Source organism: Rattus norvegicus, chromosome 4 (assembly GCF_021556685.1).
Source record: "Rattus norvegicus strain SHRSP/BbbUtx chromosome 4, alternate assembly SHRSP_T2T, whole genome shotgun sequence".
NCBI lineage: Eukaryota > Metazoa > Chordata > Mammalia > Rodentia > Muridae > Rattus > Rattus norvegicus.
Window position 1 is genome coordinate 159077299 of NC_141537.1, and position 126509 is coordinate 159203807.

At 41.5% G+C, this 126509-nt stretch overlaps 1 protein-coding gene, 1 long non-coding RNA gene, 1 other non-coding gene and 1 pseudogene across 6 annotated transcripts; 2 read left to right on the plus strand and 2 right to left on the minus strand.

Annotated features, from left to right (window-relative positions):
* Positions 1-28633: 28633 nt before the first annotated feature.
* On the plus strand, positions 28634-41826 carry LOC134486636 (uncharacterized). Its single transcript, XR_015686984.1, has 3 exons — positions 28634-28769; positions 40261-40365; positions 41379-41826. It is a non-coding gene; the product is annotated as an uncharacterized LOC134486636 (long non-coding RNA).
* Positions 29367-31628, minus strand: C1s-ps1 (complement C1s, pseudogene 1; annotated as a pseudogene). Its single transcript, XR_015686983.1, has one exon. The product of XR_015686983.1 is annotated as a complement C1s, pseudogene 1 (transcript).
* Positions 41827-55190: 13364 nt separating the features above from the next.
* Positions 55191-55318, minus strand: LOC120102684 (small nucleolar RNA SNORA17). The gene has a single exon (XR_015687377.1). It is a non-coding gene; the product is annotated as a small nucleolar RNA SNORA17 (small nucleolar RNA).
* A 209-nt stretch (positions 55319-55527) lies between these two features.
* Cd163 (CD163 molecule) lies at positions 55528-88878 on the plus strand. Of its 3 annotated transcripts, none has more exons than XM_087657691.1 (17): positions 55542-55670; positions 56682-56765; positions 57901-58221; positions 59848-60171; positions 62258-62578; positions 63329-63655; positions 67181-67495; positions 67593-67907; positions 68550-68645; positions 68728-69042; positions 70450-70770; positions 81873-82184; positions 82752-82781; positions 83149-83256; positions 84337-84426; positions 85427-85535; positions 88078-88286. In XM_087657691.1, the coding sequence occupies exons 1-17, from the start codon at positions 55625-55627 to the stop codon at positions 88097-88099; spliced, it is 3456 nt and encodes a 1151-aa protein (XP_087513817.1). In that variant the 5' UTR covers positions 55542-55624; the 3' UTR covers positions 88100-88286.
* The last annotated feature ends 37631 nt before the right edge of the window (positions 88879-126509 follow it).

Consider the following 126509-nt stretch of genomic DNA (forward strand, 5'->3'; position numbering starts at 1 on the left):
AAGACAACTGATGTTTGCATTCATGTGTGCTCCCAGAATGGTTAGATGAGATAGTTTATAAACTTTTTTTCTGTTTGGAGCAAGTCCCTAACTGGTTAGTCAAGCCTAAAACAGCATGTGTCTAGTTTAGCTGGGTTTGGTCTTTGGTTTTTTGTTAATTTGTTTGCTTGGTTGGTTTTTTTCCTTCTGACTGACCACAGCCTGACTTAACAAGAGGAAGTTCTTGGTTTTTGAAAGTTTCTGGCCTTCCCTGGTACTTTGTGACCTCCTGACCCCTCTCAGTAAGGGCCTCCAGGCAGCAACCTGAAACTAAGGGCATCATCCAGACAGGACCGCAGCTGGGGAAGAGGCTGAATTCTCTCAAAGGCTTTCTGCTTGCTAAAAGCAGTGCCTTCCCCAGAGCTTAGGAATATTACAAACATATTTGTCACTCAAAGTTTTTATTCTTAATTGGAAGCAGGTGGAGAGCCACAGGGCACAAACTTTTGAAGGACTATAATTTTCATTTGCTGTTGAAAAGGAGAGAAGGTTGAGAGTGAGATAATAAAGCAATTAAAAGTTCTCTCAGTAACATTGAAGAGGCGAGCCCTGAAAGCAGCTTGCACCAGTTTGTAGCAACAGGGAAACTCCTCCGGGAGGCCCAGCCCAAGGCGCAGGGCTGAAGTCTGAGTTTCGCCTCAGCAGCTGACATCATGATGTCAAGTTTCACTTCTGCTTGTCAGAAACTCTTCTCCTTGCCCAGGGGACTTTGTAGGTGACTCTCGGCCTTTCCGTGCCTCATGGATGCAGGCCCTGCTTGAGGGAGGCTTCATGGATATGAAGGCCCTACTTTCAGAGGCCTCATTTATGGGCAGGCCCTGCTTGTGGGGCACACTCCATACGCTCGCTCCCCACAGCACTGCAGGAGACTTTAAGTCAGAGCATAATGGTTGCATGCTGCAGCCCTTCCAAATCTGTGCATACTGCATCATCTGAGGCAGCCTTCTCTGTTACATATGCCCAAAGTTACATACACCCCACTTGGCATAAGTCCCCTAAAGTCAAATCCTAGGAGTTCCAGTTATCTCTTATCAATTACTTGGTAGAAAATACATTTTTTTTAAATTAAATCTGTCTTATTCCCAACATTCCTTTAAAATCTGGTCCTTCTGTACCAATTATTTCATGTCTCCCCATGTACCATGAACTGGACAAAATCTGCCTTAAAGAAACTGACTTTGTGATCCCATCCCACAGCTTCCTGCTCACAAATCACATGGGGAAGAGAGATGAACACCCAGAAGTGCAGACCATCCTGAAACCGCAGGACAGACTACCACTCCTGCCCATCTTTACCCACATCCCTGGTCCAAGAGAAAACCGAATAGTGCCTCTGAACACAGGAATATAGGAGCAAAAAGCAGCAGGAACCTGCAGTTCTGGTCTGTGCCCAGAACTGAACTGAACCGGTCCAACAGCTTCCTGCACCGAAATCCCATGGGAAGAGAGGGGGACCCTCAGAAGTGCGAACACTCCTGAGAAATCAGAGGAGACTACCCTCGGCCCACATTCTCAACCCAAAAGGGAATCACCTAGTGCCATCTGTGCCCCCTAGGCGAAGGGACCTAGGAGTAGTCAAGAGCAGGACCCTTCTGATTCCTGCTTAAGCCAAGAGCTGAAAGACAGTCACCAGGAGTGCCTACACACCTGAGAGCAGAACATCTTTCCCCTGAAACGGCTGAAAGAAAACAGGAAAACAGTTCTACAGGAGTGCTGACACAGAGGCCTACAGGAGGGTCAAGCCACTGTCAGAAACAGCAAGACAGGCTAACACCAGAGACAACCTGATAACGAGAGGCAAGCGCAGGACCTAAGCAACAGAAACCAAGAATACTTGGCATCATCAGAGTCCAGTTCGCCCACGAAAGCAAATACTGGATATCCAAACACACTTGAAAAGCAAGATTTGGATTTGAAAATCACATTTTATGATGATGATGGAGGACTTTTAGAAGGATATAAATAACACCCTTAAAGAAATACAGGACAACACAGAGAAACAGGTAGAAGCCCTTAAAGAGGAAACACAAAAAATCCCTTAAAGAATTACAGGAAAACACAACCAAACAGGTGAAGGAATTGAACAAAATCATCCAGGATCTAAAAATAGAAATAGAAACAAGAAAGTACAAAGGGAGACAACCCTGGAGATATAAAACCTAGAGAAGAGATCAGGAGCCATAGGTGCAAGCATCACTGACAGAATACAAGGGATGGAAGAGAGAATCTCAGGGGCAGAAGATACCATAGAAAACATCAACACAACCATCAAAGATAATATAAAATGCAAAAAGCTCCTAGCCCAAAACATCCAGGAAATCCAGGACACAATGAGAAGATCAAACCTAAGGATAACAGGTATAGAAGAGAGTGAAGACTCTCAACTTAAAGGGTCAGTAAATATCTTCAACAAAATTATAGAAAAAAACTTCCCTAACCTAAAGAAAGAGATGTCCATAAACATACAAGAAGCCTACAGAACTCCAAATAGAATGGACCAGAAAAGAAATTCCTCCTGTCATATAATAGTCAAAACACCAAATGCACAAAACAAAGACAGAATATTAAAAGCAGTAAGGGGAAATGGTCAAGTAACATATAAAGGCAGACTTATAAGAATTGCACCAGACTTCTCACAATATACTATGAAAGCCAGAAGATCCTGGGCAGATATCATACAGACCGTAAGATAAGACAAATGCCAACCCAGGCTACTATACCCAAAATTCAGACCCATCTCATGGTTAAGAACCAATCCCTGACACTAATAATGATAGTCCATTATGATTGCAGACAGGGACTTAGAATAACTGTGAGAGGCTCCACCCAGCAGCCAATAGAAAGAGATGCCAAAAGCCACAGCCAGACATTAGATGGACCTCAGGGAGTCATGCAGAAAATGATTTAGGTGCCCGAAGAGGATAAGGACACCATAGGAAGACCAACAGAGTCCACTAACCTAGACCATTTGTGCTCCCAGAGACTTACCAACCAAACAGAGCACAGGCTGGACCTAGGATCCTTGCACATTTGTAGCTAAGGAGCAGCTTGGTCTTCATGCCTGTCCTCCAACAACTGCAGCAGGGGCTGTCCCTGAGTCTGCCGCCTGCCTGTAGATCCTGTGCCCTTAAATGGACAGCCTTATCTGGCCTCAGTGAGAAAGGATGTGCCTAGTCCCACAGCAGCTTGATGTTGGGGTTGGGGGAACTAAAACCCAGAGGAATGCTTTCCCTTCCCAAAAGAGAAAGAGAAGGTGGAATAGGGGAGAAACTCTCATGAGGGGGTACCAGGAGGAGAGGAAGGGCTGACATTGGGTTGTAAAGTGAATAAATAAATTTTTAAAATATTTTAACTACTTTATACTATATGCTTATATATACTATATACTTATATATACTATATGTATATATACATATATACTTATATATTATATACTTATATATCTTTATATTTATATATCTACATGCTTATTATACTATATACGTATATATCTATATACTTAGATACTACTTAGCACTAATATCAGAATTAATATCTGCCATTTATATAAAGTGCTTATAATTAGTTAACCATCTCAAAGGGGTGGTATGTTCTGAGATCGTGAGGGATAAGATGAAACAATAAGGACATCCAATCAGGAAGTGATAAGGGTTGGTTGGGGATAGTTCCACTGTAGTGTGCATGCCTAGCATGTACAAAGCCCTGGGCTAGACCGTAGGTCAGAAAGGAATTCGAAGCTCTAGGAGGGTTTGGCCCTCCTATGTGTGGTGGGTGGCCCATGCCCTCCAGAGGCTGAGGCGAGAAAATTCAGCCCACTCCCTCCCGCCCCACACCCGTACACACACATACACACTTTCATTTAAAAAAAAAACTTAATCTTTTATTTATTTACATTCCAAAAGTTGCCCCACTTTCCGGTCCCCCACACACAGAGAGGCACCCTCTTGGAAGCAAAGGGGAGGAGGGATGGGGGTCAAGCCTGCCCTTTAGAGTTGCTTCTGGTTTAGGTTCCCACAGCCTGCCTTCCAGACAGCAGCGGGAGCACATCCCCATCTAGTGGACGAATGCCTAGCAGACAGGAGATTCGGCTTCGTTTTTCTCTTTTCTTCTCCCTGACCTCCCTACTCTTTTCCAAACTCAGATCAACCCAGGGCGCTGCACATACCAGGCAAAGGAGATTGAGAAAGGCCATCGCCAGCTCCAGGCCAGCCTAGACTACATAGATTCTGTTTCAAAAATAAATAAATAGCGTTAAAATCAGTGGGGCTAATGGTCACAATCTCTGTATCTAAGTGAACCTTGCAGAGACCCTCATTGGCCTAATGATTAAATCGGGGAAAAGGGATTAGAAAGATACGTTAACCCTGACAAATACACTCAAGCTTTCATTTGTTACGTTAGTCTTGTTGTGTCAACTGCAAACGAGGTCCTGCAGGTAAGTGACACAAGTCAGAAGGGGAGACGCAGTTGGTTATGAGGGAAGTCCTGGGATAGGAGAGAACACCATGATAAACTGGTGGCTAGTGAAAAATCAATCATGCATAAGTAATGAATGCACACACACACACACACACACACACACACACACACACACGAGTGCACGAATGTACAAACGCACGAACGCACACACCCTCAACACCCTGTACAAAGTGCTGCCAACCGTCTGAGGACTTCCAGATGTCTGAACCTGTGAGCCTTCATGAAAGTGCTGTGCCCAGAAGGCACAGAAACACCACCCCCTCTGCCATCCTGTGCCTGACGTGGCCCTTCCACACCAGACTTGATCTTGCCTGTAATACAGTGTCACAAAATAACCCAGTGTCATGTCTTCGCGCTTCACAAATGGGGATAAATTATTCACTGAAAAATTATAAAATAAAATGGAGCTGTTTTATCCCAGTTGGGTACAGTGGTGTTCTCCTACTCCCACTGTTTTCCAGGATGATTAAGGGACCTGAGTTCAGGGACAGCCAGGTTCATAAAAAGCCAAAACAAAGACCAAGAGCTAACAATAGTACTGATAAAAAAAATTAACAGAAGTTTTAAAGTAAAATAACAAATAAAACCATTTTCCCAGCTACTCTACATACATTTGTTTGCTACTGGAAATAAAAACATCTAGATTTCTTTTTCTGAACAGCTACTATAAAAATTTGGGGAGGAGAGTTAAATGTTTTATTGTTTGAGAATTTTATACACAAATAAAAGGTAGTTTGATCAAGCCCACCCACCATAGTTCACCCCCCTAATCTCATGTGCACGTTAGAAAAGCCAGGGTCAGTATTGCATGAATATAGGTCCATTCACTGGCCTATCAGAGGCAAGAAGAACAGGAGAAGGAGGAGGAAGGAGAAGAAGAGGAGGAGAAGGAGGAGGAAGGAGAAGAAGAGGAGGAGAAGGAAGAGGAAGAAGAACTCTAGTGTCCCTTCCAGGAGCCATCAACAACCGCTGATAGTACCACCTGAGCTGGCGTGTGCCGCTGCGATCCCTCCAAATCCCTGCAGGAATTTCACTTGGCTGGACGGTGTGCACGCAGTCACAGCTACTGTGAGTTTATGTGTGCAATAGCCCAGTCATGTCCAGAAAACACTATGAAGCAGTCCTCTGTGATTTTTACCTCTTACAACCTTTCTCACCCCCTCTCCTCCAATGTTGCTGAGCTGGGGCGGGGGGGGGGGGGGGAGGTGTAATGCAGATGTCCCATTTGGGGTTGAGCTGTCCACACTGTCTTGTTCTCTTCACTTTGATCAGTGTGGGTCTCTGGACTGATTGACATCTGCTGCAAACTGAAGCTTTTCTGGTAAGGGTTGAGGGATGTACTTGGGGATGAGAATGAAGAGTATTTAGGAGGCGGTTTAATGGTGCGCCGATCCAGCAATCAGGAAGTAGTTTACTTGCTTTATCAACCATCTTGGTTTTGACAAGTGCCCCCTGTGGGGTTGGTAGACGCATGTGCCAGCAGGTGCGACAAGACAGCTCACTTCACACAACTTTCTCAGAGCATCTGTTGCTTAGGAGATGTTTCAATCTTGTCGGACTTTCTCTTCCTGACAATAACAACAACCGGACCCCTCTCTGGAGGGAAAGCCACCTGTAGCCCCTTCCGTTCTGGGCCTGGGGTAGATCTTTTGTTATAGTGAAAGGGAGGGTGGTACTTATTGAGTCCAATTGTGAAGGTTCTTTGTTAACTTCCTGTGTGTGGACCCACCGAAAGACACGATGAAGATCCACCACTGGGTGGCGCACTGCCTTTAAGTCATTACCCAACACCCAAACTAGGTCTGATCCTGCTCATGTGGACAGTGGACCTGCATTAAACAGGACCTCAAGGGGTTGGGGATTTGGCTCAGTGGTAGAGCGCTTGCCTAGCAAGCATAAGGTCCTGGGTTCGGTCCCCAGCTCCGAAAAAAAAAAAGAAAGAAAAAAACAGGACCTCAAATAAGACCGAAGCTTATCTTTCACACCAGTTTATCCCTGGAAAACTTCCCATCCCTCCATAGCAATGCTACCTATGTTAATAATTGTTAGTGAAATTAAAAAAAATCAGTATTTATCAGATCTAAGGATGGATATATGTATATTATATATAATGTATATAATATATATATATATACTTATACATTTCAAGTAGACATCATGAAAAGTAGGCTAAGTAATGTTGTGATGGGGTAGAACCAAGGTCATTGAATCTAAGATAATTATTTGTTTTTGTTTGATATTTTATATCATATTTCTTATTACAGAAAACAGGATAAAATTTAAATATATACAATAAAAGTAGAGATGGTTCTAGTGAGTCCAAATTTTATCTCATATGATAATAAAATCTATGGCATGATTAAATTAGGAGCACTTTACCTGTCAAAGAACACAACTTTAGGGGTTGGGGATTTAGCTCAGTGGTAGAGCACTTGCCTAGCAAGCTCAAGGCCCTGGGTTTGGTCCCCAGCTCCGAAAAAAAAAAAAAGTGCAAAAAGAACACAACTTTATAAAGACATAATTTGCATATTATTTGTCATCAGTTGTCTTGACTAAAAGAGCACCTAACACAGAGAAAAATCCCCTCAGAATGATTTCCTCCCTTCCGTCTTTCCTTTTTCATCATTACACAGTCTCTCTAGGCAAGGACAGACACTGATCCTATCAACAGACATCCTGTTCCCAAGGCAGAGCTCAGATGTGACTGGCACTGACCTTAAGCATGAGAAGAGGACCCACTGCTCTCCATGGAACTAAGAGGCTCAGTGCTAAGACAGCAGAAAGACTTGAGAAGGGGTTTATTCCAGTCCTCGTATTTATATTGGAATCCCCAGAAATTTCCTAATACCTCTCATTACCCTCCATCCAGCACAACTGGTGTCCTTAGAGTAGAAGAAGAGGGAAGGGAAGATGGCTCAGTGGGTAACCACTTGCTGAGCAAGTATGAGACCTGTGTCAGAATCCCTGGAACCCCTGGGAAGCTTACTGTGATCGCTTGCTTCTGTAATCTCGTACTCTTACTATGAGATAGAAGGCTGTGAGAAGAACCTGTAGAAGCTGGAGGGCCAGCTAGATTGGTGTGTCTAGTGGCAAACACCGAAGAAGAAAGACCTTATCTCAAAGGAGGAGAAAGGGGAGGGCCAATACCCAAAGTTGTCTTCTGGCCTTTATCCATGTGCTAGCATGAGAGGCTTCATCCAGCAACTGATGAAAACAGATGAGAAGGCCCGTAGCTGAACATTATTGGAGAAGGAAGGATTGTAGGAATCAGAGGGGTCAAGACACCATTAAGAAATCCCACAGAATCAACAAACTTGGACTCACAGAGACTGAACTGACAATTAGGGAGCCTGCATGGGTGTAACCCAAGTCCTCTGTACATGTGTTCTAGTTATGCAGTTTGGTATTTTCTGGGGGAACATCTAAGGGAGGGAGTAGGGCCTGTTTGGGGACCCTTGTCTTCTTACTGGGTGCCTTGTCCAGCTTTAATATGAGGGAAGTGCCTAATCTTATTGCAACTTGATATACCATGTCTGGTTGAATCTCTGGGAGGCTTGCCCTGTTCTGAAGGTAAACTGAGGAGGAATGGATGGGGAGAGAAGAGGTGTGGGTGATGAAGAAGGGAGGGCTGAGGGAGGGAGGGGAAACTGTGGTGGGGATATAAATGAGAAAAAAGTTAATTGAAAAGCATTATTCTTAGGGAGACCTATCAGAATCACACCAGACTTCTCGCCAGAAACTATGAAGGCCAGAAGATCCTGGACTGATGTCATACAGACCCTAAGAGAACACAAATGCCAGCCCAGGTTACTGTATCCAGCAAAACTCTCAATTAACATTGATGGAGAAACCAAGATATTCCATGACAAAACCAAATTTACACAATATCTTTCTACAAATCCAGCACTACAAAGGATAATAAATGGTAAAGCCCAACATAAGGAGGCAAGCTATACCCTAGAAGAAGCAAGAAACTAATCGTCTTGGCAACAAAACAAAGAGAATGAAAGCACACAAACATAACCTCACATCCAAATATGAATATAAAGGGAAGCAATAATCACTATTCCTTAATATCTCTCAATATCAATGGCCTCAACTCCCCAATAAAAAGACATAGATTAACAAACTGGATACGCAACGAGGACCCTGCATTCTGCTGCCTACAGGAAACACACCTCAGAGACAAAGACAGACACTACCTCAGAGTGAAAGGCTGGAAAACAACTTCCCAAGCAAATGGTCAGAAGAAGCAAGCTGGAGTAGCCATTCTACTATCAAATAAAATCAATTTCCAACTAAAAGTCATCAAAAAAGATAAGGAAGGACACTTCATATTCATCAAAGGAAAAAATCCACCAAGATGAACTCTCAATCCTAAATATCTATGCCCCAAATACAAGGGCACCTACATACGTAAAAGAAACCTTACTAAAGCTCAAAACACACATTGCACCTCACACAATAATAGTGGGAGATTTCAACACCCCACTCTCATCAATGGACAGATCATGGAAACAGAAATTAAACAGTGATGTCGACAGACTAAGAGAAGTCATGAGCCAAATGGACTTAACAGATATTTATAGAACATTCTATCCTAAAGCAAAAGGATATACCTTCTTCTCAGCTCCTCATGGTACTTTCTCCAAAATTGACCATATAATTGGTCAAAAAACGGGCCTCAACAGGTACAGAAAGATAGAAATAATCCCATGCGTGCTATCAGACCACCACGGCCTAAAACTGGTCTTCAATAAAAGTAAGGGAAGAATGCCCACATATACGTGGAAATTGAACAATGCTCTACTCAATGATAACCTGGTCAAGGAAGAAATAAAGAAAGAAATTAAAAACTTTTTAGAATTTAATGAAAATGAAGATACAACATACCCAAACTTATGGGACACAATGAAAGCTGTGCTAAGAAGAAAACTCATAGCGCTGAGTGCCTGCAGAAAGAAACAGGAAAGAGCATATGTCAGCAGCTTGACAGCACACCTAAAAGCTCTAGAACAAAAAGAAGCAAATACACCCAGGAGGAGTAGAAGGCAGGAAATAATCAAACTCAGAGCTGAAATCAACCAAGTAGAAACAAAAAGGACCATAGAAAGAATCAACAGAACCAAAAGTTGGTTCTTTGAGAAAATCAACAAGATAGATAAACCCTTAGCCAGACTAAGGAGAGGACACAGAGAGTGTGTCCAAATTAACAAAATCAGAAATGAAAAGGGAGACATAACTACAGATTCAGAGGAAATTCAAAAAATCATCAGATCTTACTATAAAAACCTATATTCAACAAAATTTGAAAATCTTCAGGAAATGGACAATTTCCTAGACAGATACTAGGTATCGAAGTTAAATCAGGAACAGATAAACCAGTTAAACAACCCCATAACTCCTAAGGAAATAGAAGCAGTCATTAAAGGTCTCCCAACCAAAAAGAGCCCAGGTCCAGACGGGTTTAGTGCAGAATTCTATCAAACCTTCATAGAAGACCTCATACCAATATTATCCAAACTATTCCACAAAATTGAAACAGATGGAGCCCTACCAAATTCCTTCTACAAAGCCACAATTACTCTTATACCTAAACCACACAAAGACACAACAAAGAAAGAGAACTTCAGACCAATTTCCCTTATGAATATCGACGCAAAAATACTCAATAAAATTCTGGCAAACCGAATTCAAGAGCACATCAAAACAATCATCCACCATGATCAAGTAGGCTTCATCCCAGGCATGCAGGGATGGTTTAATATACGGAAAACCATCAACGTGATCCATTATATAAACAAACTGAAAGAACAGAACCACATGATCATTTCATTAGATGCTAAGAAAGCACTTGACAAAATTCAACACCCCTTCATGATAAAAGTCCTGGAAAGAATAGGAATTCAAGGCCCATACCTAAACATAGTAAAAGCCATATACAGCAAACCAGTTGCTAACATTAAACTAAATGGAGAGAAACTTGAAGCAATCCCACTAAAATCAGGGACTAGACAAGGCTGCCCACTCTCTCCCTACTTATTCAATATAGTTCTTGAAGTTCTAGCCAGAGCAATCAGACAACAAAAGGAGATCAAGGGGATACAGATCGGAAAAGAAGAGGTCAAAATATCACTATTTGCAGATGACATGATAGTATATTTAAGTGATCCCAAAAGTTCCACCAGACAACTACTAAAGCTGATAAACAACTTCAGCAAAGTGGCTGGTTATAAAATTAACTCAAATAAATCAGTTGCCTTCCTCTATATAAAAGAGAAACAAGCCGAGAAAGAAATTAGGGAAACGACACCCTTCATAATAGACCCAAATAATATAAAGTACCTCGGTGTGACTTTAACCAAGCAAGTAAAAGATCTGTACAATAAGAACTTCAAGACACTGAGGAAAGAAATTGAAGAAGACCTCAGAAGATGGAAAGATCTCCCATGCTCATGGATTGGCAGGATTAATATAGTAAAAATGGCCATTTTACCAAAAGCAATCTACAGATTCAATGCAATCCCCATCAAAATACCAATCCAATTCTTCAAAGAGTTAGACAGAACAATTTGCAAATTCATCTGGAATAACAAAAAACCCAGGATAGCTAAAGCTATCCTCAACAATAAAAGGACTTCAGGGGGAATCACTATCCCTGAACTCAAGCAGTATTACAGAGCAATAGTGATAAAAACTGCATGGTATTGGTACAGAGACAGACAGATAGACCAATGGAATAGAATTGAAGACCCAGAAATGAACCCACACACCTATGGTCACTTGATTTTTGACAAAGGAGCCAAAACCATCCAATGGAAAAAAGATAGCATTTTCAGCAAATGGTGCTGGTTCAACTGGAGATCAACATGTAGAAGAATGCAGATCGATCCATGCTTATCACCCTGTACAAAGCTTAAGTCCAAGTGGATCAAGGACCTCCACATCAAACCAGACACACTCAAACTAATAGAAGAAAAACTAGGGAAGCATCTGGAACACATAGGCACTGGAAAAAATTTCCTGAACAAAACACCAATGGCTTATGCTCTAAGATCAAGAATCGACAAATGGGATCTCATAAAACTGCAAAGCTTCTGTAAGGCAAAGGACACTGTGGTTAGGACAAAACGGCAACCAACAGATTGGGAAAAGATCTTTACCAATCCTACAACAGATAGAGGCCTTATATCCAAAATATACAAAGAACTCAAGAAGTTAGACCGCAGGGAAACAAATAACCCTATTAAAAAATGGGGTTCAGAGCTAAACAAAGAATTCACAGCTGAGGAATGCCGAATGGCTGAGAAACACCTAAAGAAATGTTCAACATCTTTAGTCATAAGGGAAATGCAAATCAAAACAACCCTGAGATTTCACCTCACACCAGTGAGAATGGCTAAGATCAAAAACTCAGGTGACAGCAGATGCTGGCGAGGATGTGGAGAAAGAGGAACACTCCTCCACTGTTGGTGGGATTGCAGACTGGTAAAACCATTCTGGAAATCAGTCTGGAGGTTCCTCAGAAAATTGGACATTGAACTGCCTGAGGATCCAGCTATACCTCTCTTGGGCATATACCCAAAAGATGCCTCAACATATAAAAGAGACACGTGCTCCACTATGTTCATCGCAGCCTTATTTATAATAGCCAGAAGCTGGAAAGAACCCAGATGCCCTTCAACAGAGGAATTGATACAGAAAATGTGGTACATCTACACAATGGAATATTACTCAGCTATCAAAAACAACGAGTTTATGAAATTCGTAGGCAAATGGTTGGAACTGGAAAATATCATCCTGAGTGAGCTAACCCAATCACAGAAAGACATACATGGTATGCACTCATTGATAAGTGGCTATTAGCCCAAATGCTTGAATTACCCTAGATCCCTAGAACAAACGAAACTCAAGACGGATGATCAAAATGTGAATGCTTCACTCCTTCTTTAAATGAGGAAAAAGAATACCCTTGGCAGGGAAGGGAGAGGCAAAGATTAAAACAGAGACTGAAGGAACACCCATTCAGAGCCTGCCCCACATGTGGCCCATACATATACAGCCACCCAATTAGACAAGATGGATGAAGCAAAGAAGTGCAGACCGACAGGAGCCGGATGTAGATCGCTCCTGAGAGACACAGCCAGAATACAGCAAATACAGAGGCGAATGCCAGCAGCAAACCACTGAACTGAGAATAGGTCCCCTGTTGAAGGAATCAGAGAAAGAACTGGAAGAGCTTGAAGGGGCTCGAGACCCCAAAAGTACAACAATGCCAAGCAACCAGAGCTTCCAGGGACTAAGCCACTACCTAAAGACTATACATGGACTGACCCTGGACTCTGACCCCATATGTAGCAATGAATATCCTAGTAAGAGCACCAGTGGAAGGGGAAGCCCTGGGTCCTGCTAAGACTGAACCCCCAGTGAACTAGTCTATGGGGGGAGGGCGGCAATGGGGGGAGGGTTGGGAGGGGAACACCCATAAGGAAGGGGAGGGGGCAGGGGGTTGTTGGCCCGGAAACCGGGAAAGGGAATAACATTCGAAATGTATATAAGAAATACTCAAGTTAATAAAAAAAAAAAGAAAAGCATTATTCTTATATGCTAAATTCTTATATGTATGCATGCATGTATATACATGAATATATAATGTCATTGAGTCTATATTTACATTGTGTCTCACTCATTCCAGTTGCAGCCTGTTGTTATATAAACTCACAATCCTTTTCTCATTCCTTGGCTGTCTCACATGCCTTATTCCCTAATAGTGTCTTTCCTCCTCATAATCTCCTGAGAATCTTCACACACTGACTCTTCCTTGCTGAGAACAACACTCATGGAAAATAAAACAGGAGTAGCAATAATTTGGATATTGCCCTCCGTTTCATTAAATGTATGTTTGTTTAAAAGAAACTGAAAAAAGCTTGCATTATATTTAAAACATGTTTTTAATTTTTTTCAAATGATCTAGTAGTCATATTTGCATGTGTCTGCACATAAAGTATTTCTATTTCCTAACGTTGGTAGATAACTCATACTTTCTACCAAGCATCATGTCCTCTGCTATCCAATCCCTCAGGATCAGCCCTGTATCTCTTAGGACTTTGCTCTCCCTGGCCCATGACAGGGGTCAACAGGAGTCCTGGCCCTCCAGGTCTTCCTTCATCAGGATCAAGGCAGCCGGCCTACATCCAAACTCTCTACTGTGTAGAAAGGCATTTCTGTACTTCTTTCCTTATTGCTGCTGTTCTGTCTAATCTGTACTTTGTTGGTTAGCCTAATACTGTGTTTATGATATGCACCTGGTGTTCTGGTTCACATGTACATTAAGTAGTGATCAACTCTGGGTAGCCTGCACACTCACGGCCTTAAATTTTACCATTTGTGTTTGGTGAATTTGCTCAAATTCACTTCTTCCGTTTCTGAAATACCTACTTCATTAGTATTGAGTACATTCACTCATAGAAAAGCTAAATGTATTCTTCCCAGCCAATGATAACCTTTGACCCTTCCACTATTCAGTGGCTCTCTTCTGCTCTTGTTTCCCTAGTGAGAGCAATAGCCGGTGGAAATCGGCAGAAATTTGGGAGAAACAGCAAGGAGAATGTTCTAGAAGCATCAGATCCTCACTTCTGATATTTTCCCTTTAAAAGCTCTTTGGTTCTGTGGTCTCTGCAAACTTGTAGGTACCAAACCTACTTGAACTGAGTTTTGATCATGGGCAAGAAGGAAGCTCACCATGTATTGTACTTAACGATTTGTGTCTCAGCATATGCTTCAGGAAGCAGACTTTATACTAGGTCTTAGTTGCAGTTTCTACTGCTGTGATTAAGCCATGAAGCAACTTGAGCATGAAACATTTATTTAACTTACACATTCCGGTCACAATCCATTGAGGAAGATCAGGGCAGAAACTTGAGGCAGCAAGCTGGAGGCCAGAGCTGAAGTTAACGCCATGGAGAAACACTGCTCACCCCTCATTACCTCTCAGTTTTTTGAGGTCAAGAAGTTCCTCATCAATCATTAACAATGAAAATGATCCACAGGTCATGTGGATCTTCTCAACCAAGGCTCCCTACTCTCAGATGACCCTTGGCTTGTATCAAAAAAGCTGACTCTTAGCATAGAAAACAAAAGTAGACAGCATATATTATGTTCTCAAAACTCAAGCAACCTCTAACATAAATGCTACTTGTGACTCAAAAGAAGTCACATGTTAATTGTTTCAAGAGATTGTGGAAAGGCCATTCTGACCTCTTAAGTCATGTGAAAACCATGGTAGTTTCCATCCCCCTGATTCAAGAAGGGCTTCTCTGACCAAATAATTGATAATTGTGTAACTACCTGGTCAAGCCTAAATAACCCAACCATCCAACTCAAATGTCTAATATTCCAAGACTGTAGATTGTACAGAGTGCTAACTGAAATCCGGTACCCCTTTTCTATTCATGAATATGGTCTTAATCAAAGACAAACACATGCAAGAACACACATTGAATTAGTGGAATAATTTTCTCCCAGCCTTTTGGTAATGTCCAAGAGAAGAAAGTTTACATTTTTCCAGTTTCCTATGCACGGATGAAATATTATGAAGCATACATATTTTTGTAGCTAAACATAAGTGATGCTTTAAAAACATTATAATGTGAGGAAATAGCCACATAACTGAAGCCTTCTGTAGACATCAGTGAAGATCACTTCACAGAATCATGTGTCCTTGACTGGTGGAATACTGTAAAGCTGGATCTCAGTCACACTTTGACTATGTCCATCCCTCTTGCTTCCTGGTTTTGAAAGTGGAAATATTGATGACGTGATACTTGGTGTGGCCACATCACCTTGAAATCATGAGTGCCAGTTCTGAGGGCACAGGGGAGGTTAGAGTGGACAGTGTCCCTACCCTAAAAATATAGAATTGGAACCACCATGTGACCTCACAATGCTACTCCTACATATACCTTAGAAGAGACCAATATGGAGCTGGAGAGATGGCTCAGTGGTTAAGAGCACTGACTGCTCTTCCAGAGGTCCTGAGTTCAAATCCCAGCAACCACATGGTGGCTCCCAACCATCTGTAATGGAATCTGATGCTCTCTTCTGGTGGGTCTAAAGACAACTACAGTATACTTATATATGATAAATAAATATCTTTTTTAAAAAACAAAAGAAGAGACCAATGTTAGCATATGAGAGAAATACACATATATCCATTTTTACAACACTGTTTATGACAGCCATGCACGATATGAAGTCAGTCTATGTGCTTGACAAGTGAATAGAATATATATAGAGACAGATAGATATATATGTATAATATGTATACATATATAGAATACATATATATTAGACTATTGTTTATCCATAAAGAGGGATGTAATCTTGTCATTTTTCAGGGGAATAGGTGGAATTGTAGAATATTGCATCAAGGATAAAAAGCAAGGCTCAGAAAGGAAAGCGTGGAATGTTATGTGTTTTCTCATGTGTAGAATCCAGGCAGGGGAAAGATAAAGCAGAAGGGGATGATTCAGGAAATGAAAGGGGATCTGAGAAGTGGGAGGAGGAATTAGAGATGACGAGGGTGGGTGCACGTGGTCAACATGGATTCAATACGTGTGAGACTCACTGTGGTATGCATTACCATGCACAATTAGTACCAGTTAATAAAAGGGAAACGCTGAGTGCATAGCACTGTGTCTGCTCTTATAAGCCAGGCATAAGTGAACACAGCTGCCATACTATTACTAGAGAAAGAAATTAAAAACTTAGAAAGTGATCTTGACAGGAAAAATAATGAACTCATGCCCAAATGTTTGTTTCAGAAACCAAATCTGCACTGCAGTGGAAAAACAACAGAACAGGTAAAATGGATCAGGGTTTCCACTTCCTTATTTTTCACTGTTAATGCCTCAAAAGCTGCTTCTGATCCCTCCCCCTGGAAACGTGGCTGTATTATGTTTTAACGTTTGACCAGATTTCTGTTTTCAACACAGTGTGCTGGGTGTGTCTAGAATAGGCCTGGAGCACTGTTAATGGCAACTAACATTTGCTCACCTCACTGCCTCTCTCAGATCTTTCCATGACAATGGCTGTAACTGTGCTTTACTTACTAAGCACTGCGTCTCCTGAGGCACCAGCTTCCAGAAGAGATCGCTTTTGCTTGGAGCAGCTACGTTTGTGTCTCAGAAAGTCCACTAAGGATTTCACGGTGATCTCCATGCATAACTTTGCCAAAGTGTCTGCAAGGCAGGAGTGATGTGGAAAAATGCCAGTGTCAGATGAGGCCAACCAGGTTCTGCCTCAGAGTGAAACACAAGGCGGGAGGGGGCGGATTCTTGGTTTTCCCTGGTAAGCGCATTGTGATGCTTCTCTGTGGGTCTGGGGGGAGAGAAATGTTAGAGTACATGAAAATGTATCATAAAAGAATGAGAGCATGACTTATTTGGGAGAAGCTGATGGTGGTAACGAAGATGAGAGAGAGTCTCACAAGAGAAGAGAGTCGTCACACAGAGGATGTGTGGCAAAGGAACTGAATCCTGAAGAAAAAACTGTTATAAATCTGTGCTTGTTAAAGGAAGCTGTATCTGCACTGTTGTACATGTTTTTACATGTCCCTTCCCCCTCTCTGTAATACACACTCACATGCACACACTCATACACATACACTTACACTCATACACATACATGCATACAGATTCAAAACACACTCACATACACACATATACCTCATATAGTCACACACATTCACATATACACACACAGTCACATGTTCACATATACACACTCACACATACACTCAAATGCACACACACACACACACACACACACACACACACACACAATCTCATGCAGATGGAGATACTGAAACTAGACAAGACCCCAGGAACTATACCGAAGGCCTGCTTTACAGGAAGAACTACCAACTCTGGTGTGCAGACAGAAACATAAATGTTTCATGTTTTAAGTAAAAACAAATGCTGAAGAGTTACCTATCTAGAAATAATGTGTTTTTGGTTTCCACCCATACATTTGGAGGCTTAACATATATTTTTACATTTTGTATAAGAAAGAATTTATAACATTAAACGGTTACAAATCCCTATATCCTTATGTCCCTATATCCCACTGAACTCTATCTATCCTTGCTTTTCTGTGTCCCACATTCACATAAAAACCAGCAACAATCAAGTAAGGTCACATATACTTCATTCCACAAAATATGAGAATATGAGACCCTGACCCCGGAATCATAGCTATTGGGTCACACAAGCCTTCCCCAAATCCTGGAAACCTCGATTGCCTAAATCACAGTTCCATATTCATTTCCTGGCCCTGTTTAGGAAGAGGTCACAGCCTTCATTTCCTCATTCCTCCAAAGCACACTTCCTCTTCATGCCTACTTTCTCCTTGCCTCTAAGGGAGAGACAGCAGCCAGGGAACACAGCCTGGGGAAGGAAGGGGAGCAAGAATCAACCACAGATTCTCCTAAACAGCGTCTCAGCATTCTTCTCAGGCTTGGCCCTGCTGACTCCAACAGGACTTGGCCTGCATCTTGCTGACCCACGCTCCCCTTCTCTTACCTCCCAGGGCTGTCTTCCCTGTTCCCCGACTTCATTATGAAACAACGCTGAGCACCATATGGGTGTGCGCTCCCCGAAAGTTTACATAGCAAGCTGCTGCACCATCCCTGTACATGACAGGCAAACAGGTCAAGCAGAGGCTCAGGTCAGAAGCATTCTCACTGAGCAACCCATGGCTCTGTATCAGTTTGTTGCCTAGTATAGACAGTAAGGCTGAGGCCAGCTTAGTTTTGATATTTTAAGTTGCAGGTTGCCTATTCTTTAAATAAACAAGTGTTTTTTCTTCCAGAATTGTCCCCTTATACTCAAAAGATATCCAGATTTTATGTGTATGTATTGTTATTTCCCAAAGTAAAAGAGTTTCTCCTCAATTCACATATTTAATGTATTTTTCCACACAGAGAAAAGTTCTACTCTTTTAGTTCATATTCAAATTCTTGTTCTATCCCATTCATTGCAGCTTATACATACACACATCAGTTTATCAGATGCACTTGGATTTGCAAGATTCTGATCATTTTGTTTCATTGATCTACCATCTATCATATATATACACATATATGTGTGTATATACATGTGTGTGTCTGTGCATTTGTCTGTGTGTTTGTCTGTGTGTGTGTCTGTGTGTGGTATGTGTGTCTATGTGTGTGTGTGTGTCTGTGTGTGGTGTGTGTGTGTGTCTGTGTGTGGTGTGTGTGTGTCTGTATGTGTGTATGTGTTTATATGTGTGTGAGTCTGTGTGTGTCTGTGTTTGTGTATGTGTGTATGTGTTTGTGTCTGTGTTTGTGTATGTGTGTGTATGTGTGTGTCTGTGTGTGTGTCTGTGTGTATATGTGTGTGTCTGTGTGTATATGTGTGTGTCTGTGTGTTTGTGTATGTGTGTTTGTGTATGTGTGTTTGTGTATGTGTGTGTCTGTGTGTGTGTCTGTGTGTATGTGTGTGTCTGTGTGTGTGTCTGTGTGCCTATATGTGTGTGTGTCTGTGTGTTTGTGTATGTGTGTGTGTCTGTGTTTGTGTATGTGTGTATGTGTGTGTCTGTGTGTATATGTGTGTGTTTGTGTGTGTCTGTGTGTTTGTGTATGTGTGTGTCTGTGTGTGTGTGTCCGTGTGCCTGTATGTGTGTGTGTCTGTGTTTTTGTGTATGTGTGTATGTGTGTGTTTCTGTGTGTTTGTGTATGTGTGTGTATGTGTGTGTGTATGTGTGTGTGTCTGTGTGTATATGTGTGTGTGTATGTGTGTGTGTCTGTGTGTATATGTGTGTGTGTTTGTGTGTGTGTCTGTTTGTGTATGTGTGTGTATGTGTTTGTATGTGTGTGTCTGTGTGTGTGTCTGTTTGTGTGTATGTATTCCATGACAATAATATATACAGTTTGAATACTATTACAGTGCAGTTAGAGATTGCAAAGCCTCAGTACTTTTTATGGCTTCTATACAAAATGCTCCTCCACCAGTGTGGTAATGTACAAGCTTTGTTCCTACCAGAGTGCTTCTGGGAACTTTAGGAAATGTATTATAATTGGAGGAAGGAGGTCACTAGAGATATAAAGATACATTTTACACCAACCCTCATTCTGTCTCCCTACCCACTAGCAATGAAGCAACTTGCACTGTCATGTGATCTCCACCCTGATGTTCCGCATCACAGTGGTTCAGGCGGGCTCCACCCCACAAATGCTGCTATCCCTGGTGATCATCCCATAGTACTGACTTCTCCAAAATGCCTGGGTTTAAACGGCAACTGGGCTGCACCTTCAACCAGAGCTTTTCCTGGGCTCTTTTTCAGGATTCTAACCCTATCACATCCATGACTAACTTAGTTTGCTTTCTATTGCTGTAATAAACACCATTACCAAAACCATCCTGGGGAGGCAAAAGTTTATTTCAGATTACAGTATATAGTCCATCACGAAGGGAAGTCAGGACAGGAGCTCATGACAGGAACTCAGAGACAGGAACTGAAGCAGAAGCCATGGAGGAATGTTACTGACTTGCTCTGTACAGCTTGCTCAGCCTGCTTTCTTATACTTGCCCCGGAATGGAACAAGTCACAGTGAAGTAGACCTTTCTATGCCAATAATTAATCAAGAAAATGCCCCCACATATATTACCTACAAGGCAATCTGATGAAGGCAATTCCTCAGATGAAATTTCTTCCCAAATAGGCCTAGATTTGTGTCAAGTTAATAAAAATCCAACTAATACAATGACTGAAATATTTCCTCCATGTTCTAAATAACCATCATTTACCTAATTTTAGATTTAGCTCAATATAATTTATATATATAATTGAATTATCTACACAGTGCCATCAAAAAGAAGAGAGAGAGAGAGAGAGAGAGAGAGAGAGAGAGAGAGAGAGAGATCAGAAACTCATGCCATAGGAGAATCCTCCATTGAGTTATTGGTTAGGGATGTCCAAGAGATTTACTAACCATTACATGTTATTGCCATGACCCTTGGTTCCACCCACCCCCAGAGGTATAAGTTAAGTCCCTATTGCTGAAGACACCATGCACTTCAGACACAGGTCCCAGAGGCCAACTGTGCTGAATCTGACCTGAAAGCCTCCTCCCTGAGGACTAACTCATGGTACCAGAAGGACCATGCAAGTCTCCAAAGGAGAGAAGCAACCAATAATCTTATCAGTTATGAAACCTGTGAACCACATCAATGACCAGCATGGTAGGGTAACCATAAGGATGCAGGAGTGGCACGCACACCTTGGTGATAACTAACAGCTCTCCAATTTGATTTAGAACTTACTCTACAAGAAGGAAATCATGCCTGGTACCAACTACACAAGGCTAATGAAGTTAGTGATCTACAAGACAACCTACAACTGCCATTTGACTAAACCAGCATACTCCCTAAGTACATCCTAGAGTTCTGTCCTTATACCTACATATAAGCATAGTTCTCACCCCTTATTTTAAAAAAATTCTTTGAAACAGACAGAAACCATTACAGAAAATCACAGCCAACCAAAATCAGAGTTGTAGAGCCCATTCCCAAGGGATATGTCTGCAATGCAACACCAGCATCTCAGCCTCAGGGATCAATGCAGAAAAGAAGGTAAAAAGATTATGAGTCTCAGGGAAACAAAATTTTCTGGAAGATTATGTCTACTAGACATCTCGGAAGATACATTTATGAAGACTCACATGGCTACCTAAACAAGACCGAAACAAGAATGACACCAATAAACATGATAACACGGGTAGGTTAAAAAAAACTCACACAACCTCAACCATAAACAAAGAACTACAGGGAACTAACAAAGTCTGAGAGTGGGAAAAATAGTGTTCCCTAGGGAAGAGCACAACCAATTCGTTATCCAATTTCAAATGGTCAGCCCTAAAAACATACATGCAAACATACAGAGGCAGGTGGATCTAGTGAGTTTGAGACCAGCCTTACATACAAAGTGCTTTTCTTTTCTTTTTTTTAAATTGGATCTTTTTTATTTACATTTCAAATGTTACTCTCTTTCCCAGTTTCCTGTCCATACACCCCCTATCCCATCCCCGCTCCCCTTCTTTTATAAGTGTGTTTCCTCTCCCAACCACCCTCTTCACAACTTCCCGCCCTGATATTCTCCTACACTAGGGGGTTCAGCCTTGGCAGAATCCAGGGCTTTGCCTCCCATTAGTGTCCAACAAGGTCATCCTCTACTACATATGCAGCTGGAACCATGGCCTGTCCATCTGTACTCTTTGGGTAGTGGATTAGTCCCTGGGAGCTCTGGTTGGTTGGTATTGTTGTTCTTATGGGACTGCAAGCCCCTTCAGCTCCTTCAGTCCTTTCTCTAACTCCTCCAATGGAGACCTGATTCTCAGTTTAATGGGTTGCCGCTAACATTCACGCTCTGGCTGAGCTTCTCAAGAGACAGCTATATCAGGCTCCTATAAGCATGCACTGCTTAGCTTCATCAATATTGTCTACTTCTGGTGGCTGTATATATACGAGATGGATCGTCAGGTGGGACAGGCTTTGAATAGCCATTTCTTTGTCTCTGCTATAAACTTTGTCTCTATATTTCATACTGTGAGTATTTCTGTTCCCCCTTTTAAGAAGAACTGAAGCATCACACTTTCTTTGTTCTTCTAATTGAGCGTCATGTGGTCTGTGGTTTGTATCTTAGGTAATTCAAGCTTTTGGGCTAATATCCACTTATCAGTAAGTGCATACCATGTATGGTTTTTGTGATTGGGTTACCGCACTGAGGATGATATTTTTAGTTCAATCTATTTGCGTATGAATTTCATGAAGTCATTGTTTTTGATACCTGAGAAGTACCACATTTTCTTTATCCATTCCCATGTTGAAGGGCATCTGGGTTCTTTCCAGCTTCTGGCTATTATGAATAAGGCCGCACTACCCAAAGACTATACATGGACTGACCCTGGGCTCCAACCTCATAGGTAGCAATAAGTAGCCTAGTAAGAGCACCAGTGGAAGGGGAAGCCCTTGGTCCTGCCAAGACTGAACCCCCAGTGAACGTAATTGTTGGGGGGAGGGTGGTAATGGGGGGAGGATGGGGAGGGGAAGGGGTTAGGGGGATGTTGGCCCGGAAACCGGGAAGGGGAATAATAATCAAAATGTAAATAAGAAATACTCAAGTTAATAAAGATATAAATAAATAAATAAATAAATAAATAAATAAATAAATAAATAAGGCTGCTCTGAACAAAATGGAGCATTTGTCTTTGTTGTATGTTGGAGAATCTTTTGGGTATATGCCCAGGAGTGGTATAGCTGGATCCTCAGGTAGTACAACGTCCAATTTTCTGAGGGGGCCTCCAGACTGCTTTCCAGCTTGCAGTCCCACCAACAATGGAGGAGTGTTCCTCTTTCCCTACATCCTCACCAGCATTTGTTGTCACCTGAGTTTTTGATCTTAGCCATTCTCACTGGTGTGAGGTGGAAGCTCAGGGTTCTTTTGATTTGCATTTCCCTGATGACTAAGGGTGTCGAACATTTCTTTAGATACTTCTCAGCCATTTGGTATTCCTCAGCTGAGAATTCTTTGTTTAGCTCTGTAACCCATTTTTAATAGTGTTAATTGACTCTTTGGAGTCTAACTTCTTGAGTTCTTTGTATATATTGCATATTAGCCCTGTATCAGATGTTGGTTGCCATTTTGTCCTAAAGACACTGTCCTTTGTTTTACAGAAGCTTTGCTGTTTAAGGAGGTCCCTTTGTCGATTCTTGATCTTAGAGCATAAGCCATTGAAGTTTTGATCAGGAAATTTTCCCCAGTGCCCATGTGTTCAAGACTCTTCCCCACTTTTTCTTCTTTTTTTTAATCTTTATTAACTTGAGTATTTCTTATTTATATTTTGATTTTTTATTCCCCTTCCTGGTTTCCAGGCCAACATCCCCCTAACCCCTTCCCCTCCCCATCCTCCCCCCATTATCACCCTCCCCCCAACAATCACACTAACTGGGGGTTCAGTCTTGGCAGGACCAAGGGCTTCCCCTTCCACTGGTGCTCTTACTAGGCTATTCATTGCTACCTATGAGGTTGGAGCCCAGGGTCATTCCATGTATGGTCTTTGGGTAGTGGCTTAGTTCCTGGAAGCTCTGGTTGCTTGGCATTGTTGTTCATATGAGGTCTCGAGCTCCTTCAAGCTCTTCCAGACCTTTCTCTGATTCCTTCAACGGGGGTCCTGATCTTCAGTGGGTTGATGCTGGCATTCGCCTATGTATTTGCTGTATTCTGGGTGTGTCTCTCAGCAGAGATCTATATCCGGTTCCTGTCAGCCTGCACTTCTTTGCTTCATCCATCTTATCTAATTGGGTGGCTGTATATGTACGAGCCACATGGGGGGGCAGGCTCTGAATGCGTGTTCCTTCTGCCTCTGTTCTAAACTTTGCCTCCCTATTTCCTGCCAAGGGTATTCTTGTTCCCCTTTTAAAGAAGGAGTGAAGCATTCGCATTTTGGTCATCCTTCTTGAATTTCCTGTGTTCTGTGCATCTCGGGTAATTTGAGCATTTGGTATCCACTTATCAATGAGTGCATACCATGTGTGTTTTTCTGTGATTGGGTTACCTCACTCAAGATGGTATTTTCCAGTTCCAACCATTTGTCTATGAATTTCATAAAGGCATTGTTTTGATAGTAGAGTAGTATTCCATTGTGTAGATGTACCACATTTTCTGTATCCATTCCTCTGTTAAATGGCATCTGGGTTCTTTCCAGTTTCTGGCTATTATGAATAAGGCTGCTATGAACATAGTGGAGCACGTGTCTTTTTTATATGTTGGGGCATCTTTTGGGTATATGCCCCAGAAAGGTCTAGCTGGGTCCTCAGGTAGTTCAATGTCCAATTTTCTGAGGAACCTCCAGACTGCTTTCCAGAATGGTTGTACCAGTCTGCAATCCCACCAACAATGGAGGAGTGTTCCTCTTTCTCCACATCCTCACCAGCATTTGCTGTCACCTGAGTTTTTGATCTTAGCCATTCTCACTGGTGTGAGGTGAAACCTCAGGGTTGTTTTGATTTGCATTTCCCTTATGACTAAAGATGTTGAACATTTCTTTAGGTGTTTCTCAGACATTTGGCATTCCTCAGCTATGAATTCTTTGTTTAGCTCTGAACCCCATTTTTAATAGGGTTATTTGTCTCCCTGCAATCTAACTTCTTGAGTTCTTTGTATATTTTGGATATAAGGCCTCTATCTGTTGTAGGATTGGTAAAGATCTTTTCCCAATCTGTTGGTTGCCGTTTTGTCCTAACCACAGTGTCCTTTGCCTTACAGAAGCTTTGGAGTTTTATGAGATCCCATTTGTCGATTCTTGATCTTAGAACATAAGCCATTGGTGTTCTGTTCAGGAAATTTTCTCCAGTGCCCATGTGTTCGAGATGCTTCACCACTTTTTCTTCTATTACTTTGAGTGTATCTGGTTTGATGTGGAGGTCCTTGATCCACTTGGACTTAAGCTTTGTACAGGACAATAGGATTGGATCGATTTGCATTCTTCTACATGCTGACCTCCAGTTGAAGCAGTACCATTTGTTGAAAATGCTATCTTTTTTTCCACTGGGTGGTTTTAGCTCCGTTGTCAAAGATCAAGTGAGCATAGGTGTGTGGGTTCATTTCTGGATCTTCAATTCTATTCCATTGCTCTACCTGCCTATCTCTGTACCAATACCATACAGTTTTATCACTCTGTAATACTGCTTGAGGTCAGGGATGGTGATTCACCCAGAAGTTCTTTTATTGTTGAGAATGGTTTTTGCTATCCTGGGTTTTTTGTTATTCCAAATGAATTTGCAAATTGTTCTGTCTAACTCTATGAAGAATTGAGTTGGAATTTTGATGGGGATTGCAATGAATCTGTAGATTGCTTTTGGCAAAATGGCCATTTTTTACTATATTAATCCTGCCAATCCATGAGCATGGGAGGTCTTTCCATCTTCTGAGACCTTCTTCAATTTCTTTCTTCAGAGACTTGAAGTTCTTTTCATACAGATCTTTCACTTGCTTCGTTAGACTCATGCTGAGGTATTTTATGTTATTTGTGACTATTGTGATTTTCAGCATAGCCAGGGCTACACAGAGAAATCCTGCTCCATGTAAATAAATAAATAAATAAATAAATAAATAAATAAATAATAAATTTAAATAAGTTGCATAGTAAATGCCACTTTTAAAAAATCCAGTTCCTATTTTATCATTTTAAACTTTTTGAAACCTGAAATTTTTCTTCATTTGTACTTTATATTTTATATACTTACACACACACACACACACACACACATATATATATATATATATATAATATATGTGCAATATTGTACTTATTTGTAAGACATGTTTGTAGTTTTTGTAACCTGCTTTCCTTCTAAAATACCCTGGATTTTGTATCTCCATTTTGAACATAATGAAGAGCAATGCCACACCCTGGTGTTAAATATCTGCTGTGTAAATCCTCATTCCAACAATCACAGTAATTGCCAGGACTGTGGTTCTCCTGCTGATAATCAGGTTCAAGCAATGGACTGTGAGGGATCGAGCCCATGGCTTACATGCCTTACTCAGTCTTGTCCTTTAATCATGTTTGTATTATTTTTAGGAATTATTTCTTTATATTTATGAGCACACTGTCGCTGTCCTCAGACACACCAGAAGAGAGCACCAGATCTCATTACAGATGGCTGTGAGACACCATGTGGTTGCTGGGATTTGAACTCAGGACCTCTGGAAGAGCAGTCAGTGCTCTTGACCACTGAGCCATCTCTCCAGCCCTAATTTTTGTATTTTAAAATATGACATCATTTCCCTCCTTTCCTTTTTCCTCCAACCCTCTTGCATCCTCTCCCTTCAACCCGTTATATCCCCTTACTTCCTCTCAGATTCATAGCCTCTTTTTCTTATTCCATGCATATGCATACATATATAAGTACAAACGCTTGTGTTTGCTTGCACGCACATGATTTCAGGGCTGACCACTTGGTTTTGAATAACGAGGTAATGAACTTGTCCCTGGGAAGACTAATTCTCCCTCTCTTGGGACTCACTATTTGCCTGTGCTTCTTTGTCTGGAAGTGGGGACCCCGTGAGATTTCCCCCTCCACATTGGACTGTCTATTGATTCAGTCGTGGTTGTGTCATTTATTTGGATCTTGTTTAGGTGGCTTGTTCAAGTATCGTGAGTGTTGTTTCTAGAGGATATGTTCTCACTTCCTGGTTGCCTGGCTGTTACTATCTTTCTGCCTCCTTTTCTACAATGTTCCCTGAGCCTTAGGAATGGGAGCTGAGAGCAGGGCACCCCATGATCAATTGGCCTCTGCCTCTTGAACAGGTGTGGCTTTTCCATTAATGGTCTACGTCTGCTGCAAAGGGAAGCTTCTCCATGAGGGATGAGAGCTACAATTACCAGGCAGAAGGCTCATCAACCTGCTCCACTCTCCTCTAAGTGTTCCAGTCTGCGTCTTCTCTCCTCTCTGTACCTATGATCATCAAATACCCTGAACCTCCAGGTGGCTATCGTTTGTCCAGTGAACTGAATACTCTAGATGTCAGTTTTACTGAAGTCTCTTCTGAGGGTCTCTGAATGTAAATGTTAGCCAATTTTTAGATCTGGAAGTCATGGGTATTCTCGAGATTTTTTTTTAAATATCTACATTTAAAAACGTTTTCTTGGAGTTGGGGATTTAGCTCAGTGGTAGAGCGCTTGCCTAGCAAGCGCAAGGCCCTGGGTTCGGTCCCCAGCTCCGAAAAAAAAATATTTTCTTTATTTTTAATTAAAATATGAATACATCTTTCTCTTTCTATCTTTAATTCCTTCCATAGACTTTTAATAGTATTCCATTGAATGACCATCCTAAATATTATGGAAAAAATCTTTCCCTGAATATATAGCTTTTTCAAATTTTTCACTGCAGTAAAAAAAAAACTGTACATATTTATATTTTAGCATATGACCACATGTTTCTGTGCTGAGAACATTTTGTACTCATTTTTCTTATGAGTAAAAAAAAAGCTGAGCTTTTTAAGCAAGTAGTTGGATGTGTTAGTCCTGGGTTTTGCAAACCTCTGCTGCTTTTTAAAAGAGGAAGAACATTATCCTTAAAATACCCTTTTAAAAAAATCTCTTTGTGAAGACACTCATCTCTAAGCTGACAAAACATAAGGAAAAAATTAAAGATGAGGCTCATGTGCCACTTTGGGAATTCAGTATAAGATTAAATATGTTCATAACCTAATATGTTGTCCTTTTTTGCTATAGAAAATGTTGTTTCCACACCCAGGGCTTCTTTCTCTCAGTCAAACTGCTAAAGCCTGGAGACAAGGAAGCTAAGGAAGCTTTCGCCCTGTGTGCTTCGGGAGCGACATCCTTACTCCTATAGCACTGGCAGCCATGAAAGGTGTAGTGACCTCTGAACCCTACCAAGTTATTTTTGCCCGTTTGTAATGACGCTTCAAAGATCTCAATACTGCTCAGAGCATGGGCTTTACATCCTTTCTGACTTCAGACTATTCAAGAGTTTCTTCTTGCGTTCTTCATGCCAGAAATTCATTGTGCAATTAGCCCCATCGTGGATGAAGTTCCAAGTATCTTTATACACAGTTTTTCTGATGCTGACGTGGCACGTTTAAATGGAGACGAAAATGACGGTGGCATCGAAATGGCAAGCTTTCGATGCCCCTTCTTCTACATAGCAAAGGCTCTGGAAGACATTCAACCTACTTGAGCCTCAAGGTTCCGGTCTGTAGGAAGCACATTAGGAGCAATCTAACAGGGTGTTCTGCAAGATTAAAGGAGGGTTGAAGAACATGCTGCTCATCCCTGAGTGAAGGACTAGCCGACAGGTTGACCTGAGTGTCTGTTTCCCTACACTCCTGATTGTTCCTGGAACTATCTATGTTTTCTTTACACATTCAAACTCTGATGCTTTGTTACTGTTGATCTGTTGTTTTGTGGTAGGTGAGGACATTGAGGTGTCCTAAAACAGTTCCACAGGCTGTTGGAACACACACACGCACGCACGCATGCACGCACGCACGCACGCACAGAGCGCCATCTTAGGGCCCACCCCCCTGTCTCTCTGTCCTCCCTCTCCTTCCTGGGCTTCTTCCTGCCTTCTCACTGTCAAGCTGCTGAAGTCTTCAAACAAGGAAACTCAGGAAGGTGTACACTTGCATTTCAGAAGCTGCAGGAGGTAATGGGTACAGTTGTGCAGCTCCAGGGTTAGTCAGGAGTCTCATCTCCTGCCATGTGACCTCCACCAGCCTGAGGCTGGGCATCCTCAGGAAGCCGGGCTCCCCTTGTCTGTGGTTGCTTTCCCATGGCCTCCTTGGACAACTGGGGTCACCTTGCTTCTACCAGAAAGTGCTGCCCCTTGCAGAAGCTGATTTTTGTTTGTTTGTTTGTGTGTGTGTTTGTTTGTTTGTTTTTGTTTTTAAAGAAAGGTTCTAATAGTTCACAATTTTGATAACTGTTTTTAACTGATAAATGTTTAACTGATAACTTTGAAGGAGTAAGAAGATCTCGGAAAGGTCTCTTTTCCTCCCGAATTCTCTGTTAGCTCTGGTAATCCACCTTCTTGCACAGTTAGTGTGCCGTCTTGCTTTCTAAACCAAGATGTACACACCATCTACTCTAATACTTTGCGTTATTCCTGCAGCTGGCTCTTCTATCCACATCTCATTTCTGATTGTAAAACTCAAGGCTACCCTTTATTTTAGGTTCTGAATGGGGTCCCTTATCTGTAGCTCACTCTGTCCAGCTGCGTCTGCTATTCTTTTTTTTTTCAATGTTCAATTTCTCTTTTACTAAGTCATTACATTGTATGATACAAAGGAGGATTACAAGAAAACTAATTTCTAGGAAACATATTGAAACAACTCACAAAGGAAAACTAAGGTAGTCAATTCTGACTTCCAGCTATTGGGTAAATCTCACTTAGAAAGAGAAAAGGCTGTGTTCCCTGACTGCATAGTGTTTCAGACAACCTGTTGATGCCTGAATTCCATGACAAGATGCCCTCAAATTTCCCTCTCCTTCTGTGGCTCTCGAGCCAGCCAGAACCAGATTGGAAACATGCTTTACTGTAAGCAATAAGGATTTCAAGCAGGTTAAATGAGGGGGAAATCATTTAAGATATCCCTGTGGGATGAAGCAAGACAGAAAGGCTTCCGCCATGTTGTTAGCAATAGCAACTGAATAACCAACACGGCTCAGTGATCAACTCTGCCTCCAAGCAGGCTTCTTGACAATCATGTTCAATGTTAACCATGCTCCCACACCCTCTCTCCATCATTTCGAAATAATGGGACCGCCCCAGGATCTGAGAAAAATGACCTTGCTATGCCCTGGAGGGGTGTTGTTACCTACGGATCAGTCCTTCTTCGGCCCACTATTCTCCTGCATAGTTTTCAGGATCCAGTCCACATAGTTCTTTACCTTTGTGTAGATCCCATAGGTCCCACACTTTTTCCCCCAGGACACCAGGCCAGCCACATAGAATTTGGGGTCCTTGACATTGGGGACCGGCAGAGCAAAAGCCCCTCCGCTGTCACCCTCACAGCTGTCCACACCCTTTTCCCCAGCACAGATCATGTTGTCAGTGAAAACATAGTCGTTTGACCTCGCTTTGGGGTTTTCCTCTTTTACCTGCTGGCACTTTTCTAAAGATGTTACAGGTAACTTCGCCCCTCTGAGTTGAATAACATTGGTTCTATTCTCTGTTCAGCCCCACACAGAGATCAGCCCCAGGTCATCCTCTGAGGGGTTGTAGTCTGAGGAGGTTTCTGGCAGGCAGATGGGGGAAACAGTGGGTCCCATTTTCACAGGGTCTTTGAGCTGCACCAGGGCAATGTCATTGTCAAAATTTGTCCGTGTATTCAGGTCATCCTCTTGTTTCCAGCCGGGATGAATAATCACACGTTCAGTGATGAGCCTCTGGGCATTTCTCAACTGCTCTATTTTCAGAAACGTGGACCCGACATACATCACTGGGTCAGAGTTTCCCTCCACAACGTGAGTGGCCGTCAGCACCCAGTACTCATCGATAAGAGCCCCGCCACCTCGGGGGGACTCAAAGTAGACCTGCCAAGGAAAACTTTGAATCTTTGTAGCGTATCCTCCAAATATCCTCTGCTGTACTTTAAAGGGCTCGGTGGGTACTCCACAGACTGGAATACATTTTGGAAGCTCGACACCCAGCTGGTCATTCACCCAGCTCCCATTAGCAGCTCAGTGATACTCTCTGCCTTCTTCCTGTTCCATCTAGTAATATGGCTCTTCGCACGTGTAGTGGATGACGGAGCCGAATACAGTGTCTTCTGGGTCTTCAGCTTTACCATTCTCAATGGGTTCTGGAACACCACAGTCACCACAGTCCACAGGTTGACACTCTAGCCTGGAATTGCTCCACTGTCCGTTGCTTTGACAAGTGGAATAGAATGATGTTGAGCCAACATTTCCCTCCATAACTTCAAATCCATCCACACAGGTTATCTTCACGACATCCTTGAACACATATTTTGCCTTTTCGGGCTCCCAGATAGAATTAGCACTGATTTCTTTGGGACAGGGGATGGGATCTCCATGGTAACGAAGCTTCTAGCCTTTATTTTGCCCCGTTAGGTCAGTTTGAAAGACAATATCAAGAGTATTGCTCTGGGTTTTAATAGTTAGCGGTCCAGGGAATCCATTGCCACAGTAAGGACCAAACTGTTGGATTTTTGCAGCAAAAGTTAAACTGTCATGGCAGTTCCCCTCTGAGTCAGCTGGTTCCACATCAAAATCTTCTCTCCGGATAGTCAACACCAGTCCGAAGCCCTCCTGCAGCCGAATCTGGTATTCACACCTTGAGTTCTCCAGGTATGGGTTGGGATAATTGGGACTTGCGATCTCCCCAATCAGGGCAGTGAATACATCCCCACTACAGTTGACCCCACAATTCCTCATGTCATCGTGGAGGAAGTATTCTGGGGGGCAGGAGCAGAAATATCCACCAGTGAAGTTATTGCAGAAGTGGCTGCAAGGGACATCTGTAAAGTCTGTGCATTCATTTACATCTGCAAAAAGCAGAGAAAAGTCAAGGTCAAGAACAAAGACCTACAAGGAAGAATGATGTAAGCCAAATCTATAAGGAAAAAACAAACCAAACACCAGAAAAGGCTTGTTACTTAAATACTCTCAAAGCCAGGCGTGATGGCTCATGCCAGTAATCTCAGTAGTCAGGTGCATGAAGCAGAACTGACATGAGTTCAAGGCCAGCCTGGGCTTCAGTGCAAACCCTTTCTCAAAGAAAGAAAGGGGCAGCAGCTCTCTGCTCCCAGACCCCGTGAGAGAGAGAGACCTCACCGCCTGGTCAGGTGGGCACTCCTGAGGCTGCAGAGCGGAAGAGACCACCAACACTGCTCACCCCTGCCCACATCCCTGGCCCAAGAGGAAACTATATAAGGCCTCTGGGCTCCCGTGGGGGAGGGCCCAGGAGCGGCAGGACCCCTGCCGGAGACACCGCCTGAACCTGAAGGAAACAGACCAGATAAACAGTTCTCTGCACCCAAATCCCGTGGGAGGGAGAGCTAAACCTTCAGAGAGGCAGACAAGCCTGGGAAACCAGAAGAGACTGCTCTCTGCACACACATCTCGGACGCCAGAGGAAAAAGCCAAAGACCATCTGGAACCCTGGTGCACTGAAGCTCCCGGAAGGGGCGGCACAGGTCTTCCTGGTTGCTGCCGCTGCAGAGAGCCCGTGGGCAGCACCCCACGAGCGAACTTGAGCCTCGGGACCACAGGTAAGACCAAATTTTCTGCTGCAAGAAAGCTGCCTGGTGAACTCAAGACACAGGCCCACAGGAACAGCTGAAGACCTGTAGAGGGGAAAAACTACACGCCCGAAAGCAGAATACTCTGTCCCCATAACTGACTGAAAGAGAGGAAAACAGGTCTACAGCACTCCTGACACACAGGCTTATAGGACAGTCTAGCCACTGTCAGAAATAGCAGAACAAAGTAACACTAGAGATAATCTGATGGCGAGAGGCAAGCGCAGGAACCCAAGCAACAGAAACCAAGACTACAGGGCACCATCGGAGCCCAATTCTCCCATCAAAACAAACATGGAATATCCAAACACACCAGAAAAGCAAGATCTAGTTTCAAAATCATTTTTGATCATGATGCTGGAGGACTTCAAGAAAGACGTGAAGAACTCCCTTAGAGAACAAGTAGAAGCCTACAGAGAGGAATTGCAAAAATGCCTGAAAGAATTCCAGGAAAACATAAATAAACAAGTAGAAGCCCATAGAGAGGAGACACAAAAATCCCTGAAAGAATTCCAGGAAAACATAAATAAACAAGTAGAAGCCCATAGAGAGGAGATACAAAAATCCCTGAAAGAATTCCAGGAAAACATAAATAAACAAGTAGAAGCCCATAGAGAGGAGACACAAAAATCCCTGAAAGAATTCCAGGAAAACACTATCAAACAGTTGAAGGAATTAAAAATGGAAATAGAAGCAGTCAAGAAAGAACACATGGAAACAACCCTGGATATAGAAAACCAAAAGAAGAGACGAGGAGCTGTAGATACAAGCTTCACCAACAGAATACAAGAGATGGAAGAGAGAATCTCAGGAGCAGAAGATTCCATAGAAATCATTGACTCAACTGTCAAAGATAATGTAAAGCGGAAAAAGCTACTGGTCCAAAACATACAGGAAATCCAGGACTCAATGAGAAGATCAAACCTAAGGATAATAGGTATAGAAGAGAGTGAAGACTCCCAGCTCAAAGGACCAGTAAATATCTTCAACAAAATCATAGAAGAAAACTTCCCTAACCTAAAAACAGAGATACCCATAGGCATACAAGAAGCCTACAGAACTCCAAATAGATTGGACCAGAAAAGAAACACCTCCCGTCACATAATAGTCAAAACGCACTAAATAAAGAAAGAATATTAAAAGCAGTAAGGGAAAAAGGTCAAGTAACATATAAAGGCAGACCTATCAGAATCACACCAGACTTCTCGCCAGAAACTATGAAGGCCAGAAGATCCTGGACTGATGTCATACACACCCTAAGAGAACACAAATGCCAGCCCAGGTTACTGTATCCAGCAAAACTCTCAATTAACATTGATGGAGAAACCAAGATATTCCATGACAAAACCAAATTTACACAATATCTTTCTACAAATCCAGCACTACAAAGGATAATAAATGGTAAAGCCCAACATAAGGAGGCAAGCTATACCCTAGAAGAAGCAAGAAACTAATCGTCTTGGCAACAAAACAAAGAGAATGAAAGCACACAAACATAACCTCACATCCAAATATGAATATAACAGGAAGCAATAATCACTATTCCTTAATATCTCTCAATATCAATGGCCTCAACTCCCCAATAAAAAGACATAGATTAACAAACTGGATACGCAACGAGGACCCTGCATTCTGCTGCCTACAGGAAACACACCTCAGAGACAAAGACGGACACTACCTCAGAGTGAAAGGCTGGAAAACAACTTTCCAAGCAAATGGTCAGAAGAAGCAAGCTGGAGTAGCCATTCTAATATCAAATAAAATCAATTTCCAACTAAAAGTCATCAAAAAAGATAAGGAAGGGCACTTCATATTCATCAAAGGAAAAATCCACCAAGATGAAGTCTCAATCCTAAATATCTATGCCCCAAATACAAGGGCACCTACATACGTAAAAGAAACCTTACTAAAGCTCAAAACACACATTGCACCTCACACAATAATAGTGGGAGATTTCAACACCCCACTCTCATCAATGGACAGATCATGGAAACAGAAATTAAACAGTGATGTCGACAGACTAAGAGAAGTCATGAGCCAAATGGACTTAATGGATATTTATAGAACATTCTATCCTAAAGCAAAAGGATATACCTTCTTCTCAGCTCCTCATGGTACTTTCTCCAAAATTGACCATATAATTGGTCAAAAAACGGGCCTCAACAGGTACAGAAAGATAGAAATAATCCCATGCGTGCTATCGGACCACCACGGCCTAAAACTGGTCTTCAATAACAATAAGGGAAGAATGGCCACATATACTTGGATATTGAACAATGCTCTACTCAATGAAACCTGGTCAAGGAAGAAATAAAGAAAGAAATTAAAAACTTTTTAGAATTTAATGAAAATGAAGGTACAACATACCCAAACTTATGGGACACAATGAAAGCTGTGCTAAGAGGAAAACTCATAGCGCTGAGTGCCTGCAGAAAGAAACAGGAAAGAGCATATGTCAGCAGCTTGACAGCACACCTAAAAGCTCTAGAACAAAAAGGAGCAAATACACCCAGGAGGAGTAGAAGGCAGGAAATAATCAAACTCAGAGCTGAAATCAACCAAGTAGAAACAAAAAGGACCATAGAAAGAATCAACAGAACCAAAAGTTGTTTCTTTGAGAAAATCAACAAGATAGATAAACCCTTAGCCAGACTAACGAGAGGACACAGAGAGTGCGTCCAAATTAACAAAATCAGAAATGAAAAGGGAGACATAACTACAGATTCAGAGGAAATTCAAAAAATCATCAGATCTTACTATAAAAACCTACATTCAACAAAACTTGAAAATCTTCAGGAAATGGACAATTTCCTAGACAGATACTAGGTACCGAAGTTAAATCAGGAACAGATAAACCAGTTAAACAACCCCATAACTCCTAAGGAAATAGAAGCAGTCATTAAAGGTCTCCCAACCAAAAAGAGCCCAGGTCCAGACGGGTTTAGTGCAGAATTCTATCAAACCTTCATAGAAGACCTCATACCAATATTATCCAAACTATTCCACAAAATTGAAACAGATGGAGCCCTACCGAATTCCTTCTATGAAGCCACAATTACTCTTATACCTAAACCACACAAAGACACAACAAAGAAAGAGAACTTCAGACCAATTTCCCTTATGAATATCGACGCAAAAATACTCAATGAAATTCTGGCAAACCGAATTCAAGAGCACATCAAAACAATCATCCAACATGATCAAGTAGGCTTCATCCCAGGCATGCAGGGATGGTTTAATATACGTAAAACCATCAACGTGATCCATTATATAAACAAACTGAAAGAACAGAACCACATGATCATTTCATTAGATGCTGAGAAAGCATTTGACAAAATTCATCACCCCTTCATGATAAAAGTCCTGGAAAGAATAGGAATTCAAGGCCCATACCTAAACATAGTAAAAGCCATATACAGCAAACCAGTTGCTAACATTAAACTAAATGGAGAGAAACTTGAAGCAATCCCACTAAAATCAGGGACTAGACAAGGCTGCCCACTCTCTCCCTACTTATTCAATATAGTTCTTGAAGTTCTAGCCAGAGCAATCAGACAACAAAAGGAGATCAAGGGGATACAGATCAGAAAAGAAGAGGTCAAAATATCACTATTTGCAGATGACATGATAGTACATTTAAGTGATCCCAAAAGTTCCACCAGAGAACTACTAAAGCTGATAAACAACTTCAGCAAAGTGGCTGGGTATAAAATTAACTCAAATAAATCAGTTGCCTTCCTCTATACAAAAGAGAAACAAGCCGAGAAAGAAATTAGGGAAACGACACCCTTCATAATAGACCCAAATAATATAAAGTACCTCGGTGTGACTTTAACCAAGCAAGTAAAAGATCTGTACAATAAGAACTTCAAGACACTGAGGAAAGAAATTGAAGAAGACCTCAGAAGATGGAAAGATCTCCCATGCTCATGGATTGGCAGGATTAATATAGTAAAAATGGCCATTTTACCAAAAGCAATCTACAGATTCAATGCAATCCCCATCAAAATACCAATCCAATTCTTCAAAGAGTTAGACAGAACAATTTGCAAATTCATCTGGAATAACAAAAAACCCAGGATAGCTAAAGCTATCCTCAACAATAAAAGGACTTCAGGGGGAATCACTATCCCTGAACTCAAGCAGTATTACAGAGCAATAGTGATAAAAACTGCATGGTATTGGTACAGAGACAGACAGATAGACCAATGGAATAGAATTGAAGACCCAGAAATGAACCCACACACCTATGGTCACTTGATTTTTGACAAAGGAGCCAAAACCATCCAATGGAAAAAAGATAGCATTTTCAGCAAATGGTGCTGGTTCAACTGGAGGGCAACATGTAGAAGAATGCAGATCGATCCATCCTTATCACCCTGGACAAAGCTTAAGTCCAAGTGGATCAAGGACCTCCACATCAAACCAGACACACTCAAACTAATAGAAGGAAAACTAGGGAAGCATCTGGAACACATGGGCACTGGAAAAAATTTCCTGAACAAAACACCAATGGCTTATGCTCTAAGATCAAGAATCGACAAATGGGATCTCATAAAACTGCAAAGCTTCTGTAAGGCAAAGGACACTGTGGTTAGGACAAAACGGCAACCAACCGATTGGGAAAAGATCTTTACCAATCCTACAACAGATAGAGGCCTTTTATCCAAAAATATACAAAGAACTCAAGAAGTTAGACCGCAGGGAAACAAATAACCCTATTAAAAAATGGGGTTCAGAGCTAAACAAAGAATTCTCAGCTGAGGAATGCCGAATGGCTGAGAAACACCTAAAGAAATGTTCAACATCTTTAGTCATAAGGGAAATGCAAATCAAAACAACCCTGAGATTTCACCTCACACCAGTGAGAATGGCTAAGATCAAAAACTCAGGTGACAGCAGATGCTGGCGAGGATGTGGAGAAAGAGGAACACTCCTCCATTGTTGGTGGGATTGCAAACTGGTACAACCATTCTGGAAATCAGTCTGGAGGTTCCTCAGAAAATTGGACATTGAACTGCCTGAGGATCCAGCTATACCTCTCTTGGGCATATACCCAAAAGATGCCTCAACATATAAAAGAGACACGTGCTCCACTATGTTCATTGCAGCCTTATTTATAATAGCCAGAAACTGGAAAGAACCCAGATGCCCTTCAACAGAGGAATGGATACAGAAAATGTGGTACATCTACACAATGGAATATTACTCAGCTATCAAAAACAACGAGTTTATGAAATTCATAGGCAAATGGTTGGAACTGGAAAATATCATCCTGAGTGAGCTAACCCAATCACAGAAAGACATACATGGTATGCACTCATTGATAAGTGGCTATTAGCCCAAATGCTTGAATTACCCTAGATCCCTAGAACAAACGAAACTCAAGACGGATGATCAAAGGATGAATGCTTCACTCCTTCTTTAAATGACGAAAAAGAATACCCTTGGCAGGGAAGGGAGAGGCAAAGATTAAAACAGAGACTGAAGGAACACCCATTCAGAGCCTGCCCCACATGTGGCCCATACATATACAGCCACCCAATTAGACAAAATGGATGAAGCAAAGAAATGCAGACCGACAGGAGCCGGATGTAGATGGCTCCTGAGAGACACAGCCAGAATACAGCAAATACGGAGGCGAATGCCAGCAGCAAACCACTGAACTGAGAATAGGACCCCCATTGAAGGAATCAGAGAAAGAACTGGAAGAGCTTGAAGGGGCTCGAGACCCCATATGTACAACAATGCCAAGCAACCAGAGCTTCCAGGGACTAAGCCACTACCTAAAGACTATACATGGACTGACCCTGGACTCTGACCCCATAGCAATGAATATCCTCGTAAGAGCACCAGTGGAAGGGGAAGCCCTGGGTCCTGCTAAGACTGAACCCCCAGTGAACTAGACTATGGGGGGAGGGGGGCAATGGGGGGAGGGTTGGGAGAGGAACACCCATAAGGAAGGGGAGGGGGGAGGGGGATGTTTGCCCAGAAACCGGGAAAGGGAATAACACTTGAAATGTATATAAGAAATACTCAAGTTAATAAAAAAAAAAGAAAGAAAGAAAGGAAGAGAGACAGAGTCAGAGACAGAGACAGACAGACAAGACAGAGAGACAGAGACAGACTGATAAAGAGACAGACAGAGAGACAGAAAGAAACAGACAGGGAGAAACAGAGAGAACAGAGAGACACAGAGCACGTCTGCTATTCTTTTTGTTTTGTTTTGTTTTTGTTTTTGCTTTTTTGTTTTGTTTTTTTAGATAAGTTATTTATTTACATTTCAAATATTATACCCTTTCCCAGGTTTTCCCTCTGAAAACCCCCTATATCGTCCTCCCTCTCCTTGCTTCTATGAGGGTGCTCCCCAACTCACCCACCCACTCCTGCCTCCCCACCCTGGCATTTCTCTACACTGGGGCATGGAACCTTTCCAGGACCAAGGGCCTCTCCTCCCATTGATGTCCAACAAGGTCATCCTCTGCTACATATGCAGCATATGTGTACTCTATGCTTGGTGGTTTAGTCCCTGGGAGCTCTGGGAGGTCTGGTTGGTTGGTATTGTTATTTTTCCTATGGGTTGCAAACTCCTTCAGCTCCTTCAGTCCTTTCTTTGATTCCTCCACTGGGGACCCCGTGCAAGTATCCACCTCTTTATTTGTCAGACTCTGGTAGAGCCTCTAAGGAGACAGATATATCAGGCTCCTGTCAGCGTGCACTTCTTGGCATCCACAATATTGTCTGGTTTTGGTGTCTGCCTATGGGATGTATCCCCAGGTGGGGCAGTCTCTGGATGGCCTTTCCTTCAGTCTCTGCTCCACATTTTGTCTCCATATCTCCTCCTATGAATATTTTAGTTCTCCCTTCTAAGAAGGACTGAAGCATCCACACTTTGAGCTTCATCCTTCTTCTTGAGCTTCATGTGGTCTGTGGCTTGTATCTTGTGGATAATTCGAGCTTTTGGGCTAATATCCACTTATCAGTGACTGTATAACATGTGTGTTCTTTTGTGACTGGGTTTCCTCACTCAGGATATTTTCTAGTTCCATCCAATTGCCTAAGAATTTCATGAAGTCATTGTTTTTGATAGCTGAATAGTACTCTGTTGTGTAAATGTACCACATTTTCTGTATCCATTCCTCTGTTGGAGGACATCTGGGTTCTTTCCAGTTTCTGGCTATAATAAATAAGACTGCTATGAACATAGTGGAGCATGTGTCCTTGTTATATGTTGGAGCATCTTTTGGGAATATACCCAGGAGTTGTATAGCTGGATCAAATTATCTGAGGAACCTCCAGACTGATTTCTAGAGTGGTTGTATTAGCTTGCAGTCCCACCAACAATGGAGGAACATTCCTATTTCTCTACATCCTTGCCAGCATCTGCTGTCACCTGAATTTTTTATATTAGTCATTCTGACTGGTGTGAGGTGGAATCTCAGGGTTATTTTGATTTGCATTTCCCTAATGACTAAGGATGTTGAACATTTCTTTAGGTTCTTCTCACCATATGGTATTCCTCAGCTGAGAATTCTTTGTTTAGCTCTGTACCCCACTTTTAATAAGGTTATTTGGCTCTCTGGAGTCTATAACTTCCTGAGCTCTTCGTATAGGTTGGATATTAGCCCTCTATCAGATATGGTATTAGTAAAGATCTTTTCCCAATCTGTTGGTTGTTGTTTTGTCCTATTGTCAGCTCTCTTCTTCTTTCAACTTAAATCTTCAGTTCCTAAATTTAAAATAGACTGAATAGAAATGGACCATTGGCATATATTGCAATCCCAGCATCCAGGGAGCTGGTGGAAGAGGGTGGTGAGTTGAGACCAGCCTGGATTGCCACAAATAAACAGATTGAAAATTGAGTGTTTCCAGTGTGCAGGTTGGACCAAGGGACGACATGCTAAAGCCAACATGTAGATCAGAAAACTCTTTAGAAAAGTGTTCCGAGTCCACCACTTCAGAGGACTGACTATCAGGGTAATTCAAAATATCTTTAGTTTAAACATTTCTAAGATTTTAAAAATTATATAACTTATTTGTTTCCGGAATTGTTTAAATGGGATTCTATAGCATTATTGATCTAGAATTGGTTTTGAATTCTGAGGAGAATATCAATATCATATATTATTTTGATCATCCAAGTTCCAGGTGAGACATTCAACCTTTGGGGTGCTGGGGTCCTACATTTTATGTTTCTCATAGATGTTAACATGAATTAGCTAACCCATCTGAACTAATCTGAGGGATGAATAGATGAAGATGTCTATAAAGGAATGTGGTCCTTTTGTACACATTTGGACACTATCTTAGAGCAAGATTCGAAGGAGAGAATAGACATAAAATACCTTTAAAATAAAGGTTTGGAAATTCACATGCAGTCTTTTCTTGAAAATTTATTCAGAACCTAGTGTTAATTATCAGCCTTAAAATGATTGCTACATTGAATGAGCAGTATTTTGTATGAATTTAATTTTCACAATTCTATAAAACTTCTGGGGTTTATATCTATATTTACCTGCTTATTTGTGTTGACATCGAGTGTGGTTCTCCTTAGGAATTTTCATGGCAGAGTCTTAGCTATATACTTTATCCCTTTTTCCTTTTTTAAAATATTCTGTGCCTTTTTGCTTAACTTCTGAATATTTCATGGACTTTACTTATTTAATAAATATCTGTCAATTATTAATATATTGATGATATTGCATGTTAGTGTCTATAAAATATTTATATCTTAACTTCAGAATTGGAATATTAGTTTTTTCTATAATATTTCATAATTCAAACAGTTCTAAATTTATAGAAAATTGTCATCTCAAGATATTTTATTCTTATATACAAAGGGTAATATTTGAAATATATTTAAAACGTCAACTACAGTGTAAGTATATTCAGATGTTAATATATTTTAATATTTTAAACTCAGCTTTAGGTGAAAGTTTGGGTACTTAAAAGTAATTCCACTCAAAATTATTAAAATTGTGTGTTCACAGAAATAAAGTAAGGTTCATGCCTAGAACCTCAGCATTTCAGTTTTGGAGGCAAGAGGATCTCAAGAATTCAAGGTCATCCTTGGCTCTACAGATAGTTCAAGGCCAGCCTGGACTATATGCCTGCCCTCAAAAAAAAAACCACAAAAGCAAGGCTTTGCTGATGGCTCAGCAGATAAGAGTGCACAAGCATGAGGATGGGAGTTCAAGTCCCCAGCACCCATAAACTTGCTGCTGCTATGATAACCTGCACAAGGTCAGGGTAGCATGCTTGATCAACATTCTAATAGAGGGTACTAGTTAGACTCAGTGGCATGGGGGGGGAGAGAGAGAGAGAGAGAGAGAGAGAGAGAGAAGAAGGAGGAGGAGGAGGAGGAGAAGCAGCGGCAGCAGCAAGTGATAGGGGGGGTCTTGGCAACAATGGGAGGAGCTCAGGAGGAGATATGATTACATTTGTTGGTTACACTTATCAAAGAATAAATAAAAAGATGTTTTAAGAAACAATTATTTTTCTTTGCTTAAATGTCTAATTTGGAACAAGCTAATAGTTAACATTCTTTAAGACACATCCTTCTTCCTTCCTGGAAACATGGGCTTTCCCTTTATGTGGGCACTTCACTCTTTACTCAGGCTCTATTCCCAGAAATTGCAGTGGTGAGTACAACTTGCCATCTACAACATTCCTGTTATAGTATTTATGAAAGAATAAGACGCCTGCATATAGGAGCCACAGCTAAAAAGCGTATTGGTGGGGTAGAAAATAGGAACTAGCCATTTCTCGTCAAGATTGCGGTATAATTGGAATTAGTAAGAATGGTGAAGTGCTGTTCACTGAGGGGGAAGTTGTGTGTGTCTGAGAATCTTACAGGACTACTCTACCCTCCCCCTTGCTCCTCTTTCTTGGATAATGATCACTACTGGGGCAAAGGATGCAACTAAGCAGATAGAAATTTGTGAAAAGGCAAAAGCCACTTACCATAGTTAATGAAAACTCAGTTTTTCATTCTAAATTTTTGAATTCTCTCAGCTCTTCATCAATAATGATGAATGATGATAGATGCATTTATACTATCAAGATATATTTGAATTATCTACACATTCCATTCCTATACTTCAAGTACATATAATTGAGTCAGGTATAAGTTTGAGGTGTGACATATTGGTCATTACTGACATGTGCATATATTTTATTTATTTAATAATTTCTTTCCTATAATAATTAACATTGGTGAAACCATCAAGTATATACCCTCATCTCTAGCACATTTCATTCCTCACTAAACTCTATATGAGTTTATTGACATTGTTTTTCTTTATTGAGAAGTTTGTTATTTAAACAGTGGTATTATGTCTACTTTTGAACATTTGCACTTTACCATACTATAGCCACAGTCCCCTATTGAAAGAATTTTGAGCAGATCATGTTGTATTTATTTTCAGTATCCCCCTTGTCATTTTATGTTCTTTAGGTACAAGAAATTGTTGGAAGGAAGGGTCTGCAATCTGGAAGCAGGCATTAATACACAAAATCAATCAAGTCAGCAAGTGAAATGTAAGCAGATCATATGGTAGAACAATTCCTGGAACTGGTACTTGACAAAGACTTTGTCATAAGGCACATGAATAAAGCAGAACCACGTTACTAGAATAAGGCAAAATCTATCATCAAGTTCCGAAATCAAAGCCAGCTTTCTGTCAGGAAGCAAGCAATAACCAAAATTTTGTATGTAATAAGCATATATTTATATATGTCAGTGTTCACAGTTTATAGATTCTAGGTAAACAGCTAAATTTGCAAATACATAACCTAAACTTAAATTCAACATGCTAGAATAGTAAAGAGAAATAGCTTGAGATACAAGGTCAACATTAAATTAACCGGGGCTGAAGGCATTGTTCTGGGGTATTTTCTATGGAGAAATTAGATACAGGGATGAAGAAATTTTAAAATGATGAAGAAATAAGAATTGATAAAGTTGAAACAAAGGGCTCTCAGACCGCAAACTTAATGGCAGAGAGCTGGTCTGCCAATAGGGCTCTCCCTCCTAAGCCCACAGCTCACAGGAAGGACCCCATGTTCTCTCCACTGACTATAAAAAGAGAGACCTGCCAGAAGTACAGAAAGCTCAGGGACCATTGGGTGGCTGTGGACAGGATCCTTTTGGTCTGCATTTGTACCCAGAGCTACAGCTGTCCCACAGCCCCTGGAAACAAAAACTGCCTGCAGAGAGCTGGTCTGCCAGGAGCCTCTCACTCCTAAGATACCGAGCTCACAGGCACACTGGAGGGACAAGCTCCAGTTAGAGACATCAAGAACAACTAACATCAGAGATAACCAAATAATGAGAGGCAAGCTGCAAACCACTGAACTGAGAATAGGACCCCCGTTGAAGGAATCAGAGAAAGAACTGGAAGAGCTTGAAGGGGCTCGAGACCCCATATGTACAACAATGCCAAGCAACCAGAGCTTCCAGGGACTAAGCCACTACCTAAAGACTATACATGGACTGACCCTGGACTCTGACCCCATAGGTAGCAATGAATATCCTAGTAAGAGCACCAGTGGAAGGGGAAGCCCTGGGTCCTGCTAAGACTGAACCCCCAGTGAACTAGACTGTTGGGGGGAGGGCGGCAATGGGGGGAGGGTTGGGAGGGGAACGCCCATAAGGAAGGGGAGGGGGGAGGGGGATGTTTGCCCGGAAACCGGGAAAGGGAATAACACTCGAAATGTATATAAGAAATACTCAAGTTAATAAAAAAAAGAAAAGAAAAGAAATACAGGACAACACAGATAAACAAGTAGAAGACATTAAAAAGAAAATGCAAAAATCTCCTAAAGAATTATGGGAAAACACAACCAAACAGGTGAAGGAATTAATCAAAACCATCAATGAAATAAAAATGGAAATAGAAACAATAGAGGATTCACAAAGAGAGACAACCCTGGGGATAGAAATCCTAAAAAAGAAATCAGGAGTCATAGAGGCAAGTATCACCAACAGAATACAAGAGATTGAAGAGAGAATCCCAGGGGCAGAAGATACCATATAAAACATTGACATAATAATCAAAGAAAATTCAAAAAGCAGAAAGCCCCTAACCCAAAACATCCAAAAACTCCATGATGCAATGAGAAGATCAAACCTAAGAATAATAGGTATAGAAGAGAACAAAGATTTCCAACTTAAAAGGCCAGTAAACATCTTCAACAAAATTATAGAAGAAAACTTCCCTAACCTAAAGATAGAGTTGCCCACGAACAAAGAAAAAGCCTACAATACTGCAATTAAATTGCACCAGAAAAGAAATGCATCCAGTCACATGGTAGTCAAAACACCAAATGCACAAAAATAGAAAGAATATTAAAATTAATAAGGGTTAAAGGTCAAGTAACATGTAAAGGCAGACCTATCAGAATTACACCAGACTTCTCAACAGAGACTATGAAAGCTAGAAGATCCTAGACAGATGTCATACAGACCCTAAGAGAACACAAATGCCAGCCCAGGCTACTATATCCAGCAAAACTCTCAATTAACATAGATGGAGAAACCAAGATATTCCATGACAAAACCAAATTTATACAATATCGTTCCACTAATCCAGCCCCACAGAGGATGTAAATAGAACACTCCAACACAAGGAGGAAAGCTACACCCAAGGAAAAGCAAGAAAGTAATCTTCCTGCAACAAACCCATAAGAAGAGACACACAAACATAATTTCATCTCTAACAACAAAAGTAACTGGAAACAACCACTATTACTTAATATCTCTTGACATCAATGGACTCAATTTCCCAATAAAAAGACATAAACTAAGAGACTGAATAGGTAAACAGGACCCAGCATTTTGCTGCATACAGGAAACACACCCCAGTGACAAAGACACTAGCTAAGAGTAAAAGGATGGGGAAATTTTTCCAAGCAAATGGTCCCAAGAAGCAAGCTGGAGTAGTCATTCTAATATCAAATAAAATTGGCATTCAACCAAAAGTTTTCAAAAATGATAAGGAAGGATATTCCATGCTCATTGAAGGAAAAATCCACCAAGATGAACTCTCAAATTCTGAACATCTATGCTCCAAATGCAAGGGCACCCACATTCACAAAAGAAACTACTAAAGCTAAAAGCACACATTGCAACACACACAATAATAGTGGGAGACCTCAGCACCTGCTCTCAGCAATGGACAGGTCATGGAAACAGAAATTAAACAGAGGCACAGTGACACTAACAGAAGTTATGAACAAAATGGATTTAACAGACATCTATAGAAGATTTCATCCTAAAACAAAAGAATATAACATCTTCTCAGCACCTCAAGGTACCTTCTCCAAAACTGACCATAGAATCAGTCACAAAATAGGCCTCAACAGATATAGGAAGATTGAAATTATTCCATGCATTCTATTAGATGACCACAGACTGGTCTTCAATAACAACAAAAACAGCAGAAAGCCCACATACATGTGAAAGTTGAACAATGCTCTACTCAATTATGACTTGGTCAAGGAAGAAATAAAGAAAAAAATTAAAAAGACTTTTTAGAATTTAATGAAAATGAAGGCACAACATACCCAAAATTATAAGAAATTGGATTATTTCAGCCCTGAGTTAAGTATTTCCTACCATGTGCTCCTCTTGTGTGTATTTGCTTCTTTTTGTTCTAGAACTTTTAGGTGTGCTATCAAGATGCTAATGTATGCTCTCACCGATTTCTTTTTGCAGGCACTCAGAGCTATGAGTATTACTCTTAGCACTGCCTTCATTGTGTCCCATAAGTTTGGGTATATTGTGCCTTCATTTTCTTTAAATTCCATTTCGTTCATAACTTCTGTTAGTTTCTCTGTGTCTCTGTTTAGTTTCTGTTTCCATGATCTGTCCATTGATGAGAGTGGATATTGGAATCTCCCACTATTATTGTGTGTGTTGCAATGTGTGCTCTGAGCTTTAGTAAGGTTTCTTTTATGAGTGTAGGTGCCCTTGCATTTGGAGCATAGATATTCAGGATTGAGAATTCTTCTTAGTAGACTTTTCCTCTGATGAATATGAAGTGTCTTATCTTTTTTGATAACCTGTGGTTGAAAGTCGATTTTATTTAATATTAGAATTGCTACTCCAGATTTTTTCTTGGGACCATTTGCTTGGAAAATTGTTTTCTAGCCTTTTACTCTGAGCTGGTGTCTGTCTTTGTCACTGAAGTGTGTTTCCTGTATGCAGCAAAATGCTAGGTCCTGTTTACGTATCCTATCTGTTACTCTATGTCTTTTTATTGGGCAATTGAGTCCACTGATGTTGACAGATATTAGGGACTAATGATTGTTGTTTCCTGTTACTTTTGCTGTTAGAGGTGGAATTATGTTTGTGTGGCTCTCTTCTTTTGGGTTTGTTGCATCAATATTACTGTCTTACTTTTCCCAGGGTGTAGTTTCCTTCCTTGTGTTGGAGTTTTCCATCTATTAGCCTTTGTAGGGCTGGATTAGTGGAAAGATATTGTATAAATTTGGTTTTGTCATGGAATTTCTTGTTTTCTCCATCTATGTTGAGATTTTTGCTGGGTATAGTAGCCTGGGCTGGCATTTTTGTTCTCTTAGGTTCTATATGATATCTGTCCAGGATCTTCTGGCTTCATAATCTCTGTTTGGAAGCCTGGTGTAATTCTGATATGTCTTTCTTTATATGTTGCTTGACCTTCTTCTCTTACTGCTTTTATTTATTTTGTGCATTTGGTGTTTTGATTTTTATGTGACAGGAAGAATTTTTTCTGCCCCAATCTATTTGGAATTCTGTAGGCTTCTTGTACGGTAATGGGCATCTCTTTCTTTAAGTTAGGGAAGTTATCTCCTACTATTTTGTTGAAGATATTTACTGGCCTGTTCTTCTCATTGTGTCCTGGATTTCCAGGATGTTTTGAGTTTGGAGCTTTTTGCATTTTGCATTTTCTTTGATGGTTATATCAATGTTTTCTATCATATCTTCTGCCCTGAGAATCTCTCTTCTATCTCTTCTATTCTGATGATAATGCTTGAGTCTATGACTCCTGATCTGTTTCCTATGTTTTCTAACTCCAAGGTTGTCTAGCTTTGTGATTTCTTTATTGTTTCTATTGCCATTTTTAGATTCTGGATGGTTTTGTTCAAATCTTTCACCTGTTTGGTTGTGTTTTCCTGTAATTCTTTGAGGGATTTTTGTGTTTCCCCTTTAAGGGCTTCTACCTGTTTACCTGTATTGTCCTGTATTTCTTGAAAGGAGTTATTTATGTCCTTCTTAAAGTCCTCTAACATTATCATGAGTTGTGATTTTAATCAAAATCTTGCTTTTCCAGCATGTTGGGGTTTCCAGGGCTTTCTGTGGTGGGGGAGCTGGGTTCTAATGATGCTAAGTGGCCTTGGTTTCTGTTGCTTAGGTTCTTGCCCTTGCCTTTAGCCATCTGCTTATCTCTGGTGTTAGCTGGTCTTGCTGTCTCTTAGTGGCTTGACCCTCCTTTAAGCCTTTGTGTCAGTACTCCTTGAAACTGGCTTTCTGCCAGCAGGATCTATGTAAAGAGAGCTGTGTCACAGGGTCAGCTCTGGGCACAGGCAGAAACCAGAATGATCGTGTCCCAGACTGCTTCTGGGTTCCTGTTCCAGGGGGCTCCAGGTGTGTTCCTCTTGGGCAAGAAATGTGAGCAGAAGTACTGATCTAACCTCTGCTCTCATGATTATCTGCACTTCTGAAAATCCAGCTCTCTAGCCACAGGATCTGGAAAAAATGATTTGTGTCACAGGGTCAACTCTGGGAACAGGCAGAAACTTCAAGGATCAAACTCAGAGCTGAAATCAATCAAGTAGAAACAAAAAGAACTATACAAAGAATCAACAAAACCAGGAGCTGGTTCTTTGAGAAAATCAACAAGATAAATAAACTAATGAGAGGGCACAGAGAGTACCCAAATAAACAAAGTCAGAAATGAAATAACAACAATATGAGGAAATTTAAAATTTTTTTCAGATCCTATTAGTAAAGAGTGTAAAATCTGGATGAAATGGAGAATTTTCTAGACAGATAGCAGGTACCAAAGTTAATTCAGGATCAGATAAACCATCTAAATAGTCCCATAACTCCTAAAGAAACAAATCAGTAGCCTTCATCTACTCAAAGGATAAACAGGCTAAGGAAGAAATTACATGAACAACACCTTTCACAATAGCCACAAATAATATAAAATACCTTGGTGTGACTCTAACCAAGCAAGTGAAAGATTTGTATGACAAGAACTTCAAGTCATTGAAGAAAGAAATTGAAGAAGAGCACAGAAGATGAAAGATCTCCAATGTTAATGGATTGGCAGGATTAATATAGTAAAAATGGCCATCTTGCTAAAAGCTTTCTACAGATTCAATGCAATTCCCATCAAAATTCCAACTCCATTCTTCATAGAGTTAGAAAGAGCAATTTGAAAATTCATTTGGAATAACAAAAAAAACAGGATAGTAAAAACTATCCTCAATAATAAAAGAACTTCTGGGGGAATCAGTATCCCTGACCTTAAGCTGTATGACAGAGCAATAGTAATTAAAAACTGTGTGGTATTGGTGGGGAAAAGATAGCATTTTCAACAAATGATGCTGGTTCAACTGGAGGTCAGCATGTAGAAGAATGCAAATGTAGTAGAATTCTAAAATGTAGCAGAATTCTAAAATCAAAGGAAGGAAGAAAAAGATGTGTTCTATCCAACACATGTAACAGGAGAGTTTGTCCATGAGTGACGGCTTTAGTGTCTGAGTAAAGTCAACTCTGACATAGAAGGTGAAGCATTTTCAAGGACAAGGTCTTTGTCTGGGATGATGTTGCCTGAGGAGCTGTCATCACCCAGTAATGACATCTGATACCAGGGCAATGTCACCTACCATGCAGGGCTGGGGTATCATTTTCAATGGGGAACCAACTTAATATTATGTGGACCCCTAGATTATAAACCAATCAAAGTCACAAATCAGCTGTAATTGTCACCAGAATGTAGCACAGATGAACCTGACAGTTTGTTCAAATTGGATGCATATCAAACCAGAAGTTGGGGTGTTTGGAGCACAATCTGTGGTCCATTGGCCTCATAGGAGTGTGCCCTCAGTGTGGTCACCAGCTCTTAAGGAATATGGTGTAAGATTGAAAGTGTGTAAAGAGCAGGTTAGGGCTCAGAACAAGATAGAGTATTCTAGGGAGCTATTTGTTGTACTAGAATTTGAAAAGGAGTGGGAAGAGATGCCATCCAATTCGACCAGTCATGAAGGCACTATCATGAGATATAAATGTTTTACTGAAACCATCTTCTAAAAATCCAGCCTGGGCTATTCTCAGTAAAATGTGTGCCTTGGGGATATTTCCAATATCATAGTTCAGCAGGGAATAAGATGTCCTGGCAAGGCCTTTTGCTTTGGTTTTGCTATGTGTAGAAATTTGTACAGCTGCCACTCATGTTTTTAACATCTTTGACATAAAAGATTTTTGTAAAATCCTAGAAGATTTTACTGCGAAGGGAAACTTTTAGGCAATGTCTCAGTGATTTACAGTAATGGAGAAGTTAGGACAGACACCTTACTGGCCATGGTCTCCAGTACCAAGATAGTAACCTCAAGCATTGCAAAATGCACAACTTCTTTAGTCTTGTCCTTTACTAAAGAGATTTTAATAAAGAGGTGGCAGTCAACAGCTTCTACTCATTTAAATTTGTAAGCAAAATTTATCAATGTAAAGTTGAGCATGGTGACTTGTAACTGCAGTCTCAGCACTGGAGAAGCTGAGGCAGGAGAATCAACCTCAGTTCAAGTTCAGCCTAGAATACATAGTGAGTCCCAGGCCATTCTGAGGGCCTGTAAGTCCTTGGCTCTTCCTTTGTGGAGCCATTACTATTCCTGACCAATCTATCCATATACTGTATCCATTAGATAGAAATTACAAAGGCTGCCTGTGTGCTACATCACATGATCACTCAATAGATATGTCCAGCTCTGGAGGTAATGTCAAATAATGAAAAAACCAGGGAAAACACCAAACGCCATCTGGAACCCTGGTGCAAGAAGGCTCCCGGAAACAGCGGCGCAGATCTTCCTGGTTGCTGCCGCCGCTGAGAGCTCGTAGGCAGCACCCCACGAGCAAACTTGAGACTCAGGACCACAGGTAAGACCAACTTTTCTGCACTGGAAAAATTTTCCTGAACAAAACACCAATGGCTTATGCTCTAAGATCAAGAATCGACAAATGGGATCTCATAAAACTGCAAGGCTTCGGTAAGGCAAAGGACACTGTGGTTAGGACAAAACGGCAACCAACAGATTGGGAAAAGATCTTTACCAATCCTACAACAGATAGAGGCCTTATATCCAAATTATACAAAGAACTCAAGAAGTTAGACCACAGGGAGACAAATAACCCTATTAAAAAATGGGGTTCAGAGCTAAACAAAGAATTCACAGCTGAGGAATGCCAAATGGCTGAGAAACACCTAAAGAAATGTTCAACATCTTTAGTCATAAGGGAAATGCAAGTCAAAACAACCCTGAGATTTCACCTCACACCAGTGAGAATGGCTAACATCAAAAACTCAGGTGACAGCAGATGCTGGCGAGGATGCAGAGAAAGAGGAACACTCCTCCATTGTTGGTGGGATTGCAGACTGGTACAACCATTCTGGAAAGCAGTCTGGAGGTTCCTCAGAAAATTGGACATTGAACTGCCTGAGGATCCAGCTATACTTCTCTTGGGCATATACCCAAAAGATTCCCCAACATATAAAAAAGACACGTGCTCCACTATGTTCATCGCAGCCTTATTTATAATACCCAGAAGCTGGAAAGAACCCAGATGCCCTTCAACAGAGGAATGGATACAGAAAATGTGGTACATCTACACAATGGAATATTACTCAGCTATCAAAAACAATGACTTTATGAAATTCGTAGGCAAATGGTTGGAACTGGAAAATATCATCCTCAGTGAGGTAACTCAATCACAGAGAAACACACATGGTATGCACTCATTGATAAGTGGCTATTAGCCCAAATGCTTGAATTACCCTAGATGCCTAGAACAAATGAAACTCAAGACAGATGATCAAAATGTGGATGGTTCACTCCTTCTTTAAAAGGGGAACAAGAATACCCTTGGCAGGGAATAGAGAGGCAAAGATTAAAACAGACACAGAAGGAACAGCCATTCAGAGCCTGCCCCACATGTGGCCCATACATATACAGCCACCCAATTAGACAAGATGGATGAAGCAAAGAAGTGCAGGCTCCTGAGAGACACAGCCAGAATACAGCAAACACAGAGGTGAATGCCAGCAGCAAACCACTGAACTGAGAATAGGACCCCCGTTGAATGAATCAGAGAAAGAACTGAAAGAGCTTGAAGGGGCTCGAGACCCCATATGAACAACAATGCCAAGCAACCAGAGCTTCCAGGGACTAAGCCACTACCTAAAGACTATACACGGACTGACCCTGGACTCTGACCCCATAGGTAGCAATGAATATCCTAGTAAGAGCACCAGTGGAAGGGGAAGCCCTGGGTCCTGCTAAGACTGAACCCCCAGTGAACTAGACTGGTGGGGGGAGGGCGGCAATGGGGGGAGGGTTGGGAGGGGAACACCCATACGGAAGGGGAGGGGAGAGGGGGATGTTTGCCCGGAAACCGGGAAAGGGAATAACACTCGAAATGTATATAAGAAATACTCAAGTTAATAAAAAAAAAAAGAAAAAACCATCTTCTGTGTGTTTTAGTGTTTTCACTTAATTTAACTTGTCACTGTTTTTTTTTTCAAGTGTGTATTTAATATACTACGTAAACAAAACCTCAAGGTCTGAGGAGTCATTCATGGTAAACACTTTCCTTGCATCTACTTATAGATACTCCATGTTAGGTTCCCTGCATTGAACAAGGAAGCAAAAATAAGAAGCTAAACAAGAAGAAAGGCCCAAATGAGGATGCTTGAATCTCATCTACAAGGGGAAATAAAATAGTCACAGGAGGCAGATGAAGGGAGGGACCTACGTGGGAGAGGGGATAGGGGAATAGCAGAGGGGTGTTCAGGATCAGGTATGGGGAAGGACAGGAGAGATGGTCAAATGGCCATGAGAGTACATGGAAATCTGCAACTAATGGGGGTAAAGAGATGAGAGGCATCTCCAGGAAGAGACAGAGACTTGAGATAGGGGAGGTGTCCAAGAATCAGTGAGGGTGACCTTAGCTGTGGCCCACAGCACTGGGGATACGGAGCCTGAAGAGGCCACCTCCTGTAGCCAGGCAGGAATCCCAGAGAAGCATTAAAGACACCAACCCACCCAAAATTTATCCTGTCTACAAGGAATGCAGAGATGGGGGATGGAGTAGAGACTGAGGGAATGACCAAGCAATAACTGGCCCAACTTGAGACCCATCCCATGGGCAAGCACCAGTCCCTGACACCATTAATGATACTCTTAGTCTTGCAGACCAGAGTCTAGCATGGCTGTCCTCTGAGTGGCTCCACCCAGCAGCTGACTCAGATGAATGCAGACACCAACAGTCAACAGTGAATGGAACTTGGGAAGTCTTACGGAAGAGTTGGGGGTAGGGTTGCAGGCTCTTAAGGGGCTAAGACTCCAGAGGAAGACCAGTGGAGTCAGCTAACCTGGGGCTCTCAGAGACTGAACCACCAACCAAAGAGTATACACAAACTGGACCTAGCCACCCTGACACACACATATGTAACAAATGTGCAGCTTGGTCTTCATGTGAGTCACAAACAACTGGAGTCTCAGGGAGGGGAGCTATCTCAAAAGCTGTTCCTCTCTGAGGGATATGTTCTTGTAGCTGTACTGCCTGTCTGGCCTCAGTGGGAAAGTATGAGCCTAGCCCTACAGACACTTGATGTTCCTGGGTGAGAGGATACCTGGGGGGTGGGGGTTCCTCCCTCTCTGAGGAGAAAGGAAGGAGGGGGTAGAGGGAAGGATTGTGGGACAGAATGAGGGACAATGAGTAGGATGTAAAATGAATAAGTAAAATAGGATCTGGAGAGATGTCTTAGCCATGAAGAGCACTTGCCACCTTTGCAGAAGACCAAGTTCTGTTCCTTGCACCCAGATGGTGGTAAAAAAAACCTCCTGTAACTCCAGTTCCAAGGTCTCCAATGTCCTCTCCTGGTCTCTCTTGGTACCCACACACATGTGGTATATATTCATACAACCAGGCAAAAATATATAACATAAGTAAGACATAATCCATTAATTTTTTAAAACTTGTATTAGTTCTTTGTGAATTTCACATCAGCACCCCAATCCTACTCATCCAACACTACAGCCAGCAAGGGGCAGAGCAGGCTCTCCTGCTCCCATGCCATCAAGGTCAGCTCTATTGTGCTGCCCAGACAAGATACAGGACCCACTCTCCTGAGTGCTGCAGTAGGCAAGGGGCTAAGCTAACTGTCCTGCTCTCGTGTCCTTGACTCATTTACAACCTCCACAACCTCCACAACAAACCAAGCTCTACCTTACTTCCCAGGTGAGGTGCAGGGTCTGCTTTCCTGATTGGTGTGGCCAGTGAGGGACAGGGACAGTTCTCTCACTTTCATGATCCCGGAGCCATATATCCTGCCTGCCATGGGTAGTGAGGAATGGGAGGCTGAGGAGGAGGACATCTCTCCCTCATCTGTGCTACCACAAAGCAGGCAAGACCCACAGCTGGCTCTCCCATACTCACACCCTCAGGACCAGCTCACTTACAACCTCAGGCCCAGGGGCAGTTCTACTGTGCTGTGCAGACAAGGTGCAGGACCTGCATACCCAAGAGCTACAGCAGATAAAGGTCAGAATCACCTCCCCAGTTCTCATGACCAGTTCTCTCACCTGCCATGGGTGATGAGAAACTCTTCCCTCACTGCCACCGCCACACAACAAGAGGTAAGGCTGGATCTCCCATGGTTTTTGTCCTTCTGGTTGACTTACCTGCAATTCCAACATCCAAGACCAGCCCTACTATACAACCCAGGCAAGCTACCAGGCCTGCTTTCCCGAGTACTGCAGTTAGGTAAGGATGGAGTTCACTCTCCTGCTTTCACAGACCCATGATCAGCTCTCCCAAGATGCCCAGGTGAATGATGGGGCCAATTCTGCACAGTCCTCAGACATCAACATGGCCCCAGGCAGCAGTCCAGACCAGAGATGTTTGTCCACCTAGCCTTTCATAGTAACAGACCCCTGCAGTTTCAGGCCCATTGACCCAGACATGGCCCATGGTGGTAGGTAGCACAGGCCAGTACCCCAGCATGTTCTCAAGTGGCATCACAGGCTACTCACATCGGGCTGTTTGTTCCTCACTACCCTCAAGTCTCCAGTTCTGCCTCTCTTCACTGTACGGACATCCTTCTGTTTCTTTCTCTTCCATTTCTCCACCACTTGCTCCTTTTAGTGGTTCCAGGGTCTCTGAGCATGTGGGTTTGTTTCAAGAGTAGTCTCAGTGCATTATAACACTGGCTAGGAGTCATCTCGGGCATGGTCTGCCCCTCTAGACCTGCGCTGCAATGGACTGGTGGTCATCTCAGGCTAGATCCATGTTCAGGCCCCATGGAGCTAGACTGGTGGTCATAATGGGCCCGCTTCTTGCTCGGGACCTCCTGAGTGGCCACATGTAAGGGTCGACTGTCTTGGGCTCACTCCCTTCCCTCCCCACACCTGAACTCCTCACCCCTGAACCATGGTCCCAGGTGGGGTTCCTATGGACACTGGCTCACTCTATTCTCTGGGAGCTCATCCAGGCTTCCAAGGCACCAGACTGGTAGTTGTCTCGGGCTTTCTTTTTTCATGGGTACAAGTCATTCACATGTTCACAGGACAAAACCCTGAGCGAAGTCATAGCATCTCTCCTCCCTGCCACCAGCTAATGCAGGTGTGACCCAGTAGCTGCACCTGCAACATCTCTAGGGGCAGATTAATCAATCGATTCATTAAAATATCCAATCAAGAGCAGCAGCAAATGAATAAATGAATATACTCCCTAGCTTTCATAAACCATGAAAACTATTAAACTTTCATTTGGTTGCTTTGTGGGAGGGGAAAGAAGACAAAGGAAGCAAGGACTCTCCCTTTAAGGGTGGCTCCTCCCTCTTTCTGGAGCCTTTCTATTCTTAAGAGTGAGATGATTATCTCCCTCCGTGGTCGTCCACTTTCTTTGGAGAACACATCTATGAAATAGTAAAAGGAGACACACGAGCCATCGGAATCATCAGACTTTGGAATGGGCAAGAACAGAATGGTTCTTCTTGGAGGTGCTGGGTCTCCCGGTAAAAGTCTCTTATTTATACTTATCCTTTATTTGAGTTAAGAGATGTCTGACAGTGAATAGATGTGATTGGCATAGGAGAGCGAGGAATAGCAAGGGACATCCAGGTCCTGTAGAAGTGCTTTCCGTCAGCCATGGATCCCAAACTGTTATTGTAAAGTAGGAAGCCGTGTTTTCCTTAATTTTATAAAATTGCTGAAGTGAAATCAAGTCAGGACCTGAAATAAGCAGAACCGTCCTGGGTATGAAACAGGGGTTTGTCAGGAAAGATAAAGTGTAGGAACCAACACTGATTAAAAGTTGATATCCAATAGGAAGCTTGGAAAACCAACTCAGTGCAAAATTCTACTTCATGATGGGCATGGACAGGCTGGAAATCATTCTTCAGTTCCACATGAGTGCTGAATTGTGGTCACTGTGGAGCTCAGAGCTGTATGGCACTTTTTTAATGCTGTCTGTGGGGATGATGAGATTAACAGTTGGGTAGTTTTGGATGTGAAGTGGACTATTTGTCACGCAGTTGAGAACGATACTTAGCAGGTCCTATTGGTGGAACAGTCATGAACATAAGAAGTACCAGCCACTCTTCCACGAAGTTGTTAGGAAACTGTGTGGGGCAGAAAGACATGGAGCCTGTTTGATTGATGCCAAGAAGGTAGAGGGACAGAGAGCTCAGAACCCCGTCCTAGAGTGTGCAGAGAACATGCTCCATACCCGGTTTGGTTAATGTCTCTTTCAATAGTGCAAGCTTAAGACCTGCCTTTGAAATTTGCTTCTGTGCCCAGCATTTTCAAAACTCTTCAGTCCTGGGCTGCATGTAAGCAGCTGCATTTCCGAAACTATTCCACCAGCCCTGCTGTTCTTCGTCTGGGTCTTTCCCACTTGCCTTCCAGTTTGAAGGAAGGGTCTTTCTTTTTATTGGTTTAGTCTTTGTCATACCCCAAACTCTGAACGTTCTCTTATCCAAAATCTCCTGTTAGTAAACTTTTACTCCTGCCCCCTTGTTTCACAGGTTATAAAAGATTTGTCCACCTAGGTTTCTTTGTTGTGGCTGTGAGCTCACTTCTCAGCGTCTCTGCTGTCACTCAGGCTCCTGGTGAGTATTTTGTCAAGCTTACTTGTGGCCTTAGCCTGCCCTGATATGAACTGTCAAACAAAATCACAATTCCCCTGTATGGTAAAGTAGCATCTAAAATTCCATCCTCTGCAGAGCTGAAGAACCAAATATCAAAACTATACAATTGTATTCTAACCAGACCCAAAATTGTTAGCATGATCTTCCCTCATATAAAACAACCCCATGTTACATAAAGACTGAAAGTGGTATATAGCAGGCTAAAAAGAAAAGAGAAGAAAGCTCAGAGTTATTTGGACAAAAGGAAGTTCCGGAAACACTTCAATAAATTCAAAGCGTAAACGTGACATTTTAAAAAAAAAATGTATTGCAGGAAGCCTGGCTGATAGGCCCACCAGGTTCCTCGGTTAAGCCAAAATAATAGCAAAAAAGCAGGTGAAAGAGTCTGAGAATGGGAGTGAGAGAAATAATGTTGTGGCGGCGGCGAAGGCAGTCGTTTGTAATCGTAGCGAATAGGAAAATAACTCTCTAGATTTCAACTTTAAAAGAGCAGTTTCGGGGTTGGGGATTTAGCTCAGTGGTAGAGCGCTTGCCTAGAGAGCGCAAGGCCCTGGGTTCGGTCCCCAGCTCCGGAAAAAAAAAAAGAACCAAAAAAAAAAAAAAAAGAGCAGTTTCCTGAGATCTCAGCTACTATGTGTAAAAACCCACCCAAATGTACATAAATGTATGAAATGGTTACTTAATTCCTTTCAGCTATTTTCTCTATCCTCACACAATTACTGTTAACTTGATTTCTATTGAGTTTGTGGTAGGAAGGAACACACATGGCTCATCCTGTAGAACTCTCCTTATTTCAGATGGTATGAATTGCCACTGCTCAGGACACCCAGTCATAGAATTAAAATCCCAGGTAGCGCCTTGCCCTTGGCCTTCCCAGCTTTGCCATTGCTCCGCTTGAAACTGTGGTCCTATCAGATCCATCCGGACGCTAGACAATGTCGTTCTCCTATTGTACCAGGGTAGGGTCAGAATGGGTCCCAGCTCGGACTCTAAGTTCTATGTAAGGAATCTAAAAACGGGTCATGTTCTCTGCATGCTTTCTGACCGTTTGCTGTGTTAACTTGTTACTTGTTTCCATGTTGACTTGTTGCTGCAGAAGGAAGGAAGAAGGAACTGAGACTGGCCGGCGGTGAAAACAACTGTAGTGGGAGAGTGGAGCTCAAGATCCACGAGAAGTGGGGCACAGTGTGCGGTAACGGCTGGAGCATGAACGAGGTGTCCGTGGTTTGCCAGCAGCTAGGATGCCCAACTTCGATTAAAGCCCCGGGATGGGCTAACGCCAGCGCGGGCTCTGGGGACATCTGGATGGACAAGGTTTCTTGCACAGGGAATGAGTCAGCTCTTTGGGACTGCAAACATGAGGGGTGGGGAAAGCACAACTGTACCCATGAACAAGATGCTGGAGTGACCTGCGCAGGTAAGGCTTGCCCATGTCAAAGCAAGCCCCAGGCACGTATTTCTAATTCAGTTCACAGTGTCTCTTGGATTCAACATTGCATTGAATTCCGGTGCAGTTATTCACTGATACTAAAACTTCCTGCAAATCATTTAATCTTTCTAAGCTGCTGATAACTCAATAATAAGACATATGCCAAGCTCTCTGCACACTGTGTGGTGTGCAACAATGGCTGAAAATATTAGTTTCTTCAAGGACTCCATCTTTCATTACCATGTGGACTCGGTCATCTTCTCTTCCTCCTCGTTTATTTTATTATTAATCTTTACGTTGACAAACATAGCACTTCTAACAAATTTCAAAACTATAAGAAATCTTTCCAGGCCTTCCCTGTAAATGGAGCTAACATTCAGCTGCAGCTTAGGTGTGGTACCCTGTGCTTTTATTTTCTTACATAATGAAGAGTGAAGTTAAGCTTACTTTTTGAAGTTTATAAACCTGAAGGTCCAACCAAAAACTGATAAGAGAAGAGCCTATAGCTACTCAAGGACTTGCTAGTTTCAAAGGGATCTGTTCTCTATATCTGTGGGATCCTTCACCCTAACTCCTACTTAGTCTTCAGAGAATCCGCTTCTTGGCACACTAGTCAACAGAAAACTGATGCCGGGCCACCCCACCTACCACTCCACCACTCAGGTCTTGGCTTTGCCATCTTTCTCAATGCTTTCTCAATGCTATGCCCAGTGACTGAGCCTCAGGTCATTGACCTGTGAAGTGGGCTAACAATGATAACATATAGTGTTCAAACTTGTAAGGATTGAATAATACAGCACGTGATGCACTTAGATGTACATTGATTGTGACCTCTTATAATTATCAGTTATTATTACTAATTGCCCATGATGAAAATAAGCCTTGCTAAGTTGTGGTCTTTGGTTGGAGTTTGGAGCTCATGAAATTTAATTTCTTGTTCAACAAAGTGCTTCTAAAATTTTATCCAAATCCACCTTCCCCAGTGTCCCCACATATCAACTAAAGTCTTCTCTTTTTTTCATGTATTTTACTCCTCACAGAACTCATAGCATGAGGAATAAAGTTTGCTATAAAAAATGAGAAAATTAAAAAACTCCCTTTTTGCTGAAAATAGTGGTAAATTTCTTGGGAAGATTTTTAAGAACTTGATAGCACATAGTGTTTTAAAGACTGTTGTGTTTATTTAGTCATTTTAATCTTTTCTTATTTTCTAATTTCAAATTCAACATCAATTACTCATTCTTAGAACTCTTTTACTATGGATAGGTTAAAATACAGAATCTAAGCATCTGGTAAATGACTATTTTCTCATTTTCTACAACTTGATTAGAAGGCCAATTTACGTTTTCCTGCTTTTGTTTAACGAATAATGTGTCATATTGATCTTTTCTCTGGTAAAGTATTCTGATCTGTAATACAATTTGCTTGGAAAGCAAATGTAGAGGGAAATCCTTACTGCTCATTGGGCTTTAACATGTTAAAATTCTCTGATACATGGAGAAGGGCCATATCTGAAAGCCAAACACTAACTTTTAATGCCAAGTATCCAGAAAACCCTAAATGAATAGCTGCTTATGAATGACTTTCACTTCCTAACCTTGGTCGCTTCTCTAGATGGATCTAATTTGGAGATGAGACTGGTGAACAGCGGGGACAACCGATGCTCAGGAAGAGTAGAAATAAAGTTCCAGGGAAAGTGGGGGACAGTGTGTGACGACAACTTCAGCAAAGATCACGCTTCTGTGATTTGTAAACAACTTGGATGTGGAAGTGCCATCAGTTTCTCTGGCTCAGCTAAATTAGGAGCTGGTTCTGGACAAATCTGGCTTGATGATCTGGCATGCAATGGAAATGAGTCAGCTATCTGGGACTGCAAACACCGGGGATGGGGAAGGCACAACTGTGACCATGCTGAGGACGTCGGTGTGATCTGCTTAGGTAAGGACAGCTCCGGGTGTTTTGCTCTCTGTGACAGACAAAACGTAAAGGTACCAGAAGTGTAAGTCCAAGTCCTTGAGAACATAATGAAGTCAGCCTCTGTCATTTCATTATTGTCTCGTCTAGGGTCCCAGCTCTAATACCTTTGGGTTCACTAACTGAAATCAGAAGGTTGCAATAGTCATAGGGGGCAAGGAGGCACTGGAGCGGTGTCTCGTTAATTGATAGTCCTTAAAGCTCTTGCAGGAGACTGGGGTTCAGTTCTCAGCAGCCACCTGTCACTCCAATTCCACAAGATCGAATCCCTTCCCGATCTCCAAGGGCACTGCACATACATGCTGCATATACATTTGCTCAGGCATACACATATACATGTAAAAATGTTAAAATAATAAACAATTAAAACAGTATTAAAATAATGAAATTTACTTTCATCATAAAAAGGATGTTTTGGAAAAGCTTGATGGGGATTGAAGATGGGATGAAGGCGGGCAGGAGGGGACTGAGGTGGAGGGTGAAGAGAGGAGGGATGGGGTAAAGGGGTCAGTAGCAAATCATTTAAAGCTTTTGTGTATGTGACTCTTGTATGTTGAGCACATTTCCCTCATAATATCTTATCCTTTCTTTATCTTTCTCCCTCCTGTTAGTACTCTATGTTCCTTTTAGATTGTCTTATTTCTTCTTTCAAGTCATTTATAAATAAGCAGATAGATAATAAGATGATAAATAAGTCAGTAGACAGATAGACAGATACATAGATACATAGATGATAGATAGGTATGTAAATAGATGATAATACATACGTACATACATACATACTTACATACATAGACAGTTGATAGGTAAGAAGATAGATAGATAGATAGATAGATAGATAGATTGATAGATAGATAGATAGATAAATGGATGATGGATAGATAGAGATACAAATATAGAAATATCACAAACATATAATTGTATATGTCTATGTAAAACTCTCAGAAATATTTGCTATTTGTCTTTCTGAGATTGTTTAAAACAAACCACTATCCTCATCATCCCCTGTAACCCTCCTTTTTAGTCACTTTGGCCCACTCCTTCCCAAACCATCAGCTCAAATCCATAGAATTAAAGAATAAAAGCAAAAGTGCCAATATATCAGCACTCCACAAAGGCTTAGGCTGTCCGTGAGCAAGAACTGCTTCAGAGACTTTTAATTCTCACCAGGGTCCCAGGCTATCGGCTTGTGTTTATCACAGGATATTCTTCAGAACCAAGGAAGGACTTTTATGGGGTGTTGATTATAGACAGTGAGAGGAGTGGATTAGTCAGCTCCTTCTTCCTCTGCTCTGCCTTTAAACTGAGAGAGTATTCTGGTAGTTACTTTTCTATTGCCGTGGTAATACAACATGATCGTGACAACTTAAAGAAGGAATCGTTTATTCTGGCTTGAGGGTCTAAAAGGATAGGTGGGTGTCCATCACCATCACAGTGGGGAAGCATGACAGCAGGCCTGGTAAGTGGTGCAGCAAGCTGAGCACTCTTAAAATCAAAGAGCGAAGCAGAACAATGACCAGGAATGGTAAGATGCTTTTAAAGCCTTCCCCCAGAGGCACACTTCCTCCAGAAAGGCCACACCTCCTAAATCTCTCCAAACAGTGCCACCAACTGGGGACCAAATGTTCAAACACCCAAGCCCACGAGGAAACATTCTCACTCAAACCACCACAGGTACTCGCAGAAGGGCCAGGGTCACAGCACAAACTGGGTAATGGAGACCGATCATGCCATTAACAATGAAAGCAAGTGGTGGGTATTTACCCAAACTGGAGATGAAACACCTAAACACAGGCAGATGTACTTTAACAAAATAGAGCAAGCAGTTCTAGCACCAGTTGTGGTGACCAAACAGGCACCAACACTGACTCTGGGCAAATCTCTGAGACATTTCCCAAAGTGAGAGCTGCATGGTAATGGCTCACCATGGAGCTATAGAACGGCTGCCTCTAACCATCTCACCTCCCCTTCTTTAACTCTGCCGGGGCTTGTTTTCAAACACCTCATCCTTATTTCCCTTTTGCCGATGTATGATTTGTTTCTGTTGTAGACGGAGCGGATCTGAGCCTGAGACTGGTGGATGGGGTGTCCAAATGTTCAGGAAGGTTGGAAGTGAGATTCCAAGGAGAGTGGGGGACCGTGTGTGACGACAGCTGGGATCGCCGTGACGCTTCTGTGGTGTGTAAGCAACTGGGATGTCCAACTGCCATCACTGCCATTGGCCGAGTTAATGCCAGTGAGGGATCCGGACCAATTTGGCTTGACAGTATCTCCTGCGAGGGACATGAGCCGGCTCTTTGGGACTGTAAGCACCAGGAATGGGGGAAGCATTACTGTAACCACAAAGAAGACGCTGGCGTGACATGTTCTGGTAAGTTAGAACAAAAGGCAGGTCAAAGAGGTATGGCTAGTGTGACTAGTGGAAACGATCCTCATCGTTGGGAGTTCCTTCACAGCTGGGGAGGGTCAGGCACACCCTTCATAGAAGGGTTACTTGGCTCCTTTGTCTGTATTATTAGTACTCTTTGGAATCACACCTTAAATTCTAAATCTATATGGAGCTCAGAGTTAATATTTAGGAATGAAGTGTGTGTGTGTGTGTGTGTGTGTGTGTGTGTGTGTGTGTGTGTGTGTGAGAGAGAGAGAGAGAGAGAGAGAGAGAGAGAGAGAGAGAGAGAGAGAACACATGTATGTGCACATGAGTAATTAATATTTTCAGTCCTTAAGAACTATGTACCATTTCTATGTGGAATCCACAGTCAGCATTTGTTTATTAAGGCCTCGGTAAACAGATAAACCAAGATTAGCTGTAGTGGCATAGGCCTGTCGTCCAAGCCACTTAAGAGAGATTAGGGCAGAGGGTGGCAAACTCAAATACAACTTACTGAGCCCCATCTCAGTAATATTTAAAACCAAATCATAAAGAGGTGTCAGGCATACAATCCTCTAGCTTATAAAGGGGACTAGGTTCAAGCCACAGTATTACCACGAAACAAGCAAACAGCAGGCGCTGGGTAGATCACAGGTTCCGGTGTCTCGGCAGCGTCCGCAAAGGAGGGGAGCAGGAGGTCTTTCGGGAGCTACCCTGCCCAGGTCCCCTCTGCTTGTGTCTCCTCTGCAGATGGAGCAGATCTGGAACTCCGACTCGTCGGTGGAGGCAGTCGCTGTGCTGGGATGGTGGAGGTGGAGATTCAGAAGCTGACTGGGAAGGTGTGCAGCCGAGGCTGGACACTGACAGATGCCGACGTGGTTTGCAGACAGCTTGGATGTGGCTCTGCACTTCAAACACAGTCTAAGATCTACTCTAAAACCAAAACCGAGGCAACAAATACGTGGCTCTTCCCTGGCTCTTGCAGTGGAAATGAAACTTCTCTTTGGCAATGTAAAAACTGGCAGTGGGGCGGCCTTTCCTGTGATCACTTCGAAGAAGCCCAAGTTACTTGCTCAGGTGATACTTTCAATCCATTCGTTAAGAAGCAACTTAGTTCCAAGGGTTCTGTAGATACTGTGGCCGTGGTTTGCTTTTTCTGCTCTTGTTTTAACCTTATAAATCAGGATATGCAGGCGCATTGTTTATGCTAATGATAGAATTAGGATTTTTTTAACCTCTTCCTTTGAATTTTTTAAAGATTTATTTATTTAGTATATATACATATGCCTATATGTATGCCTGCACGCCATAAGAGGACACTAGAGCTCATTATAAGTGGTTGTGAACCCCCATGTGGTTGCTAAGAATTGAACTCAGGACCTCCAGAAAGTGCAGCCAGTGCTCTTAACCATGGAGTCATCTCTCCATCCCCTGGGGTTGGTTTTTAAAATAAATCTGATTGCACTATTTCTGTGAAAGCAGTAATTAATATCATTGTGCATCTGTATTATGCGTATGTGACATACTGACAGACCAATGAATAATTATTCTTCAAATAACAACGTATTGGGGGTCTGGAGAGATGGCCCAATGGGTAAAGCACTTACCACACACTCAGAAAAGCCTGAGTTCAGACCGACAGCACACATAAAGATCTGGATGCCCCAGTGTTCACTTGTAAGCTTAGCACTTGCATCTGACTACAGCTATTCTCAAAGTTAGCAAAAGAATGTTATCCAGCTACGAGGTCAAAGAGCAAATTTACAGATGCCAATACGTACAGATGTCAACCTCTGCCTGGCATTGTTCATCTCAGACATAAGGCCATTTGAAACCTAAGGCTAAGGGAAAGCCGAGACCAGAAGATTATTTTGCTGGCAAGCTTGACACTTCAGTTGTGCAGCACCAATTTTATCTTCTGCTTTGGCTGCATTTTACCATCAACTCAGCCGAGAAGCAAGACACTCAGGGTGTTTCAAATGATGACGATTTATTCTTCTTTGTGCATCTCATATACTTTGTTACTGGACAAAAGGAGAAAGTCCTAACTAATTGTTCTTAAATTTCCTCTTCATTCAAGTTCTTAGGGAAAGAAAAAAATGTTGATTTAGTAACTTTGGCAGATTAAAACTTAACTTGTTAATTGAAAGAATTGATCTATGCACGAAATACTATTTAATGGCTCTTACACAAAAGTCAATGAAGTCATATATTTGTTGGGAAGAAAGTCCCTTTAAAAAGCTCAGAGTCCATCATTCTGATATACATAGTGATCTAAAGGCGTGAGTCAATGCGTGTTAACAGGATCACAAAATTAAAGCTGAAAAAAGGAAGGGCCAAAGTAACCTGTTTGGATGGAAGGTTTTGGATTTAGATTCAGATGTTTTAGCATTGGGGAACAGAAGGAATGTACAGAAAGAGTTTGCTTTCAAGCACATTACATGCTTTCACACAGGAAAAAAAAAGAGCACATTGGGTTTGGTTTTGCTAGTCTCTGATTCTATATAATTTCATTTGAAATACCTACACGAACACTCTAGAAACCAAGGAACATAGTTTGGCCTGATCTCAGAAATTGCCTTGACTTAAAAATTAAGTCCAATGCCAACCCCACTCACAAAACTTTCAACCCAAAATGTGTCCTACCTGCAAGAAGTGGAGGGACAAAGACGGAGCAGAGGCTGAGGGAATGGCCAACCAATGACTGCCCCAAAATTGAGACCCATCCAACGGGCAAGAACCGATCCCTGACACTGTTAATGACACTATGTTATACTGGCAGACAATAGCAGAGCATAACTGTCCTCTGCGAGGCTCCACCTGAAACAGATGCAGAGACCCACAGCTAAACACTGGACAAGACATTGGGGAGTCTTGTGGAAGAGTTGGGGAAATGATTAAGGGACCCAAAATGAATAGGGACTTCACAGGAAGACCAACAGAGTCAACAAATCTGGTCCCTTGGAGGATCCCTGAGATTGAACCACTAACCAAAGAGCATATAGAGGCTGGACCTAGAGCCCACACACATATATAGCAGATATACAATTTGGTCTGCATGTGGCTCTCCAAACAACTGGAATGGAGTCTGTTCCTGACTCTGTTGCCTGCCTGTGGATCATGTTCTCCTAACTAAGTTGCCTTGTCAGGCCTCAGTGGGAGAGAATGTGCCTTGTCTTGCAATGACTTGATGTGCCAGAGTGGGTTGGTACCCAGGGGAATGTTCCCCCTTGTCAGAGGAGAAAGAGAAGAGGGGGAGAGGAGGGGCTATGGGGGGCTAGGAGGAAAGAGGGACTGCAATTGGGATATAAAGTGAATTGATTGATTAATTAATTAACTAATTAATTAATTAATGTATACGTAATAGCCAGTGACATCTTAGGCGTATTTTATGTTCACCCAATTCAAGTTAAGGACTTTCCAGTTCAACAATCACTGATTCTTTGTGTATAGAATTGTTTGCTCTCAGCTTGGTCTGCATTTAGAAATCATGGGTCCTTCATCTCATATTTGGATAGGAATTCACTTTAATGAGCAAAATTCCATCAAGCTGAGACATTATATTTGTATTTCTAATGCAGAAAGTAGTCATGTCTGGAACATTTTCAGAGTTACCTCGTGTAAGGTAAAAAGACACATGATCTGAAATATACACAGAGAGTACGAACACTGCAAGGGCTGAAGGGCTGAAGGGCTGTCCATCTGTACCTCAGTGAAGGTAGCGTCAGAGGTTTCCACAGGCATCTGTGAAGGATGCTTGCTCTTTAGAAGGTCCAACTTCAGATGAACTTCTGCTTTTTTCTGAAAGAAGTAAATTTGAAGTGGTTTGCATTTTCAAGACACTCACTGGTTTCTGGTGTTCAAGGAAGCCCTGCTTTCCTTGATGGTTAAGCCCTTTGGCCTGAGAAGGAGCACAACCCAATCTGAGTTCCATTTCTTGTTACCTGGCATCTCTTTCGTCTACATTTTAAAGACCAGCTACACTAAGTGACATACAGGTTTGTTTTCTCTCTCAGTCTAGGAGGCACAAGATCTAGTATCCTGTTGCAGCTCTGCCCTTCCTGCTGGCAGAGCAGATGGGGCACAGAACATGGTGTGGACTGGCAAGGCAGAGGATGCATAGGCCTGTTTGTCTATGAACCACTCTTTTAAAGCCCTGTCAGGAAGGAACAGGACAGGAAAGTCACAGATCAAGGGTCGCACTTTTTAAAGTCTGGTGTCCATTCAATGTTCCAAGCAAAACTATGTTGAAAACCTATATGCAGATGTTGATAAAACCGTCGTAGACTTCAGACTAAAGCAAGTGCTGGATTGGATGACAGAGCCCAAACTGTGAACAAACTGTGCTTCATGAATAAATGCAAGTGAAATACTAGAAGAAAAGAGAAGTTCTGATCTTGCTTTTCTTCAAAATTCAAAGCTCTAGAATTTTCTTAGGATAGGCCCAATGAATAATTTGAGAGCCACAATTTGCTATACTCAATCTAGACAGAAAATCCAGGAGGTGCAGGGTGAAACTGCAGAGAACCCTGGCTACTAGTCCCAGCAAGCGTGAAAACGTGGAAATTGTACCTCTCACAAAAATACTATTGTTTTTTTTAGGCCACAGGAAACCCAGACTGGTTGGAGGAGAAATCCCATGTTCCGGTCGTGTGGAAGTGAAACACGGAGACACGTGGGGTTCCGTCTGTGATTTCGACTTGTCTCTGGAAGCTGCCGGCGTGGTGTGCAGGGAATTACAATGTGGAACAGTCGTCTCTATCCTAGGGGGAGCACATTTTGGAGAAGGAAGCGGACAGATCTGGGGTGAAGAATTCCAGTGTAGTGGAGATGAATCCCATCTTTCTCTGTGCTCGGTGGCGCCCCCACTGGACAGAACTTGTAGCCACAGCAGGGATGTCAGCATAGTCTGCTCACGTAAGACCCAAAAAGTATCTTCGGTTTGCTCATAGGGTGTGAAACAGAGCGGGTTAGGGAGTCACGGATGTCTTTTCTAATCCCAGTCTCCTTTCAGGATACATAGATATCCGTCTGGCAGATGGCAAGTCCTCCTGTGAGGGAAGAGTGGAGCTCAAGACACTCGGAGCCTGGGGTCCCCTCTGCAGCTCTCACTGGGACATAGAAGATGCTCATGTCTTATGTCAGCAGCTTAAGTGTGGAGTTGCCCTTTCTACTCCAGGAGGAGCACATTTTGGGAAAGGAGCTGGTCAGGTCTGGAGGCACAAGTTCCACTGCACTGGAACTGAGGAGCATATAGGGGATTGCCCTATGACTGCTCTGGGTACACCGATGTGTTCTGACGGACAGGTGGCCTCTGTAATTTGCTCAGGTGAGAGGATGAAGGGCAGAGCCAGTGATAAGCCTCTCCACAGTGGTGTGTTTTAGAATCAGATGGGCCTGAGTCCAGGGATGAAGCAAAAGAAAAATAAACAGTCTGTCTGGGAGATTCATGAGACCTGTGCTAGAATAGTAACTTCATTTGTTTTATTAGAGAGTATGTAAACTTAATTTTCACCAACCTTATTGCTCTCTAGTGTTTACTGCAGTGGTTCTCAACCTTCCTAATGCTGTGACCCTTTATTGCAGTCCCTCATATTTTGGTGACCCTTCCAACCATTAAATTACACTTGTTACTACTCTATAACTGTCATTTTGCTACAGCTATGAATCATAATATAAATACATGGTATGCAAGATATCTGATATTCCACCTCTGGTGGAAGTGTTTTCCTCCTCCCTGAAGGTCATGACTCACAGGTTTGAGAACTTCTGGCTTACTGTCATCTGTTTTCTCAAATCTGCCCACTTCCAGGTGGCCCATCCACCCATCCCCTTTCTCTGTGACCCCTCCAACCTCCTCCTTCCTCTTTCTCTAGCTCTGTTTGTCCTCAATGCGCCTACAGAACTCTCCATCTGATCCTCATTCTTCACCCTTCGTATCTAATATTCCTGAAATTTTGGGTGTTTTCAGGAAACCAATCGCATACACTGTTGCCATGTAGTTCATCATCTTCGGTCCAAACAACAAGTTCTACCATTGCAAAGGACAGTGACGTTCCCTGCATAGGTGAGAATCTGTGATCAACCTGTAAAAATGACCTCAAACCTTCGAAAGTGCACTTTTTCTTTATCTTCATTTCTCTTTCCAGCAAGTGGTCAACTCCGCTTGGTAGGTGGAGGCGGTCGCTGCGCTGGGAGAGTAGAGGTCTACCATGAGGGCTCTTGGGGAACCATCTGTGATGACAGCTGGGATCTGACGGATGCCAGTGTGGTGTGCAAGCAGCTGGACTGTGGCGTGGCTATTAATGCCACTGGTTCTGCCTACTTCGGGGAAGGGACAGGAGATATCTGGCTAGACGAAATTGACTGCAGTGGAAAAGAGTCTCATATCTGGCAGTGCCATTCACATGGCTGGGGACGCCATAACTGCAGGCACAAGGAAGATGCAGGTGTTGTCTGCTCGGGTAAGTTCTGCACATAACTCCTGGTCACAATTGCATTTAAAATAACTAAGGAGCAAATGGTAGTGAATATCAACCTGAAATATTCCCCCAATACTCTGTTCAATCATTTCCAGAGTCAGGAACCCCAAAGAATGTGTTCAACATGTTGGTACAACCTCATGTGTTGGTAGTGTACTGTAAAGAGAAAAATACAAAAACAGGCCTAGATATCATAAATTGTTAACATCGAGGTGCTTTTATAAATATGTGTACAACTGGATATTGGATTCTGTGGCACACTTGATAGTTACAATACAGATATGGTATATTAAAAAGAACAAAAGGAAATAAATCTATATAATATTTACGAAGAAGGAGATAATCACAATATTAAAATAAATCTGAGTTGAGGATTTAGCTCAGCGGTAGAGCGCTTGCCTAGTGAGCACAAGGCCCTGGGTTCGGTCCCCAGCTCCGAAAAAAAGAAAAAAAATAAAAATAAAAATAAAAATAAATCTGAACAGCAGATAAATGACTTCTATTTGCCAACTGACCAAAGTTTACCATAAAGAGTCCATTCGTTACCCTTGCTTTGCACATAAAACAAGCTTGGAGACTTTCAGGAACCACAAAAATGTCCCTGGGGTTGGGGATTTGGCTCAGTGGTAGAGCGCTTGCCTAGCAAGCGCAAGGCCCTGAGTTCAGTCCCCAGCTCCGAAAAAAAGAAAAAAAGAAAAAAAGAAAGAAAAAATGTCCCCAATTGCAGTGTGTTGGAGAAAACAGTAGTATGAGTCACTAGAGGAGTGAAATGGAGCAATTCTATAGCAGAAGCAATCGATCATTATTTAATGACCTAAATCTGCTAGCATCTGTGGCAAAGTGGTGTGTCAAACAAGGAAATATTTCATTTAAATGTACATAAAGCATTGGTTTTAGCATCTGTGTCTCATTAAATGTTAAGTATCAAAGACATTGCTCCAAAACCCACATCAACACTCAGTGTACAAGAGGACGCATCCACCTAAGAGCTGACTTGACCATAGAATGGAATGTATAGGCACTGAGACGTCACTCCCATATTCCTGAAATACATAGTTTGCATGTCAGTTAAGACCAAGCAAGAATAGAATAAGACTCCTTGGGTTAAAATTAGTTTAGGAAGAATTGCAGCACTGAAAGGAGTTCAGAGGCTTTGATTGAATCTCATAAGCATCTTCAAGTACTTCAGACGAGATCGCTGGGTACAACACTTCAGATTAGAAAGCGGGGTGGTATGTAAAAACTAACACTACATTTCACTAAGATCTAGAACTCTGTTTAAAAGTTACTAACAAATTACTAGGAGTTGACACATTGAATTTGTTACAACCATTTCTAAGTTAGAGAAAAAGGAAATGTTTTCTTCAGAGAAGTTGTTCTTTTCCCCAGAGTTCATGTCTCTGAGGCTGACCAATGAAGCCCACAGAGTGAACTGTACAGGCCGTCTGGAAGTGTTTTACAACGGTACATGGGGCAGTATTGGCAGCAGCAATATGTCTCCAACCACTGTGGGGGTGGTGTGCCGTCAGCTGGGCTGTGCAGACAATGGAACAGTGAAACCTACATCTTCAGACAAGACACCAACCAGGCCTATGTGGACAGATAGTGTGCAGTGTCCAAAAGGAGTTGACACTTTGTGGCAGTGCCCCTCATCACCTTGGAAACAGAGACAAGCCAGCCCCTCCCAGGAGTCCTGGATTGTCTGTGACGGTGAGTATCCATTTTCAACATGAAATTTCCATTCTACCACCCCCCTCTGGCTGGTTTTTACTGGTAAGCACTCCGGTGCTTAGTTGTGGCCCTAATTTTTAACCTTTTATTTATCTATTCAGCAAGATCATATATTAATAGTGACATTACAATAAAATACCTGGTACACTTTGAAATGTTCCATAGCTTTCAAAATTAAAATTTTTTAAAGTTGTTTTGAAAAGTCAGGGTTTTTTTTTAATTATCTGTAAAGCTTTCTTTAAAGAAGCTTAAAATCTCTCAATCGTCTGTATTTGCAATATCAAAATAAAGCATCTTTATTAAGAGTGAAGACAGAGAGTGTAACCATAATTTTTACAAGGCAAAACCAAATTCTAACAGTGTAAACTATTTAGTTTCCACAATCAATACAAAGTTTAGCTTCCCAGAAGAAAAGTTCTTATATATGAATACATGTAAGTACAACTATAATACCTCTTATTTATTAAAAAAAACTAGTTTTTAAGACAGGGTAGAAATTATATAAAATTTTATCCCAATTTGAAAGTATCTTTGGACACCTGTTTCCTTGGTTGCCTCTTGCCATGTGTTACTGCCCAGAATGGCTCCAACCCTAAGTTAAGAGTTTTCAGTTAACTTTTTGTTACAAATGTTACAGATTTTTAACCATACCCAATAACTAGCCAATATACATAACATAGTAATCTCATACATTTCAGAGCAGGCAGAAACAAACACATAGTGACAACGTACACTATACAGTCAAAACAGTCAGACAAAACTTTTCTTACTTTCTCCAGCTGTAATTTCAAGAGAAGAGGCTACCTACTGAATCCAATTCCCATGGACCCCGTGGTTCTGTAGCGAGAGTAGCCACCGGCTTCCTGACCGGACAAAGCTGACGAGCTGTTCATGCAGCTTGAACAGCAGCCTGTACAAACGCCAACCACCCTTCCACCCCACTCCCAGCTTCGCTGTCAGCTTGATCCAGGGGAAGAAGGTGGGGCTATGCCTGTAGCGCTCAGCTCCTAACTGCGGGTGCGGGGCTCTAAGAGCAGTACCAGTTTAATCAGTTTTTGTTGTCCCAATTCAGCCTCTTTTTTTTCTGAAAATACTTGAGATGGCTTAAGACTAAGTCAAGGGGTGAATGCTCAGCAGATGAAGTATGGCCCTTTTTTTTTTCAGAATATGAAACAGAGCAACAATCAAGCTAAACGAAACTATAAACACAAATTGACAGACCTGGACAGTCTGGCATGCCCAAAACCAAGTGCTATCCCAATGGGAACCAATATAGGGCAGGATGTCTTAGGTCCATTTCTGATCGTATGTCCAATTTCTCCTTTCCTGGGTCCCAGACATGTTCCAACCAGAAATCAGAATACAGATATAAGCTTACTTCTGATTGGTGTTTGGTTCCCAGCCAGTGCATCAAATGTAAGGGTTCAAAAATCCAAAATGCAAGCAGGAGCAAGAGTTCACACAAAGCCAGATCCTTATTTGAATTAGGCAGCAAAAACTGACGGGCACAACAGACTCAGGAGCTGACTGAATCTTCAAACGTTTATCCTAGTGAGTATTTATGCAGACGATAAAAGTTTATCATAAGCAGGCCACTGCTGATTGATCAGAGCTGCAGAACAAATTAGAGGGCTGAACTGCGGCCTTCCCCGTCCCCCTCCCAGAGCCAGACCCTCCCTCCCCTCCCCTTCTCCCTCCCTCTCCCAGAGCCGGAATGTTAATTTTTTTTTAAAGCTCCAAACCACAAACATCTGCGCCAAGTTTTCCCACCAGTAATGATTTAGGGGTAGAGGACGTCCTTAGGAACATGTCTTTGTGGTACACTTATACGGTTCCGTTGATTATTCAACTGTGGCAACTTGCCTAAGATTCTTGTCTCAGCTTGTCAACCATAATGTCAGTTACCCATATGCATGTCTCTTTCTGCCAAGCAGGATGTCAGTTACCCAGGGAGGTCTTAGGAACTTAAACTTTATTTGGCCCCTATTCAAAATGGAGATTTGATTCAAAATGGATTCAGTTTGGTTTCTTCTTGCATCCACCTCCTGAGAAAACATGAGATTTTATTTCCCTGTTCAAAACCTGGCTTGATTTGTTAGGTCTCATTAAGCAGAGATGGGTAACTTCCAGGTACTACTTAGGATTGAAATGGTTGGTTTTATGTGATTGTTATCTGTATATATGCACATACAAGGTCAGAGTGGTCATTATTCCAGATCTTCACGTGCATGTACTTGAAAGTTCTATTCAATCGTTTTCTCTAAGAAAACCAAGAAACAGAGAATGCCTGATTGATAAATAGATCATTAAAAGGCCTACTTTCCTTTCCCTGCATTAATTTCCAAATAGTTAACCTTGCTACACTGATGATCAGGCAAAACTCAGAATGGTCAGTCCTGAACTATCTTTTCACTATGCATCTGCTTAAGCTAGGAGCCTGATGTTTCTGTCCACATCACTTTTGCCCATGCGAGGAAGTTTAACTTTCCACGTGATTCACGTTAACTTCGTTCACCGGCAGTTTCTTGGGTCACACTATGATTCTTTCAAAATAACATCTTCCACAGTTCTTTGGAAATTCCATGCTGTGTATTTCGATCAGATCTGCTCCTCTGGACTCCTCCCAGACCCACCCCCACCCCTCTATGTACCCAACCTTGCTGTCTCTTGTATTTTTATAACCCATTAAAAAATCCGAATACTCATGGGTGTGGGTGTCTTCCCAGGGTTTACACCCTTTAAGACAGTGATCATCCCTCTCCCAGGACCTATGGGTTACTGACAGATTCTCAGCTGCAGGGAGACTTCACACCCACCTCTCTTCTCCATGCTGGAATTGTTGTCTAGCTTGAACTTGCACAGGTCTGGTGCATGTGGTCATGAATGCTATGAACTCACATGTGCAGGTATCCTGTTGTATCCAGAATATCCTGTCTCCCTGTAGTCACTCACCATGTTTGGATCTTACCATCTTTCCATCCCATCTTTGGCAAAAACCCCTGAGCCTTGAGGAAGGGGCTATAATATAGACGTTCTATTTAAATCTTAGAAGCGTGGTATCTCTTACTCTATGCTTATTGACAAGTTATATGTCTCAGTTACCCTCCCCATACTCTTTCCTCTACCCTGCCCTCCCATTCCACACCCGATTTAACCCTTCCTTTTCCCCTATTCCTGTTTGCCCTTCTGTATCGCTGCATTCTATCTCCCCGCCAATGAAATAGCCCCCTCCTCAAGGTCCCATTCTAGTTTTCCGACATCGATGGGTCTCTCAAATGAAGTACACATAGCTAAAGACTCAAAGCAGGTGGTGTTTGTGTGGGTTGTTAACTCACACAGGACGATTGTTTCTAGCTACTTCTATTTACCTGAAATGATTATAATTTCATTTTTCTCACAAGCCAAAGAATATCCCATTGTGTAAATGTACCACCTTTTCATTTTTCTATTCATCCAGTGGTACACAAATAAGTTGGCTCTATTTCCCTGGTTATTATGATTAGAGTAGCAATAACTATGGATGACCAAGTATCATTATAAGATATAGGGGGCCTTTGTGTATATGCCCAAAAGTGCTATCACGATATCACCTGGTAAATCTATTTCCAGCCTTTTGGGAATGTTCACATTGATTTTCATAGTGTCTGCACGAGGTTACTCTCTTACCATCATTGAAAAAATGCCCCCCTTTCCCTAAACCCACACCAGGATCCACTGTCATCTGCTTTGTTTTGTTTTATTTTTAATTTTAGCTGTTCTGAGTGAGGTAAGAGGAAATCTTAATGTAGTTCATATTTACATGTCCCTAGTAACTTGGGATGCTAAATCTTTTCAAATTATTTCCCAGCTATTTTCACCTCATGTTTTGAGAATTCTGTTTCATCCCTCTCCCTGGATTTTTTAACTTTTTATTGGATATATTTCTTTAATTACATTCCAAAGGTTATTCTCCTGCATGGTTTCCTGTCCATTAACCCCGTTTCCCTCTCCTGCCCCTCCCCCATACAGGTATTCCCCCTATACAGCCCCCTTATTGCCCCCCATATTCCCCTGCACTGGGGGTACAACCTTGGCAAGACCAAGGGCTTCCCCTTCCCCTGGTGTCCCAACAAGGCTATTCTCGGCTACATATGCAGTTGGAGCCCTGGGTCAGTCCATGTATAGTCTTTCTGTTGTGGTTTAATCCCTGGAAGCTCTGGTTGTTTGGCATTGTTGCTTTTATGGGGTTGCAAGCTCCTTCAACTCTTTCAATCCTTCCTCTAATTCCTCCCAAGGGGGTCCTATTCTCAGTTCGATGGTTTGCTGCTAGTGTTGACCTCTGTATTAGACATGCTGTGGATGTGTCCCTCAGGAGAGATCTATATGCAGTCCCTTTCAGCATGTATTTTCTAGCGTCATCAATCTTATTTAGTTTTGGTGGCTGTATATATATGGCCCACATGTGGGTCAGGCTCTGAATGGCCATTCCTTGAGTCGCTGCTCTAAACTTTGCTTCCATATCCCCTCCTATAGATATTTATTTCCCCTTTTAAGAAGGAGCGTGAGCATCCACATTTTGGTCATCCTTCTTCTTGAGCTTTGTGTAGTCTGTGGATTGCATCGTGGTTAATTCGAGCTTTATGGCTAATATCCACTTATCAATGAGTGCATACCAAGTGTATTTTTCTGTGATTATGTAACCTCACTCAGGATGATATTTTCTTGTTCATTCCATTTGCTTATGAATTGCATGAAGTCGTTGTTTTTGATAGCTGAGTAGTACTCCATCGTGTAGATGTACCATATTTTTTAATCCATTCCTCTGTTGAAGGGCATCTGGGTTCTTTCCAGCTTCTGGCTAATATAAATAAGGCTGCTATGAACATAGTGGAGCATGTGCCTTTGTTGTATGTTGGAGCATCATTTGGGTATATGCCCAAGAGAGGTTTAGCTGGGTCCTCAGGTAGTGAAATGTCCAATTTTCTGAGGAACCTCCAGACTGATTTCCCGAGTTATTATACCAGTCTGCAATCTCACCAACAATGGAGGAGTATTCCTCTTTCCCCACATCCTGGCCAGCATCTGCTGTCACCTGAGTTTTTTATCTTCACCATTCTGACTGGTGTGATGTGGAATCTCAGGGTTGTTTTGATTTGCATTTCCCTGATGACTAAGGATGTTGAACATTTCTTTAGGTGCTTTTTGGCCATTCGATAATCCTCAGCTGAGAATGTTGTGTTTAGCTCTGGACCCCATTTCCTAAGAGGGTTATTTGTCTCTCTGGAGTCTAACTTCTTGAGTTCTTTGTATATTTTGGATATTAGCTCTCTATCGGATGTAGGATTGGTAAAGATCTTTTCCTAATCTGTTGGTTGCCGTTTTGTCCTAATGACAGTGTCTTTTGCTTTACAAAAGCTTTGCAGTTTTGTGAGGTACCACTTGTCAATTCTTGATCTTAGAGCATTAGCCATTGGTGTTTTGCTCAGGAAATTTTCCCAAGTGTCCAAGTGTTCGAACTCTTCCCAAATTTTCTTCTATTAGTTCGAGTGTATCTGGTTTGATGTGGAGGTCCTTGATCCACAAGGACTTAAGCTTTGTACATGGTGATAAGAATAGATTGATTTGCATTCTTCTACATGCTGACCTCCAGTTGAACCAGCACCATTTGTTGAAAAAGCTATCTTTCTTCCCTTCGTGGTTTTAGCTCCTTTGTCAAAGACCAAGTAACCAAGGGTGTGTGGGTTCATTTCCTGGTCTTCAATTCTGTTCCACTGGTCTATCTGCCTGTCTCTATACCAATACCATACAGTTTTTATGACTGTTGCTCTGTAATACTGCTTGAAGTCAGGGATGGTGATTCGCCCAGAACTTCTTTTATTGTTGAATATACTTTTCCCTATCCTGGTTTTTTTGTTATTCCAAATGAATTTGCAAATTGCTCTTTCTCTCTCTATAAAGAATTAGTAAGGATTTTGATGAGAATTGCATTGAATCTGTAGATCGCTTTTGGCGAAATGGCCATCTTTACTATATTAATGCTCCCAATCCATGAGCATGGAAGATCTTTACATCTTATGAGATCTTCCTCAATTTCTTTCTTCAGAGACTTGAAGTTATAGTCAGACAGATCTTTCACTTGCTTGGTTAAAGTCACACCAAGATATCTTATGTTATTTGGGACTATTGTGAAGGGCGTCATTTCCTTGATTTCTTTCTCAGCCTGTTTATCCTTTGAGTAGAGGAAGGCTACTGATTTGTTTGAGTTAATTTTATACCCAGCCACTTTGCTGAAGTTGTTTATCAGCTTTAGTAGAACTTTTGGGATCAGTTAAATATACTATCATATCATCTGCAAATAGTGATATTTTGACTTCTTCTTTTCCAATCTGTATCCCCTTGATCTCCTTTTGTTGTCTGATTGCTCTGGCTAGAACTTCAAGAACTATACTGAATAAGTAGGGAGAGAGTGGGCAGCCTTGTTTAGTCCCTGATTTTAGTGGGATTGCTTCAAGTTTCTCATCATTTAGTTTGATGTTAGATACTGGTTTGCTGTATATTGCTTTTACTATATTTAGATATGGGCCTTGAACTCCTAATCTTTCCAGGACTTTAATCATGAAGGGGTGTTGAATTTTGACAAATGCTTTCTCAGCATCTGATGAAATGACCATGAGATTCTTATCTTTGATTTTGTTTATGTAGTGGATTACATTGATGGATTTCTGTATATGGAACCATCCCTGCATGCCTGGGATGAAGCCTACTTGATCATGATGGATGATTGTTTTGGTGTGCTCTTGGATTCGGTTTGCAAGAACTTTATTGAGTATCTTTGTGTCAATATTCATAAGGGAAATTGGTCTGAAGTTCTCTTTCTTTGTTGGGTCTTTGTGTGGTTTAGGTATAAGAGTAATTCGGTAGTGCTCTGTCTGTTTCAATTTTGTGGAATAGATTGGATAGTATTAGTATGAGGTCTTCTATGAAGGTCTGATAGAATTCTGCAGTGAACCCATCTGGACCTGGGCTCTTTTTGGTTGGGAGACTTTTAATAACTGCTTCTAATTCTTTAGGAGTTATGGGGTTGTTTAACTGGTTTATCTGTTCCTGATTTAACTTTGGTACCTGGTATCTGTCTAGGAAATTATTCATTTCCTGCAGATTTTCCAGTTTTGTTGAAAATAGACTTTTGTAATAGGATCTGATGATATTTTTAATTTCCTCTGATTCTGTTGTTATGTCTCCCTTTTCATTTCTGATTTTGTTAATTTGGACAGACTCTCTGTGACCTCTGGTTAGTCTGCCTCAGGATTTATCTATCTTGTTGATTTTCTCAAAGAACCAATTCCTGTTTTTGTTGATTCTTTCTATGGTCCTTTTTGTTTCATTGCTTGATTTCAGCTCTGAGTTTGATTATTTCCTGCCGTCATTCCTCTTGGGTTTATTTATTTATTTATTTTTGTTCTAGAGCTCTTAGGTGTGCTGTCAACCTGCTGACATATTCTCTCTCCTGTTTCCTTTTGCAGGCACTCAGAGCTATGAGTTTTCCTCTTGGTACCGCTTTCATTGTGTCCCATAAGTTTGGGAATGTTGTATCTTCATTTTCATAAAATTCTAAGAAGTCTTTAATTTCTTTCTTTATTTCTTCCTTGACCAGGTTGTCCTTGAGTAGACCACTGTTCAACTTCCATGTATAGGTGGGCTTTCTGTCATTATTGTTGTTTTTGAAAACCAGTCTTTTTTTTTTTCTTTTTTTCGGAGCTGGGGATCGAACCCAGGGCCTTGCGCTTGCTAGGCAAGTGCTCTACCGCTGAGCTAAATCCCCAACCCCTGAAAACCAGTCTTAGTGCATGGTGATCTGATAGGATGCATGGGATTATTTCTATCTTCCTGTATCTGTTGAGGCCTGTTTTGTGACAGATTATACAGTCAACTTTAGAGAAGGTTCCATGAGGTGCTGAGAAGTTATATCCTTTTGTTTTAGGATGGAATGTTCTATAAATATCTGTTAAATCCATTTGGTTCATAATTTCTGTTAGTTTCTCTATGTCCCTGTTTCTATGATCTGTCCATTGATGAAAATGGGGTGTTGAAATCTCCTACTCTTATTGTGTGAGGTGCAATGTGTGTTTTGAGCTTTAGTAAGGTTTCTTTTATGAATGTAGGTGCCTTTGCATTTGGAGCCTAGATATTTATGATTGAAAGTTCTTCTTGCTGGATTTTTCCTTTGATGAATATGAAGTGTCCTTCCTTGTCCTTTTTAATGACTTTAGGTTGAAAGTCAATTTTATTTGATATTACAATGGCAACTCCAACTTGTTTCTTCAGGCCATTGTGCTTGGAAAGTTGTTTTCCAGCCATTTACTCTGAGGTAGTGTCTGTCTTTTTCTCTGAGGTGTGTTTCCTGCATGTATCAAAATGCTGGGTCCTCTTTACATATTCAGTCTCTTTACATATCTATGTCTTTTTCTTGGGGAGTTGAGCCCATTGATGTTGAGAGATATTAAGGAATAGTGATTGTCACTTCCTGTTATTTTCATTGTTAGAGGTTTAGGTATGTTTGTTTGACTGTCTTTTGGTTTCATTTCGAGGAAGTTATATTCTTGCTTTCTGTACGGTGTAGTTCTCTCCTTGTGTTGGAGTTTTCCATCCATTATCCTTTGTAGGGTTGGATTTTTAGAAAGATAGTGCATAAATTTTGTTTTGTCGTGGAATATCTTGGTTTCTCCATCTATGTTAATTGAAAGTTTTGCTGGATACAGTAACTTGGGCTGGCATTTGTGTTCTCTTAGGGTATATATGACATCTGTCCAGGATGTTCTGGCTTTTATAGTCTCTGTTGAGAAGTCTGATGAAATTCTTATAGGTCTGCCTTTATATGTCACTTGACCTTTTTCCCTTGCTGCTTTTAATATTCTTTCTTTGTTCTGGGCATTTGGTGTTTTAACTATTATGTGACGGGAGGAATTTCTCTTCTGGTCCAATCTATTTGGAGTTCTGTAGGCTTCTTGTATGTTTATGGGAATCTCTTTCTTTAGGTTAGGGAAGTTTTCTTCTATGATTTTGTTGAATATATTTACTGGTCCTTTGAGTTGGGAGTCTTCACTCTCTTCTATAACTATTATCCTTAGGTTTGATCTTCTCATTGTGCCCTGGATTTCCTGTATGTTTTGGGCTAGGAGCTTTTTGCATTTTACATTATCTTTGACCGTTGTTTCAGTGTTTTCTATGGTATCTTCTGCCCCTTAGATTCTCTCTTCTATCGCTTGTATTGTGTTGGTGATGCTTGTCTCTATGGCTCCTTGTCTCTTCCTTTGGTTTTCTTTATCCAGGGTTGTCGCCCTTTGTGCTTTCTTTATTGTTTCTATTTCCATTTTCAATTCCTTCACCTGTTTGATTGTGTTTTCCTGTAATTCTTTTAGGGACTTTTGTGTTTCCTCTCTAAGGACTTCTACTTGTTTATTTGTGTTTTCCTACATTTCTCTAAGGGAGTTCTTTATGTCTTTCTTCAAGTCCTCCATCACTATCAAAAAATGTGATTTTAAATCTAAATTTTGATTTTCTGGTGTGTTTGGATATCCAGTATCCAAACCAGTATCTGGTGGGAGTACTGGGCTCTGATGATATCAAGTAGTCTTGGTTTCTGTTGCTTGGGTTCCTGCACTTGCCTCTAGTCATTGGGTTGTCTCTGGTGTTTGCTTGTCTTGCTGTTTCTGGGAGTGACTTGACCCTGCTGTACGCCTCTGTGTCAGCACTCCAGTAGAACTGCTTTCCTGTTTCTTTCAGCCTTTTCTGAGAACAGGTGCTCTGATTTCAGGTGTGTAGGTGCTCCTGGAGACTGTCTTCCAGCTCTAGGCACGGGCAGGAATCAAAGGGTCCTGCCCCTGATTGCTCGTGTAGGTCCTTGCACCCAGCAGGCACAGTTGGCATTATACGGTTCCCTCTTGGGTCTGGACTATGGGGAGAGGGTATTCTCCTCTGTCTTCTCAGGAGTATCCACACTTCTGAGGGTCCAGCTCTCTCCCCCAGGGGATTTGGGTGCAGGGAGCTGTTTGGCAAGATCAGTTCTGTCCTGGGCACAGACCAGAACCACTCGTACCCACGGTTGTCTGTTGCTATATCCCTGTGTCAGGTCCCCTTGGACCAGGAAAGTGGGTCGAGGTGTGCAGAGGTGGCAGTCTGTCCTTGCCCTGGTTTTTTAATTGGGTCATTTGTTTTATTGGCATTAGTTTTCTGAGCTCTTTGTGTATTCCAGATACTAGCTCCTTGTCAGGCTTATAGCCGGTAAAGATTGTTTCTTATGCTGTAGACTTCATTTTCACCAGGATAATGGTGTACTTTGTTGAATGGTTTTCTGTTCCATGTGGTCCCATTTGTCATCTGCTTGAATGAAAGGGCACATACTTTTATAAAAGAGAAATTTTATGAACAGTGTAGTATTTTAAAGCCTGCTTTAGTTTTTATATAATTTATTAATTCTTGGAGAGTTTCATACATGCATACAGTATATTTGGGTTATATTAACCCCTTGCACTCCTCCTCCAATGCCTCACAGATCCAGGTCCGTAACTCCCCTTCCAACTTCATGTCCTCTTTATTGTTTTGCTTCACAACCCACTCAGACCAGTCTGCTGCCCACGTACTCATGGATATAGGTTCATCTACTGAAACAAGGTCAACCTACCAGGGATCACATCCCCAAAGAAAACCGACTCACCAGCCTCCAAGAGCTGTCAGCTGCCAATACTTCCTCAGTCAGAGCGGGCACTTCCTCCCATCCCTGCTCCACCCTGAAATGTTGACTGGCTTGATTTTCTGCAGGTTACCAAAGCTGCTGTGAATGCAGTGGTCCTGTCATGTCCAGAAAAGATTGCTTTGCCTCCGTGTTTCTCAACCTCTGGACTTTACAATCTTCCCACGTCTTCTCCCAAGATGGTCCCTGAGCCTCAGAAGAGAGGAGTGTAATATCTCTCATTTATGGCTGTCACTTTCTGCACTGTGACCACTGCACATTAAATAGTTTTTAAAGCAATCAAACCTCCCTGTTTTGTAGCCTTTCAGCACCTCAGGAATAAGCCAGATGTCTCTGATTTCTTTTTTTCCAGACAAAATAAGACTACAGGAAGGGCATACAGACTGTTCTGGACGTGTGGAGATCTGGCATAGAGGTTCCTGGGGAACAGTGTGTGATGACTCCTGGGATCTTAATGATGCTGAGGTTGCATGTAAGCAGCTGGGCTGTGGTCAAGCTGTGGAGGCACTAAAAGAAGCAGCATTTGGTCCAGGAACTGGGCCCATATGGCTGAATGAAATGAAGTGTAGAGGGAATGAGTCTTCCCTGTGGGATTGTCCTGCCAGACCATGGAGTCACAGCGACTGCGGGCACAAAGAAGATGCTTCTGTGAAGTGCCTCCCAAGTGAGTGTCACCAACATGGATTGAGCTGGACTCTTTGGTATCAAAGATAAGCCAGGCTTTAAAGTGTGATGTGTGAAGGGTTGATCTGGCAACGAGGGGGTCTGATGGGAGAACAACTGCGATGTTTCTATCTAAAGCAGTGGTTCCTAACTTTCCTATGCTGCAACCCTTTAAATGCAGTTCTTCTTGTTGTGACGACCACCCCCACAACCATAAAAATCATTTTGTTGCTGCTTCATAACTGTAGCTTGCTACTGTTGTGTGTTATAACATAAATATCTGATATGTGGGATATCTGATATGTGACTCACACCCCCCCCAAATTGTGAAGCACTGATCTAAAGGAATGGTGAGAAAAACATTTACTGTTACACAGTGGCTGTTACAGAAGATAGGCATATAACCTATGTATCTGTGTGCAGAAGAAATACTGGGAGCTGCAAGCTTTAGGTGGGAAGGTGAGGTTCACTTGTTTAAGCAGCAGTGGAGGCTCACACAAAGATATTGATATTTGCTTCATTCATGGCCCATAAGATTAAGGGTTTTTTTCCCTCTTTTCTCCTGCAGGAATGACTTTAGAATCACAGCATGGCACAGGTATGTCATGAAATTTATAAATGTGAGGTTGATTTATAAGCTATGTTATTTAGGATCCCTCTTGTAACTTGATATGCCAGGGTGGGGGATACCCAGGAGGGGCCCCAACTGCTCAGAGAAGAAAGGGAAGGGAAGAGGGAATGTTTGTGGAAGGGTATGACCTGGAGGGGGCAGTGAGCAGGATGTAAGGTGAAGTAGTAGTAGTAGTAGTAGTAGTAGTAGTAGTAGTAATAGTAGTAATTAAAAATAGAATCCCTCCTGTTTAGAAGACTTTGGGTCAGAAGGAGCCCTGAGGATTAGAACTTTACTTCAGGGCCAAAGAAAGAGAAGCTGAGATTTTATCATCTTTCTATTTACCCTTGCTTAGGTCATTCAACCCTCACTGCACTCCTGGTTTGTGGAGCCATTCTATTGGTCCTTCTCATTGCCTTCCTCTTGTGGACTCTGAAGCGACGACAGACCCAACGGCTTACAGGTCTGAGCAAATGACGATCTCTCTAACATATTCATGGGATAAAGGCATTCTTGGTACAATTAAAATCTAAATAAGCAAATTACTCAAGTATGCAATGACTAGAAAGCAGGGGTCTATAAAAGGTTTGAAGAGTTTCTTGGAATATAAGGAGCAGGGAGAGAAGTTCTGGTTATAATAATGTACTCTGCATTCTATAGGTTTAATTGGCAAAGTTAATTAACATAACTGGTAGTTTAGAATGAATATACAATTTACGTTTTAAGATGAAGGTTTGCCCATACTTAATTTTCTCCAACCTTAATAACCTTAACATAGAATTGAATTATTCTATGAAACAACGTGCTAGGATCTGAAGGTGAGAAGGGGGATAATAAAATATTTTTGGTTTATGGAATTTTGGGTTTAGGAGAATACTGATAATGCAGTGCTCTATTAATAAGAATGAGAAATAAAGTGACAAAAAAAGAGATTATCTAAAGTAAAAGGGAGGATGGAGGGCTTCTGGGACACCTTTTGAGACAGATTTTAAAGAGAGTTCAGATAATTGAGCAAGAGAAAGAGGACACGAGCAAGTGCAAGAAAGTATAAAGGATGGCACAGTTGTCTGCATCAAGTGAAATGAGGGTCAAATAGAGAAGTTGCCTGCCAAGCAAGGAACGAACAAGTTGTGAAACGCTTGTATATGAAAGTCCAAGATTGCCTGGTCGTTAGAATAGAATGTGAGGGAAGCAAGGGGATCAAGTTGTCCTTTCGAAAGAACTTTAAGCAAGCGCATGCGTGAAAGGTTTGAGTAGAGCCTCGGGGTGGACAGGAGCACCCCTGTGGAACAGGAAAAGGCTTTAGAGTGAGAATGGAGGGAAGACGACGCACTTTCAGTCAGTCACAGAGCATTGTTGGCTTCCTTGGTAGGAGAGTAGGTCATTACATCATGACGTAGAGACGATTTCCTGTCTCCTAGAGTAGGCTAGTTGAAAACAACAGCGTAGATAATGACTGGGTATGTTTAAATTGCTGATGAAAGGCTAGGATGAAGGGGAGACAGTTTTATGGGTGCCCGCTGATCCCTAACTCTGTTGTCAGTTTCCTCAAGAGGAGAGGTCTTGATACATCAAGTTCAGTACCAAGAGATGGATTCGAAGACGGATGATCTGGACTTGCTGAAATCCTCGGGTCAGTGAACTGTATAAAAATCTAAACCTTGGAATTTTAACAAGTGCCTGCAATTGACTCTGAGCATTCTACTTCGATTAATAGTTGAGAAAGTTCTGGAACTCTGTAATGGGAAGTTTGTGGTGCACAGGAAGAAAAAAAAGGAGGGGCGGGATAAATGTCTCACAGCGAAAACATCAAGAAAGGCAGCTGTGAGCTGAAAATTATTCTTAAAGAACGCTTTGCAGCCACAAAGAAGTCTATGTAGCCTAAGAGGCTGATCACTGAAAGGGGTGCACCAACCCAACCACATACTATGGCTTGAACCTCGTTTTGCTGAAACAGAAATCGATTTTCTAAAAGACTGTTATGATGACTGTTTAAATTTTCTTTTCCTTCTCTTCTTAAAAATGATTTGGCTGTGTAAAATTGAGGTCTGCAACATGTTACAGAGAACACAGAGGCGCTATAAACATTACTAAACTAAAGCATGGGAGCATTTCCATAGTCTCACAGGAATCCTGCACGCAGCACAATGTTATCACTACTGCGCATGTGCTGCACAAGAGTGCGGCCATCCAGTCGCCTGTGCTCACCTTCTTCTTTGCATCCTCCCACCTGTGCCTTTTCCTTCAGAAGTCCACTCCCAGTCGCTATCCTTGAATTTTATTTTTATTATATTTTTTCTATAAGTCTAAAAGGTCAAGCTTCCTATACTCCATCTAATAAGACACCATAGAGCATTGCCCCCCAGGACCAGCCTTAGCTTTCATTCTAGAAGAAATGGCCTAGTACTCATTGTCCTCACTCCTCAGGAACCTTCTGAGAGAGACTTGCCTTGGTTCTTCAGTCTGTTGCTGCTGCTGCTACGTCAGATGTGTATTTAAGGAATGGTGCTGGGCTTCTCAGCTCCCACCTTTTGGCTGCCAATTGGCGCCAGATTTTATAGGTTTAAAGAGCTTCTCAGACACTTGAGGCCAGGGCTGGCATATATTCCCAGTAATTACCTTCTTCCTTCCAGAAAATTCCAATGATTCGTATGATTTTAATGCTGATGGACTAACATCTTTGTCTAAATATCTTCCTATTTCTGGAATAAAAAGGGGGCCGATAATTTATAACCCACTGAGGTGAGTGAGAATTTACTCATCATGATTCAAAACAGGCACCCTCCTCTTAAGATAGGCAACCCCTTATATTAGAAAGAAAAGAATGCATATACATGTATGTTTCCAGATGGATGTACATATTTATAAATATGTATCTGTGTTCAAATATAGATCAACTATTTGTAAATATGACTCAACCATTGCTAAGATGTGTGTGCACATGCACTTGCGTGTGTGTGTGTGTGTGTGTGTGTGTGTGTGTGTGTGTATTTGTGTATCTGCTTATCAAGAACATCCACAAGGCTAAGGAGAAGCAGGATAAGTAAATACTTTGAAATGTTACAGGGATCCTGTCAGGCAGTTAAAAACCTATGTATAATTTATGCTATGACAGAGATTATACAAGACACTACAAATGACAGAAAATCCATCTAAAAGATTTAGGAAGCATATAAGAAGATGTGGTATTTAAGTTAAACTTTAATTACGGTTGAAACATAAACCACTCCAGGGAAAGGGTATCATACATACAGACCATGGAGACAGAGATGACAGGTACACCTTGAGGAAACAGGCTTCCACTCGAATGAACACATCATACAGATTTATACTATGCTTCAGCAGACATGTTTGGAGTCACATTTTACAAACTGTCTTCCATGAAAAAAGTTCAACCAAAATTATAAAAACTTAGTAGGTGAAAAGGCTAGAAAAAAAATTATTAAGTTTTACATTTTTTAAAGATGGTAAGATGAGTTTGTAGGTACACTTTTCTGCTTTTTTTATTTAAGTAATTAAGGAATATAGTTTTACATAAGTTTTAATGAGACAAAGAGCAAAAATAGAACTCTTGGAAAGTTTATAAAGTATAAAGTGTTGGGCTGGGTGTCGCTTGCGGGCAGAGCGTTTGTTTAGTTTGTACCAGGTTCTGAGTTTAACACCAACTCTATAATGAAAAGAAAGACAAATACTCACACTGTGAAGTGTTAATATCCACAAAATATATGGAATTATATGTGTGTGCACATATGCATGAAGTTTTTAAAGTTTCTACAGTGCACAAACAGTGATTAGTGTTAATGCATATCTATGTACATTCTACATACATGCACATGTGTGTACAGTCTCTAAGGAACAGTTGAGCAAAGCTACATAAAGGCTTTTTTCACAAAATAAATTGAAATAAAAATCTGAAAGCACTGGAGAGATGACTCAGTAGATAATGTGCCTGCCACACAGCGAGAGGACATCCTTAAATTCATATACCAGAACCATGTTAAAAAGCCATGAGACCAGCACTGGTGGAGACAGGCCTGTCCCTGAGACTCATTAGTGTCCAGCCCTAGCCAAATCAATAAGCTTCAGAATCAGTGCCTCAAAACACTTTGTGATGGAGAGAGTCGCAGGGAAGACACTTGGGTTTCCACACACATGTGCACCCACATGCACACACCCACACTAGCAAGTACTGACACAACTAATAAAAATAAACCAATAAATAGAATGAATGGAAAACTACTTCGTAATGAGATCTTGCTTCATATAAACCAGACTAGCAAACATTTAAAACAGCACCAGGACACATTACCAATGAGAACTGAAAGCGGCCATTTAAACCACTGCTGCTAGAAGACACACAACAGCCTCGAGAGAACAACCTACTGACCCCCGTTAGAGTGACACTGAAGTGACAGAGAGCTTTATAAATCCTCTCACTCCACCTGTGAACCTGTGCACATCCTGCCCATACAAGTAAAAATATTAAGACCTTTGTCAGACGGTGTCATTCCACACTGTTACTCGGGGCCAAAAAGTAGATAAATAAAAATAAAGCTAATGTCAACTGACAGCCCAATGGCTGGCAAACCTCTGGTGTAACTCTAAAGAGAGCAATCGTCCACAAATGTTAGCATGATCCTGCTCAAATAAAATGTTTGTATCAATGACTGAATACACTTCTGTATAGGTAGAAATACAATCTGAACTACATTATAGACAGGGATTCTGCAAACAAAAACTGACCCATAGCCTCAAAGTACATTAACATTCCTGATGTGACAGAGCCTTCTTACCCAGCAACCACCGTGAGACTGCTGCTGCAGGATCACAGGGGTGTGGCCTTTTGGAATGGCATCATTTTCTTTTCTTGGTTTGTTTTGTTTTGGTTTGGTTTGGTTTTTTTTTTTTTTTTTTTTTTTTTTTTTTGCTTTGTTTTGTTTGAGGCAGAGTGTTACACTGTAGTCTAGGCTAGCTTCACACTCACAATGTAGACCAGGCTGGTTTCACACTCAGAGCAATCCTCCTGTCCCAGCCTCATGAACTCTAGGCTCACAGGTGGCGCCACTATGTCTGACCTTTTTAAATGCCGTTCCTTGATATCACTGTCCCACCACGGAACAAAGTGATTTCCACGTACACCAAGGCTCAAATTTCTTTGCACTTAATTCTCTGCTCAGCGAAGGTAGTCTGTATTGTTATACAAATGAGTTTGGACATGCATGGTATAATATGATGCATGCTTCTGTGTGAAGACAGAAATGACCTTTTTGTACTTATGGGTTAGGTTGGCATTTAAGAAACCTTGACATGACAGCCAGCTAAATGGACAAGAGCCCAGTCCGTGCACGGATGACCACAGCTACATCTTCACGCTGTCCTTTGTTTGCTGGCACTCTACTGAACCTGCAGAAGCCATGTTTGTGAATGTGACCACTGAATAGATATGGGAGACTTTCAAGGGTATTAAATAAACGATATTGTTATTGATTTGACGTTGCTTCTTTGGTTCTTTGTTTTGTCTGCTTGTTTGGGACAGGGTCTCATTATTTAGCCCTAGTTGCCCTGGAGATGGCTATAGAAGGAAGGCAAGTCTAGAATTCACAGAGGTCTGCTTGTCTCTGATTCCCAAGTGCTGGGATTAAATATATGTGCCACTACATGTGGTTTAACCATTTTATCTCGATTTTATAAACTTCCGGTTGAAGTTTTGTGACCTTTTTAAGGTCTTTATGAAAAAAAATGATGTCTTTTCATTTGGCATGCTAATATTCAAATATTATACACTTCCTTTTAGTTGAGTTTAAGAATAATTTTCTTATAGCCAAGTCAAGTAAGCTCATTTTCACTTGGATTTTTTAATAAAGAAATACGGTCATCGGGACCACACGGCAGTTGTGACTGGCTGCATGAGGCCTTCAAAAAAATGCTTTAAAAAGAAAATAAAGGAGGGGGGCATGAGACGAGGAGAGGGGACTGGCTGAGAGGAGGTTTGGAGCAAGTGGAGGGAGATGAAACTCTAGTAGGGGAACTTATGTGATCATAGTGCATTGTGTTCAAATATGACATGACCTAAAGTGGAAAGCAAGCTGTACCATGACCAATCCTTTTTGTTGCTATAATTCTGCTCACTGACATGAAATGCATAAAAGTACTTGATAAGGAAAAAGACTCAGTCGTGTAGTTCTCTGGTCCTCAGGAACATATATCATAAAAACTAAACCCATGCGTAAACCATGAGGATCCTATATAAATATAACTAATATAAATAAGCTCAAATACTATGAAAAATCATAACAACATAAATATGACAACCACTAACATAAAGACAATGATATTTAATTCAATTCAATACTAAGCTGAACATCTACAAACTTACTGAATATTGCAGTCTTTTACACAATTTATTTTTTAATTAAGTATATTTATAATTACAAACATTTATCATGAAAAAATGATATTTTCAACGTCATATGTAGTGAGATGGCTAGATCAAGCTAATTAGTACACATTCCTTTGTGTCTGTTTTTCTGTCCTGAGAACGTGTTAGCACCTACTTCCCAGCTATTTTCTTTTATTTATTGGTTATTTTATTTATTTACATTTCAAATGCTGTACCCCTTCATGGTTTTTCCTCTGCAAACTCCCCATCCCATTGCCCCTCTTTCCCCTCCCCTTTGCCTCTATGAGTGTGCTCCTCTACCCACTCACCCACTCCCACCTCACAACTCTAGTGTCCTCCTACACTGGGGCATCAAACCTCCACAGAACCAAGTGCCTCACCCCCTTCTCCCCACCGGTGCAGGATAAGGAAGTCCTCTGCTACATATATAACTAGAGCCATGGGCCAGATCATGTAAATGCTTTGGTTGGTAGCTTAGTCCCTGGGAGCTCTGAGGGATCAGGCTAGTTGAAACTGTTGTTCTTTCTATAGGGTTATAATTCCATTCAGCTCCTTCAATCCTTCCCCCAAGTCTTCCATTGGGGTCCCCTGCTCGGTCCAATGTTTGGCTGCGAGCATCTGCATCTGTATTGGTCAGGTACTGGCAGAGCTTCTCAAGGGACATCCATATCAGGCTCCTGTCAGCAAGCACTTCTTGTCATCAGCAATAGTGTCAGGGTTTGGCATCTGCAGAAGGGCTGGATCCCTAGGTAGGGCAGTGTCTGGATGACCTTTCCTTCAGTCTCTGCTCAATTTTCTCTCCTTGCATTTCCTTTAGACAGAAACAATTCTGTGTTAAAAAATTTTGAGATGGGTGAGTGAGCCCATCACTCAACTGCTGAACATCCCAATCTACTGGAGGTTGTCTCTACAAGTTCTCTCTCCCCTTTGTTGTAAATTTTGGCTAATGCCATCCCCCACTGGGTCCTGGGAGCTGTTTGCTTCACTGGTGACTGGGACTTTATAGTGGCCACACCCATTTCCACATCACCCATTGCTACATATTTCTATTCAAATTCCTGACCCTCTATATTCCTCTCCCATCCTTTCCCATACCTCATCACCCCCTTTTTTCCCCTCCCTCTCCTCTTTCTCCCCCAGGTGCGTCCCTCCCTCTACCTCCTGTGATTATTTTGTTCCCCCTTCTAAGTAGGATTGATGCTTCCACACTTCAGTCTGCTTTCCTCTTAAGCTTCATATGGCATGTGGGTTGTATGATAGGTATTCTGACCATTTAGGGCTAATAACCACTTATCAGTGAGTACACATCATGTGTGTTCTTTTTGTGACAGGGTCACCTCACTCAGAATAATATGTTCTAGTTTCATCCATTTACCCGTGATTTTCATGAAATCATTTTTTTTAATTGCTGGGTAGTATTCCGTTGTGTAAATGTAGATTTTCTGTATCCATTCCTCCATTGAGGGATATCTGGGTTATTTAGAGGAGCATGTGTCCTTGTTATATGTTGGAGCATATTTTGGGTATATGCCCAGGAGTGGTATAGGTAGGTCATCAGGTAGAACTATTTTCAATTTTCTGAGGAACTGCCAGATTGTTTTCCAAATGGTTTTACCAGCTCACAAAGCTATAGCAATGAAGTTCCTCCTTCTCCACATCCTCACCAACATCTGCTGTCACATGAGGTTTTTTATCTTAGCCATTCTGATTGGCATAGGGTGGAATCTCAGGGTCATTTTGATTTGAATTTCCCTGTTAAGGACTTTGAAGATTTCTTTAGGTGTTTCACAGCCATTTGAGATTCCTCATTTGGCAATTCTTTGTTTAGTTCTATACCCCATTTTTAATAGGGTTATTTGGTTCTCTGGAATCTAACATCTTGAGTTCTTGGTATATTTTTGATATTAACCCACTATCAGAGGTAGGGTTGGTAAAGATCTTTCCCCAATCTGTAGAGTGCAGTTTGTCCTGCTGACAATGTCCTTTGCCTTACAGAAGCTTTTCAATTTTATGAGGTCCCACTCAGCAGTTCCTAATGAGTCATTGCTGTTCTGTTCAGGCAATTTCCCCCTATGCCCATGTATTCAAGGCTCTTCCCCACTTTTTCTTGTATTAGTTTGAGGGTATATGGTTTTATGTGGAGGTCCTTGATCCACTTCGACTTGAGCTCTGTACAGGGCAATAAGAATGGGTCAATTTGCATTCTTCTACATGCTGACTGTCAGTTGAATCAGCACCATTTCTTGAAAATGCTGTCTTTTTTCCACTGGATGGTTTTGGCTTCTTTGTCAAAGAGCAAGTGATCATAGGTATGTGTGTTCATTTCTGGGTCTTCAATTCTATTCCATTGATCTACCTTCCTGTCTCCGCACAAATACCATACAGTTTTTATCACTATTGCTCTGTAATATAGCTTGAAGTCAGGGATGGTGATTCCCCCAAAAGTTTTTTATTGTTGAAAATAGTTTCTACTACCCTCAGTTTATTATTATTCCAAAAGAATTTGAAAATTACTCTGTCTATCTCTGTGAAGAATTGAGTTGGAATTTTGATGGTGATTCCACTGAATCTGTAGATTGCTTTTGGCAATATGGCCATTTTTACTAAATCAACCCTGCCAATTTATAAGCCTGGGAGATCTTTCCATCTTTTGAGGTCTTCTTCAGTTTCTTTCTTCAGAGACTTGAAGTTCTTGTCATACAGATCCTTCACTTGCTTAGTTGGAGTCACACCAAGATATTTTATATTATTTGTGACTGTTGTGAAGGGTGTCATTTCCCTAATTTCTTTCTCAGCCTGTTTATCCTTTGAGTAGAAGAAGGCTACTCATTTGTTTGAGTTAATCATATATCGAGCCACTTTGCTGAAGTTGTTTATTAGCTATAAGAGTTCTCTGGTAGAATTTTTAGTGTCGCTTACATATACTGTAACATTATCAGCAAATAGTGATGTTTTTGGCTTATTCCTTTCCAATTTATATCACTTTGGCATTCCTTTGTTGTCTAATTGCTCTATCTAGAACTTTTAGTGTCATATTGAATAAATAGGGAGGGGGCAGCCTTGTATTTCCCCTGATTTTAATAGTGTTGTTTCAAGTTTCCATTTAGTTTGGTGGTAGCTATTGGTTTGCTGTATATTTCTTTGATTATGTTTAGTTATGTGTCTTGAATTCCTGATCTTTGTCAAACGGTTTTTTTAGCATCTAATGAGATGATGATGTGCTTTTTTCTTTGAGTTTGATTATATAGTGGATTATGTTGCTGGACTTCAGTATATTGAATCATCCCTGCATCCCTGGGATAAAGCCTATTTGATCATATTGAATGATCATTTTGATGTGTTCTTGGATTCAGATTGCGAGAATTTTATTGAGTATTATTGCATCGATATTTATAAGGCAAATTGGCCTGAAGTTTTCTTTCTCTGTTGGGTCTTTGGTGCTTTAGGTATCAGTGTAACTTCATAGAACAAATTAGGTAGTCTTCCTTATGTTTCTATTTTATGAAATAATTTGAGAAGTACTGGTATTAGGTCTTCTTCGAAGGTCTGATAGGATTCTGCACTGAAACTATCTGGTCCTGGGCTTTATTTGGTTGGGAGATAGTTAATGATTCTATTTCCTTAAGGATTATTGAACTGTTTAGATGCTTTATCTAATCCTGATTTAACTTTAGTAACTGGTATCTGTCTAGAAAATCAACCACTTCATATAGAGTTTCCAGTTTTGTTGAATATAGGCTTTTGTAGTAGGATCTGTTGATTTTTGGAATTTCCTCAGTTTTTGTTATGCCTCCCTTTTTCATATCTGATTTTGTTAATTTTGATACTGTCTCTGTACTCTCTAGTTAGTTTGGCTGAGGGTATATCTTGTTGATTTTCTCAAAGAACCAGCTCCTAGTTTTGTTGATTCTTTGTATAGTTCTTTTTGTTTCTACTTCGTTAATTTCAGTCCTGAGTCTTATTATTTCTTGCTGTTTACTCCTCCTGGGTGTATTTGCTTATTTTGCTCTAGAGCTTTCAGATGGGTTGTAAAGCTGCTAGTGTATGATCTCTTCAATTTATCTATAAAGGCATTCAGTGCTATGAATTTCCCTCTTAGCACTGCTTTCATTGTTTCCTATAAGTTTGGGTATGCTATGCCTTCATTTTCTTTAAGTTCTAAAAAGTCTTTATTTTTTTCTTTATTTCTTCCTTTGCCAAGTTATCATTGAGTAGAGAGTTGTTCAGTTTCCATGTGTATGTGGGCTTTCTGTTGTTTTTGTTGTGACTGAAGACCATTCTTAGTCCATGGTGGTCTGATAGAATGCATGAGATTAATTCAATCTTCTTGTATCTGTTGAGACCAGTTTTGTGAACAATTATATGGTCAATTTTAGAGAAGGTACCATGAGATGCTGAAAAGAAGGCATATTCTTTTGTTTTAGGAAGAAATAGTCTATAGATATATATTAAATCTATTTGGTTCATAACTTCTGTTAGTTTCACTTTGTCTCTGTTTAGTTTCTGTTTCCATGATCTGTCCATTAGTGAGAGTGAGGTGTTGAAGTCTCCCACTATTGTCATGTGAGGTTCAATGTGTGCTCTGAGTTTTAGTAGAGTTTCTTTTCCAAATGTGGATGCTGTTGCATTTGGTGCACAGATGTTCAGAACTGAGAGTTCATCTTGCTCAATTTTTCCTTTAATAAATATGAACTGTCCTTCTGTACTGGCTTGTTTTGTGTGTCAACTTGACACAAGCCGGAGTTATCACAGAAAAGGAGCTTCAGTTGTGGAAATGCCCTCATGAGACCCAGCTGTAAGGCATTTTCCCAACTAGTGATCAAGTGGGGAGAACCCAGCCCATTGTGGGTGGTGCCATCCCTGGACTGGTGGTCTTGGGGTCTATAAGAGAGCATGCTGAGCATGCCTGGGGAATCAAGCCAGTAAGTAACATCCCTCCATGGCCTCTGCATCAGCTCCTGCTTCCTGACTTGCTTGAGTTCCAGTCCTGACTTCCTTTGGTGATGAAACAGCAATGTGGAAGTAAGCTGAATAAACCCTTTCCTCCCTAATTTGCTTCTTGGTCATGATGTTTGTGCAGGAATAGAAACCCTGACTGAGACACCTTCCCCATATTTTTTGATAACTTTTGGTTGAACGTCTATTTTATTGGATATTAGCATGGCTAATCCAGCTTGTTTCTCGGGACCATTTGCTTGGAACTTTTTTCTACCCTTTTACTCTGAGGTAGTGTCTATCTTTGTCACTGGGGTGTGTTTCCTGTATGCAGCAAAATGCTGAGCCTGTTCACATATCCAGTCTGTTAGCCTATGTCTTTTTAATGGGGAATTGAGTCCATTGTTTTGAGAGTTATTGAGGATCAATGATTGTTGTTTCCTGTTATTTTTGTTTTTTAGAGGTGGACTTATGTTTGTATGGTTCTCTTCTTTTAGGTTTGTTATGAGAAGATTAAACTCTTGCTTTTTCAAGGGTGAAGTTTCCCTCCTTGTGTTGGAGTTTTCCTTCTATTATCCTTTGTAGGACAGGATTAGTAAAACGGTATTATTTAAATTTGGTTTTGTGATGGAATGTCTTGGTTTCTCGATCTATGGTAATTGAGAGTTGTCCCTCGAGACCTCGCCAGCAAGAAAACACGCGGGGACATACGAATCCTTGCTGCAGCTAAACGTTTTATTGAATCTTAAGGAGAGGCCCCGCGCGCCGGCATGGCGGGGCTTATATACACCCTAGCGTGGCACATCCACACCTGATTGGTTGCTTACCCATGATCTCATTAGGCACGCTCCGGAGTGGGCAAAGACCTGGCACGAAGGCACTCTTGCACATGCGCACACAGTTAACTTCCTGAAAGGAAGTCGGCTGGCATGGCGGAGGCCAGCGCCATCTTGTAATGGCGAAAGCTATCCTGGCCTTCCACGTGGGGCGCAGTGGAAGCCAGTGCCATCTTGTGGTGGTGAATGTTATTGCGGCCCTCTACATTTCCCCCTTATTATTTTATTAATTAATAATAATAAATTATTGTCTAGGCTGGTCTAGGTCCCTGCAGTTACGTCCATCTGCTGTGGCTCCTGTCTTAGGTCGTTCCTCTATGTCACAGCCTTATCGAAGGGTAACCCTATCACCACTGGGCCCCGTGTACTGTGCATGAGGAAAGTTGACCGTCTCTGGATACCACAGTGCTGTGTGACAGTAACTGTTAATGACCTAGGGCGAACTCTAAAAAGAGGCCAGTCAGAAGATGAGTTAGTGGGGGAATCATGATCACCCTATCACATGCAATGAGGAAACCTCAGCGATGTGGAAGGGCTGATCAAAGAAATCATTGCGTCTCTCTCATCCCAGTGCAATGGATCCACAGATCCATGGGGTGCAAGAGCAGAGAACTCAGATACCGACTAATTTTTGAGGAAAGATAACCAAATTTTAGGGGAGGCCCCTTGTTCAATGGCCACAAGTGCTTGAGTGATAACGGCCTTGTCACGTTTCTGTTGAGATCTGAGTTTGCAAACCAACCATAGCATGAACACTAATCCACAGCATAGGGCTGCACCAAACAGAGCCACTCCCGATAAGTAGTGGGCACCTCATTTGGTTCACCTCAGCTGTTACCACCAAGGGCTGTAGTCAAGCCGCTCCTATAATAAAATTTTAGAATTCCCAATTGTTAGTAACTACTCCAGAAAGTTCACCCACTGTGCTTATCTAACAATAGATTGGGGGAGGATAACTCCAGACACTGCAGACACAATGTCTGCAGCAGTAATGGCTGCTACAATAGCAGCGAAAGTGTCAAGGTCTTTTCCAGGACAGTTCAGGATCTCTGGAACAACCAGCAGGCAATGGAACCTTGTCTGAGATCTGTACAACCAGGACAGAGTTCCCCAGTCCACAGCAGCTTCACGTAGGTGGCATTCCTATGAAGCTACAGTCTGCAAAATGACAACACCAGTTAAGGCAGCAAGAGTCACCAGGGAAATGAGGGGGGCAGCAACAGCTGCAGTTTTCTCCAGCAAGCAGCAGTGCACAGAGGGTCAGAGAGCAGGCCACAGTGGGACGGGACACACGCAGCGGTAACACTGACTGCAGCAACGGCAAAATCTCTGTGATGACAAAAGATGAGGGGGAATCTTCCATCTTCCTCTTAAGGGCACAGGAATGACTTCAGGGACCCGAACCAGGAGAGCTGAATCTTCATGCTCCCAGGATCAGCAAGTCTCACCCGCCACTCAGGCAGCTGGCACACTCTTGTAGCATCCTGTAGAAAAAACACAAAGATTCCCTCTTCCCCATATAAAATATCTGAACAGAATCATGTCAATACGTGGATCTTTCTATTTCACCTAGGCAGAAGTATGCCTAGTTATAGGGTGCCATAAACTTTGGCATCCAAATTTTAAAATTGAAATAAGAGGAGCATTATTTAGCATACAGGGATAACTCCCCCTTTTTATTTATTAGTATATAGTAAAGATATTATTTATTAAGGTAAGTCCTCGAGGATTAAATTGAGGACACTGAGCACTTGTATTTATAAATTGATTTGTATACCAAATTATTGTCTCCAGCATTATTGTTTTGGATATATAAAGAATGAGATATTTTGACTAATTGTTCCTATGTAAGGCCTATAATCTGTCTGGTATCATTGCCCTCCCTTGTTAAGGAGCCCAGGCAATCCAGTTTGAGTTCTTAAATGGCCTATAAAGGAACAGTATTTAATGTTCTTAACAACTAAGCCATCTCTCCAGCACCTCACAAACTTTATTTACCTAAACATAAGCATTAATTAGAAATGTCAAATCCTGTAAATATTGTCCAGATTCAGTCTTACTAGAAATCCCTGAGCTGGCAGGGTGAGGCTGGGAATTGAAAGTAAGCAAATGGAGTCTTCCTCTTTTCATATTAACTCCATTACCATTTTCAAAGTTAGGTATGAGTCTAAGGTTTAATTTAGTTGTCTGAGCCAGAGCACTGAAAGGACAGTGAGTTGTCAGACAATTTACACTGAAATCACTCACTGATTTTAAGTAGAAAACCTGTCTCTAATAAAGCATTAAGTAATTGAAATCAATTGTAAACCACAAGCCACACATTGGCTATCAGTATGTGAATTGAAAGTTTGATTTAAAAACAGTGGCTAAACCACAGAATTTAATAATCTGTGTTGAAGCAACAGAAACTCAAGAGAATAAACAAGTGATCCAATCATATATGTAGCCTTTTCATTAGATGAACCACCTATAAATACACTAAGCGCATTTCCTATGGGTTGCATGCACAAATATACAGGAAGTACAAAAGCATGCAAAGAGTAAAATTATCAATTTTGCCTGAAAAATTTGTATATGTAATAGGCCAAATATCAGTATTTTGTAATAACCAATTTACTGTTGTTTGGAATAAGGTATGTTTTACCAGGTTTCTTTTTAAAATACTTCCATGACTCTAGCCTACAATTCTGTATTAACACAACTGAAGCTTTATCTCCAATGTGGATAACAAAGACCTAAGTCCTCTGGCAAGGTGAGGTACTTAGCCAATTAACATATCCTTAGAAGCTTAAAATTAGTTTTAAATATTCTTTTCTGGAGTAGTGCAACAGCTACTCCCCAAATATAAAAGCTCATTTTGAGAGCAAAAGTTTGTAGTAAAAATTTCCATATACACTGAAAGATTCAAAGTTCTAACTTCTTACATTGAAGAAGCAACAAAATTACATAATATAAGGCTGTTAGCCATTCTTAATGATATCGCTTTATGGGCTCTCTAAAATTATAAGCAAGCTCACGAAATGAAAATTCACAATTGCTATGACGTAAACAAATTGCATAAAACCAGTCCTCTAAATCTGTCTTGAAATGGCAGTTGGAGTAAGGAAACTGGCTATAATGATCTCACAAGTTCTAAAACCTCATCTATCCTTTGTAAATCCTGTAACAATCTCTACCTGTTTGATTTTTCTTAATTACAAATTAAGTTTGAGTTAGTCAATGTAACACTGGCAATCCTTAATCACAATCTTTAAGTTCTCCTTGTAACACCAGAGCACAGCCACAATTTTGGAAAGTCACCTGAGTTCTGAGTACTGAGTAGGCAGCTGTTCTTGGGGCAGTGGAATTAGCATCAAAATACAGATAGCTTCAGGGCAAACCACAACTTTGGAAAGCAAAACTCGACCTCCAACAATCTAGTACAAAGTTTGACTGCCAATTCCTATATATGAACGCACGATGGTGTAGTCTCCAGTACCTCAACAAAGAGACATTGTCCTAAATTCTTTTAGAAGCCTGGTTTCTAGGATAAGAATTCCATAAAAATATTATCTCAATTTAGACCTGTTTCCCTAGGTTGGTTCATGCCACATGTTGTAATTTGACTTCATCCAAATTACCAGCTTTATGTCAACTTTCTGTTACCAATATTATACCCTTTAAAACATATCCAATAACTTAAAAGCCAATAGTCCATAACCAAGGCATGTAGAGCATATTTATACATTTAAAACCAATCAGAAACAAATTGAAGTGGCTACACATATCTTTAATATTTAGACCAAACACCATTTTTACCTTTTTAGCTATGATTTTAAGAGAAGCACCTTGTCACCTGTTGAGTCCAATAATCACAGTCAAAGATTTTCTAAGATTGACAGCCATCAGTTTTATTACCATAGAAGCTGTGAAGCTCCTGGTGCCTTTAGGATCGGCTAGTATAAACATTTAGCCACCCCCTGGGGAGCTTGCCCAGAGGACTTAGGCTTCTAGCTACAGATGTAGGCTCTAAAACCCAATTGAAACTGCTTTTTATTTATTGTTCCCTTCTTGAAGCAAGTTAAAACCAAGTCAAAGTGTGAACGACCAGCAGATAAAGTTTTTACCATTTTTTTCTTTTGAACATGAAACATAAAACATTTAAACAACGAGAAGCAAGAACCACAGACATAAACTGACAGACATGGAGACATCTTGGTGCACCAAGGACAGACAATAGACAAAGAGGGAAAAAACCAGATGGTGTCAGCAGAGAGGTAGGATTTTCTCTTTCCCACCACTTTCACGGTGACTATCCACTCAAGTGGAGTTGATATGGACGATGGATTGTCTCAATTCCTGGACTAGTCCATCAACGTGCTGAAACCCATTCCTGTAAGATACTGAGATATATTACGGGATATCTGAGCAGCACAACTGACATTCACAAATGGTATGGAAGTGAAACACAGTCCTGAATATTCCCACTCACAACCCAATTACATTAACTCCATCAAGCTATGCATGGACATTGAGATGTCCTTTTGTTTGATTCTCCTGAATAAATTTTCAGGCGGTCTACCTCTATCAAGTCTGATCAGTATGACTCTGCGAAGCTTCCAGAGCCTAATCACACCTTTTACAAGCACAAAGACAAAATTTTTCTCCCAAAATACTGTGTTCCTTTTATCTCCTCCCTTTTTCTCTCCCGGAGCGTTTTTCCCCAATCTCTCACCTCCGCAGAGGGGACTGTCTACTTATTATCTTTTTTCCCTGAGCTCTTTTTTTATCCCACCCTGTTTCTGACATGCCGCCTTGCCCCTCCTCCAGCGCTCTCTGTTTTGCTATTACAGCTGGGCGGCTCCCATGCAACCTCTGACGCTGTCTGGCGGTAGCTAGAAACTCAAAGGCCAATAGAGAAAGCCCGAGGGTTGCCAAAATGATAATAAAAACTTCCGCCGCATCTAGCAGGGGAGTGAAGTGGAACAGATCAAGGCTAAACATTGTCTCTCAGGGCCTACCCGCATCCTGCAGCTTCTGGACCCTTTCCGTGAATGGAGGCTCTCCTCGGCGCCGGCGATGGTGAGGCGTTTGTCCCGGGTTCTCGGCACCAAATGTCCCGCGCAACCTCTCGCCAGCAAGAAAACACGCAGGGACATACGAATCCTTGCTGCAGCTAAACGTTTTATTGAATCTTAAGGAGAGGCCCCGCGCGCCGGCATGGCGGGGCTTATATACACCCTAGCGTGGCACATCCACACCTGATTGGTTGCTTACCCATGATCTCATTAGGCACGCTCCGGAGTGGGCAAAGACCTGGCACGAAGGCACTCTTGCACATGCGCACACAGTTAACTTCCTGAAAGGAAGTCGGCTGGCATGGCGGAGGCCAGCGCCATCTTGTAATGGCGAAAGCTATCCTGGCCTTCCACGTGGGGCGCAGTGGAAGCCAGTGCCATCTTGTGGTGGCAAATGTTATTGCGGCCCTCTACAGAGAGTTTTGCTGGATATAGTAGCCTGGGCTGGCAATCGTGTTCTCTTAGGGTCTGTATGACCTCTGCCCAAGAAGATCTCTATTGAGAAGTCTGGTGTCATTCTGATAAGTTTGCCTTTATATGTGATTTGACATTTTCCCCTTACTGCTTTTAAATTTTTTTCTTTTCTCTGAGCATTTTGTTTATTATGTGACAGAAGGAATTTCTTTTCTATGCCAATCTGTTTGGTGTTCTGTAGGTTTCTTGTATATTTATGGGCATCACTTTCTTTAGATTAGGGAGGTTTTCTATAATTTTGTTGAAGATGTTTACTGGGCCTTTGAGTTGGGAATCTTTGCTCACTGCTATACCTATTATTCTGAGGTTTGGTCTTTTCACTGTCATTGTGTCCTGGATTTCGTGGATGTTTTGGGTTAGGAGATTTTTGTTTTTTGTATTTTCTTTGACTGTTGAGTCAATGTCTTCTATGGTATCTTGTACACCTGAAATTCTCTCCCATCTCTTGATTTTGTTGATGAGGCTTGCATCTGTGACTCCTGCTCTCTTTTCTAGGTTTTCCATTTCCAGGGTTATCTCCCTTTGTGATTTCTTATTTCTATTTCCATTTTTAGATCCTGGAGAGTTTTTAATCAATTCCTTCACCTGTTTGGTTGTGTTTTCCTGTATGTCTTTTAAGAGATTTATGTGTTTCCTCTTTAAGAGTTGTTACTTGTTTGCCTGTGTTCTCCTGTATTTCTTTAAGGGGGTTATTTATGTCTTCCTAACATCCTCCATCATCTTCATAAGATAGGATTTTAGATCATAATCTTGCTTTTCTGGTGTGTTGTGGTTTTCAGGGCTTGCTGTGGTGGGAGAACCGGGTTTTGATGTTACTATGTAGTATTGGTTACTTTTGCTTATGTTCTTGAGCTTTCCTCTTGCAATCTGGTTATATCTGGTGTTAATTGGCCTTGCTGTCTCTGACTGGAGCCTATCTCTCCTGTGAGCCTGGTTATGTTGAAGTTCCTTGGTGTCAAGTTGTCTCTGGGTATGGTGTTGGGGGTTGGAGCACAGGATCCACTTCTGAGCACAGGTGCAAACTGGAAGGAACATGTCTCTCTGGCTGGACAAAAGTTCCTGAATCCCCTAAGGGAGGTCCCAGTTAGGTCAAGTATTGAAGCAGTAGTGGTAGACTCACCTGTGAGCCTGAGGATGTCAAAACTCCTAAGGGTCAGGCTGTCTCTGAGTTACTTCTCAGCGATTTTCAAGGCTCTATAAATTATTATGAACTATAGCCACATGTTAATATGTTTCTCGAATGTATTCCTCTTTTATTACTGAAATTTGTAACTTTTTACTGGCATGTTCTTAAGGAATGGATGTGTATAGGGTTTTGTATGTTTAGGTGGACAATTATATCTTATCAATTGGATCAGAGGTTATTGTGGTGCATGTTCTTTATAGTGGTGAATTAAGTTTAAGAGAGTATGTGGCAGCTGGGACACTAAGCCACCACAGAATTGAGATGTATATTTCTGGGAACTGAGTGGGTAGAGAGATTGTTGCCAGGCTCAGAGAGAGGCCATCAGCAGTGTGTTATGGGATGGGGCAAAGCTGGTGAGAGGCTTTGCTGATTGAAATGAAGATATCTACCAGATATCTTGGGGCACTGTGGTGCTGGATATAGTAGGGGGAAAAGATAGCACTTTTTATAATTTTACAGCAACAGAGAACTCTAACACAACTACACTCTAGAAAAGCAAGAAAGTAAACTTCTTACTACAAGCCCAAAAGAAGATAGCCACACAAACATAATTCCACCTTTAACAAAAGATAACAGGAAACAATCACTATTCCTTAATATCTCTTAACATCAAAGGACTCAATTCCCCAATAAAAAAACACAGACTAACAGGCTGGATATGTAAACAGGACCCAGCATTTTGCTGAGTAGAGGAAACACATCTCAGTGACAAAGACAACACTTCCTCAGAGTAAAAGGCTGAAAAATAATTTTCCAAGCAAATGGTCCCTAGAAACAAGCTGGAGTAGCCATTCAAATGTGGAATAAAATCGACTTTCAACCAAAAGTTATCAAAAAAAAAAAAGATAAGGCAAGACACTTCATACTAGACAAAGGAAAAAATCCACCAAAATGAACTCTCAATTCTGATTATCTATGTTCCTAATGCAAGGGCACCCTCAGAAAAGAAACTTTAATAAAACTCAAAGCACACATTGTACCTCACACAGTAATGGTGGGAGGCTTCAACACCCCACTCTCATCAATGGACAGATCTTGAAATCAGAAACTAAACACAGACACAGTGAAACTAACAGAAGTTATAAACCAAATAAATTTAACAAGTATCTATAGAACATTTCATCCTAAAAGAATATACTTTCTCAGAACTTCGAGGTACCTTCTCCAAAATTAACTATATAATTGGTCACAAAAAAGGCCTCAACAGATACAAGAAAATTGAAATAATCCCTTGAATTCTATCAGATCACCATGGACTAAGGCTGCTCTTCAATAACAACAAAAACAACAGAAATCCCACATGTACATGGAGACTGAACAACGCTCTACTCAATGATAAATTGGTCAAGAAAGAAATTAAAGACTTTTTAGAATTTAATGAAAATGAAGGAACAACATACCCAAACGTATGGGACACAATGAAGTGCTAAGAGGTAAATTCATAGCTGAGTGCCTCCAAAAAGAAACAGGAGAAAGCATACACTAGCAGCTTGTCAGAACATCTGAAAACTCTAGAGCAAAAAGAAGCAAATACACCCAAGAGGAGTAGACAACAGGAAATGATCAAACTCAGGGCTGAGATCAACTGAGTAGAAACAAAAGAACTATACAAAGAATCAACAAACCCAGGAGCTTTGAGAAAATCAACAAGATAGATAAACCCTTAGCTACATTAACCAGAGGGCAGGTGTAGTTTGATGTCATTAGGCAGGTGAAGGCAGGTACAGGATAGAATGAGGCCTATTGTTGGATGAGAAGGAAAGATGGACAGGAGAAAAGATGTTGAGAGGCAGAGGAGGTCAGAGCAAGGGGGAGAGAAGAGAGAGAACATGGTGGCGGATGATAAGATTCCTCAATGCACATATTACAGGTTGTTATGACTATACTTATTTTTGGATATTTTTTATTTACATTTCAAATGTTATCTATTTCTCCTACCCAACACCCCCGTTCCCACCTCCCCACCCTGACATTCCCCTACACTGGGGGGCGGGGGTCCAGCCTTGACAGGACCAAGGGCTTCACCTCCCTTTGGTGCCTAACAAGGCCATCCTCTGCTACATATCCAGTTGGAGCCATTGTTCTGCTCATGTGTATTATTTGGGTAGTGGTTTAGTCCCTGGGAGTTCTGATTGGTTGGTATTGTTGTTCTTATATGGTTGCAAACCCCTCCAGCTCCTTTTTTTAAAATCTTTATTAACTTGGGTGTTTCTTATTTACATTTCGATTGTTATTCCCTTTCCTGGTTTCCGGGCCAACATCCTCCTAACCCTTCCTCCTACCCTTCTCTATGGGTGTTCCCCTCCCCATCCTTCCCCCATTACCGCCCTCCCCCAAACAATCACATTCACTGGGGGTTCAATCTTGGCAGGACCAAGGGCTTCCCCTTCCACTGGTGCTCTTACTAGGCTATTCATTGCTACCTATGTGGTTGGAACCCAGGGTCAGTCCATGTATAGTCTTTGGGTAGTGGCTTAGTCCCTGGAAGCTCTGGTTGGTTGGCACTGTTGTTCATATGGGGTCTCAAGCCCCTTCAAGCTCTTTCAATCCTTTCTAAGATTCCTTCAACAGGGGTCCCGTTCTCAGTTCAGTGGTTTAGTGATGGAATTTGCCTATGTATTGGCTGTATTCTGGCTGTGTCTCTCAGGAGAGATCTCCATCCAGTTCCTGTCGGCCTGCACTTCTTTGCTTCATCCATCTTATCTAGTTTAGTGGCTGTATATGTATGTGGGGCAGGCTCTGAATGGGTGTTCCTTCTGCCTCTGTTCTAAACTTTGCTTCCCTATTCCCTCCAAGGGTATTCTTGTTCCCCTTTTAAAGAAGGGGTGAAGCATTCACATTTTGGTCATCTTTCTTGAGTTTCCTGTGTTCTGTGCATCTAGAGTAATTCGAGCATTTGGGCTAATATCCACTTATCAATGAGTGCATACCATGTGTGTTTTTCTGTGATTGGGTTACCTCACTCAGGATGATATTTTCCAGTTCCCTCCATTTGCCTATGAATTTCATAAAGTCATTGTTTTTTATAGCTGAGTAGTATTCCATTGTGTAGATGTACCACATTTTCTGTATCCATTCCTCTGTTGAAGGTCATCTGGGTTCTTTCCAACTTCTTCCAATGGGAACCCCATTGTCAGTTCAATGTTTGCCTGCTAGTATTCACCTCTGTATTTGACACGCTCTGACAGAGCCTCTCAGAAGACAGCTATATCAGGCTCCGGTCAGCATGTACTTTTTGGCATCAGCAATATTGTCTGAGTTTGGTGGCTGTATGTATAGGGATGGATGTATACAGTATTTTGTGTTGTCTAGATGGGCAAATTATATCTTAGCAATTGGGTCAGAGAATATTGTGTGTATTATTGTGAACTGAGCATTTAACACATAAATCTGATTGTAGAGTTACAGTTTGTTGAGTATTGATTTTACCAGGTAGTTGGGAGTTTGTTCTTTAATTACGAGAGGGAAGTTTCTGGGAATGTGGGCAGAGTGTGTGGCGGGAAGCCATGATAGGCCAGCTGCTGCTGGACTTTTAGAACTATGATTTAATTGGGTAGCTGAAACCAGAGAGTTCATGGCTAGTAGAGAGCCATGGGGAGAGATGTCAATCAGAGATAAATTAGCGTTGGTACCAATGGCCCCATTGGAGCCGGAATTAGTAGAAGGGTACTCTCGGGAAATGGTTCCACCACTTTTTTATTTTTACCACAACAAGAACAGAAAGAGTATCCAAATTAACAAAATGTGAAGTGAAAGAGAGACATAACAGGAGAAATTAAGGAAATCCAAAAATTATCAGATCCTACAACAAAAGCCTATACTCAACAAAACTGGAAAATCTGGAGGATATGGACAATTTTCTAGACAGATACCAGGTACCAAAAGTCAATCAGGATCAGATAAACCATCTAAACAGCCCCATAGCTCCTAAAAAATAGAAACTGTTATTAAAAGTCTCCCAACCAAAAACAGCCCAGGACCAGAAAGGTTTAGGCAGAATTCTACCAGACATTCATAGAAGATCTCATATCAATACTGTCCAAACTATTCCACAAAATAGAAACAGAAGGGACACTACCCAATTCCTACTATGAAGCCAAAATTACACTTATATCTAAGCCACACAAAGACCCTACAAAGAAAGAGAACTTCAGACCAAGTTCCCTTATGAATATGGATGCAAAAATACTCAATAACATTCTTCCAAACCAGATCCAAGAACAGATCAAAACAATCATCCATCATGATCAAGTAGGCTTCATCCCATGGATGCAGGGATGGTGCAATATACAGAAATCCATCAATGTATCCACTATATAAACAAACTCAAAGAAAAAAACACATCATCTCATTAGATGCTGAGAACTCATTTGACAAAATTCAACACCCCTTCCTGATAAAAAGTTTTGGAAAGATCAGGAACTCAAAGCCCACACAAAATATACTAAAAGCAATATACAGCAAACCATTAGCCAATGCCAAACTTAATGGAGAGAAACTTGAAGCAATCCCTGTAAAATCAGGTATTAGACAAGGGTGCCTACTCTCTCCCTACCTATTCAATATAGTACACAAAGTCCTACCCAGAGGAATTAGAAAACAAAGGGAGGTCAAAGGGATACAAACTAGAAAGGAAGACATCAAAATATAACTGTTTGCAGTTGATATGATAGTATATTTAAGTGACCCAAAAACTTCCACCAGAGAACTCCTAATCCTGATAAACATCTTCAGCACACTGACAGGGTATAATATTAACTCAAACAATTCAGTAGCCTTCCTCTACTTAAAGGATAAACAGGTTGGGAAAGAAATTAGGGAAATGACACCCTTCACAATAGTCACAAATAATATAAAATACCTTGGTTTGACATTAACATAGCAAGTGAAATATCTGTATGACAAAAACTTCAAGTCTCTGAGGAAAGAAATTGAAGATCTCAGAAGATGGAAAGATCTCCCATGCTCTTGGATTAATATAGTAATAGTGGCCATTTTGCCAAAAGCAATCTACAGATTCAATGCAATCCCCAACAAAATTCCAACTCAATTCTTCATAGAGTTAGAAAGAGTAATTTGCAAATTCATTTGGAATAACAAAAAACAAGAATAATAAAAACTATCCTCAACAATAAAAGAACTTCTGGAAAAAAAAACCTTCTGGGGGAATCACCATCCCTGACCTCAAGCTGTATTACAGACCAATAGTGATAAACACTTTATGGTATTTGTACAGAGACAGGCAGGTAGATCAATGGAATGATCCAGAAATGAACACAAACAACTATGGTCACCTGATCTTTGACAAAGGAGCTAAAACCATCCAGTGGAAAAAGATAGCATTTTCAAAAAATGGTGCTGGTTCAACTGGAGGTCAGCATGTAGAAGAATACAAATTTACCCATTCTTTTCTTTTTCTTTTTTTTTAAATTTATTTAATACTTAATAATAATTCTTTGGTTTCCGGGCAAACATACACCTCCCCCCTCCCCTTCCTTATGGGTGTTCCCCTCCTAAACCTCCCCCCGTTGCCACCCTCCCCCCAACAGTCTAGTTCACTGGGGGTTCAGTCTTAGCAGGACCCAGGGCTTCCCCTTCCACTGGTGCTCTTACTAGGATATTCATTGCTACCTATGAGGTCAGAGTCCAGGGTCAGTCCATGTATAGTCTTTAGGTAGTGGCTTAGTCCCTGGAAGCTCTGATTGCTTGGCATTGTTGTACATATGAGGTCTCGAGCCCCTTCAAGCTCTTCCAGTTCTTTCTCTGATTCCTTCAACGGGGGTCCTATTCTCAGTTCAGTGGTTTGCTGCTGCCATTCGCCTCTGTATTTGCTGTATTCTGGCTGTGTCTCTCAAGAGCGATCTACATCCGGCTCCTGTCAGTCTGCACTTCTTTGCTTCATCCATCTTGTCTAATTGGATGGCTGTATATGTATGGGCCACATGTGGAGCAGGCTCTGAATGGGTGTTCCTTCAGTCTCTGTTTTAATCTTTGCCTCTCTCTTCCCTGCCAAGGGTATTCTTGTTCCCCTTTTAGAGAAGGAGTGAAGCATTCACATTTGGATCATCCGTCTTGAGGTTCATTTGTTCTAGGCATCTAGGGTAATTCAAGCATTTGGGCTAATAGCCACTTATCAGTGAGTGCATACCATGTATGTCTTTCTGTGATTGGGTTAGCTCAGCAGGATGATATTTTCCAGTTCCAACCATTTGCCTACGAATTTCATAAAGCCATTGTTTTTGATAGCTGAGTAGTATTCCATTGTGTAGATGTACCACATTTTCTGTATCCATTCCTCTGGTGAAGGGCATCTGGGTTCTTTCCAGCTTCTGGCTATTATAAATAAGGCTGCGATGAACATAGTGGAGCACGTGTCTTTTTTATATGCTGGGGCATCTTTTGGGTATATGCCCAAGAGAGGTATAGCTTGATCCTCAGGCAGTTCAATGTCCAATTTTCTGAGGAACCTCCAGACTGATTTCCAGAATGGTTGTACCAGTCTGCAATCCCACCAACAATGGAGGAGGAGTGTTCCTCTTTCTCCGCATCCTCGCCAGCATCTGCTGTCACCTGAGTTTTTGATCTTAGCCATTCTCACTGGTGTGAGGTGAAATCTCAGGGTTGTTTTGATTTGCATTTCCCTTATGACTAAAGATGTTCAACATTTCTTTAGGTGTTTCTGAGCCATTCGGCATTCCTCAGCTGTGAATTCTTTGTTTAGCTCTGAACCCCATTTTTTAATAGGGTTATTTGTCTCCCTGTGGTCTAACTTCTTGAGTTCTTTGTATATTTTGGATATAAGGCTTCTATCTGTTGTAGGATTGGTAAAGATCTTTTCCCAATCTGTTGGTTGCCGATTTGTCCTAACCACAGTGTCCTTTGCCTTACAGAAGCTTTGCAGTTTTATGAGATCCCATTTGTCGATTCTTGATCTTAGAGCATAAGCCATTGGTGTTTTGTTCAGGAAATTTTTCCCAGTGCCCATGTGTTCCAGATGCTTCCCTAGTTTTTCATCTATTAGTTTGAGTGTGTCTGGTTTGATGTGGAGGTCCTTGATCCACTTGGACTTAAGCTTTGTACAGTGTGATAAGCATGGATCGATCTGCATTCTTCTACATGTTGCCCTCCAGTTGAACCAGCACCATTTGCTGAAAATGCTATCTTTTTTCCATTTGATGGTTTTGGCTCCTTTGTCAAAAATCAAGTGCCCATAGGTGTGTGGGTTCATTTCTGGGTCTTCAATTCTATTCCATTGGTCTATCTGTCTGTCTCTGTACCAATACCATGCAGTTTTTATCACTATTGCTCTGTAATACTGCTTGAGTTCAGGGATAGTGATTCCCCCTGAAGTCCTTTTATTGTTGAGGATAGTTTTAGCTATCCTGGGTTTTTTGTTATTCCAGATGAATTTGCAAATTGTTCTGTCTAAATCTTTGAAGAATTGGATTGGTATTTTGATGGGGATTGCATTGAATCTGTAGATTGCTTTTGGTAAAATGGCCATTTTTACTATATTAATCCTGCCAATCCATGAGCATGAGAGATCTTTCCATCTTCTGAGGTCTTCTTCAATTTCTTTCTTCAGTGTCTTGAAGTTCTTATTGTACAGATCTTTTACTTGGTTGGTTAAAGTCACACCGAGGTACTTTATATTATTTGGGTCTATTATGAAGGGTGTCATTTCCCTAATTTCTTTCTCGGCTTGTTTCTCTTTTGTGTAGAGGAAGGCTACTGATTTATTTGAGTTAATTTTATACCCAGCCACTTTGCTGAAGGTGTTTATCAGCTTTAGTAGTTCTCTGGTGGAACTTTTGGGATCACTTAAATAAACTATCATATCATCTGCAAATAGTGATATTTTGACTTCTTCTTTTCCGATCTGTATCCCCTTGACCTCCTTTTGTTGTCTGATTGCTCTGGCTAGAACTTCAAGAACTATATTGAATAAGTAGGGAGAGAGTGGGCAGCCTTGTCTAGTCCCTGATTTTAGTGGGATTGCTTCAAGTTTCTCTCCATTTAGTTTAATGTTAGCAACCGGTTTGCTGTATATGGCTTTTACTATGTTTAGGTATGGGCCTTGAATTCCTATTCTTTCCAGGACTTTTATCATGAAGGGGTGTTGAATTTTGTCAAATGCTTTCTCAGCATCTAATGAAATGATCATGTGGTTCTGTTCTTTCAGTTTGTTTATATAATGGATCACGGTGATGGTTTTCCGTATATTAAACCATCCCTGCATGCCTGGGATGAAGCCTACTTGATCATGGTGGATGATTGTTTTGATGTGCTCTTGAATTCGGTTTGCCAGAATTTTATTGAGTATTTTTGCGTCGATATTCATAAGGGAAATTGGTCTGAAGTTCTCTTTCTTTGTTGGGTCTTTGTGTGGTTTAGGTATAAGAGTAATTGTTGCTTCGTAGAAGGAATTTGGGAGTGATCCATCTGTTTCAATTTTGTGGAATAGTTTGGATAATATTGGTATGAGGTCTTCTATGAAGGTTTGATAGAATTCTGCACTAAACCCGTCTGGACCGGGGCTCTTTTTGGTTGGGAGACCTTTAATGACTGCTTCTATTTCCTTAGGATTTATGGGGTTGTTTAACTAACTGGTTTATCTGTTCCTGATTTAACTTCGGTACCTGGTATCTGTCTAGGAAATTGTCCATTTCCTGAAGATTTTCAAGTTTTGTTGAATATAGGTTTTTATAGTAAGATCTGATGATTTTTTGAATTTCCTCTGAATCTGTACTTATGTCTCCCTTTTCATTTCTGATTTTGTTAATTTGGACGCACTCTCTGTGTCCTCTCGTTAGTCTGGCTAAGGGTTTATCTATCTTGTTGATTTTCTCAAAGAACCAACTTTTGGTTCTGTTGATTCTTTCTATGGTCCTTTTTGTTTCTACTTGGTTGATTTCAGCTCTGAGTTTGATTATTTCCTGCCTTCTACTCCTCCTGGGTGTATTTGCTTCTTTTTGCTCTAGAGCTGTTAGGTGTGCTGTCAAGCTGCTGACATATGCTCTTTCCTGTTTCTTTCTGCAGGCACACAGCGCAATGAGTTTTCCTCTTAGCACAGCTTTCATTGTGTCCCATAAGTTTGGGTATGTTGTACCTTCATTTTCATTAAATTCTAAAAAGTTTGTAATTTCTTTCTTTATTTCTTCCTTGACTAGGTTATCATTGAGTAGAGCATTGTTCAATTTCCACGTATATGTGGGCATTCTTCCCTTATTGTTATTGAAGACCAGTTTTAGGCCGTGGTGGTCTGATAGCACGCATGGGATTATTTCTATCTTTCTGTACCTGTTGAGGCCCGTTTTTTGACCAACTATATGGTCAATTTTGGAGGAAGTACCATGAGTAGCTGAGAAGAAGATATATCCTTTTGCTTTAGGATAGAATGTTCTATAAATATCCGTTAAGTCCATTTGGCTCATGACTTCTCTTAGTCTGTCTACGTCTCTGTTTAATTTCTGTTTCCATGATCTGTCCATTGATGAGAGTGGGGTGTTGAAATCTCCCACTATTATTGTGTGAGGTGCAATGTGTGTTTTGAGCTTTAGTAAGGTTTCTTTTACGTATGTAGGTGCCCTTATATTTGGGGCATAGATATTTAGGATTTTTAGGATATTTAGGATTTAGATATTTTAGGATATTTAGGTTCATCTTGGTGGATTTTTCCTTTGATGAATATGAAGTGTCCTTCCTTATCTTTTTTGATGACTTTTAATTGAAAATTGATTTTATTTGATATTAGAATGGCTACTCCAGCTTGCTTCTTCTGACCATTTGCTTGGAAAGTTGTTTTCCAGCCTTTCACTCTGAGGTAGTGTCTGTCCTTGTCTCTGAGGTGTGTTTCCTGTAGGCAGCAGAATGCAGGGTCCTCGTTGCGTATCCAGTTTGTTAATCTATGTCTTTTTATTGGGGAGTTGAGGCCATTGATGTTGAGAGATATTAAGGAATAGTGATTATTGCTTCCTGTTATATTCATATTTGGATGTGAGGTTATGTTTGTGTGCTTTTCTTCTCTTTGTTTTGTTGCCAAGACGATTAGTTTCTTGCTTCTTCTAGGGTATAGCTTGCCTCCTTATGTTGGGCTTTACCCTTTATTATCCTTTGTAGTGCTGGATTTGTAGAAAGATATTGTGTAAATTTGGTTTTGTCATGGAATATCTTGGTTTCTCCATTTATGTTAATTGAGAGTTTTGCAGGATACAGTAACCTGGGCTGGCATTTGTGTTCTCTTAGGGTCTGTATGACATCTGTCCAGGATCTTCTGGCTTTCATAGTCTCTGGCGAAAAGTCTGGTGTGATTCTGATAGGTCTGCATTTATATGTTACTTGACCTTTTTCCCTTACTGCTTTTAAGATTCTTTCTTTATTTTGTGCTTTTGGTGTTTTGACTATTATGTGACAGGAGGAATTTCTTTTCTGGTCCAATCTATTTGAAGTTCTGTAGGTTTCTTGTATGCCTATGGGTATCTCTTTGTTTAGGTTAGGGAAGTTTTCTTCTATGATTTTGTTGAAGATATTTACTGGTCCTTTGAGCTGGGAGTCTTCGCTCTCTTCTATACCTATTATCCTTAGGTTTGATCTTCTCATTGAGTCCTGGATTTCCTGTATGTTTTGGACCAGTAGCTTTTTCTGCTTTACATTATCTTTGACAGTTGAGTCAATGATTTCTATGGAATCTTCTGCTCCCGAGATTCTCTCTTCCATCTCTTGTATTCTGTTGGTGAAGCTTGTATCTACAGCTCCTTGTCTCTTGATTTTCTATATCCAGGGTTGTTTCCATGTGTTCTTTCTTGATTGCTTCTATTTCCATTTTTAATTCCTTCAACTGTTTGATTGTGTTTTCCTGGAATTCTTTCAGGGATTTTTGTGTCTCCTCTCTATGGGTTTCTACTTATTTATGTTTTCCTAGAATTCTTTCAGGCATTTTTGCGATTCCTCTCTGTAGGCTTCTACTTGTTCTCTAAGGGAGTTCTTCACGTCTTTCTTGAAGTCCTCCAGCATCATGATCAAATATGATTTTGAAACTAGATCTTGCTTTTCTGGTGTGTTTGGATATTCCATGTTTATTTTGGTGGGAGAATTGGGCTCCGATGATGCCATGTAGTCTTGGTTTCTGTTGCTTGGGTTTCTGCGCTTGCCTCTCGCCATCAGATTATCTCTAGTGTTACTTTGTTCTGCTATTTCTGACAGTGGCTAGACTGTCCTATAAGCCTGTGTGACAGGAGTGCTGTAGACCTGTTTTCCTGTTTTCTTTCAGCCAGTTATGGGGACAGAGTGTTCTGCTTTCGGGCGTGTAGTTTTTCCTCTCTACAGGTCTTCAGCTGTTCCTGTGGGCCTGTGTCTTGAGTTCACCAGGCAGGTCACTTGCAGCAGAAAAGTTGGTCTTACCTGTGGTCCCGAGGCTCAAGTTTGCTCGCGGGGTGCTGCCCACGAGCTCTCTGCAGCGGCAGCAACCAGGAAGATATGCGCCGCCCTTTCCGGGAGCTTCTGTGCACTAGGGTTCCAGATGGCGTTTGGTGTTTTCCTCTGGCGTCTGGATGTGCACAGAGTGCAGTCTCTTCTGGTTTCCCAGGTGTGTCTGCCTCTCTGAAGGTTTAGCTCTCCCTCCCACGGGATTTGGGTGCTGAGAACTGTTTATCCGGTCTGTTTCCCTCAGGTTCCGGCGGTATCTCAGGCGCAGGGGTCCTGCCGCTCCTGGGCCCTCCCCTACGGGAACCCAGAGGCCTTATACAGTTTCCTCTTGGGCCAGGGATGTGGGCAGGGGTGGGCAGTGTTGGTGGTCTCCTCCGCTCTGCAGCCTCGGGAGTGCCCACCTGACCAGGCGGTGAGGTCTCTCTCCCACGGGGTTTGGGAGCAGAGAGCTGCTGCGGGCAGGGATCCGCGGGTGTGGGAAATTTACCCATTCTTAATGCCCTGTACAAAGCTCAAGTACAAGTGGATCAAGGACCTCCAGATAAAACCAGTTACACTCAAATTAATAGAAGAAAAGTGGGTAAGAGCCTCAAACACATGGGCACAAGGGAAATTTTCCTGAACAGAACACCAGTGACTCATGCTCTAAGATAAATAATCAACAAATGAGACCTCATAAAATTGCAAAGCTTCTGAACAGCAAAGGATACTGTCAATAGGACAAAAATAACCCTATTAAAACATGGGATACAGAGCTAAACAAAGAAGTCTCAGCTGAGGACTATCAAATGCTGAGAAGTACCTAAAGAAATGTTCAACATCCTTAGTCATCAGGGAAATCCGAACCAAAACAACTCTGAGATTCCACCTCACACCAGTCAGAATGGCTAGGATCAAAACTCAGGTGAAAACAGATGCTGGTGAGGATGTGGAGAAAGGAACACTCCTCCATTGCTGGTGGGATTGCAAACTGGTACAACCTCTCTGGATATCAGTCTGGAGGTTCCTTGGAAAATTGAACACAGAACTACCTGAGGACCCAGCTATACCACTCCTGAGCATATACCCAAAAGATGCTCCAACATATAACAAGGACATATGCTCCACTATGTTCATAACAATTTTATTTCAAATATCCAGAAGTTGGAAAGAACCCAGATGTTTCTCAACAGAGGAAGAGATACAGAAAATGTGTATATCTACACAATGAAGTACTACTCAGCTATTCAAAACAATGACTTCATAAAATTCATAGGCAAATGGCCAGAACTAGAAAATATCATCCTGAGTGAGGTAACCCAATTGCACACACACACACACACACACACACACATACACACACACACAAACACACACACACACATACACGGTAAGCACTCACTGATTAAGTGTATATTAGCCCAAAAGCTCAAATTACCTGAGATACAACCCACAGACCACATGAAGCTCAAGAAGAATAACAAACAAAGTGTGGATGCTTCAGGCTTTATTAAAAGGTGGAACAAAAATATTCATAGGAGGAGATATGGAGACAAAGTTTTGAGCAGAGACTGAAGGAAAGGCTATCCAGAGCCTGCCCCACCTGGGGATCCAGCCCATATACACTCAGCCACCAAACCCAGACAATATTGCTGATGCCAAAAAGTGCATGCTGACAGGAGCCTGATTTAGCCATCTCCTGAGATGCTTTGCCAGAGCCTGACAAATACAGAGGCGAATGATAGCAGCCAACCATTGAACGGAGAACAAGGTCCCCGATGGAGGAGTTAGAGAAAGGATTGAAGAAGCTGAAAGGGTGTGCAACTCTATACGAACAACAATACCATCCAACCAGAGCTCCCAGAGACTAAATCACTACCCAAAGACTACACATGGACAGACCCATGGCTCCAGCTGCATAGGTAGCAGAGGATGGCCTTGTTGGGCACCAATGGAAGGAGAAGCCCTTGGTCCTGCCAAAGCTGAGCCCCCCAGTGTAGGGGAATGTCAGGGTAGGGAGGCAGGAAGGGGTGGGGGGAAAACACCCTCATAGAAGCAGGGTGAAGGAATGTAGGAAGAGGGAGTTTATGGATGGGAACCCCAGGAAAGGGAATTATATTTGAAATGTAAATTAAAAATCTATTTTTTTAAAAAGAAGAGAATGAAAGAAAAAAAGAGAAAACAAATCTGGTGACTTAATGTGTGTCTTGCAAAATTACTTTTACTACAAGATGAAATTTATGGGACTGAAATGTAAAAACTGTAAACCAGGGAAGATAAATTGAAATTTCAAGAAGTTACAGACTTCCCTTTGGTCTATAAGATTCTTTAACATCCTCTGACATCTACATTCTAACACCATAAGGAAGTAAAAAGGCAAAAACAGTCTCTGCTTTTGGAATGACTTCTTCTTGGTACAACTATCTGCATGTCTTTCTCTTCTCACTTCCAATGGATAGATCTGTTTTGGCCCATAAGTGCATTTCCAAGACTCTAAAATTAACTTAATAATTCAGGATGAGCCTGTGATGAAAGTTCCTCATAACTCTTGGCATATACATGAGTAAGGATTTGCTCTGACTTTGCTGTGCCACTTGAGAGATGAAGAGTGTGGTTGAAATACATATAACAACAAATCAGTACCAATATTACACAGTAAGAATGGAAATAGGAAGAAATATTTTAAAAATTGAAAAGTCAATGGAGTTTGTAGGAGCAGTCAGACCATATGAAGTTCAAGAAGAAGGAGGACCAAAGTGCGGATGCTCCATTCCCTCTTAGAAGGGGGAACAAAATACTCAAGGGAGGAAATAGGGAGACAAAGAATGGAGCAGAGACTGAAGGAAAGGCCATCCAGGGACGGCCACACCTGGAGATTCATCCCATATACAGACACCAAACCCAGACACTATTGTGGATGCCAAGAAGGACTTACTGACAGGAGTCTGATATAGCTGTCTCCTGAGAGGCTTTGCCAGAGTCTGACAAATAAAAAGGCAGGTGTTCACAGCCATCCATTGGACTGAGCACAGTGTCCCCAGTGGAGAAGTTAGAGAAAGGACTGAAGGAGCTGAAGGGGTTTCTAACCCATAGGAAGAACAACAATATCAACCAATCAGAGCCCCCAGAGCTCCCAGGGCCTAAACCACCAACCATAGGGTACACATGAGGGACCCATGGCTCCAGCTGCATATGTAACAGTCGGACGTCAATGGGAGGAGAGGCCCTTGGTACTGGGAAGGCTCCATGCACCAGTGTAGGGAAATGCCTAGATGGGGAGGCAGGAGTGGGTAGGTGGGGGAGTACCCTCATAGAAGCAGAGGAGAGGATGGGATAGGGGGTTTCCAGAGGGGAAACCAGGAAAGGGGATAATATTTGAAATGTAAATAAATAAAATATTTAATAAAAAGAGAAAATTTTAAAAAGAAACTTGAATTACAAAAAGAGAAAATGGCTAGTAGTCAACAAAGATGAAGATGTGGAGATGAGTACTGCGTGGACACAAAGTCAGGGAAATGAAAAGATCAAGATGAGATAGATGGAAAAAAATGAGATAGATGTTCAGGGACTGCTCCTTAGTGGTTGGGATGGCAGACACTGCTTTGCATAGTTTCAGTTTAACCTTTGATGTATATACGTGTGTGTGTGTGTGTGTGTGTGTGTGTGTGTGTGTGTGTGTGTGTTTTATTTGCATGTATTAATGAACCGTCTTAGGCTTAAAAGCCATCTTAAAGACAGGCTAAGTCATTCCTGTTTATGATTAAACTTCTGTTTCTTACAGACTCTGCCTTAAACCTTAACTACAAATGGTTCCGTAACACCTGTTCCAGGGAATGGGAACCATGTCTGTTTCAAGAAATTGTTTGTAACCATCTTGGATCCTACCTTTCTTTCCTAAGTTGCTATGACTGCATGTTGTTGTGACTACCTGTTGTTATGACTTCCTTATGACATCTTATAATCACATCTTTTTTTTAGGAGGTGGTTATGACTAACTTGTTATGTTTATGTTCCCCTATAAACACACATAATTTCCCTCATTTGGAAAGCCTCCACCCCAGAGCTAATAAAACCTTGCCTTCCTTACATCTATCGCTGACCTCTTGAGTCCTACCTTAGAGGAAAGCGGTCATGAACATGAATTTTAAAACTTGCTTCAATTACTGAGAACGGGACCCCCGTTGAAGGAATCAGAGAAAGGACTGGAAGAGCTTGAAGGGGCTCGAGACCCCATATGAACAACAATGCCAACCAACCAGAGCTTCCAGGGACTAAGCCACTACCTAAAGACTATACATGGACTAACCCTGGACTCCAACCTCATAGGTAGCAATGAATATCCTAGTAAGAGCACCAGTGGAAGGGGAAGCCCTTGGTCCTGCTAAGACTGAACCCCCAGTGATTGTTGGGTGGAGGTCAGTAATGGGGGGAGGATGGGGAGGGGAACACCCATCCAGAAGGGGAGGGGGAGGGGTTAGGGGGATGTTGGCCCGGAAACTAGGAAAGGGAATAACAATCAAAATGTAAATAAGAAATACTCAAGTTAATAAAGACAAAAAAAAACTTTTTAAAAACTTGTCTCAATTAATTGCTTGTTTTAATTACTTTGTCCATGATGATTTGGATCAGAGGTCTTTCTCTTTCCATCTTTGGGATTAACAGTATGTCTGTGCACCAGATGTGTGCCTGATGTCCACAAAGGTCATTGGATCCCCTAGGACTAGAATGATGGATAGTTGTGTGCTACCATGTGGTGCTGGGAATTGAACTTGGGTTTTCTGGAGGAGCAGCCAGTCTTCTTAAACTACTGAACCATCTCCCCAGCCCAACATTGTGCCTATTAATGGACAGAACATGGACATTTCTAAAGACTAATTGATACATGTAGGATTATATAATAATATTCTAAAATGTAACTTAAATATGAGCAACTAAACCCTAACCCTCAATCCTCCCATTACAAGGAAAGAAAGTAAAATAAATATATGTGGATAAATAAATAAACAAACTGTTGGTATTCACCACTGATGAAATTCCAGCCAAATTCAAATATGGAGGCAGGTTTATTGGGGGCAGAGGAGTTTACCAATCACAGAGAAAGGGATCAGTGAAGTCACCTGCAGAGAGAGTCAGAGGGGAGGGGGAAGAGAGATAGAGGAAGCACAAAGGGGGCTAGATACAGGAGTCAGGAAGATAACCAAAATATCTGGAGTACATAGGGAAGAGCTTCTTGGGGAGGGGAAGCTCAGTCCCTGGGCTGAAAAGTATCAGCATGGAGGTGGGGTATGCCAGCCATGCCCAGTAACAGCTAAGTACTGAGGGATGCTGGGAGAACTTAGAGGTCAGGTCCACTTTGGTATGTTAAATATGAAACTCCATTGCTTGTCTGAAACCCAACACCAACATAAATACTTCTCAACTCTGAAGAGTAAGAACGGAAGACGTTCCAGCTAAGAGATAACTGGGCACACATGTGGAGTCAGTAGCATTACTGATATTTGATTGTTGTACATAGAAAACCTGGTTTTTACCAAATATAAAAACTTATAAATGCCAGATGCAGCTAGATGTGTCCTGAAGAGATGTAGTTTCGTTGTGGCTCTAAAAGCCCCCATAGATAAGAGTAGTAAAGAATGGAAAGTTACTACCTATTTTAAGGCAAGTTGCTTGGGAGAGGTCTTTGCTCTATAACCCAAGGCAAAGTCAGCTGGGTACCCTTGAACCACCCCTGAAAAGGTGAAATGGCTCATCTCTATTGACTTGACTTGGAGCCAAGAATTGCTGGGCTTGATGACAAATGAACTCCAGCAATCTGTTCTAATTTTCTGGCGCCTTCTCATTCTCTGTCTCATTCTGCCTTAACCTGAGTCGAGCTTATTCTCTCTCTACCACCTTTATCTCTATTACTGCCCTGGTAAAATCTCCTCCTTTTTTCCCCGGCACTGACCCTCAGACAACTTCCCTTTCCTCTCTCTTCTTGTGAGAGTTAGGCAGACCCTATTCTGTCAAAGCTTTGCCACTCAGACATCACTTTCAAATATGGCTGTATCGTTCTACAAACTAGCTTAACTTCATTGTTTGGGATTAAAGCTGTCTATATTCCAGTCGAAGGAATAAAAGGTATGTGCTAAAGGCTGAGCTACACCACAATTAGATTTTTTTTCAGGAAATAACACAATCTTAAGGTTTATAATGTAATCAAATATCCTGCAGCAAATCTGCCATCTTGGGTTTGGAGGAGCTCAAGAGAAACAGACTTGCTTGGTAGATAGAAGTTTCTAAAGACCTAGCTAATTCTAGAATCGGGCTTGCAAATAGATATTCTGAATATAGTTATGAAGATAAAACTTACCTCTCTGAGCTTGCAGGTTTTTACCTCAGTTCTTGCCTCACGAGCCTTTATTGATATAAATATTGGTTAAGTTTAAAGGGATAAATTTTAGAAGTAGTGACTTTAAAAACTTTAAACAATGGGAAAGGGGTGGTAACAGACCAAAGGATAAGAGGGTGTTTGATGCCTAAACAAGGTCCAGGCTTTGGAAAGCACGCCACTGTTTCTCTTGGCACCATCTCTGTCTCACACCTACTGCAGCCCTGGGAGAAAACAATGTTGTGTTTTCTGCTATGACTAAAAACTGGAAATTTCTACGAATTCAGAGCAGATGTTCTGAGGGTTTTCAAAGGTTCCTTTTGGAGAAAGGCTTTCCACAGCTTGAGATCTGTGAAATGTTTTATCTAATTAAATTCTGTGCATGATCTCCCTTCATGCAATGTGCATGCTCCATGAAGGATAACTGTTTTTCACTCTGAACACATCATCTGCATGTCATCCAATTAGAAAAGGTGAGAGGAAGCTAGGTTGAATTCTACACGATTGTACCAACTGTAAAGATTCCCATCTGCTGCCTCTTATACCTTGGTTAGTTCCCTGATCCTTAATCTTCATTGGGGCTCTGTTTCCTGAGATTATCAGGCCTTGCCTGTGTGGGTGACAGAGCTTGCTAATCTATCTCTTTATAGCTCATCCCAAGTTCTGACCACTGCTACAGATGGCTTCTCAGAATTCTCTAGGACAAGTTGGGCAAATCAATGACCTCTTAGGATAATCTGTGAGGTTTAATGTAACTGAATAGTCTTTCATTGACAATTAAATATAACAGAAAAAAACAATTGGGAGATTTAGATAGAGACAGGGAGAATGGAGCGATAGTTGCCTGTTCTGCTCTTGTTTTTTCACCTCTGGTTCTGTAGGGAGAGTTTCCAGGGGCTTTGGGTACTTTTCTAATATGTGTGAGCATAGTAGTGATTATAGAAATGTTGATTCTGTTTCTGCTGTAATAGAAAATCTTGTGATCAAATATGATAATGATATAATGGAGTCAATAAACTATTTGGGATATTAATTCTTAAATAAATGTCTCTGGTGAATTTTGTCTCAAAATATCTGAAAAGAATAACATGTCCACCAAAGCAGCCCAGCCACTAAGGTTGTTTGATGCTCAAAGACCATCCCCTGCACAGCTAAGGTGAGCTCGGTGTGACTTCATGGCTCCTTCTCTATGACTCCTTTGGGGTTTCTGCTTACATTATCTGGAATTAAGAACATTCAGTTTAACTTTAACCTCATCTAGCCTGTAAAATACAAATAAAGGTACAGTTGGCATAGTTCTCTTACAAGTAGATTTTCCAGAAATATCCCATGTCCATTTGCCCATACAAACTCTGATAAACCTTGTGTAAAGAAAAAGAAAATTGCCTCTTTGAGCCCCCAGGAATTAATCTTTCTATTTGTTTCCAAAGTCATCCTTCTAAAACATGAGTTTTCCTCACCAAGACCAACTTCCTTGGAGTCTCCAAGTTACTCTTAGTATGCATTCTCATTCACTTTGCTTGCATGATCCCTCTGCCCATCTCCACACACCCTCCTCCCTCATTCATGTAGTGTAGTGTTCACTGGATGCAGAACTGATAACAGACTACAAAGACATCCCTGAGGAAGGGGAATTGGCAGTGGGGCTGAAGACAAGTGAATAGTCTTGGCAAACCACCAGGAACTCGAGTGACAGCACTAATTACCACAGCCAATGCCAGGAATTGCTTTGCTTGGTTAAATCGGCCACAACTTCTTGGCAGAGCTGGGCAGAAACACATTATTCATTCCTCTGTGTCAAACAGAGCATCAGAACTGCCACATATCTCTTACTGAGTAGATGAGTAGACAAGTAAATGAACAGACAAAGGGAAATGATAAAGTCAGGGGTTGGGACTTTGGGGAATGATGCAGGAAAACTGGCTATGAAAGAGTGCGGCCAGTCAGAATGGCTAAAATCAAAAACTCCAGTGACAGCAGATGCTGGTGAGGATGTGGAGAAAGAGAAACACTCCTCCATTGTTGGTGGGATTGCAGACTGGTACAACCATTCTGGAAATCAGTCTGAGGGTTCCTCAGAAAATTGAACATTCCACTACCTGAGGACCCAGCTATACCTCTCTTGAGCATATACCCAAAAGATGCCCCAACAAATAACAAAGATACATGCTCCACTATGTTCATAGCAGCCTTATTTATAATAGCCAGAAGCTGGAAAGAACCCAGATGCCCTTCAACAGAGGAATGGATACCGAAAATGTGGTACATCTACACAATGGAATACTACGCTGCTATCAAAAACAATGACTTTATGAAATTCATAGGCAAATGGATGGAACTGGAAAATATCATCCTGAGTGAGGTAACCCAATCACAGGAAAACACACATGGTATGCACTTATTGATAAGTGGATATTAGCCCAAATGCTCGAATTACCCTAGATGCACAGAACACAGGAAACTCAAGAAAGATGACCAAAATGTGAATGCTTCACCCCTTCTTTAAAAGGGGAGCAAGCTATTCTTGGGAGGAAATAGGGAGGTAAAGTTTAGAATAGAGGCTGAAGGAACACCCATTCAGAGCCTGCCCCACATGTGGCCCATACATATACAGCCACCAAACTAAATAAGATAAATGAAGCAAAGAAGTGCAGGCTTGTAACGCCCACCTCGGCTGGCAAGGAAGACACAACATAGTTGGATTCTTCTCAACAGCCTTTATTGTAGGAACACCTCATTGTTGATCCAGGGACCCCGAGCAACAAAGGCACTAGCCTTATATACAAAACAGGCTATAGCTATAATTTTGTCCTCTAGGGATTGGTGGAGCATGAAATACCTCATTAGCATGAATATCACCCCGGCCTTGTAGATGCTGGAGGTATGCCAACACATGCGCTGTAAGGTTGTTTACCACAAATGACCACCAGATGTCAGCGCCATCTTTTTATCTATATGTGCCGCTCCCTACACAGGCTGACAGGAACCGGATATAGATCTCTCCTGAGACATACAGCCAGAATATGGTAAATACATAGGCGAATGCCAGCAGCAAACCACTGAACTGAGAATGGGACCCCCGTTGAAGGAATCAGAGAAAGGACTGAAAGAGCTTGAAGGGGTTCGAGACCTCATATGAACAACAATGCCAACCAACCAGAGCTTCCAGGGACTAAGCCACTACCCAAAGACTATACATGGACTGACCCTGGGCTCCAACCTCATAGGTAGCAATGAATAGCCTAGTAAGAGCACCAGTGGAAGGGGAAGCCCTTGGTCCTGCCAAGACTGAACTCCCAGTGAACGTGATTGTTGGGGGGAGGGTGATAATGGGGGGAGAATGGGGAGGGGAACACCCATATAGAAGGGGAAGAGTAAGGGTTAGGGGGATGTTGGCCTGGAAACCGGGAAAGGGAATAACAATTGAAATGTAAATAAGAAATACTCAAGTTAATAAAGATGGAAAAAAATAAAATAAAATAAATCTTAAAAAATAAATAAACCCATACATCAGGAATTCATTAGCTTACATCCCCCTACATGGAGTCATAACTCAATTACCAACTTACTAGAGTTAATGGGTGATTCTTCCCATGAGGAAGATTGTAATGAAAACTCTTAGCAAGGCCAGTTTCTCTGTCAGATGAAAATGAACAAGTATCTCATTACAGCCACACATAGAGAGTGAAAAAAACAAAGAGTGTGGACCAAAGATAGAACAAAATATCTCCGAAAGTTAATTAAACAAGGTGACTGATGAAGATGTGATTCCATCCATCATCATTCCATTATCTGGGCTCCATTTTCTCTTGTGAGGTCATCTGAAAGAACTGGCAGAATAGTGGTAAATCTCTTTCCAAGAAATGGTCTCCCGGTTGGCACCAGAGCCTCAACCTTTTCCTTTCCCCCAGCGTATTTCTGGCAGAAATGAAGATATTTCAAAAAAGACATGTGTGTCCCTTTGACTCCCAGACTATTGAAACAATGGTTCTAAAGAAGTTGAAATCTCCACTGGAGTCTCCACCTGGGAGAAGGAAAGGGTTGGATCCCTGGTGCTGGCCAAAGCATCTACCTGAAAGGTGTCAACTGGAAAGAGATTTCACACTCTGACATCAGAGCCGCCTGTTCGCTTGGATCTGAGCTCATGGGTTGTAAAAGAAAGCAAGCCGAGAAAGCCATTGAGAACAAGCCAGTAAGTAGCTTTTCTCTGTGGTGTTTGCTTCATTTATTGCTTCCAGGTCCCTGCCTCCAGGTCATTTTCTGATATCCCTCAATGATAGTTTGTGACCTGAGAGTTGTAACATGAAACAATCCCTTTCCTCCCCCAGTTAGCTTTTTCTGGTTATGTTTATCACAGTAACTGAGAGGCAAACTAGGACTCAGCCTCTGATGTGCAGAGAGAAGGAAGACATGGAGTTCTTCCCCGGGATCTGCAGTTTTAAGATCAGCCAAGCATGTGAGGAACAAAGGCAAAGGAGGTTATGAATGAGCTAATCCCCAATCTATAACAGCGTCATGTGTAGGAGCAGCTGGAGGTTGGAGTTCTATCTTTTCCCAGTGAAGAGATGATTTCTACGAAGAAATCCAGCAAAAGCCCAACCGCTTCAAAACTATGCTCCCTTTACCCAGCTTAGCGTTTCATTTTAATTACCAAAATTTGTTTTGAAGTATTTATTTAACAAGTACCCATAGAGCAGTTCAGGTGCCCTATGCCAGTTGCTAAGAACACACTTATGAATAAGTGACTCTGCCCTCCCTGTGTGACTCATATACTTCAGTAAAACCACAAGACTCAGAGAATGTGGAAGTTCTGTGTGTTTTCCTTCTCCCACCTCCACTGAGACTCGCTGTGTAAGCCACATATAATTACCAAGGTTTCTAAGGTTTTTGTTTTTTTTTATCGGCCAAAATACCTCGACCTCATCTTTGAAACGTAACTGTTGTATTGTAAGGTTACAGATTATTTCACAGTAAGCCTTTCAAATCTCGGGAACTGTCTAAGAGTTTCCATTGCCTGTGTAAGTTCTAAGATTGAAGACATAGAAACATAAATATCTGGGGGAAATATCTTGAATCTTGCTAATTTGAAGAAATATCAGTTACGTTCGAGTCACCCCTACAGTATGCCACTGGCAGTACAGACTATGGCATCTTTATGTGAAGATGGGCTGGGTGCTCGAGTTAGTAACACACTAAATATGACCAAATAGGTCACTGTTTCTAGCAGAACAATTCATTCTCAGGCTTTATAATTCATAGGCAACTGGTATTCCGCCTGTAAATATCAGTTATTTTTTTATTTTTCATCAAAACATACAGGACACAAACCTATAGTCCTAGAAAAGGTGATTTAAACTGAGAATGCATAAAGAATTCAGGGAAAGCAGAGGTGACGAATGCATTTTTCCAGTGAAAAGAACATCTCTGTGGCTTGGGGTAATATTAAGCCGATGTTATTTGCTTTAGGGAAACAGTGTGATTAAGTAGAATGGTAGAATTGGAGATAGTCACATGAAAGGTATGTGAGAGTACTCCGTGCTATCAATAACCCTAAAAATCTAAACACTTTGTCTCAAATCAAGTATAAATTTATAATGTTATTTGAAAACAAGAAAGCAATAACAAGCACCTAGACTGTATCATTTTTTGTGAGAGTACACAAGCTCTCCTCTAATCTGAGTACTGAACTCTATTATATGGAAAGTCCTTCTACTCAATATGTCTCTATTGCTGTGATAAAAAAAAATAAAATAAACATCATGACCATGGCAACTCATACAAGGGTTCACCTGATCTTTGTGCTAGAGTCCCTCATGGCAGGGAGGGTTGCCACAGGCAGGCACAGTGCCCAGAATGGGAAACTGAGAGCTCGAATCCTCAACCACAAACAGGAAGCAGAGAGAGAGAATCAGGAGCGATATAAGACTTTCAGTTCTCTACACCTGCCCCAACCCCACTCCCAATAACTACTTCTATCAAGGCCACATTGCTCAAACTCCCTAAACAGTGCCACCCACCAGGGAGCAGATGTCCAAAACTCAGTCTTCCATTCAAACTACTGCAATCCCGTCCCCAAGTTCTTTGTACACTCCACCTTGCATAAAGGCCAGTAACTCAAAAAAGCAAGCACAGTTAGAATTCTTGCTTTTAGTGATTGAAATACATGGCTCAGAAAAATAATTTGGGGAAGTTCTCCAGGATTATCAACAAAGAACGGAGACTGAAATGCAGGCAGTTTGATTCATTAGCAAAATTTGCTAAATGCTGTATTACAATCTACACCAAGGATGATCACAGGTGGATGAGATGTGACAGACCTGTGGCCTAGAAAATCCAGTGGTATACAGGTAGACCCTTTCCCTTCCTTATTGATAAGATTATTTTATCTTACCAATATTCTATCCTATTCTTGCAAGGAGTCATCGTAGTAAGTGTATGCATCCTCTATATACCACGCATTCATTACAGCTAAGTGTAAGCATGTGATTGCTGTCACCAGCCAACAGTTATGATGTGGGCACTTCCCAACTCAGCCATGTACTTTGCTGTCCTCTAGAACAGATACACATGATTGACAGAAAAATGAGCAGAACATCCAAAGGCCACGATGGGTATTCTAGGTGGTCTGCTTGGCTATATCTGGAATCATCTACAACCCTAAAAGAACTGGGCACACTTGTGAGGGGTTTTGTTTACACAAATCATTTGAAGCAGGAACACTCACTTCTAATCTGTATCTTTGATGGGAAAAGACACACCTTTAGTCCAGATCTTTTGTGTTTGGGAAAAACCCACTTCTAATCTGGGCCACACCTTCTGTGGACAGCCTACAAAAAGAACACGGAAGAAGGAAGCTTATTCTCTTTGCCTGTTTGTTCTCAATCTTGATAGCAAGTCCATTTCTTTGCTAGCAATAGAGGCTACCTCTTTGGAATTTTGGCATATACTGATGACCAGCTGAGATGCCCAGCCTCATACACTAAACTGTTAAAATCTTGGACTTTCTGATGGTGAACAACCAATATTGGAATGGCTGGACCACAACATGTAAGTCC

Coding starts and splice junctions, on each gene's coding strand:
- Cd163 (XM_087657691.1), top strand. CDS start 55,625: ATGGGCAAGAACAGAATGGTTCTTCTTGGAGGTGCTGGGTCTCCCG. Junction 56,766..57,900: donor TGCTGTCACTCAGGCTCCTG/GTGAGTATTTTG, acceptor TTGTTGCTGCAG/AAGGAAGGAAGAAGGAACTG. Junction 84,427..85,426: donor GGACTTGCTGAAATCCTCGG/GTCAGTGAACTG, acceptor TCTTCCTTCCAG/AAAATTCCAATGATTCGTAT.